Source organism: Aquarana catesbeiana, linkage group LG10 (assembly GCF_042186555.1).
Source record: "Aquarana catesbeiana isolate 2022-GZ linkage group LG10, ASM4218655v1, whole genome shotgun sequence".
Classification (NCBI taxonomy): domain Eukaryota; kingdom Metazoa; phylum Chordata; class Amphibia; order Anura; family Ranidae; genus Aquarana; species Aquarana catesbeiana.
In genome coordinates, this window is record NC_133333.1 from 111560100 (window position 1) to 111704278 (window position 144179).

At 43.7% G+C, this 144179-nt stretch overlaps 2 protein-coding genes across 3 annotated transcripts; one reads left to right on the forward strand and one right to left on the reverse strand.

Moving 5' to 3' along the window:
• Positions 1 to 721: 721 nt before the first annotated feature.
• On the reverse strand, positions 722 to 54178 carry PIH1D2 (PIH1 domain containing 2). The gene is made up of 6 exons (XM_073602442.1): positions 54013 to 54178; positions 32429 to 32643; positions 22783 to 22906; positions 20824 to 21057; positions 10899 to 11191; positions 722 to 1146 (listed from the first exon to the last, which is right to left on the reverse strand). The coding sequence occupies exons 1-6, from the start codon at positions 54146 to 54148 to the stop codon at positions 997 to 999; spliced, it is 1152 nt and encodes a 383-aa protein (XP_073458543.1). The 5' UTR covers positions 54149 to 54178; the 3' UTR covers positions 722 to 996.
• Positions 54158 to 104945, forward strand: NKAPD1 (NKAP domain containing 1). 2 transcript variants are annotated; one of them, XM_073602443.1, is made up of 7 exons: positions 54158 to 54265; positions 56080 to 56156; positions 60811 to 60905; positions 61888 to 61941; positions 64449 to 64601; positions 81852 to 81905; positions 102678 to 104945. In XM_073602443.1, the coding sequence occupies exons 2-7, from the start codon at positions 56088 to 56090 to the stop codon at positions 103183 to 103185; spliced, it is 933 nt and encodes a 310-aa protein (XP_073458544.1). In that variant the 5' UTR covers positions 54158 to 54265; positions 56080 to 56087; the 3' UTR covers positions 103186 to 104945. The 2 variants fall into 2 exon arrangements, with proteins under 2 accessions (XP_073458544.1, XP_073458545.1); XM_073602444.1 differs by lacking the exon at positions 54158 to 54265 and adding an exon at positions 54274 to 54331.
• Positions 104946 to 144179: the final 39234 nt, after the last annotated feature.

Below are 144179 nucleotides of genomic sequence, written 5' to 3' on the forward strand. Positions count from 1 at the left end.
TTTTTAGCAAACTCCATGCGGGCTTTCATGTGTCTTGCACTGAGGAGAGGCTTCCGTCAGGCCACTCTGCCAAAAAGCCCTGACTGGTGGAGGGCTGCCGTGATGGTTGACTTTCTACAACTTTCTCCCATCTCCCGACTGCATCTCTGGAGCTCAGCCACAGTGATCTTTGGGTTCTTCTTTACCTCTCTCACCAAGGCTCTTCTCCCCCGATAGCTCAGTTTGGCCAGACGGCCAGCTCTAGGAAGGGTTCTGGTCGTCCCAAAAGTCTTCCATTTAAGGATTATGGAGGCAACTGTGCTCTTAGGAACCTTCAGTGCAGCAGAAACTGCCTCTTCAGGCAGTTCCTTTGACCTCATGATTCTCATTTGCTCTGACATGCACTATGAGCTGTAAGGTCTTATATAGATAGGTGTCTGGCTTTCCTAATTGAGTCCAATCAGTATAATCAAACACAGCTGGACTCAAATGAAGGTGTAGAACCATCTCAAGGATGATCAGAAGAAATGGACAGCACCTGAGTTAAATATATGAGTGTCACAGCAAAGGGTCTGAATACTTAGGACCATGTGATATTTCAGTTTTTCTTTTTTACTAAATCTGCAAAAATGTCAACAATTCTGTGTTTTTCTGTCAATATGGGGTGCTGTGTGTACATTAATGAGGAAAAAAATGAACTTAAATGATTTTAGCAAATGGTTACAATATAACAAAGAGTGAAAAATTTAAGGGGGTCTGAATACTTTCCGTCCCCACTGTATATAGAAAAAAAAGTTTTGGCTTTACATGCTTTTAAAGAAAAAAAGTGTTGGGGGGAAAAAAAAAGTATGCAAACCAGAAAAATTTGCCTTCTGTGACATAACGTCCTCAGTTATACGTTTGTGACTAAATCTGCAGATATTTGTAGAAAGCTAGAATGGCACAGCTTCTTCCTGTTCCTCCATATTTGCTGCACAGACATGAACTGTGCACTGGGTTGCCTTGGAAGATTACTCATTATACTCCTTGATTGTCTTCTACTAACATTGTAACAGTCAAAGTGTTATTTGCTTTGTTGTATGTGGCAGTGGTTGAATCCTCATTGACCAACACAGGAAGGTTTAAGAGCAGTCGATACTTTCCAGGGACTTCAAGCATTAAATCATCCTAAAACACAAACAGAAGGGATTTATTTTGTATTACTGTAAGGCTTTCTTTCAGAACTTCAGAACAAACTCTGGTACTTTACCAAATTATTCTGAACAGTTTCTCCCTGTAATTGAAGACTACAGACTTACTTCTTTGATGGGCCCGCATTCTGCTGACTTGAGTGTTAAAACATACGGCACAATCTTCAGCATTCAACACTTAAGGGGGTATCAAATGCCTACTTCCCCTGCCACATGCTGTGGTTCGTCCCACCAGGGAAACACATTAGTAATGTAGGGTCAGTGGAAGAGACCATTGAATGGAACGGGGGAATGCAGATATTTAACACTCCCGGAATTGTTAAAAGCTAACTCCACACTTATGCTAACCTCTCTGGATTCAGGATGTTAAACTTGCTGTAACTGTTAGCATGTGATGGTCTATTATGACCCATTGCACAGTAGTTGTTCTTTTTTTGTGTGCCGTTTTGTACAAAACCTTGAGAATTCCAAAAAACATATCTTTTAAAAAAAAGGGAAAAAAGCAAAACTGCACATTTTAGACCATGTTTCGTTTTACACCCACATTAGAGGCTGCGGCGCCCACTTACAGAATCCAGGGGTGCTTCTGCCCACTGGCTCCTGTTGTCAGATTTTTATTTGCCATGGATGTATGTGACTCTGCCCAAACAGCCATGCCATTCATTCACAGAGAGTTGTGAATTAAAAAAAACTACAAGTCCCGTCTGCCACCACAGCAGAGGGACTGTGTTTTTCAATAGATCTCAAGTGTAGTGCCATCACCACACTTGTAGTCTATTGATACTTTCTCCAACTCCAAAGCTGAAGGTCTGTACCTGAGTATAGATCTGAGATAGAATAGTCTGCAGGAGCCAAAGCATTGCACCTCCAATCCATTGATCATGATTGTAATGCTTTGCAGGCTCAATTGCAAAAAAAAATAAATAAATGCACATTTTGACTTTTTGCAATACAGGTACATTATTTTTTTTTTTTTTTACAAAAGGTAGGATTGAACTTTAAATGCCAAATATGTTGCCAGGGGCTGTATCACTTGAAGACAGCAGAGTTTAGACCGTAATTGACAGTCTTACACTACAAGGAGCAATTCTCCTGATTATTTCTGTGAAGAGATACAGTTGATTTAAAGCTTTGGACAAAAGTCAGATGTGCACACCTACCTAACTGCTATACTCTTTCCAGATAGAATATCACTGCAGATTTTAACATTTTTCTCAGACTAGGTATTAGCTGTTGCATAACGTTTGCCACATTTGCAAAGCCAGCACATTAAAGCAGATTTCAACCTCAAGTGGATGACATTTAGTATGCTAAAGTGCTGTATATAATATTCAACTGCCATTTTTTCTACAAAATATTGTTTTCATCTTTTTTTTCTATCTTAGTGTTGTTGGCTTCCTCTAGTCTCTTTCACTCGCATCCTGTTTGCGTTTTGGCACGGCCACTTGTAGACCACCAGGATGACAACGCAGGAGCACAACTGGGAGACTGGATAGTAAAAAGCAGACACTTGTAGGATTCCTCAGAGATATCAGTTCCCTAAAGTGCAGGTCCACTGAAGTCTAACTATTCTTAAAGGATAAGTTCACCTTTAAAAATAGAAATAATACATTTTGCAGGTAATAAAATGTGCATGCACTGTTTTTTTTTCTTAGAAGTCTGTAAAGCATTGCACCAGCGATCACTAAATCACAGGTGCAATGTCAGGCTCTTGCAGACTGTCATTGTAGCCGTCTGCCCCTACCTCTGATACCTTCCTAGTCCAGGAAGATTCAATTAAATGTGAGGATGTTCACCAGCACCCTCGTAGTTCATGGAGAATCACAAGCCGTCAGCCGCAAAAGACTGTTGGTACTTGTAGTCTATTTGTTCACAGAACTCTGTGAATGAATGACGTGGCTGTGTGGGTGAAGATCCCCGGCCCGCTGTCACAGGGAGGAGGGGGATCAGGAAGAGAGGTGCAGGAATGGGAACATGTTACATGTTGCACCCTGAAAATAGGTGGAATGTGTAACATTCTCCCGAAGGTGAACTTATCCTTTAAAAATATTCCCTCCCTCTCTCTCTCTTACCTATCCTGCCTAATTTATATAAAAAAAAAAAAAGATGTGTGTATACACACCTATTTTTTATCCACTCTGGTCACATGATCCAGGTGCTTTAATGTCAACTTTAGATTCACATGGCCCAGTCATTGTCGTCGCTCCCTCTCTCTCGAAGGCAAATGTATCCATTAAAAATATTCCCTCCCTCTCTCTTACCTATCCTGCCTAATTTGTATAAAAAAGATGTATATATAAATCTATTTTTTATCTGGTCTGGTCATGTGATCCAGGTGTCTTGATGTCAACTCTAGGCCCCCATGGCCCAGTCATTGTCGTCGCTCTTTCCTCTTTCCAACAATCGCCGCTCACTGACACAGGAGAGCTGCAGGATCATGTGACTTGACCAGAGTAGATTCAAATAAGGAAACATACACAAATTTCTTATACTAGTTAGGCGGTTTTGGTAGGAGGAGAGGGTAGGAAACGTTTTAAGAATAGTTTGACTTTAAGTGTAGGCAGGGGGCGTGTCCAAGATGGCGATGGGAGCAGACGTGTTTTAGCTCCGCTCCACCATCCAGATTTTTTTTCCGCCATTCCCGCGGTGCCGGGCATCCATCCCTGGACCCCGCTGCCCATGCCTGGCTACAAACGGGGGGGAGCAGTGCACCGACAGCCCCACAAACAACCCGGGACTCCACACCAGGCTGGAAGGAAGGCCGCAGTTGTCCCTTCCATCATGGCATCCTCCAGAACACACAGCACTCCTAGATGCAATTAATGGCTGTAAAATCGGGAGAGACATTGATGCTTTCAGGGGCAGGGTGACAGAGGTGGAACAGCGTGTGTCTGCAGCTGAAGATATACAGAGAGAGCACACGGCTGACATTCATTCCTTAAAAGTCAGAGTTAAACACCTCGAGTCGCGTGCTGAAGATGCTGAGAATCGCAGCAGACGCAATAATTTGCGAATCATAGGGCTGCCTGAAGGAGCACAGGGTAAAGACACTACCCTGTTCACGGAGCAGCTGCTGCGGTCTCTTCTACCTCATGCCACCTTTTCCTCCCATTTTGTGGTGGAGAGGGCCCATAGGATCCCCACAGTCAGAGGTCCGCCAGGGGCCCCCCCGCGCACTTTCATCTTTAAATTGCTCAACTTTTGAGACCGAGATCTTGTCCTGAGAGAGGCCAGAGGAATAGGAGAGCTGAAGTATGAAAATGCTAAACTACTAATATTTCCAGATTACTCCATTGAGACACAGCGTCAAAGGAAATCGTTTGATCAAGTGCGTTCCCGTCTTCGTGCCAAAAATCTGAAGTACAGCATGCTGTTCCCTGCCAGACTCCAGGTTCAAGACGGTGAACGTTTGAGATTTTTCACATCCCCGGAGGAGGCGTCCTCCTGGCTTGACACAATCCGAGTAGGATAAAGCAAGTATACATTCCATAATTTGTGCTCCACTTGAGTTATAACTTTTTATTTTTTCTTTATTATGCATTCACCTGGGCTTTCTGGCTTTTTCTGATGATAGACTCTGCTTCTCCCCTGCTGACACTGTGACTACAGAAGGCAAGACGAATCTTTTGCCCAGTTCTTTCCTGGAAGACTCAGAGTTTCATGACTTAGAGCTCCCCTGTTGTTGGAGACTTGATGTTTTCTCCCCCTACACTTCTTATCCTTTTTGCCCAACCTGCAATCTAGGGGATCACTATTTTAAGCCAGTGGCCCATGTATACCTCAGGAACACTCAAATACCTGCACTAAGTTTTGTACCCCCAGCTTGCTGGGAGACCGGCACCTTACTTATCATCATCCCTAGTTGTTATGGGTCAGTAAGAATGTTGTTATGGGTCAGTAAGAGCTTGTCCCTTGCAAATTCTTCTAATTTTATGTGTAGGACAATCGAATGGCATCTTTGAAGATTGTTTCGTGGAACACCAGGGGCCTTAACTCCCATGTGAAGCAGTCACTGGTGTTCCAGTTCCTAAAAACATATAGTCCTCAAATATGTGTTCTCCAGGAGACTCATCTGGTTGGAAGGAAGACCCTGGGCTTAAAAAGCCTTGGGTGGGTCATTTATATCACTCAACCTACTAAAATTTTGCCAGGGGGGTTAGTATACTAGTGCGCAAGTCCCTGCCATTTAGACTCCTGGGGCTGGTGCTTGACCCGGAAGGAAGGCACATAATAACACATGCAATGGTGGAATGTTTGGAGCTGCTGTTGGTGGGTGTTTATATACAGTCAGGTCCATAAATATTGGGACATCGACACAATTCTAATCTTTTTGGCTCTATACAACACCACAATGGATTTGACATGAAACAAACACGATGTGCTTTAACTGCAGACTTTAAGCTTTAATTTGAGGGTATTTACATCCAAATCAGGTGAACGGTGTAGGAATTACAACAGTGTGTATATGTGCCTCCCACTTTTTAAGGGACAAAAAGTAATGGGACAGATTAACAATCATCCATCACACTTTCACTTTTTAATACTTGGTTGCATTTCCTTTTCAGTCAATTAGAGCCTGAAGTCTGGAACGCATAGACATCACCAGACGCTGGGTTTCATTCCTGGTGATGCTCTGCCAGGCCTCTACTGCAACTGTCTTCAGTTCCTGCTTGTTCTTGGGGCATTTTCCCTTCAGTTTTGTCTTCAGCAAGTGAAATGCATGCTCATTCGAATTCAGGTCAGGTGATTGACTTGGTAATTGCATAACATTCCACTTCTTTCCCTTAAAAAACTCTTTGGTTGCTTTCCCAGTATGCTTCGGGTCATTGTCCATCTGCACTGTGAATCGCCGCCCAATTAGTTCTAAAGCATTTTGCTGAATATGAGCAGATAATATTGCCCGAAACACTTCAGAATTCATCCTGCTCCTTTTGTCAGCAGGCTCGCCATCAATAAATACAAGAGAACCGGTTCCATTGGCAGCCATACATGCCCACGCCATGATGCTACCACCACCTTGCTTCACTGATGAGGTGGTATGCTTTGGATCATGAGCAGTTCCTTTACTTCTCCATACTCTTCTCTTCCCATCACTCTGGTACAAGTTGATCTTGGTCTCATCTGTCCCATAGGATGTTGTTCCAGAACTGTGAGGCTTTTTTACATGTTGTTTGGCAAACTCTAATCTGGCCTTCCTGTTTTTGAGGCTCACCAATGGTTTACATCTTGTGGTGAACCCTCTGTATTCACTTTGGCGAAGTCTTCTCTTGATTGTTGACTTTGACACACATACACCTACCTCCTGGAGAGTGTTCTTGTTCCGGCCAACTGTTGTGAAGGGTGTTTTCTTCACCAGGGAAAGTTTGTTTTCCGTGGTCTTCTGGGTCTTTTGGTGCTGCTGAGCTCACCGGTGCGTTCTTTCTTTTTAAGGATGTTCCAAAACAGTTGATTTGGCCACACCTAATGTTTTTGCTATCTCTCTGATGGATTTGTTTTGTTTTTTTCAGCCTAATGATGGCTTGCTTCACTGATAGTGACAGCTCTTTGGATCTCATATTCAGAGTTGACAGCAACAGATTCCAAATGCAAATAGCACACTTGAAATGAACTCTGGACCTTTTATCTGCTCCTAGTAAATGGGATAATGAGGGAATACACACACCTGGCCATGGAACAGCTGAGCAGACAATTGTCCCATTACTTTTGGTCCCTTAAAAAGTGGGAGGCACATATACAAACTGTTGAAATTCCTACACCATTCACCAGATTTGGATGTAAATACCCTCAAATTAAAGCAGAAAGTCTGCAGTTAAAGCACATCTTGTTCGTTTCATTTCAAATCCATTGTGGTGATGAATAGAGCCAAAAAGATTAGAATTGTGTTGATGTCCCAATAGTTATGGACCTGACTGTACCTCCTCCTGCCTCTACTAAGTTACTTCACAAACTGAGCCCTCTTATTATGGTACGGATAATTTGCTGCTCATGGGAGACTTTAATATGCCGCTGAACCCTGGGTTGAATCGTTTTAATGCACTGGGAGACTCCACATCAGATCTGTCCATTTGGGCGGAAACGTATGGCCTGATAGATTTGTGGAGATGGCGCCACCCCAGTGATAGATCTTTTACCTGTCACTCGGCCACGCCTGGGACTCTCTCACGCATGGACTTGATCTATGCGTGGAGACTTCTATTGTCCTGGGTACAGCAGATTTCCACCCTGCCAAGGGGAATATCGGATCACGCACCGCTTCTTCTCCAGTTGTCTCTGGAGGGCTCCCCTGCAGATAAACTGTGGAGACTGTCACGATTTTGGATCTCTGACCCTGGGGTGGATGCAGGGTTCTGTCAGCAAATGAATACCTATTGGGCACTGAACCCTGGATCGGCTCGGTGGCGGTAGTGTGGGATGCCTTCAAGGCTTCCTTCAGGGGTCAATATCAAACATTGATTGGGGGAATCCGCAGACAGCATAAAGCAGACTTGGTTAAGGCTGAAGATAGGGCCACCTCCCTGGAAAGGCAATACACCCAGACTCGTGATCCAGAACTTTATACTAAACTTCAGGAGTGCACTAGAGAGGTAATGCTACTCCGCACTTCACTGACCAAAAAAAAACTACTGCAGCAATCCCAGAGGATCTTTGAGGAGGGTGAGCGGGGGGTAAACTCCTGGCATGGTTGGTCCGAGAACAGTTGGCCTCCATGAGTGTTCCCTCACTGATTGACAAAGACAGGGTTAGACAGGTTTCCTCTAGTGCAATTAGTGAGGGGTTCACGTCCTACTACTCAGATCTATACTCTACCCGGGTGGACTATTCTATGGAAGACCTTCACATTTACCTCTCAGATGTTGATTTCCCTGCCCTGACTGATACCTATAGAGACCAACTTGATTCCCCTATTACCCTTGAAGAGGTCCAACGGGCCATCTCCTCGCTTCAGGCAGGGAAGACGCCGGGCCCGGACGGGTTTCCGGCTGAGTTCTACAGGGCGTATGCCGAGGAGTTGGCACCCAAATTTCCTGCTATGCTTCTGTCATCGCTGAGGGATGGGGCTCTGCCGGCCTCCATGTCTGAGGCGGTGATAGTGGTTATTCCCAAGCCGGGTAAGGACCCTGAACTTTTCCAATCCTATCGCCCGATCTCCCTGATCGACGTGGACGCTAAATTGCTGGCCAAAATTTTGGCGACCTGGTTGAACGGAGTGATTCCAGCTCTGGTTCATCCGGATCAATCCGGCTTTATGCCAGGCAGAGGAACAGATATTAATATCCGTAGATTGCTCACCCACGTTGATCGGGCTGGAGAGGGTGACACAGGGGTAGTGGCTGCGCTCGATGCCGAAAAGGCATTCGATTCAGTCGAGTGGCTTTTCCTCTGGGAAGTGCTGGAACGTTTTGGATTTGGATCTAGGTTCATCTCCTGGATTCAGCTTCTTTACAGAGACCCGACTGCCCGTGTTAGAGTAAACGGCCTATTGTCAACCCCATTCAGCCTGCACAGAGGTACCAGACAGGAATGGCCTCTGTCTCCGGGGCTTTTTGCCCTGGCGATCGAGCCCTTGGCGATCCTGAAAAGGCAAGATCAAAGAGTGCGAGGCCTTCAGGTTGGGATAATCAAGGAAAAGATCTTACTTTATGCTGATGATACTCTGTTGCATCTGGCTGACGCGGGTGCCTCCCTAAGCTCTGCCCTTGAAATAATAGACCAATTCGGGAAATTCTCTGGGATTCAAGTTAATTGGGAAAATCAGTCCTGTTCTCCCTTCATCAGTCAGGACATAAAGTGGTTATTGACACTTCGCTCCAATGGGTGGGTGACTTTAAGCACCTCGGAGTGATTGTCAGGGGTTCCATCCAGGCATATATGGAAGATAATATCTCTCCCCTACTGACCCAGTTTAGCAAGAAATGTCATCTCTGGAAAACACTTCCCCTGCCCCCGGTGGGAAGGGTAAACCTGTTAAAAATGGTATATCTCGCCAAGTTTGTATACTTTTTCAGGAATACTCCGTGCCCTATCCCTAAAGCTTTCTTTCAAAAACTGGACTCCATTATTTCTACCTTTGTTTGGGCTGGGAAGATCCCAAGGCTGGCAAAGCGGACGCTCCAACTCCCCCTATCCCGGGTGGATTGGCAATGCCTCACTTCCAGCTCTATTACTGGGCAGCAGTCCTGGTGACGGTCCGATGGTGGTTCGCCCAGTCCAGACAAAACCCGACGGAGACCCTTGAGGCGGCTATCCTGGGATCCTATGCGGCTCTGAGTAATCTACCCTACAGAGGGTCCAGAGCCCATCCCCAGGTGACGACTTTAATGTGCACAACCATACAAATATGGCAGAGGGCTAGAGCTATTTATAAAATGGAATCTGTCATCTCACCCATACACCCTTGTGGGGGAATCCCATGCTCCCTCACCTCTATAAGCTTCCGGATCCCCAGTTATGGGCAGCTAAAGGAATAATTACAGTCAAACACATTTTTACAGATGGGTCCTTTTTCTCCCTAGCGACGTTGAAAGCCAGATATGCCGTTCCGATCTCTATGTCATTTCAATACTATTAGCTCAGACATGCCACTCAAGCCCAGTTTCCCGAGCCCCTGACTTTACAGACTGACAGTGTGGAATGACTGCTCATTGCAAAAATTCTGGACAAGCCCCTGTCCTCCCTTTACTTTTATTTGTCAATTGCGCATATGACATCCCTGACTAAAGTATATAATAAGTGGAAGACTGACATTCCAGAGTTGACGGACGAGATCTGGGAGGATGTGGTATCTGACTATGCTACCAAGATGATTTCAGCTCAGGATCGATTCATTCAACTATAATTCTTACATAGAGCATATTACACCCCTGTTAGACTAGCCAATATATACCCGGGAGCAAGCACCCTGTGTCCCAGATGTGGTTCATCCCCTGGATCATTTCTCCATATGGTATGGTCCTGCCTGAAACTGAGCCTCTATTGGGAGGGAGTGATGGAGACCCTGGGATCCTTTGGGGACTGGTCTCTTAGACCAGATCCGGCCCTGGCATTGCTTGGCAGTATGGAAAATGTTGAGGCCTCAAGACATGAAAAACTGTTTTGTTTTTTGCTCTCTACTATGCCAGATGAGAGATTCTTCTTAAGTGGAAGCTACCCAACCCTCCTACTCATCATATGTGGATTGCCACTATTAACTCTGTCCTACCGCTGTATAAGTTAACGTATGAGAGTAGAAACTGCCCCCAAAAATTTGATAAGGTCTGGTCTCAATGGATTGATGCACATGGTCAAGCCCCCTAGGGCCCATGGTTACCCTGAGTAATACTACTGGCTCCTGTGGTTTCTTTGCTTATATCTGGATATGCCTACTTAATAAACGCCTCTTGTCCCCCCCCCCCCCCCCCCCTCTACCTCTCTCATTCTCTCTCCCCATCCCTCCCCCCCTCTTTCTCACTTTCTCCCTGTTATCCTTTCTTTTCCGAATCCAGTATTGATATTATGAAGCAGATTACTTTACTGTTTAACATTGATGGAACTTGTTAATCACTCAGGAAATTAATTATCAAGTGTAATTGACCAATTATTTGATCTATTGTGACCTTATGTACAATGTAATGCCCATATACTGTGTCATTATCAACTTTAATACTTTTAAATAAAAAACTAATTTACTGTTAAAAAAAAAAAAAGTGTATGCAGAATACTTTTTAATTATAGAAGTGTTTCTCATGTTACCTTAGACACACTTAGATCACACTCTGAAACAGAGCGAACTCCATGTAATGCAGCTGTCAGTATTATCTTCTGTGGTTTCCCAGACAGGTTGTTAACAATAGACAGCTCATATTTGGGAGTTGTAAGCAGATCTTCCTCATTCAGCTCCGTACTAGAGATCACCTCTATCAGGCCTGCTTTGCCAGGCTTGGGATCACTCTCCTTCATTATTTGGATGTGTGGGCTTGGTTTTTCTTTTTCTTCTGCTGATACCGAAATGTTTTTTAACTGTTCCAGTAATGACGTATTAGGAGCTAAAAAACAAAATCATACAGAGAATATTCTCCCACATATTTTAATACTGATACTAATCAAATATCATCTATCTGTACGATGTCTCTGTGAGATATCATGATGATTCCGAGGTGAACAAGCACATTTTTTAGGATAGGTGCAGAGTACATCACCTGCCCGTTCAGCATAAAAGACATACAGTATGTGCCTTTTTAAAAATGAATTAGTCACATTGTTCTCGGATTTGCAACACTTGTGAATTGTATGGAAAGTGGTCTACAACAGTTCAGGCACACAACAAAATGTAATACTTTTGCTGCCCCAACAATGTTCCAACTTTTTACACACTAAGATCCCACAAACTTAGCATGTGTATGACAGCCGGCCAAAAGTCCGCTTCTGTCCAAGGGGCATGACCCCAAAAGGTCTGCCGTTCGGCATCTGACCAGAGCTCTCGGCCAGTGGATGAGAGTGCTGACCGGTGTGTTCTGGTGGGGCAGCCCCCCCCCCCCTTGTCAGAACACAATAGCTCAGAGGGGGAGAATACTGTACTAACATCAGATTGTTAATGCAGGATCTCCTCCTGAGCTCTTACTTTTTTTTTTCCGTTCAGCCTGCTGGGTTGAACAAAAAAAAAAACTAATAGTGTGTACTAGACTTTATAAGTATTTGTGTGATCTCTTTTCACATCTCAAATTCAGCACCAAAATTATAAACTATCACGTAACCATGATAAAATACATGTGTGTGGCTATGTTAGTAAGACTGCACATTGCTCATTACACTGTAAGCTCATTTGGGACAATAAAACAGCATTAAAAGTAAAATCACTGCAGCCACAAGAAGGACTGTCTTTTTCACCCACTACAGCAGAAATCACTAGCAAGCCAAACTCCAACTTTCAGCTTTATTATATTTGATGGGACAAAAAAATGTAACTACTAATGTTGCTAGATATTTTGTGCAAAAATCAGGGCATTGAAAGAAGGAGATAGTTTTTTTTTTTTTTAGGGCTCTGTAGGAGGGAGGTAAATCGTTTTTTTATGATGACATCTTGGAACCCATTCAGTTTGAATACCAAAGGATTTTTCTTATTACTATGATTAATTAGCTCTCCTTGTCTCCTTCCTCAGTGTCCTATTGTAAGAGGTGTGGATGTTTTGTTTGTATTTAATTTTGCCACATTTTGCAGTAATTTGTGCCTCTGCACATCTTTATAATTTATGTATATTCATATACCCTGCACCAAGTTGATTTGGCCACTATGGGCCACTCTATATTCTTTATGGAGTATGGTTATTGTTTTGATTATCGTTGTTATTTTAGGTTCATTTGGTTACTGGATCATAATGTGAGTTTTAGATTTGTCAGCTTCTCTGAACTGTGCTCATTCTAGCCACATCAAGCTATTATGTTTATGCCTCTCTTTTTAATGTTTATGCCGCTTTTATCTGAGATGTGTGTGATAACAGCTCCTGCATGATTGAATGTGGGTTGGAGGTTTCCTCTCTCTCCGGGTAATAGTGGCCACGTTAACTTTGAATTTATGAGCAAGCACCTCTTTATGCAAAATGCATCAAGGTTTTCACATTAAAACAGACATAAGAAGTACAAACTGTTTTTGTCTCTTAGGTTTACTAAACTTTCCATTGTGCAGATAAGTATTGTGAACCTGTTTTGTTGGATACTGTTTTTTTTTTTTATTTGGAGGCATGTATAAAGAGCAAAGATAAAAAATAAAAATACAAACCTTAAAGTTATAGATTTATGCACAATACTCATCTAAATTGTTATATATCTGAAACTTAGCCACTTGCCTACAGGGCACTTTCACCCCCTTCCTGCCCAGGTCAATTTTTAGCTTTCAGCGCTGTCACTTTTTGAATGACAATTGCGCAGTCATGCAACACTGTTCCCAAACAAGAGTTTTATCTTTTTTTTAGATAGATAGAGCTTTCTTTTTGGTGGCATTTAATCACCACTGGCTTTTTATTTTTTTGCTAAACAAACAAAAGAAGACCGAAATTTTTGAAAAAAAAACAAAACGTTTTTCTTAGTTTCTGTAAATAAGTCATTTTTCTCAACTGGTGTGCACTGATGAGGCTGTACTGACAGGCATCACTGATGGGGCAGCACTGATAATCAGGGCACTAATGTCAGTGCCCTGATTATCATTGTAGGTCTCCTGTGTGGATTGCAGCTTACCGGCTCGTCTCTTCTTACGCGCTGTCAGGAGAAGATTGCCGATAACAGGTATATCCTGTTTACACTGATCAGCTGTGATTGGACACAGCTGATCAAATGGTAAAGGGCTACTATAATTGGCCCTTTACCCCGATCTGTGATCAGCTGTGTCCGAAGTACAGTTATCACACGCTGTAGCCATCATTTGGGATGAGGTTAAAGATAGTGAGTCAGGCCATATATAGATAGAAGACCTCCCGAGTAGATATCTTCAGGCTTATGGGAGATCCTTTAGCTCAGCACAGCTGCACAGACTCACTATCTGACAGGGTGTCCTGACCAGCTGGCTTCTTCTCAGATCCCCATAGCCTTCTATTAGCAATCTTTAATTTTCTTATACTACACCAATATCAATTAAGCCTCTTGGGAGATCTCAGCAGATTGGCCCCTATGGCTTTCCCCTCTCTCCGATAGCGGAATTGTTCATTGTGGTGGCATCAGCAACTATTCCTGGTTTTATGTGCAGAGGTTGATATCCTTTCATATATCTCCATTGTTAGGCAGTGTTTTTCCTGCAAATGCGTCAGGTGTCTTCATCTATATTACTTTGGGACTGTTCCCCTATAATCGCTGTTCTTTTATCTCATTTCTTTATTATGTATGTATATATATATATATATATATATATATATATATATATATATATATATATATACATACATACAGTGCCTTGCAAAAGTATTAACCCCCTTGGCCTTTTACCTATTTTGTTACATTACAGCCTTTAGTTCAATGTTTTTTTTTAATCTGAATTATATGTGATGGATCAGAACACAATAGTCTAAGTTGGTGAAGTAAAATCAGAAAAATATATACATAAAACTTTTTTTTCAGAAATAAAAAACTGATAATTGGCATGTGCGTATGTATTCACCCCCTTTGTTATGAAGCCCATAAAAAGCTCTGGTGCAACCAATTACCTTCAGAAGTCACATAATTAGTGAAATGATTTCCACCTGTGTGTAATCTAAGTGTCACATGATCTGTCATTACAAATACACACCTTTTTGAAAGGCCCCAGAGGCTGCTACACCTAAGCAAGAGGCACCACTAACCAAACACTGCCATGAAGACCAAGGAACTCTCCAAACAAGTAAGGGACAATGTTGTTGAGAAGTACAAGTCAGCCCCTGAAGGGGATAAAGTATAGGCTGACAAATGCTTATGTACACCTTTCTTTTTTTTTCACCTCCAAAAGTGCTTTATGTAATATTACATGATTTTGTGATATGATGCCTGTTTTCATTTCCCATTATTCCTTGTTTTTTTCTGTATCAAGACCATGCAGACATGTATCTACATAATGCACAGTTATATGCTTCTCTCATTGTACTATTAAGGATTTTTCCTTTATGTTCAATAAAACCTTTTGTACAAGAGAAGTACAAGTCAGGGTTAGGTTATAAAAAAAATATCAAAATCTTTGATGATCCCTAGGAGCACCATCAAATATCATTATCATAACCAAATGGAAAGAACATGGCACAACAGCAAACTTGCCAAGAGACGGCTGCACACCAAAACTCACGGACCTGGCAAGGAGGGCATTAATCAGAGAGGCAGCACAGAAACCTAAGGTAACCCTGGAGGAGCTGCAGAGTTCCACAGCAGAGAATGGAGTATCTGTACATAGGACTACAATAAGTTGTACACTCCATAGAGTTGGACTTTATGGCAGAGTGGCCAGAAGAAAGCCATCACTTTCAGCAAAAAACAAAATGGTACAATTTGAGTTCACGAAAAGGCATGTGGGAGACTCCCAAAATGTATGGAGGAAGGTGCTCTGGTCTGATGAGACTAAAATTGAACTTTTTGGCCAAAGAAAACGCTATGTCTGGCGCAAACCCAACACATCACATCACCCAAAGAACACCATCCCCACAGTGAAACATGGTGGTGGCAGCATCATGCTGTGGGGATATTTTTCAGCAGTCGGGACTAGGAAACTGGTCAGAATTGAGGGAAAGATGGATGGTGCTACATACAGGGATATTCTTGATAAAAACCTGTACCACTCTTTGGGTGATCTGAGGCTAGGACGGAGGTTCACCTTCCAGCAGGACAATGACCCCAAACACATTGCTAAAGCAACACTTGAGTGGTTGAAGGGGAAACACGCAAATGTGTTGGAATGGCCTAGTCAAAGCCCAGACCTCAGTCCAATAGAAAATCTGTAGTCAGACTTAAAGGTTGCTGTTCACAAGCACAAACCATCCAACTTGAAGGAGCTGGAGCAGTTTTGCAAGGAGGAATGGGCAAAAATCCCAGTGGTAAGGTGTGGCAAGCTCATAGAGACTTATTCAAAGTGACTTGGAGCTGTGACAGCCGCAAAAGGTGGCTCTACAAAGTATTGACTTTAGGGGGGATGAATAGTTATGCACATTGACTTTTTCTGTTATTTTGTCCTATTTGTTGTTTGCTTCACAATAGAAAAAAAAAAAACATCTTCAAAGTTGTGGGCATGTTCTGTAAATTAAATGATGCAAATCCTCAAACAATCCATGTTAATTCTAGGTTATGAGACAACAAAACATGAAAAATGCTAAGGGGGTTGAATATATACACATACACACACACACACACACACACACAGTATCACACAAAAATGAGTACACCTCTCACATTTTTGTAAACATTTTATTATATATCTTTTCATGTGACAACACTGAAGAAACTACACCTTTCTACAATGTAAAGTAGTGAGTGTACAACTTGTATAACAGTGTAAATTTGCTGTCCCCTCAAAATAACTCAACACACAGCCATTAATGTCTAAACCGCAACAAAAGTGAGTACTGTACACCCCTAAGTGAAAATGTCCAAATTGGGCCCAATGTGTCAATATTTTGTGTGGCCACCATTATTTTTCAGCACTGCCTTAACCCTCTTGGGCATGGAGTTTACCAGAGCTTCACAGGTTGCCACTGGAGTCCTCTTTCACTCCTCCATGACGACATCACAGAGCTGGTGGATGTTAGAGACCTTGCGCTCCTTCACCTTCCGTTTGGGAGGGGATCATGCTCTGCTTCAGTATGTCACAGGACATGTTGGCATTCATGGTTCCCTCAATGAACTGTAGCTCCCCAGTTCCGGCAGTACTCATGCAGCCCCAGACCATGACAATCCCACCACCATGCTTGACTGTAGGCAAGACACACTTGTCTTTGTACTTCTCACCTGGTTACTGCGACACACACCTGACACCATCTGAACCCAATAAGTTTATCTTGGTCTCATCATCATCCTTGTGCATCATCTTTAGAAGAGGCTTCCTTCTGGTATGACAGCCATTCAGACCAATTTGATGCAGTGTGTGGCGTATGGTCTGAGCACTGACAGGCTGACCCCCCACCCCTTAAATCTCTGCAGCAATGCTGGCAGCACTCATATGTCTATTTCCCGAAGGCAACCTCTGGATATGATGCTGAGCACGTGCACTCAACGTCTTTGGTCGAACATGGTGAGGCCTGTTCTGAGTGGACCCTGTCCTGGTAAACTGCTGTATGGTCTTGGCCACCGTGCTGCAGCTCAGTTTCAGGGTTTTGGCAATCTTCTTATAGCCTAGACCATCTCTATGTAGAGCATCAATTCTTTTTTTTCAGATTTTCAGAGAGTGAGAGCGATAACACCAAATTTAACACACCTGCTCCCCATTCACACCTGAGACCGTGTAAAACGAACAAGTCACATGACACCGGGGAGGGAAAATGGCTAATTGGGCCCAATTGCAACATTTTCACTTAGGGGCATATTCATTTTTGTTGCTAGCGGTTTAGACATTAATGGCTGTGTTTTGATTTATTTTGAGGGGACAGCAAATTTACACTGTTATACAAGCTGTACACTACTTTACATTGTAGCAAAGTGTAATTTCTTTAGTGATGTCACATGAAAAGATATAATTAAAATATTTACAAAAATGTGAGGGGTGTACTCACTTTTGTGAGATACTGTATATACCAAACCCTTACATATACCCAGTGAAGTGACTGGCCTCAGGTTATACACAGAAATTAAAAAAATCCTCCTACATAAGTTGTAACTTTTTATCTGCTGTATTTTCTCCTCTACAGCTGTTCAAAGTGCAGAATTTATAAAGCTTGTCTGAGCATTCATGAAAATGGGGGCAGAGATTTTAAATTACACTGTGCAGAGCTCAGTGAGGAGAGCCCTGAGAGCTAATGGAGGAAAGGGGACCCCCCCCTTTCACACAGCATACATGAACAGAGCTGAGGCTGTCAATCAACTGGAGTTCCCTCCCGTCACCTCTTTTCTCTTGGTGTCAGGAAAACTTGTCAGAAGCGATTTATGCTGATAGCAGAGGACAGAAAATCCAGTCAGTGCTCTTAGCTGAGACAAGTAAACACTGTAGAGGGATATGCTTTGTTCATATTTCATGTCAGTTAAAACCCCTGTCAGGTTTTTTTTTTTTCACCATCTGTGTCCCATTGCAGAGATTTCGTTTCACTTCTTGTCCCATAGCCAAACAGGAAGTGTTTGCACAACAAGTGAATTCCTTGGGGAGCCCCAGATCACCAGAACTAGTGTCCCCATTGGAAAATTTCCCCTCTATTACTTTTTTGGGGACAACCCAAAATGTGGGAATTTTTTTAGGGCTGCGGATATTAATGATTAATTCCTCGATTAATCGTTATTTTTTTTTGATCGATCAAAATTCTTTTGATCGGTACTCACCTCTCCGCAGGATTCTGGGTCTGCAGGGAGTTCCGTCGGAGATCCGGTGGCGTCACGGACATCGACGTCACCGGACTCCTCCCCCCTTCCCCAGTCATTGACGGTGCCCAAGCTGGACAATGGTAAAGTAATGGAATACAGCAGGCACCTGACCGATCCAATCATGGCCTGAAAGGCTTCGACCGAGTGGACGTGTCCACGAATTGCAGAGGTGTGGCTGTGAGCCGGTTTTGTGATTGGCTGGACATGCCCCATGCTGATGATACGTGACCCTTGCTGGGAATAAACAAGCATTGGAAGGCATTATGAAGGCGAGTGTGTTGTCTGTACTGGGCAGGTCAATTGTGGAGGAGGAATCGTGGAGATTTAAAGTATATATACAGCTTGAATCTATATTTTAGTTTTAGATTAGGTCATGCAGAGAGAAAACACCTCTCGGTTTAGGCTTTGCCTTGTGCATCCCAGTGTGGCGCTTTCATTTCACTTCCTGTCCCAGAGACACAACGGGAAGTGAAATGGCATTCCCATTTTAGATGGTTGCCAACAGGACTGGTATACCCATTGGAGGTATTACCCAGATAGCAAGCAATTGAGCTGCAAGTTTGAAAATGTCTTGTTAAAGTGGAGGTCCACCCTAAAAATAAATTTAACATTAAAAGACTCCTTAAAATTTTTTTTAAAAGTTTTTTTTTTTAAAAGTGTTAAGTCATGGATTGTGGAAACTAACTAGTGTCGGGTGATTGTATATAGTGTATATCATATTTACCACTGACTAATGCAGAGTTGCAATGCAAGGAGATCAGCTAAAAGTAGTTGGATCTGTATGTGCGTTATAGTTAAACGAAATTAGTTGATTAATCGATTTAAAAATAATCGATTAATCGAACACGAAAATTTTAATCAGTAACAGCCCTAATTTTTTTACTTTCACTTTCAATGATAATGGCAAACAGGACAAATAAAGAGGGTGAATCTCCCTAATGGGGGCACAGACAGCAAAAAAACTGCCACGGATTCTAATCTATCCCCACTCTATCCAGAAAACTTAAAAAAAAAGTTTTGCCTTTAGTTACACTTTAACCACTTGCTTACTGGGCACTTAAACCCCCCTCCTGCCCAGACCAATTTTCAGCGCTGACGCACTTTGAATGACAATTGCGCGGTCATACAACACTGTACCCAAATGAAATTTTTAGCATTTTTTCCCACAAATAGAGCTTTCTTTTGGTGGTATTTAATCACAGCTGGGATTTTTATATTTTGCTAAACAAACAAAAAAGATGGAAAATTTTGAAAAAAAAAAAATCATGTTTCATAGTTTTTTATAAAATTTAGCAAACAGGTAATTTTTCTCCTTCACTGATATGCGCTGATGAGGCAGCACTGGTGGGCACTGATAGGCTGCACTGATGGGCACGGATAGGCACAGTTAAGGCGGCACTGATGGGGACAGATAAGGTGGTACTGATGGGCACAGATAAGGCGGCACTGATGGCCACTGATGGCCACTGATGGGCGCTGATGGGTGGCACGGATGGGTGGCATGGATAGGTGGCACTGATGGGCACTGATAGGTACCACTGATGGGTGGCACTGATGGGCGGCACTGATGGGTGGCACTGATGGGTGGCACTGATGGGCACTGGTAGGTGACACTGATGGGCACTGGTAGGTGGCACTGATGTACAGCACTGTTGTTGTTGCATTGATTGTGGAAGCTGACGGGGGGCACTGTGGGCGCTGATGGGTGACGCTGGTGGGCACTGGTAGGCGGCACTGCTGCCTATTGCTAGGCGTCACTGGCAGAGGGCACAGATGATCGCCATGATCGGGACTGATGTCCCTCTCACGGAGGGTGGTGATCGGCTTTTTTTTTCCTCCTCACGCTCTCAGCGCGAGGAGAAAAAATAGGCGATTACCGGCTCTGTTTACATCACATGATCTGCTGTCATTGGCTGACAGCTGATCATGTCGTAAGGGGTCGGGACCGACCCCTTACTCCAATCTGCACCGAGCGCGCCGCGCGCCCTGCAGGGGGCGTGCATGCCGCTCGTGCACGGCAATGTAGGTCCGCGCTGTTGCCGTCATTCGGCAATAGCGCGGATCTGAAGGGGTTAAATGGTTAATCTGTGCAAAATTGTAACTAAAATATTCTGCGGACCAATTCAAATGCTGCAAGTTATTTTTCCTGCAGTTCATGACAAAAATAATTAGTGCCTTTTTAAAAATAAAACTTTTGAATAGTTTGCATTGATAAAATCAGGTCAGGCATTGATACGTACAGTATAGGAAGTTTTTAGGAAGAAGATCGTTCCATTTTTTTCTTAGCCTTTTGCTATTGTTTTTCCTGGATATAGATTGACAATAGGAATGAATACACAGTGTTTTCTGTCCATCCACCACAAAGTAAATGTGTAAATATGCACAATTAGGTGATCGAAGCATGCATATTTGTAGAAAATTCTTTCATATTAAGAATCTTAACTGGACATGCCTACATATTTGACTGCCGTCTATTGTCTGTAGGTAGCTTCAGCTTTTCATTTTTATACTACATATTCTCAATTCATGTAGCATTATAAGACACTGAGACACATAGACCACATTGCAAGTGAACATTCTCCTTTTCGGGCTATGTAAATGTTTTTATTTTCATGAAAGAAAAGCAAAAAAAAAAAAAAAAATCACCTGAAGAATTTATGACTGAACTTACCCTTTTGTGATTTTTCTTTTGTCGGATTTGGCTTTTTCTGTTGACCGTCTAACCTGTTCCTCAGTGTCTGTAAATTACCCTTTTGTCTAAATGGTGCAATATGGTAAGAATGGCAAAGGGTGACTTTGTGTTGCTTTTCAATGTATTTCATTGCTAGGCGGATGAGCTGATCCTGTTCCACTCGATCGCTCTCTGCTCCCTTCAATACTACTGGGCTGTATGCAATGTCAATAACTAGCAAACAAAAAAATAGAAAAGTTTGCTGTATCAGTACTGTTAAAAAAGAAGAGCTTGAATTTAAAACCCAATCCTCACTCATAATATTATAAAACTGCTAAGCACAGCAAATGCTTTTGTTAGCAGCCAATTATCAGATTAGCCTTATCTTACCTTATTAGAATTATAGTTAGTAATGGACTTGTTGCTTTGAACACCAAAAAATAGCCTAAAATTATTTTCATACACAGACCTAACAATTCAGGTTATGCTAGTAAGTGGTCAGATGGCAGCCAAATACCAGATCTTGGATGCAACTATGCATAGTTTTAACACCCGACCTACATAGTTCTAACAAAGACCATGCATTCATCTTAGTAAAGGCACTTGCCCCCAGTGAATTGTTAGTCTGCATTATGACATTTTTTGCTCTGATCATGAACTGACTGGCAGTATGTGCTTAAAAACATCCACTGAATTTGGACTCAGAAACCATGTGGTCAGAGGCCTATGCTCTAATGACACATGCAATATGGCCAACTATATGTAGACACCCCTTCAATTTATTAGGTTCTTCCAGGGTACTGTTAATGCTGCAGCATACAAATATATTTTAGACAGATGTGTACTTCCAACCTTGAGGCAGCTGTTTTAGGAAGGTCTTTTCTGTTCCAGCATGACTGTGTTTCTGTGCCCAAAGCCAACTTCATAAAGACAGGGTTTGGTGTGAAGAAACTTGAGTGGCCTGCACCTTGGGTCCTGACCTAAACCCTACTAAACAACTTTGGGATGAACTGAAAAGCCAATAGCGAGCCAGGTCTTCTCATCCAATTTCAGTACTGAACCTCACAAAGGTTCCTTTTGCTTAATGGGAACATATTTCCACAGACAAGTTCTTAAATCTTGTGAAAAGATTTTACAGAAGAGTGGAAGCTGTTATACCAAAAAGATATATGAGGGGGAGTAAACTCCATATTAAATGTCTATTGGTTTGGAATGGGATGTTCAATGAGTTCTATAACATGTGATGGGCAAGATGTCCACAAATGCTTTGCCACACCAAGGACTAAATTTATATGCCTATTTCTCCACCACTCTGTGGGCAACTGCACAAAAAATAAATCACCATGGCTCATGATTATCAGTTGTCTAGACCAGGGGTTTCCAAACTGTGGCCCAAGGGCTTTTCTAACATTTATCTGGCCCTTGGCGCACTATTCTTCCAAATGATATGAGGCACGATTTCTCCCACTGACACCAACAATGGGACACTATTTCTTTCACTGATACCAATGATGGGGCACTACTCCTCCTCCTACTGACCACCAACCCTGAAGCCAAGTTAACCTTAATTGATGCTAGTCCCAAGACACGTTCTACCCCAAATGGCCACAATCCAGCCCCCCTAAAGTCTAAAGGGTAGAAAACTGGCCCTTTGAAAAATTTGGAGACCCCTGGTCTCGACCAAAAAGCCATAGAATGTAATGGTCATCATGAGACCATGTACCAAGCTGGATAATGGATGTCCATTGCACACTACCGTAAGCAGGTGGGCAATATGTACATTTTTAAGCTTTAAGGAAGACTGCTTTAGCTTAAAACTAAAAAGATGTACAGAGAGTAATTTATAACTGCAGTGACTAGTAGTGCATCAATTGATTTTTATCTCTCTTTACAGTTTCATTTGATTCTGTTACCAGTAAATCCCTTATACAGTTACAAGCAGATTTAAGACTGACTCACCTGTCTCTTCAGACGTATCCTGTAATTTACCAGCAATTAAAGGCACAGGATCTAAGTCAGACTGAGGAGCTGGTACCCTTTTCCATCCACAGATATTAATGAATAGCAACCTCTCCTCTGGAAGCTGAAGAAATATATATCTTTACATCTTTTTTTTTTCAGAAATAGCATTTGCAAAATATGCACCAAAAAAAATGTAAGTATTGTTGTCAGAATCATATGGTAAAAGACACTGAATGGGTCGTACTCTGGTCTTCTTACATATTAACACTGTCCCTTCATTCGTTTTTTTTTTTTACTACTTTGTTAAAGTGTATGTCCAGATATTACCAATTATACTATCTCAAACTTCCTTATTCCCCTTTATAACATGTTCCAGCGTTAGCTTTTTATCTCTGTAGCAAAAACAGTAGTGAGTGTACAGCTTGTATAACAGTGTAAATTTGCTGTCCCCTCAAAATAGCTCAACAAACAGTCATTAATGTCTAAACCGTTGGCAACAAAAGTGAGTACGCCCCTAAGTGAAAATGTCCAAATTGTGCCACTATTGTGTTTGGCCACCATTACTTTCCAGCACCGCCTTAACCCTCTTGGGCATGGAGTTCACCAGAGCTTCACAGGTTGCCACTGGAGTCCTCTTCCACTCCTCCATGATGACACAGAGCTGGTGGATGTTAGAGACCTTGCGCTCCTCCACCTTCCATTTGAGGATGGCCCACAGATGCTCAATAGGGTTTAGGTCTGGAGACATGCTTGGCCAGTCCATCACCTTTACGCTCAGCTTCTTTAGCAAGGCAGCAGAGGTGCATTTGGGGTCGTTATCATGTTGGAATACTGCCCTGCGGCCCGGTCTCTGAAAGGAGGGGATCATGCTCTGCTTCAGTATGTCACAGGACATGTTGGCATTCATGGTTCCCTCAATGAACTGTAGCTCCCCAGTGCCGGCAGCACTCATGCAGCCCCAGACCATGACACTCCCACCACCATGCTTGACTGTAGGCAAGACACACTTGTCTTTGTACTCCTCACCTGGTTGCCGCCACGCACACTTGACATCATCTGAACCAAATAAGTTTATCTTGGTCTCATCAGACCACAGGACATGGTTCCAGTAATCTATGTATTTAGTCTGCTTGTCTTCAGCAAACTGTTTGTGGGTTTTGTTTTGCATCATCTTTAGAAGAGGCTTCCTTCTGGGATGACAGCCATGCAGAGCAATTTGATGCAGTGTGCGTAGTATGGTCTGAGCACTGATAGGCTGACCCCCCACCCCTTTAACCTCTGCAGCAATGCTGGAAGCACTCATATGTCTATTTCCCAAAGACAACCTCTATATATGACGCTGAGCACATGCACTCAACTTCTTTGGTCGACCATGGCGAGGTCTGTTCTGAGTGGAACCTGTCCTGTTAAACCACTGTATGGTCTTGGCCACCGTGCTGCAGCTCATTTTCAGGATCTTGTCAATCTTCTTATAGCCGAGGCCATCTTTATGTAGAGCAACAATTCTTTTTTTTAGATCCCCAGAGAGTTCTTTGCCATGTTGAACTTCCAGTGACCAGTATGAGAGAGTGAGAGCGCTAACACCAAATTTAACACACCTGCCCCACATTCAAACCTGAGACTTTGTCACACTAACGAGTCACATGACACCGGGGAGGGAAAATGGCTAATTGGGCCCAATTTGGACATTTTCACTTAGGGGTGTACTCACTTTTGTTGCCAGCGGTTTAGACATTGTTGTCTGTGTGCTGAGTTATTTTGAGGGGACAGCAAATTTACACTATTATACAAGCTGTACACTCACTACTTTACATTGTAGCAAAGTGTAATTTCTCCAGGGTTGTCACATAAAAAGATATAATAAAATATTTACAAAAATGTGAGGGGTGTACTCACTTGTATGAGATACTGTATACCCCCTTCCTGCCCAGACCAATTTTTAGCTTTCAGCACTCTCACACTTTAAATTACTTAGTCATGCAACACTGTACCCAAACATATTTTTTCTCACACAAATAGAGCTTTCTTTTGGTGATATTTAATCGCCACTGGGTTTTTTATTTTTTGTGATATAAGTAAAGAAATAGCGAACATTTTGAAAATAAAAACAAGTTTCTATTATAACATTTTGCAAATTAGTAATTTTTGTTCATAAATTTGGGCCAAAATTTATATTGCTACACATCTTTGGCAAAAATAACCCAAATTAGGCGGCGTACACACGATCGGAATTTCTGTCAGAAAAAAACTTTCATGGTTTTCCCAACGGAATTCATAATAAAATATCTTCCTCATCATCCCCTGAGGAAGATACGAAATTCCCTTGTATCGACACATGTAGGGGAAGGGGACAGGACGAAACACTTAGCAGATCAGCTGTTAGGAACGATCAGCATACCATCCCGTTACTGGCCAGTTTCAACCATTCGTTTTTTGCTTGATATAGAATGGCGCACTGAAGCGCCTGGATATTGTGAGTACCCTGTGTGAGACCTGTTTATTTTTGGTTCAATAAATTGCATAAACATACTACACTATGAGATCCTTTTTTTTATTGATTTACTGAGGCACATTGGCGATTGATCCAGGATCCCGGACGCACTGTTGAACCCTGTAGTGGTTCCAAAGCGTGTATTTACCAAGCTTAACAGCAAGGTCACACACCTTAACCACTTCAGCCCCGGACCATTATGCTGCCTAAGGACCAGAGGACTTTTTCCAATTTGGCACTGCGTCGCTTTAACTGCTAATTGCGCGGTCATGCAATGCTGTACCCAAACGAAATTTGCGTCCTTTTCTTCTCACAAATAGAGCTTTATTTTGATGGTATTTGATCACCTCTGCGGTTTTTATTTTTTGCGCTATAAATGGAAAAAGACCGAAAATTTTGAAAAAAAGTGATATTTTCAACTTTTTGTTATAAAAAAAATCCAATAAACTCAATTTTAGTCATACATTTAGGCCAAAATGTATTCGGCCACATGTCTTTGGTAAAAAAAAATGTCAATAAGCGTATATTTATTGGTTTGCGCAAAAGTTTTAGCGTCTACAAGCTAGGGTACATTTTCTGGAATTTACACAGCTTTTACTTTATGACTGCCTATGTCATTTCTTGAGGTGCTAAAATGGCAGGGCAGTACAAACCCCCCCCAAATGACCCCATTTTGGAAAGTAGACACCCCAAGGAAATTGCGGAGAGGCATGTTGAGCCCATTGAATATTCATTTTTTTGTCCCAAGTGATTGAATAATGACAAAAAAAAAAATTACAAAAAGTTGTCACTAAATGATATATTGCTCACACAGGCCATGGGCATATGTGGAATTGCACCCCAAAATACATTCAGCTGCTTCTCCTGAGTACGGGGATACCACATGTGTGGGACTTTTTGGGAGCCTAGCCGCGTACGGGGCCCCGAAAACCAATCACCGCCTTCAGGATTTCTAAGGGCGTAAATTTTTGATTTCACTCCTCACCACCTATCACAGTTTTGAAGGCCATAAAATGCCCAGATAGCACAAAACCCCCCCAAATGACCCCATTTTGGAAAGTAGACACCCCAAGCTATTTGCTGAGAGGCATGTTGAGTCCATGGGATATTTTGTATTTTGACACAAGTTGCGGGAAAGTGACAAATTTTTTTATTTTTTTTGCACAAAGTTATCACTAAATGATATATTGCTCACACAGGCCATGGGCATATGTGGAATTGCACCCCAAAATACATTCAGCTGCTTCTCCTGAGTACGGGGATACCACATGTGTGGGACTTTTTGGGAGCCTAGCCACGTATGGAGCCCCGAAAACCAATCACCGCCTTCAGGATTTCTAAGGGCGTAAATTTTTTATTTCACTCCTCACTACCTATCACAGTTTTGAAGGCCATAAAATGCCCAGATGGCACAAAACCCCCCCAAATGACCCCATTTTGGAAAGTAGACACCCCAAGCTATTTGCTGAGAGGCATGTTGAGTCCATGGAATATTTTGTATTTTGACACAAGTTGCGAGAAAGTGACAAATTTTTTTTATTTTTTATTTTTTTTGCACAAAGTTGTCACTAAATGATATATTGCTCACACAGGCCATGGGCATATGTGGAATTGCACCCCAAAATACATTTAGCTGCTTCTCCTGAGTATGGGGATACCACATGTGTGGGACTTTTTGGGAGCCTAGCTGCGTACGAGGCACCGAAAACCAATCACCGCCTTCAGGATTTCTAAGGGTGTAAATTTTTGATTTCACTCTTCACTGCCTGTCACAGTTTCGGAGGCCATGGAATGCCCAGGTGGCACAAACCCCCCCCCCAAATGACCCCAGTTTGGAAAGTAGACACCCCAAGCTATTTGCTGAGAGGCATGGTGAGTATTTTGCAACTCTCATTTGTTTTTGAAAATGAAGAAAGACAAGAAAAAACTTTTTTTTTTCTTTTTTCAATTTTCAAAACTTTGTGACAAAAATTGAGGTCTGCAAAATACTCACTATACCTCTCAACAAATAGCTTGGGGTGTCTACTTTCCAAAATGGGGTCATTTGGGGGGGTTTTGTGCCACCTGGGCATTCCATGGCCTCCGAAACTGTGATAGGCAGTGAAGAGTGAAATCAAAAATTTACGCCCTTAGAAAGCCTGAAGGCAGTGCTTGGTTTTCGGGGTCCCGTACGCGGCTAGGCTCCCAAAAAGTCTCACACATGTGGTATCCCCGTACTCAGGAGAAGCAACAGAATGTATTTTGGGGTGTAATTTCACATATTCCCATGGCATGTTTGAGCAATATATCATTTAGTGACAACTTTGTGCAAAAAAAAAAAAAAAAATATTGTCTCTTTCCCGCAACTTGTGTCACAATATAAAATATTCCATGGACTCGACATGCCTCTCAGCAAATAGCTTGGGGTGTCTACTTTCCAAAATGGGGTCATTTGGGGGGGTTTTGAACTGTCCTGGCATTTTAGGCACAACATTTAGAAGCTTATGTCACACATCACCCACTCTTCTAACCACTTGAAGACAAAGCCCTTTCTGACACTTTTTGTTTACATGAAAAAATTATTTTTTTTTGCAAGGAAATTACTTTGAACCCCCAAATATTAACGCAATATTTTTTTAACGCAAATGCCCTACAGATTAAAATGGTGGGTGTTTCATTTTTTTTTTCCACACAGTATTTGCGCAGCGATTTTTCAAACGCATTTTTGGGGGAAAAAACACACTTTTTTAAATTTTAATGCACTAAAACACACTATATTGCCCAAATGTTTGATGAAATAAAAAAGATGATCTTAGGCCGAGTACATGGATACAAAACATGACATGCTTTAAAATTGCGCACAAACGTGCAGTGGCGACAAACTAAATACATTTTTAAAAGCCTTTAAAAGCCTTTACAGGTTACCACTTTAGATTTACAGAGGAGGTCTACTGCTAAAATTACTGCCCTCGATCTGACGTTCGCGGTGACACCTCACATGCATGGTGCAATTGCTGTTTACATTTGATGCCAGACCGACGCTTGCGTTCGCCTTTGCGCGAGAGCAGGGGGGGACAGGGGTGCTTTTTTTTTTTTTTTCTTTATTATTTTTTTGCTTTTTTATCTTATTTTTAAACTGTTCCTTTCATTTTTTTTTTTTAATCATTTTTATTGTTATCTCAGGGAATGTAAATATCCCCCATGATAGCAATAGGTAGTGACAGGTACTCTTTTTTGAAAAAATTGGGGTCTATTAGACCTTAGATTTCTCCTCTGCCCTCAAAGCATCTGACCACACCAAGATCGGTGTGATAAAATGCTTTCCCAATTTCCCAATGGCGCTGTTTACATCCGGCGAAATCTAAGTCATGAAATGCTCGTAGCTTCCGGTTTCTTAGGCCATAGAGATGTTTGTAGCCACTCTGGTCTCTGATCAGCTCTATGGTCAGCTGGCTGAATCACCGGCTGCATTCTCAGGTTCCCTGTTGAGACAGGAGAGCCAGAGAAAAACACGGAAGACGGTGGTGGGGGGGGGGCATTCCCTCCCACTGCTTGTAAAAGCAGACTAGAGGCTAATTAGCCACTAGGATTGCTTTTATATGAAAGCCGACCGCTGGCTGAAAAGAATGATACCAAGATGATACCTAAACCTGCAGGCATCATTCTGGTATAACCACTCAAAGTCGTGAATGTCGTACCTGAAGATAAAAAAATGGTTAACAATAAAACACAGTAAACGGTAAAGTATAAAAAAATTGCATACCTGAAAAGCAAACATGATAAAACATAATAACAATAAAACATTGCAGAATAGAATACAATAAAAAAGAGCAGAACAATAGAGAGAGAATAGAGAGAGAGAGAGAACAATAAAACGACATATATATTTTTTTTTTTACACTTTTTTTTGTAACTAACTTTTATAACTGTAACCGGTTCCAGGTTCGGGTCTCTCAAAATGCGATGGCATCTTGGGAAACCCTGTGAAAGTGTGCCTAGTCTGTGCAGTGCTGTACCCTACGATAATTCTCAACTAGTGAATGGTAGCATTCAAAACATTCACCAATGCAAAGACCAGGATTATCAGGACAGGAGGGACAATAATAGCGGGTGTCACGCCTATATCCGGAAAGGGTTCACATCAGGGGCGATCAAAGGGTTAACTGTGTGCCTAGCCAGTGTTTTTGTGTACTGTGGGAGGTGCTTTTACTAAGGGAAGACATGGATCCTTGTCTCTGCTTTGCACAGGATCCATGCCTTCCCTACTGTCAGAACGGCAATCTGCCTTGTTTACATAGGCAGATTGCCGTTCTGCCACTGTACCGAATGATCGGTGGGTGCCGGGGAACATCAAGTCCGTGGTAACTGCTGATTGGCTCCTGCTGTGTATAATAACAACGGAAAGTGAACAGCCGCTGCATTTGCGCCCACTACCCGGAAGTGCAGGATCACGTATATATACATGTGATCCTGTTCACAGCGGCCACCCTGTAGCAGTATATTTGCTATAGGGCGGTCGGCAAGTGGTTAAAGCAACAGTGTTGCCAGATAGAAAGTTTTACAGCAGCAACCTCCCAAAAAAGAAGATTTTCATAAAAAAGCATGAAATGGTCAGAAAAGTGCTTGTGTTTGCATGTGTATAGATATATAAACATCTATAGTATACATAGTAGGGCTGCAACTAACGATTATTTTCATAATCGCTTAGTTGGCCGATTATTGTTTCGATTAATCGATTAATCGGTTAATAACCTTAAAAAAAAAAAAAAAAAAAGCGTGGGGTATAATTTAGTTAATATGTAAAGTTTTAAAAAAAGACAATTTGTTCTTAAATATCTCTATGCAGCGGTAAATATAAATAACCAACTATATGGTTAGGGAGCAAAATATCTAATCCACTCTGAGAATAACAGACAGAAGAGATATACTGTACATACTATTAGAGGAGAGATATACTGTACATACTATTAAAGGGTGAATCTGATAGTTAGTGGGGTCAAGTCGACGTTCATTTTCAACCACAGTGACGGGAAAATTTGGAAATAGAAAACTTCTTGGTCAAAGGAATTTTCAGACAGACAGTGTATGTGGTTTTCGTTCAGAAATTACATTCATTTTAAAAACAAAATGTTAAAAACAAGTGAAAATTTCAAACAACATTCTTTCATTCGGCGAATATACAAAGATTTTTCGTCTGAATATTCTCATCTGAAAATTGATCCATGTGGCCAGAGTAAGGCTCTCTACACACCTAGGCAGTTTGCTTTTGATCTGTTTCTGCAGTGCTTTTTGCTGTGCGTTTTGATTTTTGCACACGTGATTTTGCGGCGATTTGCATTTTTTTTGGCCAATTTGTTGTTGGGCAGATTAAAAAACACAAATTGCTGCAAAAACGCATTAAATGCTTTTCTGCAGCTTCTCCATTGAAGTATATTGAACCAAAAAAGCACAGTTTTTGCAATAAAAAAAAGTCACTGACCCTTTCCAAATACGCAGCGGCTGAAAAAAGCATAGATGTGAACGTGTCCCATAGGAAACCATGTAAATGAACTGTAGTGCGTTTCTGCAAAAAAGCACCTAAAAACACATAGATGTGAACCAGGTCTAAGACGTTTAGTAACATAATGGGTTTAAAAAAACTAAAAATAGCCCTTTATATTACAAAAAAACAAAAAAGCAAATAATCACTACTCTAAGGGGTCCATTTTTTTACTGTAGAACTGTGAAAGTAACATCTACAGTAGCGATTATTTGCTCTTTTTGTACTATAAAGGGCTTGTTTTAGTTTTTTTTAACTCCATTATGATACTGGCCGATTAATCGATTATGAAAATAGTAATCGATTAATTTCATAATCGATTAGTTGTCGATTAATCGATTAGTTGTTTCAGCCCTAATACATAGTTTTTACATGTAAAATTCTACTTCCATTTGTGTACATGCATACATTACTGACCGTGGACCAATGTTAATTTCATCGACTAAAACATTTTAGTCGACTAAATGAATACTATTTTAGTTGACTAAAATACGACTAAAACAAGACTAAAACTAAAATGGAATTTTAGTCAAAAGACTAAAATGGGACTAAAACTAAAATGCCATTTTAGTCAAAACACTAAAACTAAATTGAAATTTGACTTCAAATTTTCACTGGTCTGTAGTGCATGTTCATACCTCAATACCATAAATAATAACATTAGATTTTTCATTCCAGCAGTATATAATGAGTTTGAAAATTGTAGAGAAATGTTAACTAATGCAATACAATTTAATTACACTCATTAGATTTTAGTTGACTAAAATGTACTGGAGATTAAGTCGACGAAATACGACTAAAACTAAAACAATTGCAGAAGACTAAAATGGGACTAAAACTAAAATGCCATTTTAGTCCTTATGCCACGTACACACGGTCGGAATTTCGGCCCGCAAAAGACTGATGAGATTTTTTCGTCGGAAAATGCGACCGTGTGCATGCTCCATCGGTCTTTTGCTGGCGGAATTCCAGCCAGCAAATGATTGAGAGCAAGCTCTCAATTTTTCGGTCGGGAAAAGTTCCTATCTGAAAATGTGATCGTCTGTGGCAATTCCGACACGCAAAATCCCGACGCATGCTCGGAAGCACTGAACGTCATTTTCTCGGCTCGTTGTAGTGTTGTAAGTCACCGCGTTCTTGATGGTCGTAATTTCAGCAAACTTTTGCGTGACCTTGTGTATGCAAGGCAAACTTGAGCGGAATCCCGTTGGAAAAGCCGTCATATCTTTGTCCGACGAGAAAACCGATCGTGTGTACGCGGCATAAGACTAAGACTAAAACTGAAACAAAATTCGCTGCCAAAATTAACACTGCCGTGGACACATATTTCACTTTACAAAGTTTACTGATCTTTACGCACTGCTTGCACAGGCCTTGGAAAACAATAGAACTGCGTTCCGATGTGTAAAAAAACAAAAGACGCACTACTGATGAAAGAGCTGCGTTTTTAGTGGCCGTGTGCATGAGCCCTAAAGCTTCCTCTTTTATAAAATGCTGCAGTTTAAATCTTTTCTCACCTGGAGACAGGGTTGTACACAGTCAGCGACAACTCGGATTTGCTTAGTGGCGCAGGTCAAAAATCAATCTGATCATACAGGTGCTATCACTTCTAAAATATATATTATTTATCTTACCAATATTTTAGTTTGTATGCACAAGAATGGTTCTGGGGGCTTCATGAAGTCTTTTCCTTCATTCATATGTCGCCGTATGAACGTCTGATAACTGTCTGGGCTGTTTTCAGCCATATCATCCAACAAGCTCCAAAACTGGTTGACCTGAGATAACAGCTCATTTGGTGTGACTTTGCTGTTCATCTTGACTGTAGAATTAGGGACTTTAAGCCTCTCTGCAAAACCAATGTAGAGACAGTTTTGTTTAAAAATGCATCAGCACATAAGAACCACAATAACTAATAACCCATTGGCTCAATGAGTGATAGGAAAACAGGAAGTCTTTGTAATCATACTGAATACTTAAAGTGGTTGTATACCTCAGTCATGAAATCTGAGCAAAGCACAAATATGTGTAGTATTTACTTATCTCTCTCCAAAGCTTTAAGTGTCATTTCTCTCTGATGCTTTGTCCTCTGTTATCAGCATGAGTCATGTCTGAGAAGTTTTTCTCCACACAAGATAAATTTGTGTAGGGAGGGGGAGAGAGCTCAGCAGACAGCTTGTCTATTCAGAACACAGTTCTTCTGCTGTGTGGAGTGGGGGGGGGGGGGGTGTTCCTTTCTTCCAATCAGCTCTCACACACTGTTACTGTAGCCTCTCCGCCCCTCCTCTGTGCTCCTGACAGATGAAGAAAGACTTTAAGCCCTTTTGAAGGGTTGTAGACAATGTAGTTAAACCTATGTAGGAGGATTTGTTTAATCTCTGTGCATAAATTGAGGCTTTTCACTCCACTGGGTATATGTGAGGGTTTATTACCATTTTAAAGTGTCACTAAGTCCACATCATAAAAAACTATCAATAAATAGTACATGCTGTTTATACTCACTGAGCCACTATGACATTTATTTTCTGTATTCTGCAAAAAACCTGGTTGATCCTGCTGTTCTCTATCTCCACCTTCTGTTCATGTCCCCAATTCAGCTAGGGATTTTGCAGTTATAGTGGCAACTCTGCACATGCTCAGTTTTCAATGAGTTTTTTTCTCCCTATAACATCAGAGCATTTCCTCACTATCACATCAGAGCAGCCCATGTGATTATGGAGTCACACATGTGGGCGAATACACAGTGGTAAATGACAGCCCACTCACTCCCTCCCTCCTCCTCCATGGCTACTAACCAGCTAAACACAATGGGGGTGGGATATTACATGTAGATTATTGGAGGCTTCAACTCCCTCTTATTCTAAGACACAGGCTGGAGGGCGTGACACAGACTGACTGCCAGAAATCCACCCACACCATGTTACTTCCACAAATGAATAAAGATTTGAATTTAAATACAGTAAAACCTTGGATTGAGAGCGTTTTGCAAGACAAGCAAAATGTTTTATTAAATCTTGACTTGATACACAAGCAATGTCATGATATACAAGTAGAAGAAAAAAAACACAAGTAGCGTCATGTCACAACTGAGTATAAAAGAGAAGAGAGGAGCCTCTAAGTGTAGCAATATGATTACATGAATGATGATTAAAACAGGCACATCTAAGTATGCATTCATCCGGGGTAAAGCTGTCCACATAGACCGTCCTCCACACCACTATCAATGTCATCCCTTCCACGCTATGCTCCACGAACGGTTCAAGCCACGCTTTCAGATCGCTCTACTGCAGGGAAGGTCAATGTGGACAGCTTTCCCCCGGATGCCTGCATACTTAGATGTGCCTCTTTTAATCATCAACCATGTGAGTTGCTAAATGTTGTACCTTTATTAAATGTAACCATATTGCTACACTTTGAGGCGCCTCTTTTCTTTTTTATACTCTGTAGTTCCTGCTGGATTTTGCTTCTAATCCCCTTGAGGAGGCTTCCATTTGTGGATGAACATTTTATGGTTACACAACCTATCACATTGCTATAATCTTTTTATATAGACTATAAATTGAAGGACTTATGAATAAATGGTTGTGGAAGGAATCATCTGAAATTCCATTATTTCTTATGGGGAAATTCGCTTTGATATAAGAGTGCTTTGGATTACAAGCATGTGTCCAGAACGAATTATGCTCGCAATCCAAGGTTTTACTGTATATTATTTTATGCCAATTTAATTGATATTATTTATTTATTTTTACTCTGTATTCCAAAGGCTATTTTTTCATTTTGAACACATGACCAGCAGCAGAGGACTCAAAGCTCCTCCTGTTTATGTTTCCCTGCAGACAGGCTGGGAAAGATCTGGGTCATGTGACAGCTGTATATTGATTAGCAAAAAGGTACTTAAATGTTTTTTATAATTACAGTGCCATCATCCACACACAGAAATAAAAGGGATTATGTAAATTAAACAGTGTGTGTTTAGTATCACTTTAAATGGGTGTTAAATGTGCATAAAAGGAATTTGTCACTAGAATAAATAGGGCAATCTGGAATAGGAATGCCAGAAGATGACCGTAAATATAACTGCCATAGAAATCCTCTTCCTCTGTAGCCGAGGCACTCCCTGCCTTGAAGAGTGCAATATGCAAATCTCAACCTTGCAGACTCTATCATGCAAAGCTGTGTATCCCTCATCCAACACTGAAACATGGAGTTTATAAAGAAGAAACAGCACAACTTCTAAAAAGTACCTCTGAAAAATTGCAGTAATCTACAAATGAGATTTAAAAAGGAGTTGAATCTCATTATGTTGCATGAATGCAAAAAGATAAACAAAAACAGTAAAATTAAAAGCAATTCATATGATGAAATAAAAAATAAAAACATTTGTGCCTGCCACTGCACCATGAAATAGGGATAATGGTTATCCCCTGGGACCAAGTATGAGTTCATATATAGCTGTACAACTCCATATAACCACCATAAATACAATAGGCATATACAGCATCCAAAACAAGTCATTTGTTTATCTTGTTAAAAGTGAAAGGCTTTAAGTAGAACTATAGGCAAAACTTTTTTTTTTTTTTTTTTGGATAGAGCAAGGGAGGATTATAACCCCTCTCAGATTTTTTTTTTCACCATCTGTGTCCCATTGTGGAGATTTCCCTTCATTTCCTGTCCCAAAGCTTAACAGGAAGTGAGAGTTAATCCCTGCAAATTAAGGGAATTTCTTGGGGACCCCCAGTTCACCAGAACTAGTGTCCCCATTGCAAGATTTCCCCTCTATTACTTTTCTGGGGACAACCCAACATTTGGGATTTTCTTTTACTTTGACTTTCAATGATAATGGTAAACAGGACAAATGGAGAGGGTGGAGCTGCCTAATGGGGGCACAGACCGTAATAAAAACTGACTAGCGTTCTAATTCCTCTTCTATCGAAAACTAAAAAAAATGTTTTGCCTTTAGTTATACTTTAACTGAAAACATACAATCATCCAAGACATTTACAAGTTTTCAAATACCAAATGAACCTTAAAACTGTATGCACAGAAGTCAAGAAAAAGGTAATACTAATGCAAACTAGGTGTGAACCACAAATAAGAGACAAGGAGACTGACCCAGTTCAAAATAGTCATAAAAAAGGCAGTGTGCACTTTATAATGTGGGGGTTGTAAGTTGTGATCAGCCTGGGCGTCCTCAGACTCATCTGTAGGGGGAATTCCAACTTGGCCCTCTTTGTTTATCCAATGAGCTGTGGGCAGATCAGTCCCACCCTGCAGCTTACGTAAACAAAGAGACCCAACGTGCTGCAAAGTGCTTCCTAAATCTGTGCTTTACTATTCCTATATACACACCTCAATGAATGTAAAATGCAAAAAAAAAAGTTGTGCATTTATTACATTTTTGCATTGGAGCCTGCAGAGCATTAAAAGTATGATTAGTGCATTGCAAGAGCAATGCACAGGCTCCTGCAGATTCTTTCTTCAACCTTTGTTCCTTACAGAGGTATGGACCTACTATTATGTGGCTAGAGGAATTAAAGCGGAGTTATACCAACATTTTTCACTCCTCACTAGGGATGGGCTGTCTGTTCGACTCGAACATTGGCTGTTCGCCCGTTTGCCGAATAGCGAACAATTTGGGGTGTTCGCTGCAAATTTGAAAGCCGCGGAACACCCTTTAAAAGTCTATGGGAGAAATCAAAAGTGCTAATTTTAAAGGTTAATATGCAAGTTATTGTCATAATGGATCAATGCAAAAAAAGTTTTAAAAACTGCTGTTTTTTTCGGGAGCAGTGATTTTAATAATGCTTAAAGTGAAACAATAAAAGTGAAATATTCCTTTAAATTTCGTACCTAGGGGTGTCTATAGTATGCCTGTAAAGTAGCGCATGTTTCCCGTGTTTAGAAAATTCCCTGCACAAAATGTCATTTCTAAAGGAAAAAAGGTCATTTAAAACTACTCGCGGCTATTAATGAATTGTCAGGTCCCGCAATACAGATGAAAGTCATTGAAAAAAATGGCATGGGATTCCTCCCAGTCCATTACCAGGCCCTTTGGGTCTGGTATGAATTTTAAGGGGAACCCCGAACCAAAATTTAAAAAAAAATTTGCGTGGGGTTCCCCCCAAAAATCCATACCAGACCCTTATCTGAGCACGCAACCTGGCAGGCCGCAGGAAAAGAGGGGGGGACGAGAGAGCGCCCCCACCTGAACCATACCAGGCCACATGCCCTCAACATTGGGAGGGTGCTTTGGGGTGGCCCCCCAAAGCACCTTGTCCCCATGTTGATGGGGAGAAGGGCCTCATCCCCACAACCCTTGCCCGGTGGTTGTGAGGGTCTGCGGGCGGCGGGCTTATTGGAATCTGGAAGCCCCCTTTAACAAGGGGACCCCCAGATGCCGAACTCCCCCTGTGTGAAATGGTAATGGGGTACATTGTACTCTTACCATTTCACCCAAAAAAGTGACAAAAAAGGTAAAAAACTCACACACACACAGCTTGGCACAAGTCCTTTAATTAAAAAAAAAAAATTCCAGTGATGTAATCCTTCTACGATCCACGAACGATACAGCCTTCTTCATAGGAGGTGCCCGGCAGAATGACGCGCGACTCAGGTGACAGTTCTTAAATAACCGACGGGTGACCCCGCCCCCTCTGACGCAAGGGAAAATCCCGGGGTTACCCAGTGACATGTACGGGTGACCCTGCCTCCTCTGACGCATCACGAGAAACCCTGTTGCGTCAGAGGGGGCGGGGTCACCCGTACATGTCACTGGGTAACCCCGGCATTACCACTTGCATCAGAGGGGGCAGGGTCACCCGTACATGTCGCTGGGTAACCCCGGCATTTCCCCTTGCGTCAAAGGAGGGCGGGGTCACCCGTCCACATCACGGGTGGCCCCGCCCTCAGTTATATAAGAACTGTCATCCGAGTCGCACGCCATTCTGCCGGGCGCCTTCTATGGAGGAGGCTGTATCGTTCGTGGATCGTAGAAGGATTACATCGTTGGAATTTTTTTTAATTAAAGGACTTGTGCCAAGCTGTGCGTGTGTTTTTTTTACCTTTCTTGTCACTTTTTTGGGTGAAATGGTAGGAGTACAATGTACCCCATTACCATTTCACACGGGGGGGCCGGGATCTGGGAGTCCCCTTTGTTAAAGGGGGCTTCCAGATTCCGACAAGCCCCCTGCCCGCAGACCCCCACAACCACCGGGCAAGGGTTGTGGGGATGAGGCCTTTCTCCCCATCAACATGCTACCCCAAAGCACCCTCCCAATGCTGAGGGCATGTGGCCTGGTACGGTTCAGGAGGGAGCGCCCCCCCTCTTTTCCTGCGGCCTGCCAGGTTGCGTGCTCGGATAAGGGTCTGGTATGGATCTTTGGGGGGAACCCCACGTCACTGCACTTGTGCTCCATTATGATCCACAAGTCCCTCTGCTGAGGTGCCTCTGAATGGACGATTAAGCTGTGTGGGTGGAGCCATGCATAGCTGTGCCGAAACCAAAAGAAAATATTAGGATGTAGGTAATGGATGCGGAAGAGGCGGTTTGTAGGTGGGGGTTGAGGAATGTGACCAAATATGGATGTAACACGAAACATGGTTACAAAAGTGAAAATATAAATAAATTGCCTCACATCTAATATAAGTGTTGGCACCACATCCCTAAAATATGCAATATACAAAACATAGAAGGAACTGGGATTTTAAAGGTGCAGAAGGGTGACACAAAATTTATATAAAAAAATTCACATTTTATTAGGAAAAGTTGATAAAAGCATATTTGTAAAAAGAGTTTACATTCAATGTACTGAAACAATCTTTAAATAGTGCAACCGAAGGATTTATTTCTCAACATGTTTCACCACACGCCATGGCTTCTTCCTGATTTAAGTAGCTTAACTATTTGAGTTTGCATTCAATTCACTATTTCAATTTTTTGAAAGACCTGCATACAGGTAAACAGATCCCATATTTGGCTTGAATATTGCATTGGCAGTTTGGATGTGTGGTATTATTTTTGCTTTGTATTTATACTGATGGTTTGATTATCTCTTTAATGTGTATTTTGTAATTTACTCTATTATTTTCTTAGTGCCTGATAGATACTACTCTCCTAAAGAAGCCATGGCGTGTGGGGAAACATGTTGAGAAATTAATCCTTCGGTTGCACTATTTAAAGATGGTTACAAAAGTCTTTAACTGCTTCCAGACCGCCATTGTACATATACTGAGGCAGGGATGCCCTGTACGTGATTTTTGTGGCCGAGGTGTAGGGGGAGCGCGCTGCTGGAGCGCCACTCCCGCTGTTATTGGACACAGCGGGAGCCAATCAGCGGGTCTGGTGGCCGACGCGACACGCAGAACGTTCATAGGAGACACGGAGCAGTGGTGTGTCTGTGTAAACAAGGCACACCGCTGATCTGTCAGTGAGGAAAAGCAAGATCTTCTGTTTTGAAACACGATCTCTGTTTTCCTCCAGTTTAACACTCCTCCCCCACAGTTAGAAAACACCTCGCTAGGACACACTTAACCCCTTGTTCGCCCCCTAGTGTTAACTTCTTCCCTGCCAGTGTCATTTATACAGGGATCAGTGTATTTTTTAGCAATGATCACTGTATTGGTGTCACTGGACCCCAAAAAGGGTCACTCCGGGTCAGATTTGTCCACCACAATGTTGCAGTCCCGCTAAAAATCGCAGATTGACGCCTTTATTAGTAAATAAATAAATAAATAAATAAAAATGCCCTAAATCTAACCCATAGCTTGTATAATAATAATTTTTGCGCAAACCAATCAATAAACGCTTATTGGAATTTTTTTTACCAGAAATATGTAGCAGAATACACATTGGCCTAAACGGATGAAGAAATTTGATTTTATTTTTTTTATTGGGAATGTTTTATAGCAGAAAGTAAGGAATACTGTTTTTTATTAAAAATTGCTGCTCTTTTTTTGTTTATAGCGCAAAAAATAAAAACCACAGAGATGATCAAATACCACCAAAAGAAAGCTCTATTTGTGGGGAAAAAAGGACATCAATTTTATTTGGGTAAAACATTGCACGACCATGCAATTGTCAGTTAAAGCAACACAGTGCCATATCACAAAAAATGGCCTGGTCAGGAAGTGGGTAAAACTTTCCGGGGCTGAAGTAGTTAAAGCAACTGTGTTGCTATATTAACCACTTCCATACTGGGCCATTGACAAATAACACTGGCAGGAACATCTCCTCCCCCCGGGTGAATATCATATGACTTCCTCCAGTTCTCACCACTCCTGCGGGCCCCCGGGGGCATGCAGTGCAGCGATCGAAGATGAGGCATGTCCCTCGGACACAACCCATCCCCCATCAGGGTAAAGAGCTAATGAAATTGGCTCTTTACCATGTGACCGGCTGTGTCCAATCACAGCTGGTCACAAATGCCAACAAACGGCTGTAGTGTTGTTTCTCCTTCTCAGTGTGTGAGGAGGAGATCTGGACGAAAAAAAGTGCAATACAGTGCCTGATCTACCCCCAAATAAAGAGGACCTGTCACCAGCCCCAGATTACCTGTCACCAGCCCATCAGAGTACCTGTCTCCAGCCCATTAGAGTATCCGAGTACCTGTCAAAAGCCCATCAGAGTAACTGTCACCAGCCCATCAGAGTACCTATCTCCAGCTCATCAGAGTACCCTGAGTACCTGTGACCAGTTCATCAGCGTACCCGAGTACCTGTCAAAAGCCCATCAGAGTACCTGTCACCAGCCCATCAGAGTACCCAAGTACCTGTCACCAGCACATCAGAGTACCTATATCCAGCTCATCAGAGTACCCTGAGTACCTGTCACCAGACCATCAGAGTACCCGAGTACCCGTCACCAGCCCATCAGAGTGCCCGAGTACCTATCACCAGGTCATCAGAGTACTTGTCACCAGCCCATCAGAGTACCCGAGTACCTATCTCCAGCTCATCAGAGTACCCGAGTACCTATCTCCAGCTCATCAGAGTACCCGAGTACCTGTCACCAGCCCATGCCTCATAGAATATATGTTGGGGTGTTTGCTTTTCAAAATGGGGACATTTTGTGGGTGTTTCTATTGTCCTGGTGCTCTAGGCCCTTCAAAAGTGTGATAGGTTGTCAGGAATCGAAATGTGTAATTTATGCTCCTAGAACGCCTGATGGTGCTCCCTGCATGTTGGGCCTCTGTATGTGGCCTTGCTGTGTAAAAGTCTCCCACATGTGGTATCCACATACTCAGAACGAGTAGCAGAATGTATTTTGGGGGGTCATTTTTGCTATGTACATGCTATGTGTTAGAACATTTTTATATATTGATAACTTTGTGTAAAAAAATTTATAACTTTGTGTATAAAAAAAAGTTTTCATTTTCTTTCCACGTTTTCCAAAAACTTTTGGAAAGAAATGACATGTTCAAAAGACTCATTATGCCTCAAAGAATATACCTTGGGGTGTTTGCTTTCCAAAATGGGGTCATTCTGTGGGTAATTCCACTGTCCTGGTGCTCAGGGACCTTCAAAACTGTGATAGGTAGGAATGAAATTTAGATGTGTAATTTATGCTCCTAGAATGCCTGATGGTTCTCGCTGCATGTTGGGCCTCTGTATGTGGCCAGGCTGTGTGGCCAGGCTGTGTAAAAGTCTCACACGTGGTATTGCCATAGGAGTAGCAGAATGTATTTTGGGGTGTAATTTGTGGTATGTATATGCTGTGCGAGAGAAATAACTTGTTATTATGACAATTTTGTGTATATAAAAAAAAAAAAAAAAGAAATTCTTAATTTTCCCAAGAATTGTGGGAAAACATTACAACTTCAAAAAACTCACCATGCCTCTTTCTAAATACACTGGACTGTCTACTTTCCAAAAAGGGGTCATTTGGGGGGTATTTGTACAAGAAATGAGATAGGCCATCAGTACATCAGGTGTGATCGATTTTTAATGATTTGCACCATAGCTTGTAGACTCTATAACTCTCACACAGACCAAATAATATACACTAATTTGGGTTATTTTTACCAAAGAGATATAGCAGTATAAATTTTGGTCCAAATTTAAGAACAAAAATTACTTATTTGCAAAATGTTAGAACAGAAACTTTAAAAAAAGTGTTTATATTCTTAAAATTTTCGCTATTTGTTTACTTATATCACAAAAAATAAAAAAACCCAGTGGTGATTAAATACCACCAAAAGAAAGCTCTATTTGTATGAAAAAATTATAAAAATTGTATTTGGGCACAGTGTAGCATGACTGAGTAATTGGCATTGAAAGCGTGAGAGCGCTGAAAGCTGAAAATTGGTCTGGGCAGGAAGGGGATGTAAGTGCCCAGTATTGAAGTGGTTAAAGAGACTCTGTAAAAAGACAAATAAAAAGCAGAAAAGTCATGTATTTTACTTGCAGTGTTTTTCCTATCTATAATTTATTTTTCATTCTCTTCCAATGTGCCATTGAACCTGCTACAAAATGGGACTTCTGCAAGAGAGTCAACTCCCTAGTTCAGCCCCCTTTCTTCTTACACGTCATAGACCTCTCTTCTCTTAATCGCGTCTAATTACTGTTTGTGCTGGCCCAGTTACCTCACCGCTACCCTCACCTCCTTACATATTTTATGTAGCAGCCAAAGGAGAAGCGAAGGGGGATTACTATAAGAATGTCACTTGAGTAACAGTATTACGTCTGCTTGAGCTGCTGTAATCACATTCAAGATGGTGACCCCCAGAAGCAGTATCAGAACTGTTGGATGTATACACAATGGAGGTTTTTACATGTAAATAATATGTCTAAAATACGTTAGCTGCACATACAGTATAGTCTTATAGGAAGATTGTAGTTAAAGTGGTTGTAAACCCTTATGCCCCGTACACACGGTCGGACTTTGTTCGGACATGAGGACAACTAAATCCTAGGATTTTTTCCGACGGATGTTGGCTCAAACTTGTCTTGCATACACACGGTCACACAAAGTTGTTGGAAAATCCAATCGTTCTAAACGCGATGACGTAAAACACGTACGTCGGGACTATAAACGGGGCAGTGGCCAATAGCTTTCATCTCTTTATTTATTCTGAGCATGCGTGGCACTTTGTCCGTTGGATTTGTGTACACACGATCGGAATTTCCGAAAACGGATTTTGACAACGGATTTAAGATAAGGCTTACCTGTAGGTACTGCACGGTTTAGGAGAAATTTACCATATACGCTTGTGCCAACGTCATGGGCGCATGTGCTACTAAAGAAAGGGCATGATCGTGCCGTCTCTATAGGGCCCATGCCGTAACCGTCGGCTCCCACGCGCATGCGACTCCGGCCAGTCACAGAGCCGGAGTCCATGGCCCCGGAAGGAAGGGGGGTAAAGATGGATGCACCCACCAGCTGGGACATCGCGGGTTTCGTTTGCAGGTAAGTGCAACATAATGGGCTAGTATGCGATGCAGGGGAATAAAGAGGAAGTAAAACCCATCAGGGTTTACTTCCTCTTTAAGAATAGCCTGATCATAGTGTCTCTTTTAGCATGCCAAAGCAGGTTATACCTGTAGAAGAATGTTTATGAGAAATGATCCCCCATAGTCTAATGTTTTGGACCAAGGTGGTGCTGTGGACGTAGCCTATCCTGAGTGCAGCAAGGTATTTTGATACAGTTCCACATAATGATCTAATAAAAATGTCGTACAAGGACTTAACCCTTGGGTAGTTCAGTGGATATGCAGTTGGCTGAAGGATAGACACCAGAGTGTGGTTGTAATTAGGGTTCAGTCGGAAAAGAGACCAGTCACTAGTGTGTGTTTGGTGTTTTTTGTTGGTTGAACTGGATGGACTTGTGTCTTTTTTCAACCAGATTAAAGTGGAACTTTACCAATAACAACTTGATAAAAAAATTATGATTTTTATCAAGGAACATACATTCCACAGTAATAATTATGCTACCAAAATGAGTGTGTGCTGTAAATTGCCTCCAGCATTGCTCCTGCTTCTTCCTGCTGGAGGCTGCCATTTTGCTGAAGCCCAGAGCCCAGAGTAAATCATTTTAAAAGTACAGTAAAGAAGAAAAAGAGCGCACCAGCCTAGTGCATTATCCTTGACAGATTTATTAATTAAAAACAAGATAAAAACTACTCACAAAGGTCGAAGAAAAAAATCGCATAGTATATGGCACAGAGGCAAATAATCCAGTGGTAGCATTTGCCTCTGTGCAATATACTATGCGATTTTTTCTTCGACCATTGTGAGTAGTTTTTATCTTGTTTTTAATTAATAAATCTGTCAAGGATAATGCACTAGGCTGGTGCGCTCTTTTTCTTCTTTTCATTTAACACCAGGACAATCCCATCCTTGAGAGCAGCAAGGCCGAAATCCATAGTCCTTCTTGAACCCTTGGGACTTTCTAGCCAATACACCTGTGCGCAAGAGTATTTTTGCTTCTTTTTATAAAAGTACAGTAAAACCTTGGTTTGAGAGTAACTTGGTTTGAGAGCGTTTTGCAAGATAAGCTAAATTTTTTTTATAAATTTTGACTTGATCTACAAGTAGCATCATGTCACAACTGAGTATAAAAGAGAAGACAGGCACCTCTAAGTGTAGCGTCATGGTTACATTTAATGAAGGTACAACATTTACCAACTCACATGGTTGATGATTAAGAGAGGCACATCTGGGGGGCGTGTCCAAGATGGCGACCGGAGCGGACGTGCAGTGAGATAGCTCCGCTTTCCTCCCGGCCTAAAATCCTGTTTCCCTGCAGACTGTTGCCTCCGAACGCTCCCAAAAAGCTGCAATTCACAGCGGAGGAAGGTAGGACACAGGGGGTGAGGCTAATTTGCACCCCACGGACCCCACAGCGAACACCTGGGCCCCGCTGCAGCCGCGCCTGTTGGTAGGCCTGAAATCCTACTCCCGGTCTAAAGCCCTGTTTCCCTGCAGACCGCTGACTCAGAAAGTTCCTAAAAAGCAGCAATCCACAGCGGAGGAAGGTAGGACATAGAGGGAGAGACTAATCTACACCCCACGAACCCCACAGCGGTCACCTGGGTCCCGCTGCAGCTTCACCTCTCTGTAGGCCTAAAACCCTGCTACACTAAATCCCTATACGTGGCCCCCCAAGCTGAAAGCAGGAGAGAAGGGAGGTATGACCAGAGGGAAGGCAGCTATATCAGCCCGCAACTCCCAAAAAAGTGCCCCGAATACCCCCGCGCGGACCCCACGCCCCGCCAAAGGCTCCAAGATGGCGACGCAGTCTGAGGACATGGAGCAGGCAGGAAAGGGAACGGGAGCAATCTAACTTTGAGGCCCTTATGCAGGCTATTACCAACTGCCAGTCAACCCTCACAGGGAAAATTGAGCAAATGCAGCTAGATATTAGCCTCATACGGCGAGACATGGACACATTCAGAACCCGCCTTACTGAGGCTGAACGCCGTGTGGGAGACGCGGAAGATGTGTTGCAAGACCATACAGTCTCGCTCTGCACGCTGCAGACAAAAATTAAATCCCTTGAAACCCGTGCAGAAGATGCCGAAAATAGAAATAGGAGGAACAACCTCCGTATAGTGGGTCTCCCGGAGGGGGCTGAGGGTACTGATCCCACGTCATTCACGGAAAACCTCCTGCGTGAATTGCTACCCCAAGCGGCATTTTCGGGTGTCTTTGTGGTGGAGAGGGCACATAGAATGCCTGCTGCCCGGGGGCCCCCGGGAGCTCCTCCACGCACATTCATCCTGAAATTATTGAACTTTAGAGATCGGGACCTTGTTCTCCGTGAATCAAGGAAGGTTGAGCAGCTGAGATATGAGGGGGCTAAGTTAATGATCTTCCCGGATTTTTCAGCTGATACTCAAAAGCAACGACGTTCATTTGATCAAGTCAAACTGAACCTACGCAACAAGAAAATAAAGTATAGTATGCTGTTCCCGGCGAGGCTCAGGGTCCAGGATGGAGAGAGGGTGCGTTTCTTTACTTCCCCTGAAGAAGCGTCGCAATGGCTGGAAACCATTCAGAGACACTGATGAGTTGCTTCAGGCACAAGATTAAAAAAGTGCGGATACAGAAGATATGAGATAGAACATCTCTAATGCTCGTTTTCAACAAGCAACCCCTCTGATTGTACCAATCTAGAGGTTTAAAGAAGAAAACAGGTTCAAGTTATGTGCCCCCAGAGGACTGTGTTTATTTCTCCGGGTGAAGTTAATTCTTTTATTCTGCAGGGAACGGTTTTCCTTCATCAGCAAGGGGAGGCTTACTGTGTGTACTGTAACGCTCGGACCCCTTCTTGTTCATTTCCCCAATTGGCAATTGCCATGAAGGTTTCTGGGAATGAGGCACGCCGAAGTTTGGGGGGTGGTGCGGGGTGGGGGAGGGGGGGATGGATGGGGAGCACAAGTTTTTGCTCCGAGTTGGGACTTTTGATATTTTTTTCTTTTGCTTTCCTTTTTTGCTGCTACATATGCTCAACATGCTGTGTTACTGTATATAGTATAGTAGGACAGGGCTGTTTGAATCTCTGTCCACCAGGTGGCGTGAGAGGTCAAATATCTAATTTTCAGGGTAACAAATGTATGCTATTTTTGCTCTTATTTTTCCTCCTTAGATTTAAGTGACCCCGACGGGGGTTGGCTACCAACCTGGCTTCCTATTTTTAACACTGAATCAATGCCACCACTGACAGTGCTGTCGTGGAATGTTAGAGGGCTGAATACCAAAATCAAGAGATCTCTGGTTTTTAATTTCTTGAAAAAATACAACCCGCATATATGTGTGTTACAGGAGACTCACCTGGTGGGGGGCAGGACGCTGGCACTACGGAAACCATGGGTCGGTAAATATTATCACTCGACTTACTCCTCGTACTCCCGGGGTGTCGGTGTCCTGGTCCACAAGTCGGTGGGGTTTACACTACTAGATCTCCATCTGGACCCAGATGGAAGATATGTGGCTATACATGCAATGTGTGATAGAATAGAATTACTCATAATAGGTATATACATCCCCCCCCAGCCACGGTGGAGATCCTTAAGAAAATTACCCCAATAATAGCTCAGTACCCTTCAGCTGGGGTACTTATGGCTGGAGATTTTAACATGACCCCAAGCCCAGACCTGGATAGGATGGGTGCGGGACCATCAGGGGTGACCCCCTTGACACAGTGGGCTGACAATTACGGATTTACAGATATCTGGAGGATGAGGCATCCGGGTGAGAGGCAGTACACATGCCACTCTGCGGCGCATGCATCATTCTCTAGAATTGATCTGATGTACTCCTCTGACTCTCTCCTCCCCAGAATACTTGAGGTGGATATCCTGCCGCGGGGTATTTCAGACCACGCTCCCCTCCTATTAAAATTACAGACAGACTCCCCTATGGGCAACGCCCTTTGGCGACTCTCGGGGCTCTGGATTACGGATGAGAGGGTGGTCCCCCTGGTGGAGGGCGAGTTGGGGGTTTATTGGACGATCAATGAGGGCACGGTCCCTCCCCCTACGCTTTGGGATGCCTTTAAGGCCTATACTAGGGGCCAATATAAAACGGCAATTGGGAGGGTCAGGAAGGATACCCGGTTGGCATTAGAGGAAGCTGAGAGAAAGGTACTCCTTTTAGAAAATGAATATGTGCACACTAGAGACGTATTAATATATGATGCTATGCAGTCTTTGCATAGAGAAATATCTCTTTTGCGAATTGAGACCACTAAGAAACAGTTGCTGGCTCAGTCGCAAAGGATCTTCGAGCAGGGAGAGAAGACAGGTAGAATGCTAGCTTGGTTGGCCAAGGAACGTTCCTCTTACCTACACATAGCCCAAGTCAAGGATGACAAGGGCGTGATCCACTCGGACCCCAGGGATATAAATGGGCAATTTACACAATACTATCAACAGCTGTACACCTCTAGGGCCACCTCTACTGAGGAAGATATGTGTGAATTCTTAGATCAGATTGATTTCCCTCAACTAACTACAGAGGCCAGAAACACATTAGAGGAACCAATTACTCTTAAAGAGGTCCAAATAGCAGTGGCATCTCTGCAGTCAGCAAAAACTCCAGGCCCTGACGGCCTGCCTGCTGAATTCTATAAGGCAAACAAGGAACTCCTCATCCCTATATTCCACAGACTGCTCCTCACAATGCTAAAAGAAGGCTCCCTCCCTCCCTCAATGTCAGAGGCTGTGATTGTAGTTATACCTAAACCCAACAAAGACCCCACATCGTGCTCATCGTATCGTCCCATCTCACTTTTAAATGTGGATGCCAAAATAACTACCAAAATCCTAGCAAATAGACTCAACTCGGTTATTCTATCTATTATAAATGGCGACCAGACAGGCTTTATGCCAGGTAAAGGCACGGACATAAACCTACATAGATTGTACACTAATATTTCATACGCAGAGAGGTCCCAGTCCTCGGGAGTGGTGGCCTCTCTAGATGCCGAGAAGGCCTTCGACTCGGTAGAATGGAGGTTCTTGTGGAAGGTGTTACAGCGATTCAATTTTGGCCCCCGGTTCATCTCATGGATAAAACTGCTTTATACGAACCCCACAGCAAGAGTCCGAACGAATGGACTACTCTCTCCCCCGTTCTCTTTGGAGAGAGGGACCAGACAGGGATGCCCATTGTCCCCGGGTCTGTTTGCTCTAGCCATTGAACCTTTGGCTATTTTGCTTAGAATGTCCCCGGAGGTAGGGGGAATAAAAGTTGGTCCGCTGAATGAGAAGCTTTCATTATATGCTGATGATGCGTTGCTGTACCTTCCAGATGCATCGGCATCGCTGTCAGCAGCCCTTGAAATCATTAACCATTATGGATCCTTCTCAGGTATTCGGATTAACTGGACTAAATCCATCATATTCTCATTGTCTCCGACATTGCCGGATGTTGACCCTGCAAACCCTTTGGTTTTGGTCTCTAGGTTTAAATACTTGGGGATTGAGATTCAGAGAGAGCCACACAGGTACTTAATAGACAATGTATACCCAATCTTACACCAACTTACTGCTCGCTGTCAGGCCTGGAGGTCCCTCCCCTTGTCACCAGTAGGTAGGGTTAATCTTTTAAAAATGACGTTCCTCCCCAAATTTTTATACGTATTCCGCAACACCCCAGTCCCTATCCCCAAATCCTTCTTTGATAAGCTGGACCAGGTTGTTAGCTCATTTGTATGGGGGGGATCTGCCCCTAGAGTAGCACGAACCACCCTTCAACTCCCGTTAGCGCTGGGAGGCCTGGCGCTCCCTTGTTTTAGAAAATACTATTGGGCTGCAGTAGTAGTTACTGTCCGTTGGTGGTTCTCCCAACCGAAATCTAACCCCTCACTTAACCTTGAGGCAGCAATAATGGGGTCATACTCAGCTCTAAACAATCTGGTCTTTAGAGGGGTCAAAACACATAAGGATATGCCAACCCCGATGCGAACGACAGTCGCAGTATGGGAACAGATGTCAAAAAAGATTGCAGGACCTAATACTATCTCTCCATACACACCGCTGTGGGGCAACCCTAAATTAAAACATCTCCAGACAGTCCCAGATCCAGCTCTATGGGCGGGATATGGAATTAAAACAATGCAGCAAGTATGGTCTGGGGATGGAGTTATCCCGTATGACACTCTTAAAAATAACTTCCAGCTCCCCTCCAAAATGTTCTTTCGCTATCTACAACTGCGACATGCAGTGCGGGCCCAATATCCAGGCGGCGTTGCTTTGCGGTCGCATGGGGTGGAGAAGCTTCTCATTTCTAAACACTTAGATCGAACTTTATCCTCCTTATACAATCAAATTCTCACTGAGGAGCAGACTGGAGAAATGGGACTGTACGAAAAATGGAAGAGGGACGTTCCAGACCTGACGCCAGATGATTGGGAGGAAGGTCTGCAGCAATATATTCCCCTTATGATCTCGGCAAGGGATAGATTCATCCAGCTCAAATTTATTCATAGAGTATATTATACGCCACAGAGAATGGCTAGAATATACCCGACACAAACGGACCGATGCCCGAAATGTACGAGGGAGATGGGTACGTTTATCCATGTAGTCTGGGAATCCCCGCTTATACAAAAATTCTGGACAGAGATGGTTGAAGTGATTAACACAGTAGGTAATCTAAATATACAAAGAAGTCCGATTATTCTACTCCTCGGGGTTTGTGACAATGTTATACCTAGTGTGCACAAAAGACTGTTTGTATTCTATGCCTCATTCTATGCCAGGAAAGCTATTCTCCTCAGGTGGAAACAACCCGACCCCCCCACGGTAACCCAATGGAAGGATATGATAAATTCCATTTTACCGCTTTATAAAATCACGTACATCAACCGTAAATGCCCCAAAAAGTTCTCCAAGATCTGGGGAGCCTGGACCAAACAGTAGCAAGGCTCAGTAGTGATCCGCCAAACATAGGCTGGTCGCCTTTTTGGTGCCCCCCCCCCTCCCTCCTTTGGCCTTTTCCCCCCCCGCCCCCCCCTCCCCCCTAACCCCTTCCTTTCCCGTTCCCCTTCCCTTTCTCTCCTCTCCCCGCCCTCCCTCCTCCCCCCCCCTTATCGGAAGACCTATTAGTATTTAATGAGGGAATAATATGACAAGTAGCTAACATAAAGATTGCCTGCAGATGTTTAAACTATTGTAGAGGTAAATATGGATAAATCTGTATAATTAACGATACACAAATCCTTCCCTCCAGTTAGGAGGACGCACAAAGCAATAATAGCAACGTAAGCTGTATAGTATGATTTCAGATTGTATGAGTAGGAAATATGCAATTATTTATATATGTATATTTGGAAATATGTAGCAACATTATGTTCTGTATAAATATGTTTGTATGATGAATCATCTCCGGCTGGAGACAAATAAAAACTTTTCTGTTAAAAAAAAAAAAAAAAAAGAGAGGCACATCTAAGTATGCAGGCATCCAGGGTAAAGCTGTCCACATAGACCGTCCTCCATACAGCCATAAATGTCATCCTTTCCACAAGCTCTTCAAGCCTCGCTTTCAGAGCGCTCTACTGCAGGGTAGTCTTCCCGGTCACGATTGCAGATTGACAGCGGTGAGAGGATGTCTGCATACTTAGATGTGTCTGTTTTAATCATCAACCATGTGAATTGCTAAATGTTGTACCTTCATTAAATGTAACCATATTGCTACACTTAAATGTGCCTCTGTTCTCTTTTATACTCTGTAAATCCTGCTGGATTTTGATTCTAATCCTCTTTGTGGATGGAAATTTTGTGGTTACACAACCTGGTCACATTGCTATGATCCTTTTATATGGACTATAAACTGAAGGACTTATGAATAAATAGTTGTGGAACAAATCATCTGAGTCTCCATTATTTCTTATGGGGAAATTCAATATGATATACAAGTGCTTTGAATTAAAAGCATGTTTCCGGAACAAATTATGCTCGCAATTTAAGGTTTTACTGTAAATCAATTTAACAGTTTTAAAAAACTGTTCCTGGAATGCGGGTTTTGCTAACTGTCACATTTTCTTGTGTCCTCGACCAAACTGTCAACCATTAAATGCCTGGAGTCATAACTGATCACATGTGCAGCACCATGGCAGTTGCAGATCAAACAGAAGCAGCTTCCTTGGCTGTAAATGATAGAAGGGTTTAATTCCACTTTAAGGGTGTCAGCAGATCAGCCTCTACAAATTTGGCAATGCCTAAGAATGGAAAGCAAATGAGTATGTGCAGAGCAGAGAGAGACAGTGTATTCATGGATATTAAACAGTATAGACAATTATTTTTAATGTTTTATAATGATATACCTGCAAAAGGGGCCAACCTGAAGTCATCTAGCAGGACTTAATTTTCTGCCTAAAGTTCCACTTTAACTATGTAACTAATGGTGTATACCAAGACTATGTACTAGGCCCTGTTTTATTTAATCTCTATGTAAGTGATATAAGTCAAGGTTTGTTGGGCAAGGTATGTCTTTTTACTGATGACACAAAGGTGTGTAATATGGTTGTTTTCCCTGGAGGTGTTTGTAAAATGGAACATGATTTGGCATTGCTGAAAGGTTGGTCAAAGCAGCGGAGACTGTTTCTAAATGTAACATTTACAAAAGAAGAACCCCTTGTACAAGTACAACATTGCAGGGATGTTGTTAGCCAGCACTACAGAGGAAAAAGTTTTCTGGGTACTTATTTCAGATGATTGCAAAAGAGCAGTGTGACCAGGCAGCGGGAAAAGCGAACAGAATTCTAGAATGCATCACTAGAGGGTTCACCGGCAGGAGGAAGAAGGAGGAGTGTGCCAGTGTGCCCATCAATGCAGCCTCATGCTATTAACAATCACCACCTGCCTCCCCATGACTTAAGACTCCCCTCCTGCCTCCCCAGTCAGTGTCCACCATGCTTGCTCCCTGTCATGACTTTACAACAACAACACACTGAGTCTGAGCCACTGACTGTCTGACCCGCCTGGCCGGCAGCAGTTTTTCTTGGTCGTGCCGAGTGAGACTCAGAGAGGCTGTGCGTGTTCCACTCCAGCGTGTGGTGGCCACGGAAAGAAAAGGGAAGTAACACAAACACGTGATGCAATGATGCTTATAGCACCACCATACGCCCTGCGGGCCGCCAACAAACATGGACGAATTCCACAGTGGGAGTGCGCACGACGCATCGCTCTGTGCCCAGATGATGCTAAGAGTTGGCCAGTAAAGCTTCTGGATCTTGACCATGTGATGTGGGAAACGTCCCATAGACACATAGTGTGCAGCGCCAGCACACTCTTAAAAGAACCAATTTTTATTTATTTATTTTCTTGGGGGGGAGGCGGCTCTGCGACCCCTATTGACGGGCAGCCACTGGTTCTTTTTCCCCTATATAGATCTTTATATCACTAGAGGTATCACCAGCAAGAGGAAGGAGGTCCTGATTCCTCTAAATAGATCTTTATATCACTTGAGGGGTCACCAGTAGAAGAAAGGAGGTCCTGATTTCTCTATATAGATCTTTATATCACTAGAGGGGTGACCAGCAGGAAGAAGGAGGTTCTGATTCCCCTATATAGATCTTTATATCAATAGAGGGGTTACCAGCAGGAGGAACGAGATTCTGATCAGTGGCGGCTGGTGCTCAAAATTTTGAACTGAAACAAACTGAAAAATTCTGAAAAAAAGCATCAATTGCAGCTTCACTGTGCCTGTCAAATGCAGCCCCACTGTGCCCATGACTTGCAGCCTCATTGTGCCCATCAATGCAGCTTCACTGTGCCCATGTACCAGTGCGCCCATCAATGCAGCCTCACTGTGCCAGCATGCCCATCAACGCAGCCTCACTGTGCTAGTGTACCCATCAATGCAGCCTCAGTGTGCCCATCAATGCAGCCTCAGTGTGCCAGTGTACCCATCAATGCAGCCTCAGTGTGCCCATCAATGCAGTCTCAGTGTAGCCATCAATGCAGCCTCAGTGTGCCCATCAATGCAGCCTCACTGTGCCCATCAATGCAGCCTCACTGTGCCAGTGTACCCATAAATGCAGCCTCAGTGTACCCATCAATGCAGCCTCAGTGTGCCCATCAATGCAGCCTCAGTGTGCCCATCAATGCAGCCTCACTCTGCCCATCAATGCAGCCTCACTGTGCCCATCAATGCAGCCTCAGTGTGCCCATCAATGCAGCCTCAGTGTGCCCATCAATGCAGCCTCAGTGTGCCCATCAATGCAGCCTCTCTGTGCCCATCAATGCAGCCTTAGTGTGCTTAAAGCACCGCCCTAAGTCCTGCGGGCCGCCAACAAATGGAGACGAATTCCACAGTGGGAGTGCTCAAGGCGCATCACTCTGCGCCCCGATGATGCTTTAAGGGTTGGCCAGTAAAGCTTCTGGATCTTGACCATGTGATGTGGGAACGTCATGCCTCCCATAGACACATAGTGTCCGATGCCCGCACACACTTTAAGGAACCAAATTTTTTTTTTTGGGGGGGCGGCGCCCCCTATTGACGGCCACCACTGGTTCTTATTCCCTTCTCACCAGCAAGAGGAAAGAGGTCCTGATTTCTCTCTTAATGAGACCTGATTTACAATACTGTGTTCTGGAGACCTCACTTACAAAAGATGATAATAAGATAGAAGGAATCCAGAGACCGGTAACAAAAATGGAGAAAGGTCGGGAAGTACAGACTTTCAGAGGAGATCCATGGTTGGTGACACCTCTATAACAGCCAGGCTGGATGGAATGAATTCTAGATTTGGTGACAACTGGAAATACTGACCTCTCCTCCGGGGACTGTTCCTCCTCACACTGTCTATAGAAATAATAAGAAGCAGACCGGAGGGATACACGTGTTCTGTACACACTATACAGTCTATTCGCCTTCTCCAATACAACGCGGTTGCCGTGGCAACCATCACACGGTGCAGCACTGAAATACTTCCCCCTCATCTTCACACAGACGTTCCGCCCAAGTCAGGGAGGCTCTGTACATGTATTTCCGGCAAGAAGGGGAAGCGGCGACACTGTGGAAGGTAAGTTTGGCCTGGTTGGAGGGGAAGAGAGGAGCCTGTCATAGGCTGGGACATCCGCGGACAGAGGTGGATGGATGGAGGTTCACAGAGCACCGAGCTATGAGGGAGGTTGGAGGTGTACAATGGGTTATGAAGGGACCATTCAGTGTATGTGAGAGGTGTCAGAGCAGGACAGGGGAGCAGTACTGATAATACACAGGCCTCAGCTGGGCCACATTTATATTGTATGCAACCCAGGGCTGGGACTACCAGCTATTACCATGGGGTCGCAGTCCAGTAGCACCAGACCTTGCCACGGGGGGTGGTCGCAGTCCAGTAGCACCAGACCTTGCCACGGGGGCTGGTCGCAGCCCAGTAGCACCAGACCTTGCCACGGGGGCTGGTCGCAGCCCAGTAGCACCAGACCTTGCCACGGGGGCTGGTCGCAGCCCAGTAGCACCAGACCTTGCCACGGGGGCTGGTCGCAGCCCAGTAGCACCAGACCTTGCCACGGGGGCTGGTCGCAGCCCAGTAGCACCAGACCTTGCCACGGGGGCTGGTCGCAGCCCAGTAGCACCAGACCTTGCCACGGGGGCTGGTCGCAGCCCAGTAGCACCAGACCTTGCCACGGGGGCTGGTCGCAGCCCAGTAGCACCAGACCTTGCCACGGGGGCTGGTCGCAGCCCAGTAGCACCAGACCTTGCCACGGGGGCTGGTCGCAGCCCAGTAGCACCAGACCTTGCCACGGGGGCTGGTCGCAGCCCAGTAGCACCAGACCTTGCCACGGGGGCTGGTCGCAGCCCAGTAGCACCAGACCTTGCCACGGGGGCTGGTCGCAGCCCAGTAGCACCAGACCTTGCCACGGGGGCTGGTCGCAGCCCAGTAGCACCAGACCTTGCCACGGGGGCTGGTCGCAGTCCAGTAGCACCAGGCATTGTCACGGGGGGGTGGTCGCAGTCCAGTAGCACCAGGCATTGTCACGGGGGGGTGGTCGCAGTCCAGTAGCACCAGGCATTGTCACGGGGGGGTGGTCGCAGTCCAGTAGTACCAGGCATTGTCACAGATCAGTGTTGGTATTACTAAGAATTACCTCATAAGTGTCCCCCATACAACATGATACTTCCCCCCTATCCAACAGGACACTAATCAATTGCCATCTAACATGTGAGACTGACCTCTCAGCATACCCTTTCCAACATGACACTAATAAATGATTATTCAACACAGCACTGACCCATGAGTGTGCCCAGCCCAGTGTGACTCATTTACCATGATGGAGACCCACAAGTGCTAAAAACATGATGCTAACCCCTGCGACTTGTATCAAGTTTTACTGTGTCCAGTTTTCACTGTTTAGACCTTGCCACGGGTCATTGTCCAGTAGTACTAAGCATTTTCAAGGGTCAGCATCCAGCAATAGTAGGCATTATCATGGGTTTGCATTCAGTAGTAGGAGGCATTGTCAGTGTCCAGTTGTACAAGGCATTATCATAGGGCAGCACGTAGTAGGACTAAGCCTTGCCATGGGTCACTGTTCTGTTTTTACCACACTTCTGTCTGCATGGTGTTGAATGGGCATGGTTATGGGTCAGTGTCCTCTTGGACAGAGCTTGCAAGTTGCCCTTGTGTAACTTATGAGTCAGTGTTATATAATATAAGGAACACCGACAGTTGGGTGTCATGGTATTTTATATGTATGTATGTATGTATGTATGTGTGTGTGTGTGTGTGTATGGCTCCCAGTTTAGTTAGGCATTGACTGGAGCTTGTGGGTTAGCTTTAAGTACATGGACCTAAGTTGTCAGTCTGAGAGTTTGCTTGTTTTCTTTTTCAAGGTTTTGAGATGTCCCGCGTTCCTCTTGGAAAAGTCTTACTTAGAAATGTCATACGACATACAGACGCCCATAACAAGGTAAAAATTATTTCATTGTATAGTACTGGCTACCCGAATACCCTCTAAACAACCCTGTCTACCTGTACTGCACAGATTCTTTTTTTTTTTTTTTTTTATTTGGGTGAATTTTTTTTTTTTGTCAAAATAAACAGGGTGCACATGCCAGCCTATCATTTTTCTGATGTCATGCAAATTAGGAAACTGATCAAAATGTGGTTGGTGTGGTTTGCTGCATTTCTCTAATAGTTGTTGCTTTTTGCACACTGCCTTAAATTAGGATCGCAGGTTTTATTTCACTTTTAAGTAGTTTGGGCCAAGTTGGCCCAGTCAAACTATTTCCATTACAGAAGGATGCATCTGCTGTGTGTCCTGTAATGGACTGCGGTAGCGATAGATAGATATTACACACACATCACTATGTTCCAGCAGCAGTACAAGTGACTTCCTGTCTGCTGTTGGAATTGAAGTAAGTTGGGCTGAATGCTTCTCTGCCTTTTAGGGAAAGCAGTGAATACAAGGCTTCCTCTAATTGGCCGAGGTGGAAATCATGATGTCGCCTGCCCATCTCTTCCCCTTTAGCCAATTAGAGGAAGTCTTGTATTCATATACAAAAATACAAGGCTTCTCAACTCTCTTTAATTCCGGCAGGAAATGGGAAGTTGCCCATACTGCTCCCAGAACACAGGAACTTCCATATAGAATCTCATAGCTGCTAAATTTCCACTGCAGCACTCTTTTTGCAACTTTGTGGATTGGTTGACTCTTCAGCTGCGCTTTGGGCAACCGTCTCTGGACCCCACTAGGAATATGATGTGGGTTCAGCCTATAATGTTGCTTTGGGCACTAGATCCTGCTTTTGGAGCAAAATGTTTAGTCAGCCACAGAGTGCTATAGAGGTCCATGGCTTGTCCCTTTGTCCCTTCATGCAGTCTTTCCAAGGAAGTAAATGGTGGCAATTTGTGAGGCAAGTCAGGGCTTTTGCCCACCTGGGTGCCCAGTGTGCTGTTGCACTTCAATCCTTTTGAGGTTTGCTAAAGAGCACTGGCTTTGATTTTGTAATCACTTTAAGGTGTTACAACCAACTCCTCTGGACATCTCCAGATGTATCATCAATAACCCCCCTTCTCTCCAGACCTTGTTGTTGGGTATAGCAATAAAACTGCACAATCCTGCAAAAAAAAAAAAAAAAAAAAAAAAAAAAAAAGCCTTTATCTCTTTCAAATTACTGCTTATTAAAATATTGCAAAAGTTACATTCACCAGCCAGTGCACTGTGTATACTCAGTGCGCACCAGTATTTTCGCCTATCAAGGTATAGCCCCCTTAAAGCCTGAGGATGCTTAAGAAAACAACAGTTCAGTCACTTCTAGTTTTGTGCGATGATGGCCTTGGCTTCTGCTGAAGCGTTTCATCACTATCCAATGTAACTTCCTCAAGGGTACCTTTACATACGCTCTGGGCCTATAGTGAATGGACACAGAAGTTGCACCCTTCCTGCTCTGCAGTTAAAGTGGTTCTAAAGGCTCAAGGTTTTTACCTTTTATGCATGAAGATAAAAAAACCTCTGTGCAGCAGCCCCCCAATACTTACCTGAGCCCCATCCTGATCCAGCGTTGTGCAGTGGGCTCCCACTGTAGTCAATTAAAGCCAATGAGGAGAGAGAGAGGGGGTGGGGCTAAGCCATATCTCTGTGTGTTTGTGTGTATATGGACACACAGAGTCGTTGCAGTGGGAGCACTCAAGTATGCTTGTTCCTGAGCAAGTTGCTTGCTCTGGGGGCACTTAGCAAGAGGGAGGGGCCAGGAGCATCGGCAGGGGGAACCCGAGAAGAGGAGGCGGGCTACTCTGTGCAAAACCACTTCACAGTGCAGGAAAGTATGGCATGTTTGTTATGGTTTTTTTTTAAAAAGCATTTCATATCACTTTAAGGTTGCAACTGTTCATTTTGTGATATACCTCACAACACTTGACAGATCATAGGTGCAAGGGGACTGGGTCTGTGAGCTCTGCCAGCTCTTGTCCAGCTAACTGTTCAGAAAAGGTCTGTAACACCCCCCCCTAGATGTCCAGACTTCATACTGAGTCCCTTCCACCTCCGGAACCTCCTCCTACCCTTTCATGTGCTCCCACCTCATATTTATCCAAGGAGGAATTTGCTACAGCTATGACTAAGTTTTTGATGAAGTTTTGGAGGCTGTAGACTACAGGGGGCCAAAGTGAGCTCCCTCATCCTAATTTCTCCTTCCCAGAGTCTCCCCTTAGTTGAAGGCTTTTGTGCAGGGCATCACTTATATTGCCCTTCCTGTGTTGTGTGCTCACCAGTGACTTGGGATCTTAACCTGGTTCAGTCGGCTTTTCAGAGGCCATCCTTTGAATGTAGGGATATTCCCCTGTTAATTCTTACTTGCAAAGTTGCCTTTCTCATTACCATCACTTCTGTGAGGTGTGTTTCTAGGTTGGCAGCCTTGACTTGTAATGACCCTTTACCTGTGCCTATGACCTCTTCCTCTTGCTATGATTCCTTTTTTCCCACTTTAACCAAGACATTGTCTTACTATCTTTATGTCCAGCATTTAAACATCCTAAGAATGTTTCTCCGTAGTTTGGATGTGGGTCCTGCTGTTCAAGTTTACCCTTTAGCTACAACCCCTTTTGTGTCAGGCTGACTCTGTTTATCGTTCCCAAAGGCCCCTGTAAGAGTTGGCAAGCTTCTGGTTCCACTATTGCCAGGTAGATTCAATAACTCGTCATTCAGGCTTATGACCTTAGGGTGAAGGGCCCCCCCCCCCCTTTTTTTTTTTTTTTTTTTTTTTTCTGTCAATGCTCATTTTACTTCATCTGCTAGTGCTTCTTAGGATTTCTGGCATCAGGCTTCGTTTCCTTAGATCTGCAAAGTTGCCTGTGCCTTGGTTCACACGCTTACGTTTTTACTAGGTGGACATCCAGGCTTCAGTGGATGCAGACTTTGGTTGTAATGTTCTTCAACTGGTCCTGTAGAGGTGGGTTTTCCCATACAGAGAAACAAAAGCAACAGCAAGTAAAAAATATCAACAAGTTTATCAAAATGGTGGCTTTATAGGCTGAGATGGGATCACCTCTGGGTGATCAGTGTACATTGCAAGTATTTTGACAAACTTTACTGCAGATTCCTAGCTGTTTCTGCTCTTTGTTAGGTTATGTCTTGCGCAGGACTGATTCTAAATGAGAGTGACTTTTTCATTTTTGATCAGCTGATGCACTTGCAGTGCTTTAATCTGGATAGTGGCAGAGTCTGCGGTCCTTCTTGAAGTAACAAATGCTTTAGGAGTATCCTGCCAAAATTGTCATTTTTTTTTTTTGTTGCAGAGGATGCCTAAAATCTGACTTGTATCTTAGAGCAGACGTCTGGGAAGATCAATGAGCCAGTCACACAAGCAGAAAGTGATGTTTCTGGGGGCATTCCATACACTGTTGACATATATTTCATTGAATTTTACAGAAAATCACAGCGCTACAGTTTGAAAAGGAAATATAATCTTTTAAAATATGACCTGTGCCCCAATTGTATATGCTATATTATTTTTATTTACAATACTTTTTTCACATTAAAGTGGAGTTGCCCTTTAAGTACAGTATAATGTGTTGAAGAACATAAAAAAAGCATTTTGTTATTCTTTCTGTTGATATTGAGATGCAAAAGTAAAAGACATAGTGCTGCTAAGTAAAGACTACAGCAAAGGGCCATGCAGCTAGATGAAGTGAAATTTGACTAACATTGAATTAAATTGATTTGTGTTGCAATAATATATGTTAAATCAATGTACGTCCCATTGTTGCATTGTAATGAGTATTAAAGGGTCCAGATTTTCTTCCTATTAGTGTTTTGACCTTTACATGTACTGTGAGCCTACACACTACAATAGAATAGTTCACTTGCTTTCTTCTGCTTGCTGTCATTGTTTTACTTTAAAGCTGAACTACAGGATTTGTAAAAAAAACAAAGAAACTTGCTAGCTTCTGTATTGTACTTGATAATGTCAGTGTGTGACTGCTTGCTAAAGCAGAAGGCAGGAGAGACCTTGGGGGGCTGTTTGCACAGCTTTGAAGAAGCCTCCTGGAGCAAGGGATAAGGTAAGCATTACGCCTTATTCCTCTACCCTAATGCCCTGTACACATGGTCGGATTTACCGACGGAAAATGTGTGATAGGACCTTGTTGTCGGAAATTCCGACCGTGTGTAGGCTCCATCACACATTTTCCATCGGATTTTCCGACACACAAAGTTTGAGAGCAGGCTATAAAATTTTCCGACAACGAAATCCGTTGTTGGAATTTCTGATCGTGTGTACACAAATCCGACGCACAAAGTGCCACGCATGCTCAGAATAAATAAAGAGATGAAAGCTATTGGCTACTGCCCCGTTTATAGTCCCGACGTACGTGTTTTACGTCACCGCGTTCAAAATGATTGGATTTTCCGACAACTTTGTGTGACCGTGTGTATGCAAGACAAGTTTGAGCCAACATCGGAAAAAATCCTAGGATTTTGTTGTCGGAATGTCCGATCAATGTCTGACCGTGTGTACGGGGCATAAGACTAAATGAGCAGTGGGAAACCCACTACCATGGTAAACTTTTTTTTGTTTTGTTCTGGAGTGGGGCACTTATATAGGTTTCCCTTTCACTATGAACAGATCCAGGAAGAAACAGAAATGTGGAAAATCCGAGAAATGGAAAAGCACACAGAGACTCACAGAACAAAGAAAAGAGCATCACCAGATCTAAACAGGTCAGTAGTAGTCCAGGAGATTGCAACTTCACTATGAAAGTAGTTACCAAAGTAAGACTTGTCCATTTACACCCAGCTGCCCTCCAGTCTGATCTGACCAACCAGAGGGAAACTGATTCCCTTCCCCGTGTGTGTGTTTTTGTTTTTTTGTATGCTGGATCAGACCTGGAGGCTTTCCATAGAGCAGAATGGAGGTTCCCATCTGGTCCAGCTGAAAAAACAGACAGCCGGACCCGATCAGACCCTCCATTATCCATTGGAGCATCCTCTAGTTGATGCCGGTCCCTGTATCTAGCTAGTCAGTATGGTCCCCATTCTGGCTTCGGGGTGAAATAGGACTGCGTGAGGAGAAAAAAAGCTGATCACCGGCTTCTGTGAAAGGGACGTCCGTCCTGAAGAGGAAGAGGCACATCAACATCATCTGTGCCCACCAGTGCCACCTATCAAGGCCCACCAGTGATGCCAATCAGTGCCACCTAGCAGTGCTGCCTATTAGTGTCCCCTACCAGAGCCCTTTGCTGCCACTTATCAGTGCCACCTATCAATGCCCATCAGGGCCACCTCTGTATCCACCAGTGCCGCCTTATCAGTGCATCCTCATCAGTGTACATCAATAAAGGAAAAAAATTACCTGTTTGCAAAATTTTATAACAAAATAGAAAACTGTTTTGGTGGGGTTTTTTTTCAAATTTTTTGTTTTTTTTTTCTCTTACAAAAAAATAAAAAAACCCAGCAGTGATTAAATACCACCAAGAAAGCTCTATTTATGGGGAAAAAATGATAAAAATGTCATTTGGGTACAGTGTTGCATGACCACGCAATTGTCATCCAAAGTGTGACAGCGCTGAAAGCTGAGAAGGGGGAAGGGGTTTTAAGTGCCCAGTAAGCAAGTGGTTAAACTACTTGACTATATACAAGATTTACAAGTCTAGTTTGTTTATACTGCTCTGTACTAATAATTCCTTTTACTGATCTGTTACAGATGGGATCATAATGGCTACAAAGAACTCTATCCAGAGGAGTTCAGTGATAACAGGTAGTAATGTTTATGCTGATCATAGAATAGTTGAGGCCAGTTCTGGCCCTACTGCCTATACATTGTTTTTCATTTAGGGGGTGGATCTGGCTTTGTTATACACTCTATGTAGGGGGACATTACAGTCAGATCTTTAGTTACTGTGTATGTAAGCCCTAACTATGGACTTCCTTTATTTGCTCCCCTTTGGTCTGTACCAATATACGGTTGAAAGTGTTTTGTCATATCTGCAAATGCCTGTTGATCATGTCAGAATTCCATTGAGCTTGAAAGTTTCTGTGATCACTGCAGTGTTATTAACCCTGCCCATTTTCCTGTAGTTATTTGAACTACAGAACCCCTCTTACTACGTTAAGGAGATCAGAACCAGGAGAGGTGTTTTGTAGTCCTAACACACGTCCTGTCCTAGAGTGTGACACTGCTTCTCTATAGAGTACAGGACTGGATGTGTGTCACTGGCAGGGTCACCAGATAAAAATAAATAAAAAAGGTTTAGATGCACCTTAAAGTCGATCTAAACCCTAACTGGTACATATTTAGTTAGCTAAAGTACTGTGAATACTTTATTGATTCTAAATGCACCTCATCTTTACTCCTCATCTCCAGTCTCTTTGCAGCCACTGTGTCTACAAGTGCTTACCCCAGCTGTGGCTGTATTTCATTGCTCAGGTTAGGCTTCCCGATGATGACAGCAGCAGAACATGCCAGCCCAATGAGTGCCAGCATGGCTGCTTATTGTCTCCACCTGAAGTGCATGTGACAGGATGACAACACACAGGAGCCATTGAGGTAAAGGAACAGAGGGTTGTCGCCCTATATTGGGGAAAAACCTGAACAAAGACCTTTTTTATAGCAGGATCACTATATGTAATTTTACTGAAAGCTATCCATGAATAAGGGTTCCAGCGTTCATATATAAAAAAATATATATTTTTAGTTCTGACCAGCACAAAAAAAAGTCCCTATATTTAAAAACAAAAAAACAAAAAACGTATGTATGTATTAGGTGCCAGGTTTAAAGAGCTCAGTAGTTTAAAGTGTTTGTTACCACAACACTTCATATTTCTGATATGTGCCTGCTGTACCGTACTTGTATGAGAGAGTATTGTGTTCTTTGTATTGCTTCCTTTGTGTAAAATCCCCTGGTGTTCCTGCCAGTACTTCTGCTTTCCTGTTAACTGACCACACTAGGCAGGAGAGCACACCATTGTCAGTTCTCTAGCTATGCTGGAAACTCAGTGTGCTCTCCTCCAATGATCATAGTTGTCCTGACACTCCCCTGCTGCACAGCCATTCACTGAGAATCTCCGTGTACTGTTGTTTCTCCTCCCCCAGCTATTATGCAGCTGAGAACAGAGGGTTTGTGATCACTTATAAAAAGGGGAAAAAAATGTATTTATAATGGTGGTTTTATTTTATTTTATCTAAACAAAAATATTTTGCCTTTCATTTCTATTTTGAACTGAGTGGGTTGTTTTTACAAGATGATCGTTCACAATCACTTTTTACACAAATGAACGTGACTCCTCATTTTCCCTGCCTACTCTGTTTGGAAGGCCATGGCATCCCAAGTTTTTTTCATCAGAGAAAATGTCTAAAATGTGAACATCTTTTATTTTTTCGTCTACTTTTAAATTTCCATAATGCTAGAGATGCCCCGAAATTTCGGCGGTAGAAACAAATTGCCTGAAAATGATGTTTTTGGCATTTTGCTGATATAGAAAAAGGTGTGGATAACTTCGCTGAAAATGCACACGATTTTACTGTGTGTGTGTGTGTGTGTGTGTGTGTGTGTGTGTGTGTGTTTGGTTTTTTTTTTTTTTTTTTTTTTTTTTTTTTTTTTTTTTATAGGTCATGTGACCAAAAACGTAATCAGAGTGTGTTTATTGATGCTTTCTTGCTGCATTTTAACAGGAAGGTGTGTTTTTAGTGCAGTTTTTATAACTGACCAAATATATAGCAAGCAAGATTTTTAACGCCACAACGGAAGCGCAGCGGACCAGTGTGAAGACATACATAGAATTTAAAGGGATACATTTTCTTGAGCTTTTCTTGCACTAAAGGTGCCGATAATGGCTGACAATAAATTCTAATTCATTTAAAGTCATGAAATTATTTAAAAGGTCGAATGTAATACAATTATATTTATAAATTATGTGTGTAATAAAAATATAAAAAAATTAATGTGTGTGTATGTATGTATATATAAATATATTTTATGTGTGTGTGTAATTTTTTTTTTTTATTATAAATTCTTTTTAAACTGTCATTTTCGGTTTCGGTTGCCAAGTGCATCCTGAATTTACTGTTTCGTTTCGGTGCACCTCTACGTACCTGCTGTATGTTTTCTCTTTGTTATGTTTATTTGTAAAACGAAGGTTATTTTTAATAGTAAAAAAAAAAATGGAATACAGGACATTGGTGCATATACACTTAAAAATAATATGAAATAGATTTCAGCCAAAAATGTTCTAGTTGGTAATCTTTCATGTGCTGTTTTTTGTTAGAAGTCGTATGAGATCAGATGGGTTTGATGCCGATGGGAATCGGGAGCCTGTGAAAGGTGGAGTTGCAGCAGCAGTTACTCTAAGACCAGATGCTCTGAGTGTACGAGCCTTGAACAAGAAGTATTCTGAATGTGAGGCTAGCATTCCTGACAGGTAGGAAGTTTTGCTGTGGAAGAATTTGTGTATGTAGTCCCTTGTCTCATCATGTTTTAATGCAGTACTAAACATAAAATACAGAAAATAGTGATAAGATACTAACTTTAATTTTCCTTTCGTGGTCTTTCCCTATGTCAGCATACCGATTAGGTTACTTCTGCCTCCTGACCTCTCAGGACTTCTCTTTACTAGCCCATAAAAATTTGAAAACACTGTACTTCCCATCTGTGGATGCCCAGAGAGGGGGGGTGATAAATATGCTGACATGATAATCCAGAGAAGTAAAGTTACAGAAACATTTGTGATATTTTATTTTTGCCTCCATTCTATGTTTCTGTCTATATGGAGAATTTCCTCTTATTTATTTTGTTGCCATATACCTGGCCTCCTCATGTCAGCATACGCATGGGATATGACTAGCAAAACAAATGGGGAGGGAAGGGTATTGGATAAAGGTGTTTGCCTATCTCCAATTTGCTGCTTTGCAAATCTCATGAATATCTTGGGGGAGGAACATTTTTTTTTTATGAGACCGCTATACCTGTTGTCGAGTGTGCTGTTAAACTGGATGGGGAAAGTAAGCATCTGGAAGCATATTCTGTCTGTACAGTTTTCACTATTTAGTTAGCGGTAATTCTATGTTTCACAACTCTCTGCTTTTCTAGGCCTAATGGCAGAATAAACAGTCGGAAGACATCCATCCTCTGTAAATGAAGTTGCAGTAAATTTACTAAATGCAGCCTTGTCCTCTTTTGGTCCTTAAGGGGTAGAGCTTGCTGGGACCAGGGCTGGTTTTTAAGCTAGAACTCCCAACAAGGCCATTGAGAAGAACCCTGGAACTGGTTTTAGAATGATTTTATTGTCAAAGAACAAACAGTACGGCTCTTTAACCATTTCCCGCCTGGCCTATAGCAGTGAGTAAGATCAGTGTATTGTCTGTACTGTATTACTGTGCACAACACCCCCCCCCCCCCCAATAAAGAGAACCTGTCAGGAGTTCTGTCAGTCCATCTGGATCTGTCACAGTCCATCTGTCAGGACCGCCGTTGGTACCTCTACACAAGCCCGCCATCGGTACCACCACACAGGCTCGCCACTAGTGCCGCCATCGGTATATCCACACAGGTCCACCACTAATACCGCCATCGGTATATCCACACAGGTCCACTACTAATACCGCCATCGGTATATCCACACAGGTCTGCCACTAATACCGCCATCGGTATATCCACACAGGTCCGCCATTGATACTGCCATCGGTATATCCACACAGGTCCGCCACTGATACCGCCATCGGTATATCCACACAGGTCCGCCACTGATACCGCCATCGGTATATCCACACAGGTCTGCCACTAATAACGCCACACAGGTCCAGTACCAGAAGCAGTACCGTCACACAGGCCCGCCAATAAGTACCGCCATCATGTCTCCAAAGGGTTTACACACCTGAGGAGGCATATGCTATCCTTACCATGTCAAATGATGAGTGCACCAGGGAGCTCCCATCATCCGATTTTGGTTCGGAATACAAATCAGTAGAGGGTAGTGGATCGGAGTCAGAGGAGGAAACCGTCCCTCCTAAAAGAATAAGGAGATTAGGACCAAGACCTGCCTACCACCAGCAGCGCCAGACCCCAGGAAGAGGAGCCCAGTACCAGTACTGGAAGTACATGCCCAACCCGAAGAATCCAGTCCTACCTTCCCAATGCCCTGGCAAACCACTTATGGGTTGCCTGCCACCTCAGGATCCACTATAATCCCCCTTTCACCGCACAGCCAGGTGTGCAGCCCAACACTACAAATTTTTCAGAATTTTATTATTTTTATTTAATTTTTCCCACAAGATTTGTTGTTGAACCAAACCAATCTGTATGCAGAGCAATTTATTGCTGCCAACTTCCAATTCATCCTATGCCCGCATGTTCCAGTGGTGTGACGTCCCACACTGGATGAATCTAAATTGTTTTTGAGCCTTACGTTCAATATGAGAACGAACTCCATGCCTACTGGTCCACCAACCCCATCCATCACATGCCAAAATAATCTGCTGTCGTGTCCAGGATACACTACGACACGATCCTGTGTTTCCTACATTTTAATAATTCGCAGTGCCCTCCCCGAGATCACCCCAACCACGACAAAAATTATACAAAATACGCCCCCTAATAAATAAATACATACATTTTACCAAAGATTTGCTGAAGTGTTTAACCCGGACCAAAACATTTGTGTGGACGAATCCCTTATACATTTTACTGGCCGACTGCACATCAAGCAGTATATCCCAAGTAAGAGAGCCAGGTATGGGTTGAAATTTAATACATTGTGTGATCGAGCCACTGGGTACGTATATATCTTTGGGATTTATGAAGGCAAAGACTCCCAGCTCCAGTCCAGTGAGTGCCCCACATATATTGGAACCAGTGGGAAAATTGTCTGGGAGCTGGCATACCCCCTGTTCAAAAAAGGATACCATTTGTATGTGGACAATTATTCATGAGCAACATTTACCCTATAACATTCCCCCCCACAGAATCCGGAAGAAGACGCCAAAAGAGATGTGTATGCAGCAGACGAGGATTTATAAGAGATACCAACTATTATTGTCCCCAATGTCCCTAACAACCTGGCCTGTGCATGAAAGATTGCTTCAGAAGTTACCATACATCCATTAGATATTAATTCCCCTTATTTTTAACAGACTGCCATTTCCTCATTTCAAATACCTGTGTGGATCATTTGCCTGCTACCATGTTTCTACCTTCCATGTTAACTGACCCTGGCCTGTTTACCGACGATGTCTTTGCCTGCTGTTTTTAAACCACATTTCTGACTTCCACATGCACCGACCTCGGCCTGCTAATCGACCATGTTTTTGCCTGCCACTTGGACTGATCTTTTGCTCTTCTACTGTAGTACACAGGGGTCTCACATATGTGAGGGGCTTCAGAAACCAGTTTTTGCTTTTCTGTGTTTGGCTGTGCTGACCATATCGCTGCCTGCTACCTCTACTGACTATGACAGTATTTCTGCCTGCTATCTATACCGTTTCGTCCCGGGTGCCACACATGGGGGGGGGGGGGGGGGGGTGTCAGGCTGGCTATCAGAGCCGGGGCAAGGCAGTTGCGGGTGCAGGAGGTGCTCTGTAGCTGTGCTGGCTCTCTGTGTTCGTGCGAGTCGGCAGCTTCTGTTGTTCAGTGTCATTGAGCTAACATCGAGCCCTATGCTGCCACCTGTGGCTACTTCATGTATGTGCGCCCCTCGTCTGTGCTGCCAGGAATGTATTTCCACAGGGACATGTGGAATCAAGACCTGGGACAAGGAAGACCACCTTACAAGTGGGGGCTGTGAGTACAAAGGAAGAGGCTGTTTGTGTACAGGGGGGCAGAGCTGTGTGTGTGTTTACAGATGTGTGAGGGGGGGCAGCTGAGTATCTACAGGTGTGAGGGAGGGGGCAGCTGAGTGTCTACAGGTGTGAGGGAGGGGGGGCTGAGTGTCTACAGGTGTGTGGGGGGGGGCAGCTGAGTGCCTCCAGGTGTGTGGGGGGAGGCAGCTGAGCGCAGCTGAGTGCCTCCAGGTGTGGGGGGGGGCAGCTGAGTGCTTCCAGGTGTGAGGGGGGGGCGAGCAGCTGAGTGCCTCCAGGTGTGGGGGGGGGCAGCTAGGTGCCTCCAGGTGTGGGGGGGGCAGCTGAGTGCCTCCAGGTGTGTGGGGGGAGGCAGCTGAGCGCAGCTGAGTGCCTCCAGGTGTGGAGGGGGGGCAGCTGAGTGCCTCCAGGTGTGAGGGGGGGGGCAGCTGAGTGCTTCCAGGTGTGAGGGGGGCGAGCAGCTGAGTGCCTCCAGGTGTGGGGGGGGGCAGCTAGGTGCCTCCAGGTGTGGGGGGGAGCAGCTAGGTGCCTCCAGGTGTGAGGGGGGGGCAGCTAGGTGCCTCCAGGTGTGAGGGGGGGGCAGCTGAGTGCCTCCAGGTGTGAGGGGGGGGGCAGCTGAGTGCCTCCAGGTGTGAGGGGGGGGGCAGCTGAGTGCCCCCAGGTGTGAGGGGGGGGCAGCTGAGTGCCCCCAGGTGTGTGGGGGGGGGCAGCTAGGTGCCTCCAGGTGTGGGGGGGAGCAGCTAGGTGCCTCCAGGTGTGAGGGGGGGGGCAGCTGAGTGCCTCCAGGTGTGAGGGGGGGGCAGCTGAGTGCCTCCAGGTGTGAGGGGGGGGGGGGGCAGCTGAGTGCCTCCAGGTGTGAGGGGGGGGGGGCAGCTGAGTGCCTCCAGGTGTGGGGGGGGGCAGCTGAGTGCCTCCAGGTGTGTGGGGGGGGCAGCTGAGTGCCTCCAGGTGTGTGTGGGGGGGGGGGGAGGCAGCTGAGTGCCTCCAGGTGTGGGGGGGGGCAGCTGAGTGCCTCCAGGTGTGGGGGGGGGGGCAGCTGAGTGCCTCCAGGTGTGAGGGGGAGCAGCTGAGTGCTTCCAGGTGTGAGGGGGGGGGCGAGCAGCTGAGTGCCTCCAGGTGTGGGGGGGGGGCAGCTAGGTGCCTCCAGGTGTGAGGGGGGGCAGCTGAGTGCCTCCAGGTGTGAGGGGGGGGCAGCTGAGTGCCTCCAGGTGTGAGGGGGGGGCAGCTGAGTGCCTCCAGGTGTGAGAGGAGGGGCAGCTGAGTGCCTCCAGGTGCGGGGGGGGGGGGGGGGGCTGTGTGCATACAGGCATGATCAGTGGGGGGGGGGGGTGCCAGATATAGGATCTGCCCTGGGTGCCAAATGCACTCACCATGCCTCTTATTGATACCTTGAAATGTCTACTTTCCAAAAAGGGGTCATTTGGGGGGTATTTGTACTTTCCTGGCTTGTTAGGGTCTCAAGAAATTAGATAGGCCATCGGTACATCAGGTTTGATCTTTCACACAGACTAAATCATATCCACTAATTTTGGGTTATTTTTAACCAAAGATATGTAGTGGTATAAATTTTGGCCCAAATTTATGAACAAAAATGACTTCTTTGCTAAATTTTGCAAAATTTTTTTATTTATTTCAAAATTTTTGCTCCTTCTTCCTTTTTTTTGTTTTGTTTTGTTTTTTACTTATCGCAAAAAATAAAAAAAAAACCATTTGGTGATTAAATACCACCAAAAAAAGATAAAACATTTGTTTGGATACAGTGTAGCATGACTGAGTAATTGTCATTCAAAGTGTGAGAGCACTGAAAGCTGAAAATTGATCTAGGCAGGAAGGTGCATAAATGTCTAGTATTGAAGTGGTTAAAAGAAAACCCACCCATTTTCGAAATGCTCTTTTTTTTTTTTTTTTTTTTTTTTATTTCTCCTTTCTAAATACAAATATTTAACTTTTAAAGGGTGTTGTGTTGTGTTTTTTTTGTTTTTTTGTTTTTTTTTCATACAATAATTTAACTTTAACCACTTTAGCCCCGCACCATTTGGCTGACCAGAGCACCTTTTGCGATTTGGCACTACGTCGCTTTGACTGACAATTGCGTGGTCGTGCGACCTGGCTCCCAAACAAAATTGACGTTTTTTGGGGTTTTTTTGTTTTTTTTTCCCCCCACAAATAGAGCTTTCTTTTGGTGGTATTTTGATCACCTCTGCGGTTTTTATTTATTTTTTTGCGCCATAAACAAAAAAGAGCGTCAATCTTGAAAAAAAAAAAAGCCAATATTTTTTTTTTACTTTTTGCTACAATAAATATTCCCAAAAAAAATAAATATATATATATATATATATATATATATATATATATATATATATATATATATATATATATATATATATATATATATATAAAATTTTCCCTCAGTTTAGGCTGACTCGTATTCTTCTACATATTTTTGGTAAAAAAAAACGCAATAGGTGTTTGGTTTGAGCAAAAGTTTTGTAGCGTCTACAAAATAGGGGATAGATTTATGGCATTTTTATTAATAATAGTAATGGCGGCGATCTGCGAAAATTATTTTTTTTTTTTTTCCCGGACACTTTTGGCACTATTTTGGGACCATTCACATTTATACAGCGATCAGTGCGATTAAAAATGCACTGATTACTGTGTAAATGTGACTGGCAGTGGTTAACCACTAGGGGGCTAGAAAGGGGTTAAGTGTGTCTTAGGGAGTGATTCTAACTCTTAGGGGGCGTGGCTACGAGTGACACATCACTGATTGCTGCTCCCGATGAGAGGGAACAGACGATCAGTGACCTGTCACTAGGAAGAACGGGGAGATGTTGTGTTTACACTGACATCTGCCCGTTCTTCAGCTCCGTGACATAATCGTGGGACACCAGCAGACGTCGAGTCCACGGGTCCCACGGGCACGATCACGGAGCTCGCGGCAGCGGCACGCACGCGACCACACGGCGGCAAATTTAAAGGGACGTACCTGTACGCCCATTTGCCTGTCCGTGCCATTCTGTTGACGTATATCATCATGCGGCGGCCGGCATGTGGTTAAATACAGTTATTTAACTTTTTTAAAAGTGTGTTTTTTTTTTTTTTTTTTTTTTTGGCAATGATTAACCCCTGCGCTATCAATTTAAATCTAGTACCTTACACAGATATCAAAATACAAAAACATTAGAGAATTATAAAATATGTGTATAGGTTGCTTTATGCACTCACACAATTCATATAAATTTAAAAATGGAACCAGTGCCACGCTATCAATCTCTAAATAGGTCACATGTTAATATCAAAAGCCTTAAGAAAGCATATATTCCAGCAAACAATATTAAAGTGCAAAAATTAAATAAAATCAATAAATACTGAACTAATATTAAAATATTCACTGCATAATCAGTCGTGCCAGTTCATATAATAAAACCTATTAGTGTCAGTTCATCAAATGGAAGTGATGTGAAATACTTAATGAAGACATTTTCCAACGCTTCTATGACCACTTCTTCCCATGTACCTCAGTGCTCTCACCTTGCTGATCTGATACAGCGCATGCGTGATCATATCCAACTTGTTTCCAGCTGATATCCAGTAAGAGGGTCTTGTATGGCCTTCATATCACTAGGGTACTCGTATCCTCCTAGAGCATGAGGATGCTGGTCCCTTTTAAAAGCATCTCACCCACACGATTTTAGTTACTCCCGTGCCATGTTGGAATAAAGAGGATGCACCCAATAGGGTAAAACCGTATGATAACACTTGTTTTATTTGTGATTAAAATGATGCTTGCATATAAAGAACAGCTCTTGGCGTTCAATGGGGTAAAACTCTTCCTGGTATGACGTCCCTTCCGGTCCGCGATTCCTCAGGCTCCGCTCTACGTGTTACATCACGCTCCTCGTGACTTCATCAGGCTTTGTGTTTAAAGTTAAATGCCACAAAAAATAGAAGTCTCTGAGGAAGGGAGGGATGTGGAGGCACTTTCATAAGACTGTTCAATACCAAATTAAGGTTCCAGTTAGGTACATATGACTTGATAGGATTCCCTGGTTTTCATCATGTGGCCCTCCAGCTCCCTGTGTGTGGTTGCAGTGTTCTAGGGTGGTTTGCCACCTGTGCTGAAACTTATTTAGAATTAAGGTAAGTACAGTACTATCAAGCTAAGTGATCTCTGCATGACAGTACAAGTATAGTCTCCTCATTGAGGAGAGTGGTGCATGTGATCTAGAAATATTTAATTTCACTGATGCTGCACTGACTACCAGTGCAGAAGAGGCATTTATATATAAAAAAAACTTTCACGGCCCACCAATCCAGGTAGGGGAAGGGTTTAAAAACAAAATGAGGGGGGTTAAAAATACTATTATGATACAAATACTTGTGTGCTACCCTAAAAACTTATTAAGTTAGTTGGTTAACTGTGTAGCGCTACTCCTACAAAATCGATTGATAATCCTCTCACTATGTAGATATACGTGATAAAGAGATATCTAAAATGATCTGTGATGCCACAAACCCAGTGCTACTGTAATACAAAAATAGAAAAAGAACTATTCATATATAATTCAATAATCCAGATCACTGTATAAAAAACAATTTGTGATAAATTATATAAAATTCATACACTAAAAAAAAAAATATATATATAATATTGCTGCAAACCTCTATATAAACCATACACACTGATTAGTAATTCCATAATCCGAGTGCTACAACACTGACAGATGAATGCTAAATCCAACAAGTGATGAAAACATATAATTATGATGGAGGTTGAGACCACAATCTCAGTGCTACAAGTCCAGTGAAAGCAAATTCAAACACCAAACACTCTGATGTGAGTACAGAGAAAACGGTGCTCAGTCTTACTTTGGAGAAATACTACAAATGATCAGGAAGTATCCCCAAATGGGCAAAACAGGGCTTTCACCACCATGCACACTATATTCCCACCTTTTAGTATTGGATATAATCTGAATTTATATAGCTCTATCAATTAAGTCTAATAACGCTTATGTTATCACATCAAGGTCACTTGTGAGGCTGATCACTCTAGGACAATAATCCAGAAGGACAGATGTTATGTGTATGGGTCCCTTTAAAGTGTTACTAAACCCACAACAGTAAAATCCGTCTGTATATGCAGTAAAGCATGCTTGTTATAATCACTGTAGAACCTAAGGGGTTAATCCTGTGCATTGTGTAAAAAGGCTTTTTGATCCTGTCTTCTCTGATCCTCCCCTTCTTTTACGATCTTCAATTCAACTCCTGATAGTACAGAGCCTTGGAGGCACTCTGCATATGCTTAATTTGGTGTGTATTGCTAGGAAGTTGGGGAGAGGGGGGTGGGGATTGCATGTGATCAGCTCAGGGCCTATTGGCACTGTCCAGACAGAGGGTCAGGGGTCATGCAGCCTCATAGGCCAGTCAAATAACTCCTCCTGCAAGCTTTAACCAGTGCTCAGCCAGACACTCATAGAAGTCCTAAGATGACACGAAAAGGTTTTTTACAGTGCCTTGAAATTTTCCACATTTTGTCATGTTACAACCAAATTTGTAAATGTATTTTATTGGGATTTTATGTGATAGAGCAACACAAAATTGTGATGTAGCAGGAAAATGCTGATGGTTTTCAAATTTTTTTTTTTTTTTTTTAATATAAATATCTGATAAGTGTGGCGTGCATTTGTATTCAGCCCCCTATACTCTGATACCCCTCACTAAAATCTAGTAGAACCAATTGCCTTCAGAAGTCACGTAAATAGTCCGCCTGTGTGTAATTTAATCTCTGTATGTATATACGCCTGTTCTGTGAAGCCCTCAAAGATGTGTTAGAGAACCTTAGTGAACAAACCGCATCATTAAGCCAAGGAACACCCCAGGTCATGGATAAAGTTGCGGGGAAGTTTAAAGCAGGGTTAGGTTAAAAAAACAATATCCCAAGCTTTGAACATCTAACAGAGCACTGTTCAATCCATCATCCAAAAATGGAAAGAATATGGCAAAGCTGCAAACCTACCAAGACGTGGCTGTCCACCTAAACTGACAGGCCGGGCTAGGAGAGCAATAATCAGAGAAGCAGCCAAGAGGCTCATGTTTAACTCTGGAGAAGCTGCAGAGTTCCACAGCTCAGGTGGGAGAATCTGTCCACAGGACAACTATTAGTCGTGTACTCCACAAATCTGGCCTTTTATGGAAGAGTGGCAAGAAGAAAGCTATTGCTGAAAGAAAGCCATAAGAAGTCCTGTTTACAGTTTGCGAGAAGCCATGTGGGCGACACATCAAACCTGTGGAAGATGAGACCAAAATGTAACTTTTTGGCTTAAAAGCAAAACGCTACGTGTGGTGAAAAACTAACACTGCACATCACTGTGAACACACCACCCCCACCGTGAAACATGGTGGTGGCAGCATCATGTTGTGGGGATGCTTTTCTTCAGCAGGGACAGGGAAGCTGGGTAGAGTTGATTGGACGATGGATGGAGCCAAATACAGGGCAAACTTTAGAAGAAAACCTATTAGAGTCTGCAAAAGACTTGAGACTGGGGCGGAGGTTCACCTTCCAGCAGGACAATGACCGTAAACATACAGCCAGAGCTACAATGTAATGGTTTAGATCAAAGCATATTTATGTGTTTAGACTGGCCCTGTTAGGTACCTGGTAGTAGAGCCTGACTTTGTAGGAGAAGACCTCTCATACAACGCTGGTTCAGGAGTCACTGGAGTGGGAACAGTGATCTCCTGAGCACAGTGGGGTAGGAGTGCCTGTAGAGCGGAGTCTCTGGAGCTGAAGAGAGGAGAGATCCCACAGGGATGGCTGGACTGCAGATCTGGTAGACACAGGAGACAGCACGCAGGAACACTTGTAGGTGCAGAGATCACTGGAGCTGAAGCTAAAGGTGCAACAGCAAGGACAACAGCAGGCACAAGCAGGGTCAGACGGTCCGGGTCAGCACGGATATGAAGCAGGCGAAGACAGCAGGCAGAGGCAGAGTCGGTAGGCAGGCAAGGACTGGCAACGGTATCAGGCAGGTAGCAGAAGAGTAGTCGGGCAAGCCGGGTCGGATAGGAGCAGAACGGGTAGTCAAACAAGCCGGGTCAGATAGGTAACAGCAATCAGGTTCAGGTTTACACGAATCACAAGCTGAGACGAAGCAGCAATGTGCCAGAGGCACAGGGGGATTTTTATGTGTACTTTGGCGCCAAACCGGCGCTATCGCGAACGCGCGCACGCCCGTGCACGTGCACACGCGCGCACGCCCGAGCGCCGCGTACCCGCGCGCGCCCTAGCGCCGCGCTGACGCCCGGGAACACCACAATCTTGCCGAGAAGTGTGTAATGGAGCGCGCCGGCGCATAGGCGCGCGCCGACGCCCAGGTCCGGTGCCGGTGATACCCTGACATTGCCCCCCCCCAAGGGGCAACCTCCGGGTGCCCAAAAGCCTTTTTTCAGGGTGGTTAGCAAAATAGGCTCGAACTAGGCGCCTAGCATGCACATTACTATCAGGTTCCCATGAATTATTTTCTGAGCCGTAGCCCTTCCATTTGATCAGGAACTGGATCTGCCCTTGTCTTCTCCTGCAATCGAGGATAGCCTCGACTTCAAATTCCTCGTTACCATCAATCACAATGGGTTCAGGAGGTCTAGTTCCTCTACCAGGAAAGGGATCAGGTACAGCAGGTTTGAGCAAAGACACATGAAACACGGGATGAATTTTAAGAGAGTCAGGCAGAGTCAGTTCATACGAAACTTCATTAATTTTCTTTCTAACCGGAAAAGGTCCCATAAACCTAGGTGCCAACTTCTTAGAGGGACAAGCTAGTTTGATATTATTTGTAGAAAGCCATACCTGATCGCCCGGTTGAAGCTTCAATTCCCCTCTTCTCCTTTGGTCAAAGATCCTCTTGCTGTCCGCCTGAGCCTTGGATATTGCTTCCTGCAACATCTGGTTGTTATGATTGATGAAGTCTACCGTACTCTGTACTGCTGGAACTGAGGACTCTGGAAGGAAATCGGGTAAAAAGGTTAGATGGAAACCATAATTAGCGAAAAAGGGAGATTGACCGGTGGCTGAGTGCTTGGCGTTATTGTAGGCAAATTCTGCCAATGGCAGTAAGGATACCCAATCATCTTGTGAAAAGGAAGTAAAACATCTGATATACTGTTCAAGAGTCTGATTGGTCCTCTCTGTCTGACCGTTGGTCTGAGGGTGATAGGCCGATGACAAAGCCAACTTGATCTTTAAGGACTCACACAGGGCTCTCCAGAAGCGTGAGGTAAATTGTACCCCTCTGTCAGAAGTTATGTTTACGGGGATTCCGTGGAGTCTGATAATCTCCTTGATGAAGATGTGAGCTGTTTCAATAGCTGACGGAGTTCCTTTTAATGGAAGAAAATGGGCCATTTTGGTAAAACGGTCAACTACCACAAAAATAGCAGAACACCCCTCAGAACATGGAAGCTCTACAATAAAGTCCATGGATATCATTTTCCAAGGCCTATCGGGTACTGGTAAGGGTTTTAACAGGCCCCAAGCTCGACTCCTGGAAGTTTTATTCTGGGTACAGATAGGACAGGAGCTAACATACTTCTCGCAAAAGTCCTTTAAATTGGGCCACCAGAAGGTACGTTGTACCAGTTCCAAGGTTTTTCGAACCCCAAAGTGACCTGCCAGTGGGTGATCGTGAAGAAGTGCTAAGACCTTGACCCGAACCTCCTCTGGAACAAAGATTTGACTCCCTTTCCAAAACAATCCGTCCTTGTTACTTAAGGTAATCCCTGTGGGTCTGGCTGATTCAGAGGATGCTTCCTTGATCTGGGAGAGGAGATCAGTTTGTATGAGCAGAAAATTGTTTGCAGGTAAAATGGTATCCGGAGCAGACGAGTTTTTTGGGTTGTCATGCATACGTGATAATGCGTCTGGTTTGACATTTTTTGAACCTGGCCGATAAGTAATGTGGAAGGAAAAGCGTGAGAAAAACAGCGCCCAGCGGGCTTGTCGGGGTCTTAGCCTTTTAGCAGATCGTAAATATTCTAGGTTTTTGTGATCAGTATAAATTAGTACCGGATGCATAGCTCCCTCCAGCAGGTACCTCCACTCTTCTAATGCAGTTTTGATGGCAAGGAGTTCCCGGTCTCCAACATCATAGTTCCTCTCCGCGGAGGAAAGTTTTCGGGAGAAAAACCCTACAGGATGCATATCGTTTTTACTGCCCCTTCGTTGAGAGAGTATCGCACCGACCGCTATTTCAGAAGCGTCCACTTCCAAAATAAATGGCAAGGATGGTTCAGGGTGACTGAGGATTGGTGCTGAAGTGAAAAGTCTCTTGAGATTCTCAAAAGCCTCTTGGGCTAGGTGATTCCAGGAAAAACGGGTATTCTGTTTGGTTAGTTGTGTGATTGGTGCGATTATTGCAGAAAAACCCCTGATGAATTTTCTGTAGAAATTTGCGAACCCGATGAATCGTTGAACCCCCTTCTTGTCTAGGGGTACCGGCCAATCCAGAACAGCAGAAACCTTCTGTGGATCCATCCTGATGCCAGTTGAGGAGATTATCAAGCCCAAGAACTGAATGCTTTCTTGCTCAAACTCGCATTTCTCCGCTTTTGCATAAAGTCTGTGTAAGCGGAGACGACTCAACACTTGGCAAACATGTTTTCGATGGAGATCCAGGGATTCTGAAAAGATCAAAATATCATCTAGATATGCAATCACAAACAGGTCTAGGAAGTCTCTAAGCACATCATTAATCAGGTGTTGGAAAGTCGCAGGGGCATTGCAGAGTCCAAAAGGCATGACTAAATATTCATAATGCCCGAATCGGGTCCGAAAAGCTGTTTTCCACTCATGCCCAGCCCGAATGCGGATCAGATTATAGGCCCCTCTTAGATCAAGCTTGGTGAAAATGACGGCAGTCCTTAATTTCTGAAACAGTTCGGGTATCAAAGGTAGGGGATACCGATTCTTAACCGTGATCTTATTCAGTTCTCGGTAGTCAATACACGGGCGGAGAGATTTGTCTTTCTTAGCAACAAAGAATATTCCCGCACCTGCTGGGGAGGTGGAATGGCGAATGAATCCCTTGGCCAAGTTTTCATCAATGTAAGACTTCAGCACTTCTTGTTCTTTCTCGGATAGAGGGAAGATGCGTCCGAAGGGAATTTCGGATCCTGGCAGCAATTCGATGGGGCAATCGTAGGGGCGATGAGGTGGAAGAGAATCTGCCCCCTTCTTGCTAAAGACGTCAATGTAGTCATGATAATGTTTGGGAATGGCCTGACAATTTTTCTGGTCGGAGTCTAGGCAAAGCAAGGTAGCTTGGGAATCCAGGTCTTCTGCCAAACAGTGTTCCTGGCAGTAAGATGACAGGAATTTCACTTCTCCAGAGGCCCAATGGATGTGTGGGTTGTGAGCCCGTAGCCAGGGGATGCCCAGGATAATGGGGAACATAGGGGAGGAAATGGCATCCAGGATCAGCAATTCCTTATGCAGAGAGTCAATTGTAGTGGATAATGGCTGAGTCTCTTGTGTCACTTGACCAGATCTGATACGGGAGCCATCGGCAAGAAAGACAGAAAGTCCATGGGTCTTAGTCTGCAAAGGGATGTTATGCTGTTTAGCAAAGTTTAAGTCTATAAAGCAGCTGCATGCCCCGGAGTCAATAATTGCGTTGACTTGGAGTGTCCTTTCTTGAAGCTGTAATGAGAGAAGAATGGCAAGGTGGGTGGAATTGGTAGATAAAGCAGAAAAACTGTTAAGTATAGGAGATGGACACTTACTCATTCTAACTGGGCAATTATGGACGAAATGCCCATTCCCACCACAGTAAAGGCACAGATTTAATTGCCGACGTCGGGCACGTTCTTCAGGGGACAGAGCGGGTCGCATCACACCCAGTTGCATTGGTTCAGAGGTATCTGGTGTGGTATTGACTGAATTAGGACTGGAAGCCGGGGAGTAGCGTGTTGCAGGCATCGGAGCTCGGGCTGTCATCCAGGTCGGACGGTTGGGTTGAACTGATCGTTCAGATCGTCGTTCTCGGAGGCGACGATCGATTTGAATGGTTAGGGTGATCAAGGCCTCTAAGGTATCTGGAATGCCTACACGAGCAAGTTCGTCTTTCAAGCTTTCAGACAGTCCAATGCGGAACTGGTGACGCAAGGCCGCGTCATTCCACTGTGTGTCCGCGCTCCAACGTCTGAATTCAGTAACATAGTCCTCCGCAGGTCTGCGGCCTTGTTGGAGCGCGAACAGGGCAGATTCAGCCGAGGCCGTCAGTTGAGGGTCCTCATATAATTGTGCCATGGCTTGGAAGAAGGCGGATAAGGATTGAGTTGGAGCAGAGTCCCCTTCAAGTAGACGATGGGCCCAGGTCTGAGGTTCCCCTTGCAAAAGGGAAATTACAAATCCAACCTTAGTGGCTTCTAGTGAAAAAGTTCTGGGCTGTAGGGCAAAAAAGAGCTGGCAGGCACTGCGGAAGGCCCGAAACTTAGCCCGGTCTCCAGAGAATCTTTCCGGAATGGGAACCCGTGGTTCAGGCGGGAGCATCACAACTGCGGGTCCTGAAGCAGTCTGTGTTGGAGCAGCAGCTGAAGAAGAGGCAGGGGGGTTAGACCCTGCCAGATTCTGAACTTGTCCCTCCAGTCTGTTGTAATTATCCTGGAGGGCTTGTACTGCTTGGGTGAGGGCCGCCAGGTGTGTGCATATCTCCTTCAGTGGAGAGGTATCTCCTGCAGGCTCAGACATGGCTGCTTCGTACTGTTAGGTACCTGGTAGTAGAGCCTGACTTTGTAGGAGAAGACCTCTCATACAACGCTGGTTCAGGAGTCACTGGAGTGGGAACAGTGATCTCCTGAGCACAGTGGGGTAGGAGTGCCTGTAGAGCGGAGTCTCTGGAGCTGAAGAGAGGAGAGATCCCACAGGGATGGCTGGACTGCAGATCTGGTAGACACAGGAGACAGCACGCAGGAACACTTGTAGGTGCAGAGATCACTGGAGCTGAAGCTAAAGGTGCAACAGCAAGGACAACAGCAGGCACAAGCAGGGTCAGACGGTCCGGGTCAGCACGGATATGAAGCAGGCGAAGACAGCAGGCAGAGGCAGAGTCGGTAGGCAGGCAAGGACTGGCAACGGTATCAGGCAGGTAGCAGAAGAGTAGTCGGGCAAGCCGGGTCGGATAGGAGCAGAACGGGTAGTCAAACAAGCCGGGTCAGATAGGTAACAGCAATCAGGTTCAGGTTTACACGAATCACAAGCTGAGACGAAGCAGCAATGTGCCAGAGGCACAGGGGGATTTTTATGTGTACTTTGGCGCCAAACCGGCGCTATCGCGAACGCGCGCACGCCCGTACGCGCGCACGTGCACACGCGCGCACGCCCGAGCGCCGCGTACCCGCGCGCGCCCTAGCGCCGCGCTGACGCCCGGGAACACCACAATCTTGCCGAGAAGTGTGTAATGGAGCGCGCCGGCGCATAGGCGCGCGCCGACGCCCAGGTCCGGTGCCGGTGATACCCTGACAGGCCCAGTCAAAGTCCAGACCTAAATCCAGTTGAGAATCTTTGGCAAGACTTGAAAATTGCTGTTCACAGATGATCTCCATCCAATCTTGACAGAGCTTGAGCTATTTTGCAAAGAAAAATGAGCAAAAATGTAATTCTTTTAGATGTGCAAAGCTGGTAGAGACATCCCCAAAAAGACTTGCAGCAGTAATGGCAGTGAAAGGTGGTTCTACAAAGTATTCACTCGGGGGGGGGGGGGGGGCTGAATACAAATGCACGCCACACTTTTCAGATATTTATTTGTAAAAAAAATTTTGTAAACCATTTCTCATTTCTTTCCACTTCACAATTATGTGACACTTTGTGTTGGTCTATCACATAAAATCTAAATAAAATACATTTCTGCTTTTTAGTTGTAACATAACAAAATGTGGAAAATGTCAATGGGGTATAAATACTTTTTCAAGGCACTGTAGCAGTTTTTTTATATTTACTAAAATAAATCTGTGACACTGGCAATCTAAAATGCCCTTTTTAATTTTATTTTTTATACCCAGTCATGTTACTGATTGTTGCCAATTAAACTAATTGATTCCAAAATGTTGTTCCAGCTTCTCCATCTCCTCAGCTCTGCCAAATTACTGTATTTATCGGTGTATAACACGCACCCCAAATTTAGGAGTGAAGTTTAAAAAAAAAAAACAAACAAAAAAAACTTACATTTTAAATGCTCATCAATGCAGCCTTATCTGTGTCCATCTGCAGCCCTGCCCATCTTTGCAGAATGATCAGTGTCCATCTGCAGCCTTGCCCAAAATTGATCGGTTTTAAATTGTTACTGGAACGAGCGCCGCCGAGATCGAGCCGGATGTCCTGTGTACTCGGCTCCTCTCGGCTTGTCTCGCAGTCCCGCCCCGTGGCCCGGCTCCTATGATGGACACAACACCGGTCCAATGGCGGGACGTAAATGCTAGGAGGCAGGACTGGGCATAAATGCAAGCTGAGCCTAGCCTAGCCGAGTACACTGCACACTCGGCTCTGTCTATTTCGGCGGCGCTCGTTCCCTCCTCTTCCCCTCCGAGGCAGCAGTTCGGCGTATAACACGCACCTACGATTTTCCCCTGATTTTAAGGGGAAAAAAGTACGTGTTATACGCTGATAAATACGGTATATTTTGATTGAGTAATTGTCAGTTAAAGTATCACAGCACTGAAAAATGGCCTGGATAGAAAAGATGTGTAGCAAGTGGGTCCTGAACTGATCAAAAGTGTCTCCCCTTCTTCTTCTTATCCTTGAGCCTGTACATATGTTTTATCCCACTTTGGTTTTTCTTTCTTTCTGGCAAACTGCACACTTTTAATCTCCTTGTTCTTTTCAGATGGGGGCATAGTGGGTATAAAGAACTATACCCTGAAGAATTTGACACAGAAAGGTATGTATAAAAATGTATGACTGGAATACATTTTGTATATTTTCCTTTTGATGGTGGTATATAGTTTTTTTTTATAATACACTGATCAGCCATAACATTTATGATCACGCTCCTAATATTGAGTAGATCCCACTTTTGCTGCCAAACAGCCCTGACTCATTGAGGCATGGACTCCAGAGTAGCTTCCACATGAATGGCAGGATTAAAAGTTTCCCAGCAGAACGTTGCCCAAAACACACACTGCTTGCTGGCTTGCCTTCTTCCCATAGTTCATCCTGGTGCCATCTCTTCCCCAGGTGAGTGATACACACACGCACTAGGCTATCCACATGATGTAAAAAGAAAATCTGACTCTTCAGACCAGGCCACTTTCTTTCATTGCCCTGTGGTTCAGCTTTAATGTTCACGAACCCATTGTAGATGCTTTTGGCTGTGGATATGGGTCAGTATGGTCACCCTGACTGGTCTGCAGCTATGCAGCACCTGATACCTTTCTATCAGAAACCAGCATCAACTTTTCTAGCAATTCAAGCTATAGTAGTTCTAATGGGTCAGACTACACAGGCCAGCCTTTACATTCCATGTGTATCAATGAGCCTGCCCATTGACCTGTCCCCAGTTTTCCTTCCTTAGACCACTTTGGTAGGTTTTGACTACTACAGAGCAGGAACTTCCCATAGGAGCTGAAGATTTGTAGATGCTCTGACCCAGTTGGCTAGCCATTACAATTTGGCCCTTGTCAAAGTTACTCAAATCCTTACACTTGGCCATTTTTTCTGCTTTCAACGCATCAACTTCAGGGATAATATTTTCACTTGCTGCCTTATACAGTGGGTAAAGAAAAGAATAACTCCCCTTTTAAAATAATCATATTTTGTTGTTTTAATCAGCGATTTCCATGTGTTCAAAGTAGATACCTCCGTTTGTTTCCATTTAATGAGTAGAGCTTTCCTAGCGTAAAATAGTAGAAGCCCTATTAGTGTTCTGGTTGCTCAGCGGTGGGCCAAGGAGCCCACCAGACCAAGCAAATAGATCAATACAATCAGGGGAACATGAATCATAGTCAAGGTTTCAATGAAGGTCGTGACCTCCGCCCAGAAGGGCTGGATTCTAGGACAGGACCACAACATATGGTTGAAGTCTGCATTTGCGATACCTCACTTCCAACAGTTGGAGGAGGAATTCGGGTTCATTTTGGACAATCTCCGGGGTGACAAATAGACTCTATGGATCAGTTTAAATTGTATCAACCGATCACTGACAGAGATGAGCTGTAAGAAAGGATATTCCCAGGCGTCCTCCCAGTCTTCTGAATCCAGATCCGGGATCTCGCCCTGCCACCTTGAGAGCAAGTCCTCCAGACCAAAGTGGACTGAAGGCAATAAAGCTTTGTGAATGGTGGAGTTGGGTTTGACCAGAGGAGTAACCAGTATGTGGATTCGAGGTTGGACCGGAGGAGGAGTACCGGGGTGGAACCAAATTGGGTAACGAAGGCGTGGCGAATTTGAAGAAATCTAAAGAATTGTTTGTTGGTGAGCCCGAATTTCTCCTTGGAGTCAAAGGTCAGAAGGGAGCCATTGATACAAATATTCTCCAGGTTTTTGATACCTCTAGTAGCCCAGAACCCTGGGTCTGGGATAGTCATAAACTCTGGTAAATGCGGGTTGAGTCACAGGGGGGTGTCTGGAGATCTAGTGTGGGGGTTACTTTGTAGTTTACAGATTAACAACTGCCACACCCTGATCACCGCTTTCATGGAGGGTGTGAGAGGATAGGGGGCTCTGACTCCCCTGTATAAAGCATTACTCAGCGCTTCGTAGGAACCGAGGTGGGCGGCCTCAAGGACTACAGCAGCACTGGTTATATCTGAGGTTAGCCAGTTATGAGCATGTGACAGTAGTGCAGCATAGAAATAATTCTGAAGATCCGGACAGGCTAGGCCACCCTCTGTCCAGGGCCTTTTGAGTATAGATTTGTTGATTCTGGGTGGGGTGAGATTTCCACAGAAAGGGGGTTATAATGGAGTCAATTTTTTTGGAAGAAGGCTTTGGGGATCCAAATTGGGGAGTGCCTTAGAGCATATAGAAAAACTGGGAGGAATTTCATTTTAAGTAAGTTTATCCTGCCAATGAGGGATAATGGCAGGCTATTCCAAGCCTGAAGCTTCAGTTTGAGTTGGGTTAGTAAGGGATAGAGGTTTAACTTAGCAAAGTCAGAGACTCTAGGGGTAATGGTAATTCCCAAGTAACGGATAGAGGAGGTCCAGGCTAGTGAGACAGAGGGGTCTGCATGAAGTTTTGCCTGAGAGTCAATAGGTAGTGCTTGGGATTTTTCCCAATTGACTCTGAGCCCAGACAGTTTGGAGAAATCAGAATTAATACTCAGAGCTGCACGGAGGGAGGGTCCCGGGTCATTAAGAAACAGCATGAGGTCATCCGCGTATAGAGCGAGTTTTTCAGTGATGGTGCCTACTTTAATACCCCTCACAGAATTTGAGTTTCTGAGGGCCGTGGCAAGGGGTTCCATGACCAGGGCAAACAAAAATGGAGAGGGGAGGACCCCTGCCTAGTTCCCCTCTCCACTGGGAAGGGGTCAGACAGCAGGCCCCCTAGTTTGATCTGTGCTGTTGGTGATTTATACATTGCATCTATCCACTTGCAAAAAGAGGGACCGAAACCAAAGGTCTGCAGAACTAATTTCATATATTGCCATGTTACCATATCGAAGGCTTTTTCGATTATCTAGTGCTACCATTACCCGGGTTTGTGAATGAGAGTTTGGGAGCTGCAAATGAGTGAGGACTCTTCTCAGGTTGATGTCAGTAGATTTTCCTGGCATGAACCCGGTTTGATCAGTGTCGATCAGGTCTGTTAGAACTCTGTCCAATCTAGTGGCAAGAACCTTGGCCAGAATTTTTAGATCACAGTTCAATAAAGAAATAGGTCTGTAAGAGGCACAGTGTTTCGGGTCTTTGCCCGGTTTGGGGATGAGAATAATGTGGGCTTCGTACATAGTGGGTGGTAAGGAGTTGTTGTCCTCTAAGCAGTGGGAGAAGAGTAGCTGAAGCTTGGGAGCTATAATCTTGGTGTATCTTTTGTACCAGTCACCCGGGAGACCATCTGGGCCAGGGGTTTTGGAGGGAGGTAGTGAGGCGATGGCCAACTCCTATCACATGGGTTGTTATTGGGGCATCTAGGGCCCCGATCTCTATAGATGAGAGGCTGGGGAGATGTAATTGTTGCAGTTCAGATTCAAGAACCTCAGGAGCAGGGCAGTGGGGTTGGTGATATAGATTCCTATAAAAAACATAAAATTTGAAGAATTGCATCAGGATCAGTGATACTAATCCCGGTCTCTGATAATAATTTGGGGACTATAGTTTGAAATTGTGGATCCGCCACCAGATTGGCCAACAGGCGTCCGTTTTTATCCCCTGATGCAAATATTTTACCAGACAACAAACGGACATCAGTTTGGGTAAGAGATGTATAGTGTATAACTATATTTCTCCTGGCTTGGGCCAGTTGGAGATAATTGGATGGTGTGGGTTGCTCAGCAAAGGAGGCAGAAGCGTCACCCTCCAGACCCTCTATCCTTGAGGTTTCAGAAGCACAATCGGTTCTGGCGGCTTTGATGGCAGAAATATAAGCGCCTCGGATCGTGGCCTTGAAGGCATCCCACACCACCCCAGGAGGAGCTGTGTCTGTATTGTGAGACCAGTAATCTTCGAGTTGTGGGGATACGAGCTCAGACACACTGTCATTTATAATCCATCTGGGAGCTAGCCTCCCAGGTGCCCGGATCTTTCCGTCTACCCAGCCGGAAGCATATTTCAAACGGAGAGTGATCGGAGAGTCCCGCTAGGAGATACAAGGCCTCAGAAACTTTAGAGAGCGCTGGAGCTCTGCCAAACGCAAAATCAATTGTGGAGCCGGATTTGTTGGTTGTGGGCAGGTGTGAAAAGACTCTGGAGTCAGAATGTTTCCATATCTCAGTTAGAGCAAAGGTGTCCGCCCATTGAGTGAGATTGGGGGAGGCAGTTCGCTGGGGGTTAGAGGAGTCTAGGGCAGGATCAAGAATTGAATTAAAGTCTCCAGCAAAATGATGTGTGGAGGGAAGAGGAGCTAGTTTCTCGCTGATGGAGAAAAGTATAGTGGGGTCTACAGGAGGGGGTAGATAGATATTTACAAAAGCCCAGAGGACTGAATGAAGTTCAAGTAACAGAATTATGTATCTGCCATTGGGGTCCGAGTTCACTCTCTCAACTTTACATGGTAGGGCTTTATTAATTAGGCTTGCGACTCCTCTTGCATAGGTCGAGTATGTGGCATGAAAGGCCTGCTCCACCCAAGATCTAGGCAGAGCCAATATCCTGCTTCCCATGAGATGAGTCTCCTGTAGAAAGAGGATGTTTGGCTTGTGGGACACTAAGAATTTGAACATTAGGGAACGTTTACATTTGTTATTCAGGCTTCGTATGTTCCAGGAAACCAATTTAACATCAGACATAGCCATCATGTAATAATTTTGGACAGTTAGTGAAGACTATCATCATATGTTTCAATATTGATCTTAGAAAAAAAGCTCCTCCAGCAAGCAGTGGCATGTGATAAGCATGACAGTGTAATCAGACAATTGAGTAGTTATAACCTTAGTACAAAATTCCCTACTACTTAGCCAATACCCCAACATAACCAGGCTTGTAGTTTAATTCCCTAAACTTTGGTATCAACAAAAATCGCCTATGAGAGGCTCAGAGTTCCAGGGAAGAACCCTGATGGTGTCTAGCTTCTAACAGCAAGCGGGGGGGGGGGGGGGGGTGTGATTCCCATTACATCCGATGGAGGACTGAGTAGTCCATAGATGCCCTATGCGGGCTCAGTTTCATTGAGATGGTGTGTTGAAATGTCTTGCTGTAGCTCCGATTGGCTAGGAACAAGCAAATGCAGAGGAGAGCATTGTCACAAGTAGGGGGGGTGAGCCAGTCCCGTTAGGTGTTGACAAGGATGAAGAGGGGTATCGGGCAACTGGGAGGAGAGGTCCCCCTGTGCGTCCCCTCCGTGGGTAAGCCGCCTCGCTTTACCCGCCATACCGTACAGGATTGATCAATCAGCGGTGGAAAATGAACAGAGAAACCTTGGAACTGTAGCAATAGCCGGATGGTATATTGGGGAGTAGGCAAAGATTCATGCAGAGACAGTAGCCAGTTATCTGCCTCTTCAGGGGATTCAAAAAACTTTACGGAACCACCGTGTTGAACTTGCAGGCGACTTGGGTATAGCATGGAGTACTTGATTTCCCGTTCCCGTATCCGTATTCTGACATTAGTGAAGGTTTTGCTATGTCTTTGTAGGTCTGCGGAGAAGTCAGGATAAAGATGTACCACAGTGTGCTCAAAGGAAAGGGTGGGACGTTTGCGGGCTTCACTGAGAATGCGATCACGGTCTCTGAAGTTCAGAAACCTAACAAGGAAGGGCCTTGGTGGGGCCCCAGGGGTGCTCCGGCCAGTTGGGACTCTGTGGGCCCTTTCCACCACGTAGGTCGGAGCGACCTCAGTCAGGTTAAGAAGTGACTTAGAGAAGGCCTCCGCAAACTCAGCTGGGCAGTCCCCCTCCGCCCCCTCCGGGAGACCCAGGACCCTGACATTATTCCTCTGGAGGCGATTTTCCGCATCATCAGAATTGGCCACAAGGGTTTGGACGGTGCGCTGCAGGGAATGGAGGGCATCATCATGGCGGCCATCATCATGGCGGGCAGTGAGATCCTCCGTGGTAGAGATCCGCGACTCTCAGAAAGTCTGCCCCTGATTTTATCCAGATCTGCCCTGATGAGGTTACATTCCTCTGCCAGGTGGTCAATGCGAACCAGTAGGGAGGTTCTACTCTATGGCCGCGAGGATAACAACGGTGTCGCTCGTCTGTGGTGGCGCCTGCGGAGGGGGAAGGGCCTTCGGGTTCTCCATCTGGTCCATATCTGATAACAATCTGAGTTGATCCAGGATGGCACTGGGACACTGAGCGGGCTGTGTGGGAGCCTTTTTGGTCGCAGATTTACTCTTTGAGGGCATGAGTGGGTGATCTGGAGAAGTCGGATCAATTTGCAGGGGGGAGGGTATGTCCCTTTTAAGAGCCTATGAAAGGTATAGGAGGTGATTTCCTGCAGGCCTGGCAGGCACCTGAGACTGATGCAAAACTGTGCTCTTTGTGGGACCAAATGAGATCGGCTGCTGGTCCCCAGCTGCCCACACCCAGTCTGCCCCCTCCAAGGATGCTGAGATGGGATGGAGTATGGAATGACAGCTTTACTATACATTGCTGCACCTGGGTGAGGAGGATGAGGCTGGCCCCGTAGGCCTCAAGATGGCGGCGTCCGTGGGGATGTGGAGGCGGTGTCTTGTCGAATAGTGTCAGCCCTGTACTGCGCAGTCGCAGTACAGAGGACAAACGAGAGCCGAAAGTCTCCGAAGTTCAACAGCTGATCGTCAGCTGTACACGGCGCCTGCGCTTTTATTCTTACCCTGTTTCCAGGTTCATTCCCTACTATCCAAGTGGACATAGAGTAAGAATAAATAGATGCCGAGCGCAGTGAGGCCGTGCCCAAAGGGTAGCGAGCGAAGCGAGCCCGCGAGGGGCCCTCTTACACAGCCATCACTAATAAGTGCCCAAGCGCCGTGTACAGCTGATGGTCAGCTGATCAACTTCGGACACTTTCGGCATCTCCTTCTCCTCTGTACTGTGCAGGCGTTGCGCCTGTGCAGTACGGGGCGGACACTATCTGATAGGAAGACAGTTCTCGTCAGAACAGCGGCCGTCAGGGATCCTCAGATGGGTACTCAACCGATCCGTCCCCTCCAGAGACAGTCACAGGTGGGTGAGGACCGGCGGCCGTTCGTCCCACGGATCGCAGCACTCTAGGCCGGAGGATGCTGGAGGCTCTGTAGGCCTCAATATGGCGGCAGGCCGCGGCTGTGTGGAGCGGGCCGGATGGAGGCCTAATCTGCCAGCCAGGCTCCTCAATACAGGCTGGAGCTAAGGTAGGGGATGCCCAGGGACAGATGGATGGAGGCTCCGTGGGCTTAGGATGACGGCAGGCCGTGGCTGAGCGGATCAGGCCGAGTGGAGATCCCACCGTCCGGTGAATTCCTCAATACAGGCTGGGGCTGAGAGAGGGGATGCCCAGGGACAGGTAGGGTGGATTTGGCGGCTCACCAAGGATGGCGATGGATTGTGGCAGGATTTGTGGAGCTCTACACGAGCACATCCTCCTCGGTTCACATCCGGACACGCCCCCCCGCACATCTAGACTTTGCAATATTTGCCCACTCTTCTTTGCAGAACTGCTCAAGTTCAGTTAAATTTGATGGTGACCGTTTGTGGACTGCAGTTTTCAAGTCATTCCACAAATTTACGATGGGGTTTAAAACTTGGCTCTGACTAGGCCATGCAAGGATATTCACCTTTTTCTCTTTTAACCACAGTGTGGTTATTTTTGCTGTGTGCTTTGGGTCATTGTCGTCATGTTATGCGGTAAACCTTCTTCCCATTGACAAATTTCTCTCAGAGGGCAGAAGATTTTCCTCCTATCCTGACAAGTGCTCCAGTCCCTGCTGCAGAGAAACACCCCCTTAATAGGCTATTACCACCTCCTTGCTTTACTGTAGAAATGGTGTTATTTGGATAGTGACCTGTATTGGATGTTCGACAGACATATTGTTTGGTGTCGAGGCCAAATGATTAAATTTTAGTCTCATCTGACCAGAACACCTTTTTCATGTGGCCTCAGAATCTTCCAGGTGCTTTTTGGCAAAGCTCAGTCGTGACTGCGTGTGGCCTTTCTTGAGGGGTGGCTTTTTTTCTTGCAACCCTCCCATACAAGCCACATTTGTGGAGAATTTGTGATATTGTTGTCACGTGCACACAATGACCACTCTTTGTCATAAATTTCTGCAAATGCTTCAGAGTTACTGTAAGCCTCTTGACAGTGCCTTGCCACTCAATTGATTGTTTGCTTCAGTTGTACTATCCGGGACTGAAATGCTCCAGGAAAATTATTTTCATGCTGAGCTAATCAAAATGATCACAGCTGATCGCAAGACTTCTGGTGGATGAGCCTTGGCCTCTTCCCAACAGACCAGACCTACTGGCCCACATCCACCTGTTTTGATCTTGTTTCTCAGTCACTGGCTTTAATGGCATGGTTGTTGCAACCAAATTGTAAAGGATAGGGGTATTTCTGACTTCTCACTTTGCTCAGAGCAAGAAAAGCCAACTCCTGCAAGAGTTGCCCTCATACATAAAGGGCCTTCTTTGCATGGTGCGAGGATGGAAGGCTTAGCCCCAGGCAATACTCTTGCTCATATTCTGGCTTTTCTTAAGTTTGGTCATGATCACCATCTAGCCTTATGCACTCTTAAAGAGGAAGTAAACCCTGATGGGTTTTATTTCCTCTTTTGTTCCCTGCAAAGTAAAAGCATAATGAGCTAGTATGCATCGAATACTAGCCCATTATGTGCCACTTACCTGCAAACGAAGCCTGCGATGTGGCCGCCTCCATCTTCACCCCTCCTTCCTTCGGGGGTTGTGGACCCTCGCTCTGTAACTGGCTGGAGTCGCGTGATGTAACTCCCGCATATGTGCGTGGGAGCCGACGGCACAGGCCCTGTACAGACGGCACGATCGTGCCCTTTCTTCAGTGTGCATGCGCTGATGATGTCGGAGCAAGTGTACGGTCAGGCTCAAAAGTTTGCATACCCTGACAGTAATTTTGGCATCAATATTGAAAATATGACTAATCATGCCAAAAAAATGACTTTTATTTAAGGATAGTAATCACATGAAGCCATTTATTATCATATCATTTTTTGGATCCTTTTTAAATCGTAACGATAACAGAAAATCACCCAAATGGCCCTGATCAAAAGTTTACATAACCTGGAATGTTTGGCCTTGGTACAGAAACAGAAGGTGGCACACGCAGGTTAAAATGGCAATTAAAGGTTAATTTCCTACATTTGTGGCTTTTTAAATCACGATTAGTGTCAGTTTATAAATAGTCAATGAGTTTTAGCTCTCACATGGATGCACTAAGCAGGCTAGACACTGAGCCATGAGGAGGTAGAAAAGAACAGTCAAAAGATCTGCGTAACATGGTAATGAAACTTTACAAAGATGGAAAAGGATATATAAAAGATATCCAAACCTTGAATATGCTAGTCAGTACTGTTCAATCACTTAAGAAGTGGAAAATGTGGGGATCTCTTGATACCAAGCCAAAGTCGGGTAGATCAATAAAGATTTCAGCCACAACTGCCACATCAACTGTTTGGGATACAAAGGAAAACCCACAGGTAACCTCAGGAGAAATACAGGCTGCACTGGAAAAAGATGCTGTGGTTGTTTTTAAGGAGCACAATACGATGATACTTGAACAAAAATAGCTGCATGGTCAAGTTGCCAGAAAGAGGCCTTTACTGTACAAGTTACACAAAAAAGCCTGGTTACAATATGCCCAACAACACCTTTTGACATGCCTCATTGGCTTTTTTGTGGCATTGGCGCAGTAAAGGCTTCCTTGTGGCAGCTCAACCATGCAGCTTTTTTTGTTCAAGTATCGTTGAATTGTGTATAAAAAGAATTCAATCCGGATGGCCGCACTCCTTCAAAGATTTCTTTATTGGTTAAAATCCATACAGCAAGATGAAATTGCTTGCTAACATGTTTCACACCCTAACGGCGGAGCTCAGGTGGTAATAAGAGAGATGGGGAGCGGATGTAAATACAGATGAAGCTTTACTCACTCGCCCGCCACTCCCCTCCTGCCATGCAGCTGGGTTCCCAACAAGCCACGGACCAGTACCAGTACGGGGTCCAGGTGTTGGGGACCTCTGTGCTATCTTGCCTAACAGTACTTGTGCATAGAAGTTGTGATCTCTTTATTGCTCCCGCTCTCTTTTTCATAGCTCTCTATTTCTTCAGAAGACATCTTTTTCTTCAGAAGTCTTCATGGACACAATGGCATCTCCCCTTCACCAATCACCAATTGTGATAGAATTCTGATTTATGTTTCTATTGCCTGACGGCTCACTTTGCTATGAAAATAAACTGTCAGTCAGGAAAATAGGTGATCATATAATTTTTTTCCAAGCCGATTTTGCTGCAGTTGGCTGCTTTGTTGTGGACATTTTCCCTTGAAAGTAATATTTTTTTTTTTATTTATTTATTTTTTTATAGCTGCTATCAACAGCTATCTTCATATAAAGGGCTTACAAAAATCTTTAGGAACAGGTAGCATTTAGATGGGATAACTAAAAGAATAGCAAAGCTCACATTAACCTCTTCCCAGCCGCCACACACCGATGTACGTCGGCAGAATGCCACGGCTGCGCAAAGTCCCTTCGTAATCTTGTGTTAGCGGGCCGCGTTCGCGCGACGAGGAGAGGCAGAATGGGGAAATGCCTATTTAAGCAAGGCATTTTCCTGTTATGACGGGAACTAACTGCTCCCTGTCATCAGGAGCAGTGATCTCTGTCATGTCCTAGGTAGACCATTCCCACTACAGTATGAACACGCTGAGGGAACACAGTTAACCCCTTGATCGGCCCCTAGTGTTTAACCCCTTCCCTGCTAGTGACATTTACACAGTAATCAGTGGCTATTTTTAGCTCTGATAGCTGTATAAATGTCAATGGTCCCAAAATAGTGTCAAAAGTGTCCGATCTGTCTGCTGCAATGTCGCAGTCCCGATTAAAAATCACAGATCACCGCCATAACTAAAAAAAAAAAATTATAATAAAAATGCCATAAATGTACCCCCTATTTTGTAGACGCTATAACTTTTGCGCAAACCAATCAATATACACTTATTTTTGTTCACCAAAAATATGTAGAAGAGTACATATCGGCCTAAACTGAGAGAGAAATTTTGTTTGTCAGTCTTTTTTTGTTTATAGCGCAAAAAAATAAAAACCACAGAGGTGATAAAATACCACCAAAAGAAAGCTCTATTTGTGGGGGAAAAAAAAGGACGTCAATTGTGTTTGGGTACAGCGTCGCACGTCCGCAATTGTCAGTTAAAGTGACGCAGTGCCGAATCGCAAAAAATGCTCTGGCCATTAAGGGGGTAAAATCTTCCGAAGCTGAAGTGGTTAATCAACTTAATATAGCCGTACGTATATCTATGGCCTCTTATTGAGGTGGTTATACCAGGATCATGGTTGAGGCTGCAACCATGATCCCAGTAACTTCTTTTTAACTGTTTGCTGACCAACCGCCGCAGTTGTACTGTAGAAACATGGCTCGGCTGCGCGAATCGCCGTTATGTAATGTCGGTAACATAAACGGCCACTAGGGGGTGCTTGCATGCCCCCCGCTCGCTCCACGAACCGATGCAAGTGCAATCGCTCGGGGCACACAGAGAATCAGGAGCTGTGTGTGTAAACACAGTTTCCGGTTCTCTGCACAGTCCACATCCCCCTTCAGTTAGAACACGTACTAGGACACACATTAACCCCTTCACTGCCAGTGACATTTTTATAGTAATTAATGCAAGTTTAATCGCACTGATCGCTGTATTAATGCCAATGGTCCCAAAAATGTGTCAAAATTGTCCTCCATAATGTCGCAGTCGCAATAAAAATCACTGATCGCCGCCATTACTAGTAAAAAAAAAAATTAATAAAAATGCCATAAAACTATCCCCTATTGCTTATTGTGATTTGTTTAACAAAAAAAAAAAACTATATAGAAGAATATGTATCAGCCTAAACTGAGGGAAAAAAAAGTTTTTTTATATATGTTTTGGGGATATTATAGCAAAAAGTAAAAAAAAAATGCATTTTTTTCAAAATAGTGTCAAAAGTGTCCGATCTGTCAGCTGCATTGTTGCAGTCCCGATTAAAAATCGCAGGTCACCGCCATTACTAAAAAAAAAAAAAAAAAAAATTATAATAAAAATGCCATAAATCTACCCCCTATTTTGTAGACGTTATAACTTTTGCGCAAACCAATCAATATACACTTATTGCGTTTTTTGTTTCCCAAAAATATGTAGAAGAGTACATATTGGCCTAAACTGAGAGAGAAATTTTGTTTGTCAGTCTTTTTTTGTTTATAGCGCAAAAAATAAAAACCACAGAGGTGATCAAATACCACCAAAAGAAAGCTCTATTTGTGGGAGGAAAAAAAAGGACGTCAATTTTGTTTGAGAGCCACGTCGCATGACCGCGCAATTGTCAGTTAAAGACGCAGTGCCGAATCGCAAAAAGTGGTCTGGTCTTTGGTCAGCCAAATGGTCCGGGGCTTAAGCGGTTAAAGTCCTTGATTCTGATGCTTTTTGATGCTTTACAGCCACTAGATCATTTTTACAGGTCGCGGAAGTGTATATTTTCCTCTCCCGCTGATTTTACTGTGCTCTCCCTTCTGATCGAGGACCCGGCAACTATAGGACCGGTTCCTTCGCATTCACAGAGAAGAGTGATGTTTGTGATGTCAGAAACTGGAAGCCATGAGGATTTCATCCTGTCTGGTTTCGGCTGGTTTGTTAACAAATCATTAACGGCTTGTACAGCATCTGATCAAACCGATCTCAGTTTGATCAGATGCTTTGGAGGAGAGTTATGGGGTCTAAAAGACCCCAGATCTCTCCATAAAGAAGACCTGTCATACCCCATGCTATAGCAAGGGATGTTGTTTCCTCCCTTTCATAATAGCAATAAAGTTGATAAAAAAAAAATGTAAAGATAGAGTGTAAAAAATAAATTTAAATAAAATAAGTAATAAAATGGTGTGAAAGTGTAAACTCCTGCGCTGTCGGGGGGGGCTATGCTAAAAGGACACTGCTGCAACACCTAAGTACTGATCCAAGGCAGGACAAATGGGACAAAAGTGGGGGAAGATGGTAGTTGCGCTGTGATGAAGGGGGGGGGGGTGGGGAGGGAAGCTACAAAGATGACTAAAGTGGCAAAGTGAACTAAAAAAGCAGAAACGGGCCAATGCATGAATAGATCCTACATGCTAAAAGAACATGGTGGGGATGCAGTGCAGTGCAACGTAGCTGATCAACATGACTATAATGTTGCGGGCAGACAAAGCCTAATATATAAAGGTAATCATGAAACAGTGACTGCTTGAATATAGCAAAACAAAAATGCATATACCAACACAAATAGGGTGAATAATGACACAATGCAAAAAAAAAAAAAAAAATTATATATATATATATTGCAAGAAAAATATATGTGGGCTAGTGCCCCATTAGCAAAAACGTGCCAGATCCTGGTGAACTACAAGTGACAAATCCCTAGGACAAACATGAATATTTGTTCTATCATCCAGTCCAAAAAGCAAAAACACGTGATGAGAAACACAAAACAAGTCCAATCGTGAAGGGAGGGGGGATCTTCAGTGATGACACCTCCGTGTTTGCAAGCCACTTACCTTACAGCTGTAAGGTGTACAGCCTGTGTTGCAAATGACCCGCAGGTGTAGATGTTCCGTGTATACAGGCAGTGACAATGATGAACATGCCAAGCGAAATAAAAAAAATAAAAAGTATACAGCATGTAAAATAACTCTGCAACGACCACAGTGGAGGGGGGGCAAGACACACACAGGGGGAGGTTGCACTCACTTTCATGAAGTGAGTGTGGGCATCAATCCACGAGCGCCGAGCTCGTATGCCTCCAGGAGTGTCACCAATCTGGAATCTGTCCCCGTGCCTGGAATATGTCCCCGTGTCTCTCTCCTCAGTGTTCGTCAGGTAGAGTAGTGATGTACAGTGTGAGGGGGAAAGAGACGCACATAGCGTGATCCCATATAAAAGGTATATTTATTTAATACAACAAGTCCAATCAACTTACATTTAAAACAATGCTGCAGTGTGTAGTAACTACGAGCGCCGAGCTCATCTCCTGTTGTTTGTCTATGGCAGCGTCCCGTGCTCCAATCCTAATGCATATCGTCACGTCACGTGACTTCTTCAGAGGATGATCCTCTGAAGAAGTCACGTGACGTGACGATATGCATTAGGATTGGAGCACGGGACGCTGCCATAGACAAACAACAGGAGATGAGCTCGGCGCTCGTAGTTACTACACACTGCAGCATTGTTTTAAATGTAAGTTGATTGGACTTGTTGTATTAAATAAATATACCTTTTATATGGGATCACGCTATGTGCGTCTCTTTCCCCCTCACACTGTACATCACTACTCTACCTGACGAACACTGAGGAGAGAGACACGGGGGCAGATTCCAGATTGGTGACACTCCTGGAGGCATACGAGCTCGGCGCTCGTGGATTGATGCCCACACTCACTTCATGAAAGTGAGTGCAACCTCCCCCTGTGTGTGTCTTGCCCCCCCTCCACTGTGATCATTGCAGAGTTATTTTACATGCTGTATACTTTTTATTTTTTATATTTCGCTTGGCATGTTCATCATTGTCACTGCCTGTATACACGGAACATCTACACCTGCGGGTCATTTGCAACACAGGCTGTACACCTTACAGCTGTAAGGTAAGCGGCTTGCAAACACGGAGGTGTCCTCACTGAAGATCCCCCCTCCCTTCACGATTGGACTTGTCTTGTGTTTCTCATCACGTGTTTTTGCTTTTTGGACTGGATGATAGAACTAATATTCATGTTTGTCCTAGGGATTTGTCACTTGTAGTTCACCAGGATCTGGCACGTTTTTGCTAATGGGGCACTAGCCCACATATATTTTTCTTGCAATATATATATATATATATATATATATATATATATATATATATATATATATATATATATATATATATATATATATATATATATATATATATATATATATATATAATTTTTTTTTTTTTTTTTTTGCATTGTGTCATTATTCACCCTATTTGTGTTGGTATATGCATTTTTGTTTTGCTATATTCAAGCAGTCACTGTTTCACGATTACCTTTATATATTAGGCTTTGTCTGCCCGCAACATGTCATGTTGATCAGCTACGTTGCACTGCACTGCATCCCCACCATGTTCTTTTAGCATGTAGGATCCATTCATGCATTGGCCCGTTTCTGCTTTTTTAGTTCACTTTGCCACTTTAGTCATCTTTGTAGCTTCCCTCCCCCCCCCTTCATCACAGCGCAACTACCATCTTCCCCCAATAAAATGGTAAAATGTAATTTCCTGTAGTTTGTTGCCATTCCATGGACGTGCAGTTTTAAAGCGTGACATGTTTTCTATTTACTCAACGTAATATGATATTTTATATTTTTCCAAAAGTTGGGTATTACAGTGAGGGGAAAAATTATTTTATCCCCTACTAATTTTGTACGTTTGACCAGAGACAAAGAAATGATCAGTGTATAATTTTATTGTTAGGTTTATTTTAACCATGAGAGACAGAATAAAAAAAAAAACAGAAAAACGCATTTCAAAAAAGTTATAAGTTGATTTGTATTTTAATGAGTGAAATAAGTATCTGACCCCTTCGCAAAACATGACTTAGTGGCAAAACCCTTGTTGGCAATCAGAGGTCAGACATTTCTTGTAGTTGTCACCAGGTTTGCACACATCTCCCTCTCCTCTTTGCAGATCCTGTCCAAGTCATTAAGGTTTCAATGATGACGTTTGGTAACTTGAACCTTCAGCTCCCTCCACATATTTTCTATGGGATTAAGGTCTGGAGACTGGCTAGGCCAATGTGCTTCTTCTTGAGCCACTCTTTTGTTGCCTTGGCCATGTGTTTTGGGTCATTGTCATGCTGGAATACCCATCCACGACCCATTTTCAAGGGCTGAGGGAAGGAGGTTCTCACCCAAGATTTGACGGTACATGGCCCGACCCTCGTCCCTTTGATGCAGTGAAGTTGTCCTGTCCTCTTTGCAGAAAACACACCCAAAGCATAAGGCTTCCACCTCCTTGTTTGACGGTGGGGATGGTGTTCTTGGGGTCATAGGCAGCATTCCTCCTCCAAACACGGCAAGTTGAGTTGATGCCAAAGAACTCGATTTTGGTCTCGTCTGACCGCAACACTTTCACCCATTTCTCTTCTGAATCATTCAGATGTTCATTAGCAAACTTCCGACAGGCCTGTACATCCTTTCTTGAGCAGGGGGACCTTGCGGGCGCTGCAGGATTTTAGTCCCTTATGGCATAGTGTGTTACCAATTGTTTTCTTGGTGACTATGGTGCCAGCTGGCTTGAGATCATTGACAAGATTCTCCCTTGTAGTTCTGGGCTGATTTCTCATGATCATTAAAACTCCATGAGGTGAGACCTTGCATGGAGCCCCAGAGCAAGGCAGATTGAAGTTTTTTATTTTGTTTTTTTTTTTTTTTTTTTTTTCCATTTGCGAATAATTGCACCAACTGTTGTCACCCTCTCACCAAGCTGCTTGACGATTGTCTCGTAGCCCATTCCAGCCTTGTGTAGGTCTACTCAGCTCTTTTGTCTTTAGCCATGATGGAGAGATTGGAATCTGATTGCTTCTGTGGACAGGTGTCTTTTATACAGGTAACAAGCTGAGATTAGGAGCACTCCCTTCAGGCTGGGTTCACACTGGTCCGACAAATGCTCCGACATTGGGAGCTCATGTCGCATGACGTGGGAAATTCAATGTTTCCCTATGGGAGCCGTCCTAACTGGTCCGACACAAGTCGTTCCGACTTTAGAAATGCTCCCTGTACTACTTTGGTCCGACTTTGATTCTACTTCAGCCCATTGACTATCATTAAAGTCGGATCGCCGTCTCGCATGATCCGACTTCGGCATGCAACATGTGCTCAGATGATCTTGAGGGGGAACTCCACGCCAAATTTTAAATAAAACCGGCATGGGTTACCCCTCCAAGAGCATACCAGGCCCTTGGGTCTGGTATGGACCTCAAGGGGAACCCCCCTACGCCGAAAAAATGGTGTGGCCCCCCCCCCCCCCAAATCCATACCAGACCCTTATCTGAGCACGCAGCCCGGCCGGTCAGGAATGGGGGTGGGGACGAGCGAGCGCCCCCCCCCCCCCCCCGAACCATACCAGGCCGCATGCCCTCAACATGGGGGGTGGGTGTTTTGGGGCAGGGGGGCGCCCTGCGGCCCCCCCCCACCCCAAAGCACCTTGTCCCCATGTTGATGAGGACAAGGGCCTCTTCCCGACAACCCTGGCTGTTGGTTGTCGGGGTCTGCTGGCGGGGGGGGGGGGAATCGGAATCTGGGAGCCCCCTTTAATAAGGGGGCCCCCAGATCCTGGACTTTGGGGGTCTTCTTCCGACTTCGGGGGTCTCTCCGGCATCTCCTCCCGGTGTCCTGATCTTCTGCCGGCTCCTCCGCTATCTTCTTCAGCTCTTTCGCCAGCGGTGGCCCGGACTTCTGCCTTCTGGTCTTCTTCTCTCTTCTCTTCTTCCGATGTTGACACGACGCTCTCTCCAGCAGGAATGCTCTCTGAACGCTCCGCAATGGACTTATATAGGCGGTGACCCGGTCCCCTTATGAGGTCACAGTCCCGGGGCATGCTGGGACTGTGCCGTCATAAGAGGGCGTGGTCATCGGGTGATGTTGAGCACGCCCCCTTATGACGCCCCCCCGAAGTCGGAATAAGACCCCGAAACTAACTAATAAATTACTTTAAAAACCTGTGTACTGTGTTTTTTTTTCATTTACACTTTTTTTTTTTTTTAGGTGAATGGGTAGGGGTACGTTGTACCCCATACGTATTCACAAAGGGTGGGGGGCCGGGATCTGGGGGCCCCCTTATTAAAGGGGCTCCCGGATTCCGATAAGCCCCCCCGCCCGCAGACCCCGACAACCAACGGCCAGGGTTGTTGGGAAGAGGCCCTTGTCCTCATCAACATGGGGACAAGGTGTTTTGTGGTGGGGGGGGCCGCAGGGCGCCCCCCTGCCCCAAAGCACCCACCCCCCATGTTGAGGGCATGCGGCCTGGTATGGTTCGGGGGGGGGCGCTCGCTCGTCCCCACCCCCATTCCTGACCGGCTGGGCTGCGTGCTCGGATAAGGGTCTGGTATGGATTTGGGGGGGACCCCCACGCCATTATTTCGGCGTAGGGGGTTCCCCTTAAGGTCCATACCAGACCCAAGGGCCTGGTATGCTCCTTGGAGGGGGAACCCATGCCGGTTTTTTATTTCAAATTTGGCGCAGAGTTCCCCCTAAAGATTCATACCAAACACCGTGCCGGGCATTGGCGGGGATCCAAGTCGGATCCCCGTTCATTGAAAGTCGGACACATGCCGGCTTCACGGGCAAAGTCGGATCCAAAGTAGGACGGCTGTCGTGTCGCATCAGTGTGAACCCAGCCTCAAGAGAGTGCTTCTAATCTCAGCTCTTTACCTGTATAGAAGACACATGGGAGCCAAAAATCTTGCTGATTGATAGGGAATCAAATAATTATTTCACTCATTAAATTGCAAATCAATATTTTTTTTAAATGCATTTTTCTGGATATTTTTGTTGTTGTTCTGTCTCACTGTTACAATAAACCTACCTAGTCTAAAATTATAGACTGATCATTTCTTTGTCAGTGGGCAAATGTACAAAATCAGCAGGTGATCAAACACTTTTTTTTTTTTCCCCTCACTGTATATAGTGTTTGTCTTCACTAAAATTCAATAAAGTGCATTTTTTTTTTTTTCCCCAAAAAATATGTGACATACAGTTGCAACACCCCCTAGAGCTGCACGATTCTGGCCAAAATGAGAATCACAATTTGTTTGCTTAGAAATTCCAGTCACTATTGTCAGTCTTGCCTAGTTTTCCATTGCTAGACTATAGAACACCTCCAACTCTTCATAACATAAGGAGGAGGTATAAGGCCAGCCAGGTTAAGAGGAAGGAGAGGCTTCTACCTCAGGTGCTGTCGTGGTGGATACAGCAATGGTGGGGGACTTTCTCACCTCTGAATCACTCTCCTGCACTCTTTGAGACTGTCAATTGACAGGTCAGCAATGCTGTTTACACTGGTAGTTTGGCACTCTTAATTTAAACATGGGAACGCTGCAGTTTACAGCTGGTCCTGTCTTCATTAGGAGCTCTGACACTTCTGATGCATACAGAGCACTGGTTACACTGAGAAAGCTACTCTTCCAGTGTAAACAGCATGATGGATCTGTCAATGTGACCGTTCAGCCTTGCTCTGCATGAACCTCTTACCAACCACATAATACGTATGTGTGTTGGCAAAGAGAGCAGGAAGTAATACACACGTGCTACACATATGCTTCCATGGAGGCTGAAGTTTATGTCACTGACCGCTCCCAGGCATTAGTTCTGATCGGGAGCTGGCGGCACATGCTTCTGATCATGCGACAGCCAATCACAGTAGTCAAGTGATCGAGAAGTCCTTCTCACACGCACCATGCTCGTAACTTTCTCCCTCGCCTGTGCGCTCCTCCCTGACTTTACCATCAAGATTAATAATAAAACTAACATTCCCTACCATTATGCCAGAGTGCTAGGTGTAATCCTGGACCTTGACCTGTCCTTTCGGCCCCAAATCCAATAACTGTCCAAATCTTGTAGACTTCATCTATGTAACATATCTAAAATGCACCCCTTTTTAACCAATGAATCCACTAAGCTACTCATTCACTATCTTGTTATCTCTACACAGACTATCCCCTTCATTCTAAGATTGAATCTCCTGCCAGATCCATCTACCTTAGCACTGCCTGCCACCCCTGATCAATAAAATTCAAAATATGAACAACATACAAAGCCATTCACTCTGATTCAACTCTGCCACAAGCTACTTCACCAATCTTGTCTCAATATATCACCCAAATCATCCTCTCTGCTCCTCCCAAGACTTCCTGCTCGTTAGCTCTCATCTCCTGCTCCCATGCTCATCTCCAGGACTTCTCCAGAGCTTCTCCCATCCTCTGGAGCTCTACTTCAATCTGTCCAGCTATCTTCTACGCTGTCCACCTTTTAGGCAATCTTTGAAAACACATCTCTTCAACAAAGCCGATCCCACCTCCACCTAACAACTGAACTTTTAAGTCTTCTATGAGCTCTTCCCTCACAGTTATTACTATAGGTGCACTGAATTAAAATTTTGATACCAAAAATTCAGGGTGCATTTTGCCGCAACCGAAAATGATTTTTTTTTTTTTTTTTAATATGTTCTTATATATAATTGTATTATATTTGACTTTTTAATTAATAATATGACTTTATTGTCGTTCATTGTTGGCACCTTTTGCGCAAGAAAAATGCATCCCTCCTCACTGGTCCCTTGCACTTCCGTTGTGGTGTTAAAAATCCTGCTTGCTGCATTTTTGGTCAGTTAAAAAAATCTGCACCAAAAACGCATCTCCCTGTTGAAATGCATTGAACACACAGCAAGAATGCATTAATAACACAATCGTGTTACGTTTTTTGATGTGGTTTTTGAGTCGCATGGCCTATAAAAGACACACCGTAAGCACAGTAAAATCGTGTGCATTTTCGGCAACATTATCGGCACCCTTTTATTTATAGGCAAAGTGCCGAAAACATAATTTTCGGCCACCTCCTAGTTATTACCTTTTTGTACCACTTGACCCACCCTATTGGATTGTAAGATTGCATGAGCAGGGCCCTTCTTAACCCTCTTGTATTGTAACTGTACTGTTTGCTTTTATTTTGTAAAAGCACTGACATAATAGTAATCAAATGAGTATTTCTTATGAAAATCTGTTGCTTAGGTCTAAATAGTGTAGATGCTAAAACTAACCCTAAGTGTAAACTTCAAGCCCCAACTGAGAGGTGTCCTGACATTTACTGTTCACTATTCCTCTTTCAGCGATCAAGGGGAAGAAGGAAGTAAAAGGAAAGCTAATGGACAAGAGAAATCAAGGCACAAAAACCAAAAAGAACAAGAATCTCGCAAACGTAAACGCTCAAAGAAGGGTCACAAGAAGAAGCAGAAGAAGCGTTCACACAAAAAACTTAAGAAAAGAAAGAAAGAACAGGTGGAAATTACAGAGTCTTCAAGTGAAAGCTCAGATGAATCAGAGGAAAAGCGAAAGAAGTCCAAGAGGAAGAAGGCGACCCGGAAAAAGAGGGCAAAGAAAAGGCCATCATCTTCCGGACAGGACAGTGATTCATCAAGTGATGAGATGAGCAGTACAGAGGTTCCTGAAATGGAGGTACGCAAAGAAAGATGGACTGAAAAATCTAGCAAGAAACATCATAGTAGTCATAGCAGATCAAAGTCCAAAAAAGACACCGACACAGAAGCCAGGAAAAGTAGAAGAACCAACTGGAAAGTGGCCAAAGATGAAAGCTCAGAGAGCTCCGATGAGGACTAAATGTCTGCATATCCTTGTATTTCTGATTTTATCAGCCTGAAATCACAGGCATATGTTCGTATATTATATATTTTTTTTTTTCAAAACAGTTCAAATGTGCAATAATATGTTTCAAAAAATATAGTCCTATGGCAACAGTGATTGTCATGTTCTTGTCCCTTAAATTTGCCGAATACTAAAAGGTTAAACAACTAGAACATTTAAAATAATTGAAGGGGAGAAAAGTATATGGAAATGTAAGAGGAGAACTGGGGACTGTTTGGTAAATTGCTGTGCTACTGCAGACCCAGTATAGTTCCAGTTGGGTTAGTTCACAACTATTGAAAGCCTCTATGCCTCACAAATCTGTATATCTTTTTGGTTCAGTACAGGACACAGAGCTTGTATTCACAGACCATGAGTTATGCAGACGACCTTTAGGTGATTGGACACTGGCTGAAAACTTTGCTAGGACCACCCCTAATGCAAGCTCATATAACCTCACCCACTCTGCGAGACTCCAGTTTTTTTGCTAGTGTCTATAGATGATGGACCTCCTGTCCTTTTTGAAAACTTTTTTTTTTTTTTTTTCTTCCTAAAGCAGTATTAAATCCAAAGCCAAGAATGTAATATATTGCAGCGTACCAGTCACTAGATGTGATGGCTGCATTGGTTTTCTTTCCCTCTGTTTTCACCTGGTGATTTGGCCAGTAACACCCCTCCTGTATTAAAGAACCTTCACTCTTTATGAAGGAGCACAGGGGCACCTTTCAACAACAGCTTTGTTAATCTGGGGAGAGAGGAGTGTGTTAGATGCACTAACAGATTTAAATACACTAATCAAATTAAAGCTAAACTCCAGCTAATGCTTTAAATCAGTTACAGCAAACAGTTTTTTCTTGCTTTTGGGATAGATAAAATAAATAAAAGCTGATCATTGTAAGCACCCCTGTCAGTGGTAAGTGGTTTATCTCAACACTGTAACTGCTACATCTGAAGAACAGCTAGGTCTATTTTTCAACAAAACAAACTGACAAGATCACCAGGTGAAAATAAAGGAAAGAAAGCCTAAAGAGGGAACGAAAAACAAATGCAGCTATGTAATAATTGGTAAGCTGCACTATAATAAATATTGGCTTTTTGGTTTAATGCTGGTTTAATGCTGTCCTAACCACTCTCCCTTTTTCTTTTTTTTTATCTAATGACACTTCTACCAAGATTTGACCACTTACTTTTTTGTATCAGTACCCCTAGGTGTTATATCTTGGGGACCTTAGCCGGACCCCACTGTGTGGGGCCAGCCTGTAATGTTTTGCTTCCAGGACTGCATCCTGCATTAGGTGATCACATTGTCCTGAAGTACAATGTGTGTAGTTAGCCACAGGGTGCTGTATAGGCTTAGGACTGTGGTCCTTCTCTTTTGTTTCGAGACTCTGAAGACCACTTTGGAGGTATGTCCACCGTGACAGGCAAAGTCTGGATCCCTGTACATTGCATTTTGAGACTGGCTCCTGGCTAATATAGGCAACTCACAGTGCTTAGCACACAATGCATACATGCATTGTATGACGATGCATACATCATCAGAGGAATAGAGAGTTGTTCATGTACACACTAATTTTTTTTTCTTCTTCTTTTTTTCGTTCAACTCAGCAGGCTTACAGACTTCCTGTCGAACCAACCATTTTCAAATGATTTTCTTGTGTATACCCTGCATTACTTCCTGTTGTAATTGCCTCTAACATTTCCAGTGCAATAATTAAACTCAACTTCATTTTTAATTTGGCATTGCATTTCTTGGACTTAAAGGATGAGTCTGCTTTTATAACATGTGGCACCTGTATTTAGGGTGTAAAATGTTACAAGACAGCATCTGCTCACACTCCCTGATCCTCTCCCTGTGGTAGGGGTCAACCGATTATCGGTGCGGCCAATTATTGGGGGTTGATATTCACATTTTTTTAAATAATCGGTATTGGTCACAAACTTACCAATATTGGTCTCCGCCTTCCGCGGCGACCATCTTTTTTGGGGCCCACTTTGTCATCGGCCCAGGTAGAAGAAGCCAGGACTCAATGTTTGCAGTGCACCGCAGGCTCAGTGTGGGGAAGCCCTGGGCCTGCAAACGTTCTGACAGTCTGAGTCCTGGCTTCTTCTGCCTGGATAGGGCAAAGGACGCCACCTTCCTCACTTCGGGCAGTGCTTGCCGCAAAACTGGCCCAGAGAGAATGTGCCAGCAGCCACCCACCCATACTCCCACAGCAGGGTGCACTGTGCCAGCCCCCCAAAGCAGGGTGCCATCCAGCCACTCACCCACACCAGGGTGCACCATGCCAGCCAATTTTAACCTTGTTTGTAAACTCTCTTTTCAAATTTCAATGCAGAGAGAAAAAGTAAAAGTGTGGCCTGGGACTTATCTTGTCTCAACCATCCCCAGGAAAAGCAGTAGTGTGCAACACATGGACAAACAATGTGAGCATGGGATCAGCAACTGCAAAAACCAAATATACATCAAATCTTTGGGCCTATCTAAGAGTTCATCATGTTGAATTATATAATGCAGCACACAGAAAACAAACTGAATCACAAAGTAAAATATCGCTATCCCAGACAACAATAAAAGATATGTTTCAGAAAAAAAGCTAAGTGGCTAAATTTAGATGGAAGATACCAACTGCTGGACAGAGCAATCACAGAGATTGATGATTACTGATAACCAGCCAGTTACAATGGTCTGACTCTAGATTTAAGCGGTTGATGTCCATAGCTGAGCCAAGGTACACACTGAAGAGTGAAAAGTATCACTGAACCGAAATGCTGGGAAAAATTCACCAAAAGGTAGTTGAGAAAGCAAAGACTATGCTGCAACCAGAAAATGCTGGCAACTCACTCTCATTCATGACTGACTGCTGGTCAGGACCAACAGAGTCACTAATGAGTCTTACATGCCACTTCATTGACAGTGGATGGACAAAAAGGCAATTGGTGTTTGAGTATAAAAGTGATACAAGGATCCCACACTGGGGAGTACATTAGAGAAATGTTTCTAGGCATGCTTTAAGACTGGGGAATAACAAAGAGTGATGCTTGTGCTTCAAGACAGCACAGCAAACATGTTGAAAGGAAAGAGGCTTGCTGAAGTGTCAGACCTCAGTTGCATGGCACCCCCTGCACCTTGTGTTAAATGCTGGTCTGTCAAGCCAAAGAGCTTTGATATAATTGGCACTCTGAAGAGGTACGCAGGCAATTTCCATCATTCAATCCTTGCCAAGCAGTGACTGAGGTGCATTCAGGAAGACCTTGGCCTACGCAAAAACAAACAACACGATGGAACTCAACACTTTACATGCTGCAAAGAATGCTGGAACAGAAGCAGGCTCTTAGCATCTATTCAGGTGAACATTGAGGATATTCTTGTCCTACTGCTGATCAGTGGGAAATTGTAACCAATGTCATTGAGACTCTCAGAGGAAGTGACACTAGAGGTGAGTCATTATGACTCATCTGTGTCATCTGTCATCAAATGTGCGAGGGTGCTGAAGATGCTTCTTTGGAAGAAGGAAGGACCCAACACACGTGGCATTAAAACATTCAGGCAATGTCATTGCGGACAGCCTCGCCAAACTCTTTGAGAAGCATGAAGAGAATGAAAATGTTGTGCTGGCATGTCTTTTTGGCTCTTTGATACATCATCAGAAGAGAAAGCATGATTCTTGTATTGGCCAAGACAAAACAATGGCTGACAGAAGATATTCAACAGGAGGTGCAGGAGGTTCCTGCAGAAAGGTCAAGTCAGGAAGAGCATGTTTCTAATATGGAAGAGCAGGAGGCTGCAAAAACAGACAAACGTCCAAAAAGCCAAAGGGCAGAAAAGAATCTTCATCGTAGTCGAATTGATGTTTTTTATTGGGGCCTCATGCAGAGGATTCTTCTGAATCTGCAATAATCAGCCTGGATGCTTAACTTCATTTTCAGTGGTGGAAAGAAAATGAGGCACTCTATAAAAGACTTTCCTCTAATGCTAGAAGATACCTCTCTGCTCCTCCTTTCTCTGTACCAAGTGAGCATGTTTTTAGTGGCTGCAATATATGAAAAAAAGCAAGTGACAATGCTGAAATGTTATGCTTTCTGCACTATTATAGTCTTCTATTTAACTGGGAGTATTGAAGAAAGTGTAGTGTCCACTGTCTAGCTTTTTGCACTGCGGTAGTGCATTAAACTGCAGTGCACTGCACTAATTTAAATTTATAGGTATGCCATTTTTCTGTGTTTTTGGGAAGCCATTTAATAAGTTGTTATTTTTGAAGCACTTTATTTTTCCCAGTTGTTTACTTTTAGGCCTCATTCACACCATGGTGCAGAGACATCAGTTTTTCTGCACAAATTCTGCAAGGGCATATAAAATAATGGTTCTCTCTACTCTTCTTCTTTATGGGGGTTAGTTACGAAAGGCAAATCCACTTTGCACTACAAGTGCAAAGTGCACTTGAAATTGCACTGAAAGTGCACTTGGAAGTGCAGTTGCTGTAGATCCGAGGGGGACATGCAAGGAAAATTTAAAATAAAAACAGCATTTTAGCTTGCGCATGATTGGATGATAAAACCAGCAGAGCTTCCCCTCATTTCAGATCTACCACTCAGATTTACAGTGACTGCACTTTCAAGAGTAAAAAGAGTAAAAACTGACTGTATCGCGCATGAAAACTGATGTGAAACTGATGTCTCTGCAAGTGAAATCTGTGCGGTTTTCCTATCAGTTTTCATGCAGGTACTGTGTGAAGAATGAACCCTTAATGTCCTAAATTTTAACAAACCTTCAAGAATGAACCCTTAGGGTTCTTTCACACGGGACGGATCCGAGATGATCCGCCCCGTGAACATCCGCTTGCTCAGCAGGGATCGCTCCGCCGATCCCCGCTGAGCAGGCAGATGACAGGTCCATCGCTGCACACTGTGCAGCGACGGACCTGTCAGAGCGCAGCTCTCCCCTATAGGGGATATGGGGGATATGACTCTACGGTCCGTCGTCACCCGATCCGATAACGGATGGAAAAGTAGGTTTTTCCTCCGCTACACTTTTTCAGATCGGAGCGGGTCGGATGTCAGCGCACATGTCACTGCTGACATCCGACGCTCCATAGAGATCTATGGAGGGTCCGTTCAGGTCTGCCTAAAAAAACTGACAGGCGGACCTGAACGGATCGTTCGTCTGAAAGAGGCCTTAATGTTTAAAATGTTAACAAACCTTAACATGTTCTGTTTACAATTTTCTACACAAATCTGGTATATTGATTTTTCAAAACTTTACCTGTACAGAATATCGGCACCTGATATCGGCTATCGGCCTGAAATGTGGCCGAAAAAACGGTATTGGCCCTGAAAAAACGATATCAGTTGATCCCCTAGCAGGGGGTCTTCGATTGGATCGCAGTTTGACCAATTCAGCAAGGCCTGGATGAATTTTGATCTGTGTATGGCTTTCCCTGTTCAACAGAACTTGATTGACTTCTGTCGAATAAACATGCAGGAAAACTTTTTTCGATCAGTTGCTGCAACCGCTGATCAGCGTATTCTGACAGCACTAGTAGAATACAATTAGCTGGTGGACCTTTTTTTTTTTTTTCCCTTCATTCTGCTGCCTAAGATGATGTAGTTGTGACATCGCTCCCGGCTGATGCACTTTGGTCTGCCTTATCAACCAAAAATACACACAGGACATTTGCTGTGCTTATTGCTACTATCTGCTACAAAGACAGCCATAGGAACACAATCAGCCCCTAGGTTTTCATGGCTCCTTCATTACAAACAGGCAAATCCCCATTCCTTCCGCATCCCATTCTATAAGTACCACAAAAGGCCTTAGAATAGAATGACCTAAATGTGGCCTAATATAAATCTGAGCCTTTAGAATCCCAACATTCAGTGCTCTTAGCCGTTGTCTCTTCCAAGGCAACTGATAAGCTTCCATCACTGTACATATCTGAAATGAGTGCATTGTGTAATCCTGTGATGGCAAACATATGCCCTCTAAACAGCTGCAGAACACCTCCTGAAATGGAAGCCACCTGCCATAAGCCCCACTGTGTAGCAGTGAGAAGATACTACCATATCAGTAACCTAACCCTTCTGTGGATAAAGCTCTGTTAAGATGCCAAACCTCCACTAAATGACGCAACACCAACAGACGAAGCAAGTTAACCAGCCTGATTTGACCCTATCAATTACCCCAATGTTATCTGTCCCAAATAACACAGATTTATGCTGAAGCTTCTCCCTCAAATCTGTAGCTACACTGCTAAGGGGAAAAGCTCCAAAAATATCAAGCTGGCTGTTCTATTTCCTACCTGCCATTCATGAAGCCAAGCCCCCACATACCATTCTCCTTGCAAGCTCCAAAACCTACTGTACCAGATGTATCTGCAAACAACTATAGCTCAGTTGAGGACACTACCCATTCCTGCTACACCGTCCTGCCTTTAGTGGTGAAAAGGAAAGTCTCAGATCCACCCTAAATCCAAACAAAGTGGTTAAGCTGAACAAATCCACTCATGGCCCTTGCCAAACACCTACCAAATGCTGCAGGCAAAAATACGTTTTTATAAAATCCTTTGCAATCCCTTATTACGCATTTTTATTTAAAGAGACAAGGCCTGTGCCAGCTCCCTTTCGTCCAGGACATTTAGTCTTCAGCAACCTACATTTTCCAACAGTGGAGTCAATTTCATTGCCCAAAAAGATCATAACTGGGTCCAGCCCTACCATTTTGTCCAGTTCTAAGGAACTACCCCAAACTTCCTAAAGACTGACCGGAGAATAGCTAGCATTACATGACACTGTTGTGTCAGCTTCACCAACACAAAAAAGTCATCTAGATAGTGTAAGATTCCTGTTCCCTGGAAACCTGACAGATGACCCATTCCAGAAATTAGCTAAATGCCCCAAAATAGGCACATGAAATGGAACAGGCCAGTCAAATATACGTTAAGTAGACAGTAAACTCTTAACTTTATCAAAATTGGGATTCCAATATGCAGGGCTCTTTTTCTCAGAATAGGTGCTTGAACCCACCCTCCCCAGTCAAATCCCCAACCCCACCCCCACCCCCAATCTCGCCATTTATTGGGAAGTAAAGGGATGCCAAATAATGGATGTGGTTAAGGCTCACCTTCTCCCCCATCCTCAGCTCACTCTTTCCCGCTGCTGTCCACAGCTCGCCCCCCCCCCCCCCCTCCAGCCACAGCTCACCTTTCCTCTCATCCACAGCTCACCCTCTCACCCTCCCCAATCCAAGGCTTACAGTCTCCCCCCTGCCTGCCGTTCACTCCCCCCCCCCATCCAAGGCTCACCCCCCCCCCACAGCTCACCTTTCCCAGCCCACAGCTCACTCTCCCCCCATGCACAGTTCACTTGCCCCCCCCCCCCCCACATTCCACAGTTCATCTTATCATGCCCCCCCCATACACCACTTACACACCTTTTTTACCCTCTGTCAACATGTCACCTCCCCATCCCAACTCCTCCACCATTCCTTAAGGCAGGGCAGGCTTTTTTTTTCAGCCTTGTGCAGTCTCATCTGGGCAGCTCCACCTGTCAGATCTGTGTAGCACAGAACCGAGGAGGAGTTTCAGATCGCTTTACTCGGCTCGGTGCTACACTGATCTGACAGGCAGTGGGCAGGGATAGGAGCTGCCTCCAGAATCCCTGTTAAAAAATGCAGAGAGATGCAGCGTTTGGACTCTGGGCACCCATCAACAGATGTGGTGAGGTGCCCTTGTTGCCAGTGCTAGCACAGAGAAGCTGGTGGAGGAAGTGTGTAGAACTTTCTCTACCGGATTCTGTGTTAAGTATAAAAAAACAAAGAAATTTGTGCGTCGCTATCTACCTATTATACTGTTATAACTGCAGTGATAAACAAAGGGGCAATAGTGCTATATGATACTAAAATGTACAAAAATCACATACATCAAGTTCATAACACAGCTGAAATAATAAAGATGATATAGTGATATATAAATTAAAACCCTTCAGGATCTCACAAATCAAACTAATATAATAAAATTAATAAAACCAGGTTCATTAAAGTAAATCCTAAATAAATAAAAGTGACAAAAGGTGAAAGATAAAGTGCTATAGTGCATACAAACTGTGATGTCCTGACCATATATATCACATGGATCAGTACAACATAAATATCATAAAAGTCCTTATCAAACATAACTATGTAAATCCATTGATTGAAGTGATCAAAATGTGTTGCAGTGTCCACACTCTGGTGCTCCCCACCCTTAGGTAATAGCCGCTCACCTCTGAGCATGTGACCTCACATTTAAGCTCGGTCAAAACATGCATATGAATCACCTCTGGATTCTAAGATAACTGTGGGATCATGAGCTGCTCAATAACTCTGTCTCCTCATATAAAAACAGTAGGAAAGAATGCTCGATAGTGTGATATCGAAAAAATGGTTAATGTATCAACACAGAGTAGTACTGTGGACACTACATAGATATAAGGTGCCACGTCCCATTTAGATTGGAAAAGATTGGATAAGGGCTCCTTCACACAGACGTGTCTGTGTACGGAGCCCGCTCTGCTCAGCGGGGAATTGCTCCATCGATCCCCGCTGAGCAGGAAGATGACCTGTCAGAGCGCCTGTCAGAGGATCTGTCAGAGCGCCGCTCTCCCTTATGGGGGATCGGATGAGGACGGACTGTAGAGTCCGTCGTCACCTGATCCGATCCACAGATGGATGGAAAAGTAGGTTTTCCCTCCGTCACACTTTTTTGGATCGGAGCGGGACGGATGTCAGCGGACATGTCACCGCTGACATCCGACGCTCCATAGAGGTCTATGAAGCTTCCGTTCAGGTCCACCTAAAAAACTGATAGGCGGACTTGAACGGACAGTCCATGTGAAAGAGAGAGCTTGGACTTTTTAGGCACAACAACACAAAGGTTACAAAAATATAAATTGATTTAGAAAAAAATGACAAAACATTTAAAACCACACTGATAAAGTCCAAGAGTACGGCTATATTGCAGTGGAGTAATATCTTGCCCTACATGTTACGCGCCTTGCGCTTCTTCAGGAGCATTTGAATAACTATTTGAATATGAAAAAGAAATGCATCATAAGAAACATATAAAGAATACAAACATTTGACAAATTATAACAGTTGATAAGGTCTTCCATTTCACCCACCCCCCCATGAGGTGGGTAGCCCACAAGGCAACCACACGGACAATAAAGGCAAACCAGACTATGAGGGCGTGCATGATATTAGGAATAAAAATAATGTATAGTATATAAATATATTTAGTGTAAAAAGTGAATAAATGGGTATAAACTCAGTACTTACAATATAATGTAAAACACAGGCTCATAGCTAAAAGCAATACAGATAGCTAGCACGGCGGCTCCTAAGGGGTCAAATAATCCCATCAAAGAGTAGAGATCTATGACAAATAATGAAGAGTAAGTCACAGGGTAGCATAATTATACCTAAATATACCACAGTATAAACATAACAAACTCACCCGTTTGTTAACACAACCAATGTTTACAATGGGAGGAGGTAAACGGCCAAAGGTAGATGCAATGAAATGGCACTAGCACAATTCGCCCCTAATAATAGACATTGCCACGAATTCATAGATGGCCATTGATCGGAAACTCCCCCCAGAAGGAAAACGTTGCTGAGTATAATGCCAGGTAGTCGAAGAGTGAAAAGAGGGATTGTTTAAGCCATGTAATAGAAGTGTTAGAGAGAGAGCTAGACTTAATGCAGCAAGATATAATACCTTCGCCAGGGAGATCCCTCAAATTGTGCAACCTCCAGTGCAGTAACACAACAAGCGTGTGTAACTAAGTGAAACGCCGAGCCAGCGTACCTAAGTATGCACGTCCTGTTTGTAATCAACCAATCGGCAATTAAGCCGAGGTGACGTCATCCAGACTGGCTGTAAAACGTCACTGCGCATGCGCCCGGTCCACATTTCGCGCCTGCGCATTAGAAGTATGTAACACAGCACGGGACGCGAGTGGCTGGCGAGCAGTGACATATTGGGGACCAGGAGTAAGGGCGATGCCTCCCAGCGGGTCCTCCACGTGCACACTGCAAACAATTATGCACGATACGGCGCTGGATGGCCGCATAGTGCTGTGATAAAGCCAATGACTTCCCATGGAGAATAACCAGGAGCAGCCACCAGAGGGAGGGGGAAGGGAGAAACTGGAAGACAAATATCAATCAATAAAGATCACAAATAAAAATAGTAATAATAAGTAAATATAACATAACACAGAAGAACAAAGTGTCCAACACGTGAGTGACAGTCTAATGTTTATTCACTCATGTAGTATGATCTAACAATACTGTAAGCCAAAGACTATATATAAAGATGCAGCACTAATAATATGAAATAATGGAAAAAACAATGATCGGAAAGTAATAGTGAAAAAACTCTCAACTGGAAAACTAAGGCAAATACCACAAGGAAAACTAGAAAGTGATAAGTGATATACCAAATGAATCAGATATAATAATGAAACCAACATCAATTATAATTGAAACATTTTTTGAATGAGGTAATGGTGAAAAAACCCTCACCAAACTAAAGCAGATACCACAAAAATTTGTTGAAAATAAGAGTGATATAACAAGTAATCATAAAAAATAAAACCACACATTAAATATAAAAATCTAAAACGTATATAAAAATTGAATGAAGTGAAATTGTTTTGCAAATCAATGATGAAAAACAAAAGTCAATATATGATGTCAATGCTGGAAACACCATCTGGGCACTAAGGCTGTCCTACATGCAAGATACCCCTGTAGGGGTGATTGGAGCTGCTGACGTTACACGCAGGCCCTACGAGTCTCTTGTTGCCTTCCTTTGCTAAGATTGGCTGTATTCACCTCGGTCTCCACCGTCACTGCAGTATGGATCAGACACACTCTTGGGGTCGCTGCTACAGCCTATAGCTACACCTATTGCTTTTATCTACTTGTGCAGAGCTTCATCTTTTACCAACATGTAAGTGGCTACTGTTTATTTTATTTTATGGAATAAAGCACTTTACGTAGAGGCTCTCCTCTTTCTTTTCTTTTTCTTTGTTGTTCTTGATCATATGATCACTATGTCAGCTATGATGAAACCTGACAAATTTTAGGTTGCAGTGGCAACTGCAGTGTCAAACAAAATCCTTAAGTGACCTTTAACAAAATTATAAAAGTGTAGAATTAAAAGGGCTATTGTCTAGTTGCTTGCATACTGATGCAGCTAAATTGGCATGGATGTCTTCTCTCATTAAATGCACTGTGGCTAAGTGGTTAGCTCTTCCGCCTATCAGCACTAGGGTTATCTGTTTGAATCCCAACCACTCCACTACCTGCCTGGAGTTTGCCTGTTTTCCCTGTGCCTGCGTGGGTTTCTTCTGGGTACTCCGGTTTCCTCCCACACTCCAAAGACATGTCGGTAGGCTAATTGGCCCTAGTATTTGTATGTATGAATGTGAGTTTAGGGACCTTAGATTATAAGCTCCAAGAGGGCAGGGACTGATGTGAATGTACAATATATATGTAATGTGCTGCGTAAATTGAGGGTGCTATCTGTAATAAATAAATGTCTGTTCACTTAGAATATCCAATCATGTACAGCCAAAATAAGTAAACAGGAATTTGCTTTTGAGATGATTGGATAATAAAGTAAATATTCAATGAATTGAGTGAAGATTCCCAACTTGTTTAGCCTCAAAGTCCTTATAAACATGAAGGTTGTTAGCCCATATAATGCATAAAAATGTAGAGTGCTAAAGAAAGATGCCATTATGTCATAAAAGTGTATTAGGTGTCATGAGTGCAAGGCTTTTGAGATGTGCGGTGCAACAATGTGACTTTTGCTGCTGTATTTTAACAGCCATCTTTGCTATGGTAAAGTTTCCACATTAGTTGAGCTTTTACAGTATGTCATAGTTCAGACACCCATTTTAAATTACTAATGCCATTTACACTGAATATAATACAACATTCCAAAGGAATGGGCAAACTGATAGACTATATACAGTATATATAATTAAAATATATTTCTTAATCGTACATCACTAGACACAGACTGTCATTCTTAGACCACTGGATTATGCTTCATCAGTTGATGGCAAACTCTTAGGACAGCTCAACATAAACCCTTCCACTCCCAGCATGCCATAGTTTTTTGCTAGCGTCTTTAGACGATGGAAGTATTTCTCTCTACAGAGAGGAACATACTCTATTTTTTCAATTTTTTGTGAATTTTTTTTCCTTGAGCCAGCCATCTGCTTCAAACTTGTCACTGTACTTTTCCTATTCCTATTTTTGAAGCTTTCTAGATCAGTGATTGTAACAGGACCCTGCTTGGAAGCAAATGAGGGGCCAGACTATAACGCTGTTATTGCTGCTCTCAGTTTCGATAAGGCAGTTCTCTGCCTTTCTAATTTGGTGCCTCTCTTGGATCATAATATCCAGGGGTTCCTTTGCATGATAAAAGGCTTATACAGACCAAGTGGATGTCCGATGGAGCATTGGAAATTCTTATTTCAATCACTATTTTTGTACGTTTTTTGTATATTTCAGTACAGGCTTCAGATGCATTTTATTAGATATATGTATATTTATATTATATTTTGTACTTTTCAGAAATGGCAAAAATTGTCCCTGAGGAAGATTATATATTTAAAGTGGAGGGCCACCCTAAAAAAAAAAATTGCACCAAAAATGTTAAAAATTTTTTTAAAAAAAACGTGAAAAAAAAAATGTACTTACCTGAAACCCTTGTTGCTAGGCAGTATTCCTAATCTGCCTCTTCCTATTCCGCGGCGTGTAATGCTCCTCGGTGAGCGGCCCCGTTGACTTCTGGGAACTGTGTGTGTTCCCATAAAACCACGGGGGCCATTCACAGAGCGCCGCGCCACTTGCGCGTGCGCAGTAGGAAACTGGCAGTGAAGCCGCAAGGCTCCACTGCCTGTTTCCCTTACTTAGGATGGCGGTGCCGGGACCCGAGAGCCGAGGGACGAGTCGGCCTCGGGCGGCCGACATCGCGGGCACCCAGGACAGGTAAGTCTACTTATTTAAAGTCAGTAGCTACAGTGTTTGTAGGATTTTTTGCCATCACTGTAATACACTGTAATTGTGCTATCTTTATGTCTGTTTTTTGTACAAAATAGTTTTTAATCTTTTTGTATAATAAAATCTGTATTTTCTAATTAATATCATTTTTTCAATTTAATTTGATTTTGCCCTTAAAATCCCATTTGTCTGAGGTTCTTCTTGTACTGTTCAGGGATGTGGCAAATTCTCGCAACAACCTATGAGAGTCTATCTTTTTCCATAACGCTGTTTCTTAACCTTTTTTCGGTCAAGGTACCATTTAATATTCTGTACAATCTCAAGGCACCCCATTCTGAAATGCAAAAAAATAAACTAATAGTTTTACATAACGCATCAACTACACACACGTAGGAAGCAAACGGGGGGCCAGATTATAACGCTGTGTTTCTTAACCTTTTTTCGGTTAAGGTACCATTTATATTCTGTACAATCTCAAGGCACCCCATTCTGAAATGCAAAAAAATAAACTAATAGTTTTACATAACGCATCAACTACACACACGTAGGTCACCCAACATTAGAAGCGATTTATTCTTTCAAAGCAAACACACCTTTGCACACGGATACTAACTAGTATTCCAATGTTTCCCTTCTCCCTCAGTTTCTCTCACTCACTCAGCTAATGTGACCCTAGTGCTGACAGAAAGGGGCAGAGGAGGGGCAAACAAGGATGCTGTGCATGCTCCTGACATAACCCTGATGATGTCATTGGTTGTTAGGACTCTGGCGGCTAGTAATTTCACAATAAAAACCTGTGGCTTTGTGTAACTAAAAGGCAGGCTTCATCTACCCGCTGGCTTGTATAAAATTTTGGAACATTTTTAGGCATTTTTCCAAGGCACCCCTAAATAAACCCGAAGGCATCCTGGTTGAAAAAGTCTGCTATAACATTAACTCTTTTGTAGGGCACCCACCTTGGTCTTTGTGCATCATGTTGAGTTAGCTGAAGGGTGCTATAACAGGCCCAGGGTTGTGGTCCACCAGCAGGTGGAGCCCTGTCTCTGAATATTCCCCTTAGGAGAAGTATGCCCACCAGTAGGGTGAAGTCTGGCATGGCACTGTAACATCCCATGCCTAGGACACCTTCTGACTTGCATTGATAAGTCAAGGCTTAGTGCCCTTTTTTCCTTCTGAGGCCAAGAGTGCTGTTGCTGTCCTCTTCCTACTGGGGTTTTGTTGGTGCATAAGATATGATAGTTTAGATGATCTATTGCAAACATGGAGGGGAGACTGCCGATGTTCTGTCGCATACTAAATAACAGCACCCATTTTCTGTCGCAGAGCTCCTCCGCCACCAGCAGTTGCACTGTACTTGTTTCTCAATGAGTTTCCTGCACAGCTACGTGCCTTTTTTTTGTAGTTACATGTGCTGACCGTGATCCATTGGCGCTTTCCTTGCCTCCAGCTGCCTTTAGTGCCTACCACAGAATGCTTAACCCTTCCTGCTGTGCAGTATTTTTGATTGCCAGTATCCCTTAAAATATTTAATTCATATACAGAATGGATAATAGGCGCAGAGAGTCAGGATCCAAGGGTTCTTCCAGTCCCTATCTGGCCCCTGACACTGAGGGGGGTTTCATCACTTACCCCAAGGTACCCTCCTTCAGCTACTCCTGACTGTTACTCACTTGCTGAAGCTCTATCTGCTTCCCATACCCTTTCCACTCCCTCTGGGGCATCCCCCTTTGCTTCTACGGAGGAATTCTCCTTAGAGATGTCTGAGGTTATGGGAAAGCTCCTTGTGCTTTTAGAAGTAAAAGACCATAGGGACTGTTAAAGTGCATCCTCCTCCCTTCTCCTGGGGTCCTCCTTTAATATTCCTCTTTCCATCCTCTCAGGTGAGGATGATGAGGGTACTGTCTTGTCTGGTTCAGAGGACACCTCTCAGGAAGAGAATCGGGTCACTGATATCTCCCATGAACTCAAGGACGCAATTCATTCCTGTCTCAAACTAGAGCAACCTGTATTAACTTTGCCCAGGGTCACCAGTCTGGGATCTTTGAAGAAACCTTGATCGCCTACATTTTTCCTCATACACTCCCTTTCATAGTTTGTACTGTACGGTGACTGGCCCCATCCTGAAAAGGTACTTGTTCCCTCCAAACATTTTGCTCAGCAATATCCTATTGTTGAGGGTTTTTTGAAGAAGTGGGCTGTCCCTGTAGTCATAGGTGTGCGCAGCCTATTGCATTAGGGTGTGCACCCCAAAGCTCAAACACACATGCGCGTGTATGTATGCATGTATGTATGTGTATATGTATATTACACACACACGCACACTCTTATGGCAGAGCCGATGCAGTGAAAGAGAGGTATGGTAGCACTTTATTAATGGCAGAACTGGTCAGAGGGAGATATTTCCCATCTCCTCGCCGGCACACAGAGTGATAATGCTAATGCACTTGGGGTGATTAGGGTGTGCCCAGGCACAGCTGGCACACACCCTGCGCACGCCTATGCCTGTAGTGTATCCAGGCATAACCTGTCTGAACCAAACCTTGACGGTTCTAGTGGAAGATGTTCCCAATTTTAGTTTGTAAGTCATCTTTAAAGCTTCCTTCGCCCAGATAGGCCCAGCTATGCAACTAACTGTTGCCACCACAGCTGTCTGTCAGACAAGATGATCAAAGTCTATGGCCAGGAACCCCCAATTCATATTGATGGACTCTACTATTCTTCAAAACTACAGTTCTTTCCTGCACTATTTTGATTACCTACTGGTGGATACTCCTCACTGAGTATTAAAGATGGGCCTTTCAGTCCAAATGAGGCAAACTCCCAAGCTCAAAGTGATGGTCAGTAGAGTTCCTGTGCAAGAAACATCTCTATGACCAAAAAAAAGAAAATTCTCAGGCAGAGGCCATTTGTTGGGGAATGCCTTTTTGCAAAATCTTCAAATTCCTACTTAGCCAAGAGTATCGGACCAAAAGTACTCTTTTGCCTCAGAAAGGGAAGGTAAAATTAACAGGGAAACCTTCTTGTCCTGAAGAAAAGTTTCTTTTGTCCCACCTGGACCTCCAGAGCCCAGCCCAAGTCATAAGCTCGATTCAAGCATTTAAATCCTGGCCTCCCAAACCCACCAAGACTGGGAACAAGTAAAACTGATAGCATTTAAAAAGTCCAACACATCTTATGTCCTTAAAATGCCATAGCAGTGCTCATGTCAGTTCGTCCACATGTGACGAGCTTTAATATGATTCCACATATAAAAAAAAAGTGAAATGACTTCTTTAAGTGGGTGAAGCTCTTGTTACAGTGATCCTAGTTGTTATCACTCGTGCACCATATACACAGAACACCATCACGTGAGTAACACTCCCCTTAGGGTATACACTCACCAGATGTTAATATTTCATATGCCTTAAGTTAATCCTTTGCTGTCACTTTAAAGGCAAGTCATCCATTGATTCTGTTAAGGGGGAGGTATGAAAGAGATGAATATATTAAATCTTGGTTTAAAATGTGGCCTAAAAAGGCCCATTAGTAAAAAATTGACCTGTATATAGATATAAATAAGTACATGAGGAAGCTTATTATTAAAAAATATTTTCTGGGCAGCAATCCGAATAGACAGTGGCTTGAGAAACAGATTACTGTTCAACCCGTTGAATGCGGCTAAGCAGCATCTGGAAGTCTTTAGGGACTGGTCTTACGTGACATTGACCGTCTGACTCCTAAAAAGAATGTAAATGCTAGACATATACAGGAAGGAATAGAAATGTTGGAAGAAAGAAAGGAGATAATAATAAGGTCTGCGGACAGAAGGAGGAGGAGTAGTTATTTTGACAGAAGAGTTTTATCACGGCCAAATTTCAGAAATGTTCTCCGACTCTGAGACCTATATAAAATTAGACAGGGATCCAACACCCAAATATAGAGATGAGCTGGAGATATTAGTTGATATGGGTTATCGAACAGGTGTTCTATCTAACAAGGAAAGGAAATACTTAGTACCTAGTAGTAGTCGTATATCGACGATTTACACCCTTCCAAAAGTACACAAAGATTCTTCACATCCTCCAGCCAGGTCTATTGTTAATAGTATTGGTGCAGTGACATCCAGAATGGGGCAATATCTAGACCAGTTCCTCCAAAAAAGTGCCGTACAGACTAGGGTTTACCTTAAGGACACTAAAAACTTTTTGAATCTCATACAGGATGTGGATTTAGCAGGAAAAGACAAGGTATTGCTTGTAACTGCTGACGTATCATCTTCCACATAATCAAAAGGTTTTTTTGAGAAACGTTCTGGACTTCTGTTTAGCCCACAATTATTTCTGGTACGGTAATCATTTTTTCTCCAAGCAGAGAGGTGTCGCTATGTCCGCGAAATTCATGCCCAGTATTGCAAACCTTTTCATGGGAGGATGGGAGGACAAAGTCATTTTCAGTGTAACAAGAGAAGTATTAATCTTTTACAAGCGATACATTGATGACTTGTTTTTCATATGGGCAGGATCAACAGAACCTCTCCAACAGTTTATTCAGAAATTAAATGTGAATAACAACAATATTAAGTTAACAACTCAGTCGAGTAGAGAGGAAATTAATCCTTAAGATGTTAATATATACCGTCAGAACGATAAATTAGAGGCAAACGTTTTCTTCAAACCAACAGATCGCAACAGTTACCTCCCTATACAGAGTGGACAACATCCACTCTGGTTAAAAAACATTCCCAAAGGTCAGATCATGAGAGTGAAAAGAAACTGCTCTCAGACTGACAACTTTATCTTCCAGTCAAAAGTATTGAGAGACAGGTTTGAGGCTAAGGGATATAATTCGCAGTTTTTGGGCGACATAGTGGAGGAGGTACTAACAATACCCAGAGAGCATTGTCTAAGGGAAACAGCACCGATTAGACAGAATAATAGTCAAGAGTGGGGCTTTATCTCAGGGTTTCATTCACAGTTTAGAGAAGTGGAATGCATCTTTAAAGAGCATTGGCATGTACTACTCTTAGAAAAAAAGCTCAACAATGTACTCCCTTCTGTTACTAAATGTATTTATAGGAAAGTGCCTAGCTTTGGTGATAGGGTAATAAAAAAAATATTAGATCCACCCACTAGACCCCCCTCCTTGTGGGATAGGGGCTTTTTTTTTGCATGTAGAAGATGTAGAGCTTGCAGGGAAGTCTCCAGACTGATAAGGGGTCTGGAAAATTTAGTATCCAGCTCCTATAATAAAAACGCTGACATTAGGCAATTTATCACCTGCAATACCATGCAAGTGGTATATGCCCTAGAATGTCCATGCGGGCTTAGTTACATAGAACGCACAAAGAGATCTTTGATGGTGAGAATAGCTGAACATATTCAGTATATAAAAATTGGGTTCAAAGACCACAATGTCTCTCTACATTTCAAAATGAAACATAACCAGGACCTGTCAGGCTTGAAATTTTGGGGTGTTGAGTGCCTAAAACCAGTTTGGAGAGGTTCCAACATTATCAGGAAACTCATTGGATATTTCTTACAGATACCCTCTCACCCAATGGGTTAAACATTGAGTTGGACATCAACTATTTTATCAGTGATTCTTAAGTGAGTCCTGACACAAAAATCATTATTATTTATATATGACGGTCTGATTCCATTTTGATGTAAATTGATCTCAAATAATTGGGTTAACTGGAATTTTTTTTTTTAATATCCACCATTAGTGTATATATCAAAATAGGTTTATTTTATGAATTTTTAATTTTTTATTAGAAAGTTTTCTCCACTTGTTATTGATTGAGTATTTGGAAATTACTGATTTGTCAATGCACATATTTATTTGTCTATACAGATTTATTGAACAATATACAGTATGATATTCGCATTGGCCACTGAAGGTGGCTATTTTATACTGTATTGTTTTAATAACAAAAACATTTTAGTATTCCGTCTCTCAGCTGTCAATGCCTGTATCTTTTCCCCTCTCTGTGCTGAACTATAGTAGGTTGGGTGCATAGGAGCAGAAACGATCAGCACATAAAGGGTAAACAGTCTGAGTCATGGATCCTATCTTAGATCACGCCCTCAGTTGAAGTCAGAAGTGATGAAAAGCGTCAGTTGCGTGATCTCCACGACGTCCGGAAGTGACATTTGTGCGTCACAGTCAGCTGGGAACTACTAGGAAGAAACAGAGCGACTGTTCATACAACACAGGCAGCTACCTATACAGCAGGACCAGTGACTACGCTACGTTCTTTTATATATATTGGTCTATTGTTTTTACAAGCTAGTATGTATATTCTGTATGGGGGCATTTGGCTACAATAAAATTTTGAAAAGCAGGATTACGCTATGTGGCATTTTTACTTTCCTATATGATCCTGCTGCATTGGAGCCATCTATACTTCCACCCTAACAGAATCAGTGGATGACTTGCCTTTAAAGTGACAGCAAAGGATTACCTTAAGGCGTATGAAATATTAACATCTGGTGAGTGTATACCCTAAGGGGAGTGTTACCCACATGGTGGCGTTCTGGGTATGTGGTGTACGAGTGATAACAACTAGGATCGCCGTAACGAGAGCTTCTCCCACTTAAAGAAGTCATTTCACTTTTTTCTTATATGTGGAATCATAAAAAAGCTTGTCACATGTGGATGGACTGACATGAGCGCTGCTATGGCATTTTAAGGACATAAGATGTGTTGGACTTTTTAAATGCTATCAGTTTTACTTGGATACTTTTTATCTAGTAGCTTCTGACGCAATTAATATAAGATATTTTGATGTATTTATCCTATTCAACATAGGGGCTAAGATTTAGTGCTATGTAGTTAATATCATTCCTTTGAAGAATTTTTCTTTTGGGGCTGAGTGGTGTCAATAGGCCGCTACTGTCCACCCTTTTTTTATTTAAGACTGGGAACAAGCTTTCTTCCCAATGAAGGAGCACCCTAACTTGTAAAAGTGGGCGTGTCTCCATCGACCTTTCAGAAATCTGATTCCAGGGTATTTCCTATGTCTGGGTCCAGAAATTATCATCAGGGCCTAGGAGTTAGAATTTCGCTCTTAGCCTCTTCCTCACTTTATGCTGTCAAATTTGCTTACCTCCTCTCAAAGAAGAACAGACTTGCTTGCTGCTCTACAGCAGCTCCTCTCCAAAAGGGTCATCACCCTATTTTCAGAAGGGGAAAGGTTTCATGGTTTTAATTCCAACCTGTTCAATGTTCCCAAGGTAAAAGGCGGCAATCGTCATATTCTGGATCTAAATATGCTCAAAAAGTTGCTTCGGGTGCAAAAAATTTGCATGGGGTCTTTGATTGCCTCTCTTCATCAGGGAGATTTTCTGTCCCTAAGTGGACATCCAGGATGCTTACATACATATTACAGTATATCTTTCCAGAACCACAATGTTACCTGAATTTTGCTGTAGGATTGCAATGTTACCAATTTGTTGCCCTTCCTTTCGGGCTGTCCACTGCACCCTGAGTCTTCACCAAAGTGTTGACCCATGTTCTACCTCTGCTTTGTGCTCAGGGTTAGGGATGAGCTTTCTGTTCGAGTTGAACATGAGTTTGACTCGAACATCGGCTACTCGATAATTCGGCGAAGATTGAACATTATTGGGCGTTCGTGCCAAATTCGAGCAGCGCGTCATGCCCCATAATGCACTGCGTCATCGCAGTGCATTGCTGGGTGATGATTGGCCAAGCATGCACTATGACCCGCATGCTTTGTCCAATCACAGCGCCGTCAGCAAAGAGAGCCATAATTGTCCAAAGGCACTATGGCTCAGGGGGTTAAGTCCACGCCGCACACTATATAAGGCCGTCTGCATGTCGGCCCTGTGTAGTGTGTTGCTGGCTTTAGATTGAGCAGGCAGTCCGTTCCTGGTGTACAGTTTCTAATCTACTTCAGGCAGATGATTCAGTTAGCTGCAGTGTCTTTAATATATATATCTATATATATCTATATATAGATATATATATCTATATATAGATATATATATATATATACAGTCATATATATCCAGTTTAGCTAGATCTCACTGCAGTCCGTTCCTGGTGTACTGTTCCTAATCTACTTCAGGCAGTTTATTCAGTATATTTAGTATATATATATATATACATATATATATATACATCCCTCTTTGTATATATATATATATATATATATATATATATATATACACACTGTATCCTGTGTAGCTAGATCTCACTGCAGACCGTTCCTGGTGTACTGTTTCTAATATACTTCAGGCAGGCAGTTGATTCAGTTAGCTGCCGTGTATTTAGTATATATATATATATATATATATATATATATATATATACATCCCGGCTTTGTATATTTATACACTGTATCCTGTGTAGCTAGATCTGACTGCAGGCCATTCCTGGTGTAAGTATTCAAATACACTTTCAGGCAGGCAGGTCAGGCAGGTTATTCAGTGATCTGCAGTGCATTAAATATATATACAGTCTCCAACATATATATATCCACTGCATTCCAGTCTAGCCAAGCCTATATCTGACTGCAGGCCATTGCTGGTATACGTTTTCAAATACACTTTCAGGCAAGCAGGCAAGTGATTCAGTGATCTGCAGTGCTTTAAATATATATACAGTCTCCAACATATATATATCCACTGCATTCTAGTCTAGCCAAGCCTATATCTGACTGCAGGCCGTTCCTGGTGTATGTTTTCAAATACACGTTCAGGCAGGCAGGCAGGTGATTCAGTGATCTATAGTGCATAAAATATATATACAGTCTCCTACATATATATATCCACTGCATTCTAGTCTAGCCAAGCCTATATCTGACTGCAGGTAGTTCCTGGTGTACATTTTCAAATACACTTTCAGGCAGGTGATTCAGTGATCTGCAGTGCATAAAATATATATACCGTCTCCTACATATATATATATCCACTGCATTCTAGTCTAGCCAAGCCTATATCTGACTGCAGGCCATTCCTGGTGTTCGTTTTCAAATACACTTTCAGGCAGGCAGGCAGGTGATTCAGTGATCTGCAGTGCATTAAATATATATACAGTCTCCAACATATATATCCACTGTATTCCAGTCTAGCCAAGCCTATATTTGACTGCAGGCCATTGCTGGTGTACGTTTTCAAATACACTTTCAGGCAGGCAGGCAAGTGATTCAGTTATCTGCAGTGCATTAAATATATATACAGTCTCCAACATATATATATCCACTGCATTCTAGTCTAGCCATACCTATACCTGACTATAGGCCATTCCTGGTGTATGTATTCAAAGACACTTTCAGGCAGGCAGGCCAGGCAGGTGATTCAGTGATCTGTAGTGCATAAAGATATATATACTGTCTCCTACATATTTATCCACTGCATTCTAGTCTAGCCAAGCCTATACCTGACTACAGGCCATTCCTGGTGTACGTATTCAAAGACACTTTCAGTCAGGTGATTCAGTGATCTGCAGTGAATAAAGATATATATACAGTCGCCTACATATATATCCACTGCATTCTAGTCTAGCCAAGCCTATACCTGACTGCAGGCCATTCCTGGTGTAATTTTTCTAGTAAACTTCAGGCGGTGTTTTGCTAATCCAATTTTACAGCATGTCTGGAAGGCCACCAAGGAAAGGAAAACACTCACATGCCAATAAAAGAGGGCAAGCAGGCTCTGTGTCTACAGCCAACAGTGCTGGTCGTGGACACGGTGCATCCTCAGCATGTGGCCGTGGGGCACGCTTGTCCTTTTTTTCAACAGCTGGCCGTGTTGAGCTACAACATGCAGAAGAGTTGGTAGAGTGGATCACAAAGCCGTCCTCATCCTCCTCATCCACTGTCACCCAGGCTCAGAGAAGTTTGGTTGCCAATGCAGCTGCCAAAGCGGCCTATTCCATCGGCTCAATGGCATCAGTCACTCCTTCCCTAGCCCCACCATCATGTCCTGAGGAGTCCCCCGAACTGTTCGACCACAGTGTCGGGTACATGCTGCAGGAGGATGCACAGCGTTTTGAAGGCTCCGATGATGGTACCCGGGTTGAGGATGAAAGCAGTAACGTGAGCCCAGAGAGAGGGGGTGCCCAAAAAGGACAAGAAACTGGCAGTCATGTTTCCCCAGCTGCAGCATACTGCCAGGTTTGCTCCAGTGGCGAGGAGGGAGGGGATGGTGAAGTCACTGAAACTACATGGGTGCCTGATAGAAGAGAGGAGGAGGAGGAGGCATATCTCCAACGAGGCAGGATGCCCTCCAGGGGCCAGCTTAAGGACAGCCAACCGACTGCATCACACCGCAGAGCTCTGCATGTGCAGGGCGCTGCTGACTCTGCGCGTTTTTTCAAAAGTTCTTTGGTGTGGGCTTTGTTTGAGACGTGTGCAGCAGATCGCACCGTTGCTGTTTGCAACATATGTCTGAAGCGTATCAAGCGTGGCCAAAACTGCAGCCGCTTGGGCACCATATGCTTGACCAGACTTATGTCGAGCTCCCATGCAGTCTGTTGACAACAGTACTTAAAAGACCCACACCAAAGAACAAGGCGGACCTCTACTTGCTCCTCATCAGCTGGGATCTCCAACCCCACTATACCTTCAGTCCTCTCAGAGACCTGCACTGAGAGGAATGAAGGTGTAGAATTAGGTGTCCCAAGCACTTGTGGGCAATCTGCTAGCGGTACACCTAAATCCGATTGTAGCAGGCAAATTTCCCTACCCCAGTTGCTAAACTGTCGAAAGAAATTCGGTCCCAGCCATCCACATGCTCAGCAGCTGAATGCTAGTTTGGCTAAATTGCTAGCACTCCAACTGATGCCTTTTCAGCTGGTGGCAGGTTCCCAAACGCCATTTTTTTTCTCGGAAGGCCATTCCGGCTCACTACCGGAATGTGGAAGGCAATGTCTTGGACTCGTTGGACAGGGCGGTCAGCGTTAAGGTGCATATTACCACTGACTCATGGTCCAGCAGGCATGGACAGGGACATTACCTTTCTTTCACGGCGCACTGGGTAACCCTGCTGGCAGCTGGGAGGGATGCAGGACAGGGTGCAGTAATGTTGGAGCTTGTTCCATCACCACGCCTCCAAAATGCTGGTAGTGGTGATTCTGCCACACCTCTCTCCTCCACCCCCTCCTCTTCTTCTTCCTCTATGGCCTCTTCCTGTGCAGATTTGTCCTCGGAACCAGCGGTGCTCCGTAGGTGTTCTAGGGGCTACGCAGCTCTGCAGGGGCAGGTTCAGAGGTGGTTGACAACACGCCAGCTTCAGCCAGGAATGGTGGTTTGCGACAATGGCACTAACCTCCTCTCCGCCCTCTGACAGGGACACTTGACCCATGTTCCCTGTTTGGCTCACGTTCTTAATTTGGTGGTGCAGCAGTTCTTGTGCAGGTACCCGGGCTTACAGGATCTTCTGAGGCAGGCCAGGAAAGTCAGTGGGCATTTCCGCCGGTCATATAATGCCAGTGCTCGACTGGCTGACCTTCAAAAGGAATGCAACCTGCCCAAGAACCGCCTCATCTGCATGCCCACCAGGTGGAACTCAACGTTGGCAATGCTGCAGTGGCTGCACACACAGCAGGGGGCCATCAATGAGTACCTGTGCAAGTATGGCACCAGGACAGGGTCAGGTTAGGTTGGCTTTTTTTTGCCATGCCAGTGGCTAATGATCAAGGATGCATGCACTGTCCTGTCACCATTTGAGGAGGCCACGAGGATGGTGAGCAGTGACAGTGCATGCATCAGTGATACTGTCCCTCTTGTCTTCCTGTTGGAGCACACGCTGCTTGGAATAATGGACAGGGCACTTGAGGCAGAACAAAGGGAGGAAGAGGAGGACTTCCTTACCTCTCAAGGCCCCCTTTATCCAGACAGTATTCCTGCAGGCCCGCCTATCACACAGGAAGAGGAGGAGGAGGAGGAATATGTCAGCATGGAGGTGGAGCCTGGCACTCAGCATCAGCAGCAGTCTTCAAGGGATCATTTTCAGTCCCCAGAAACCTATTTCACTTGTACGTGGCTGGGAGGAGGTGGCTGCGGATCATGTCATCCTTAGTGACCCAGAGGACTCCGGACTGAAAGGACCCTCAGATTCATGGTATCAAGGAGAGGGATAAGTACTGGCTGGCAATCCTTCTTCATCCACGTTACAAGGGTAAGGTTGCAGAACTTATCCAGCCTTCGCAGAGGGAGCAGAGGATGAAACATCTTCGGGAGGTCTTGCACAAAGGTTTGTACATTGCGTTTCCAGAGCCTGGGAGGTTACAATTTCCTGGTCCTCCTGGACAACGTGTTTCTGAGGCTTCGGTCAGTCAGAGAAGGAGCGATGGAGATGGTGGCCGTCTGACTGATGCGTTCAGACAATTTTTTAGTCCGCAGCCCCAAGGTCTGATCGGTTCCAGTAACCATCGCCAGCATCTGATTTACATGGTGCAGGAATACCTTGGGGCAAGATCAGACTTGGAGACCTTTCCAACCGAAAATCCACTGGGTTACTGGGTCTTGAGGATGGATCACTGGCCAGAGCTTGCACAGTATGCAATTGAGCTATTGGCCTGTCCTGCATCCAGCGTTCTATCTGAACGCACATTCAGTGCTGCTGGAGGCTTTGTAACCGATCACAGAGTGCGCCTGTCCACAGACTCGGTTGATCGGCTCACTTTCATAAAAATGAATCAGTCTTGGATCACCAGCTACCAAGCACCTGATGCTGATGTAACCGATTAATTTTTTATGAATGTGAGATCCCTTGAAGACTGCCTATGCTGATGCTAAGTGACTATCCTGTTATGCTGAGTGACTATCCTATTCCTCCTCAATGTTCATGTTGATAGCTTCTAAGAACATTTCTGTTCAACAGGGGCATGTAATTACAATTCTTGATATAATATTTCACAGCAGGGCCTGTTCCAACACCCACCAAGAGTAACTGTGAGGGCTTACAGGCTTACAGTGTTCTGTAACACTAACACCTAAGGCCCAAATTTCTGCAGAGTATATAGGGGAGGCCGCATAGTATATACAGGCGGTCCCCTACTTTCAAACATCCGACTTACAAATGACTCCTACTTACAAACGGAGGGAGACAACAGGAAGTGAGAGGAAATCTACCCCTAGGAAGGGAAATTCTCTCCTGTAAGAGTTAATATGGGAAAAAGGTGTCTCCACTGATGCTTTATCACCAATCCTTGTTTCCCTAAAAACCCCAAATTTTCAAAATCCAATTGTCATTGGGACAGAAAGTGAGGTGAAATCTTCTGAACAGGGGCACAGAAAGCAAAACAAATGTTACAGGGGTGATGATAAACCTTCCCTATGTTATCCAGAAAGCTTAAAAATAGATTTTTTGGCTGGAGGTACACTTAAAAAATGTACCTGTTTCAAATTACAAACAGATTCAACTTAAGAACAAACCTACAGTCTCTGTCTTGTGTGGACCGCCTGTATACTGATGTTCAGAGTATATAGGGCCTGGGGGCCCCACGCCTTTTCTTTTTTTAATTTGGGTGCGGGGTTCCCCTTAATATCCATACAAGACCCAAAGGACCTGGTAATGGGCTGGGGGGGTTACCCATGCCGTTTTTCTCAATAATTTTCATCCAAATTGCCGGGACCCGACATTACATTACAACCGCAAGCAGTTTTAAATTACTTTTATTCCTTTAAAAATGTCATTTTGTGCAGGGACTGTTCTAAACACGGAGAACACGCACCACTTTACAGGCATACTATAGACACTCCCCAGGTACGATATTTAAAGGAATATTTCACTTTTATCTTTTCATTTTAAGCATCATTAAAATCACTACTCCCGAAAAAACGGCAGTTTTTAAAACCTCCTTTTGCATAGATACATGTCCCCTGGGGCAGGACCCGGGTCCCCAAACTCTTTTTAGGACAATAACTTGTATATTAACCTTTAAAATTTGCACTTTTGATTTTTCACGTTCGAGTCCCATAGACTTTAACGGTGTTTGAATGTTCGTGCGAACTTTGGGTTCGTTCGCATGTTCTGGATGCGAACCGAACCGGGGGGGTGTTCGGCTCATCCCTACTAGAGTATTTCCATCATTGGGTATCTAGAAGACCTTCTCCTAAGGGTACAATCAGCACAGACTTTGTCAGCCAATGTTCTCTGGACAGTGCAGATCCTGCAGGGATTTGAATTGATCCTAAATCTCCAGAAATGAGCATTGGATTATTTTCATTGCTTGGAGTATTTAGGCCTTGTCTTGCATATGGCCCTGTCCAATGTTTTTTCTTTCCCCGCTCTCTGGTTTGAACCCTTTGGTCCAGAATCCACCCTATTATTCGCTTTTACATGACCGTCTCTTGCCTGATGGTGTCCTCCTTTGAGGCAGTTCCCTATGCCCAGTTTCACTCCAGACTATTGCAACTCAACATTCTGGCAAACAAACAGACTTGGTCTCTAGATCACCCCATACATCTGCCCAGCAAGACCAAGCTTATCCTAGGGTGGTGGATCCCCCAGTCCAGTGGTAGACAAGTGCTGATGATGGACACCAGGCTATCAGACTGGGACAGAGTTTTGGAACTCCTGTCAGTGCAGAGGACTTGGTCGCCAGTGAAAATGTGGCTCCCAATCAATATTCTGAAGCTCAGGGCAATTTTATTGTCCCCTCTGCACTGGACCTCTTGATTACAGGGTTTCTTGGCCAATTTTCAGTTGTACAGTGCCTTGGTGGTGGCCTAAATCAACTATCAAGGAGGCAAAAGAATTTGTCCAGTTCAAAGAGAAGCGGACCTGTTTCTGGCCTAGGCAGAGTCTTCACTTTCCAGCCTTGTCTGCTGTGCACATTCGAGGCTTGGAAAATTGGCAGGCAGACTGACTTCCTCAGTGGTCAGCATCTAGAACCTAGAGAATAGTCCCACCCCCCGGAGGTATTTTAAACTCTGTGTCGCAGGTAAGGAACATACTTGTCGCCAGGACCAGATATCCTCCAGTCTACGCGGTGGATGCTATGGGGACTCTGTGGGTTCAGCTTGACCTCATCTACGCATACCCAAGATCAAGATGGAAATTGTTCTGGTCATGTTCATTGCACTGAACTGGTCCAGGAGGTTGTTTTTTTTTGAGAAATAGTCTAGCTTCTGGTGAATTCTCTGTGGCTTCCCCGCTGGCAGTTGAATGTAAAAAAAAAAACATTGCCGGCAATAAAAAAAAAATCAACAAAAAAACGCTATGGGGTCCCCCCCCAATCTATACCAAGCCCTTTTGGGTCTGGTATGGATTTTGAGAGGAACCCCACGCCAAAATGTAAAAAAAAATGGCGTGGGCCCCCACCCAAAATCTATACAAGACACTTATCCAACCATGCAGCCCGGCAGGTCAGGAAAGGGAAGGGACGAGCGAGCGCTCCCCCTCCTGAACCATAACCATAACAAGCCACATGCCCTCAACATCATGTTGATGGGGACAAGGGTCGCTTCCCCGCAGCCTTGGGCTGTGGTTGTGGGGGTCTGCGGATCGGCTTATCGGAATCGGGAAGCCCCCTTTAACAAGGCGGGCCCCTAAATCCCACCCCCCCATGTACATAGTACCCCTACCCATTCACCAAAAAAATGTAAAAGTGAATAAAGACAGTACAAGAGTTTTTGATAAGTCCTTTATTAAAGAATAAAAAAATAACGTACCCCGATCCATCATCAATCACGATGCCTACTGCCCAACCCGTAAAAAAAAATGCTCAGCTCGTGACGAACGTTCCTGCGGTCTGCCTGTGACATTTCTTAAATAGCTAAGGGACGGGGTCACCTGGTGGCAATGCCCCCCCCGTGACGTCATTGACCGGTGCATACTGGGCCGCCGACTTCACAGGGGTGGTCCCACCAGGCCACCATCCCTTTATATCTACAGTGTACTCATCTTCCGATGGCTACTTCCAGCAGGATAATTCACCATGTCACAAATCTCAAATTATCTCAAACTGGTTTCTTGAACATGACAATGAGTTCACTGTACTCCAAAGGCCTCCACAGTCACCAGATCTCAATCCAATAGAGCACCATTGGGATGTGGTGGAACGGGAGATTCACACTATGGATATGCAACCGACAAAGCTGCAGCAACCGTATGATGCTATTATGTCAATACCTTGTTGAATCTATGCCATGAATTAAGGCAGTTCTGAAGGCAAAAGGGGGTCCAACCCAGTACTAGCAAGGTGTACCTAATAAAGTCGGCCAATGAATGTAAATCAAGATGTTAGAAAAATATATACAGAAACTGCGCTAGGGAAACCAAAGAAGTGGTGGCAAGATAATTACCAACCATCCACTAGATTGGGAGCCGCAATAAATATGTATAACATCAATACAGTGATGTAGTGGATAGCACTTTCACCTAGCAGCAAGAAGGGTCGCTGCTTTTTGCTTGCTGGAACTTAGACCAAATGGAACTGGACTAAGTGATCTGAGTGATTGTGAGGTGGCCTTCCAGTACCTGGGATATTGCCTGCTGTCCTGTGGAGCCAGTTTAGGGTTTAATACACGCTCTTCCTGATCCTCTGTGATGGGGGATCACGGTGTTTTGGTAAGGGCGCATTCCTGTTGATATTGGTGGTGGATCTCACACAGTGTTTGAAGACAACAATTTGTTCACTATTTATGGACTTTATTTCACCACTCACTGGTATATGTTATATTACATTGTTTATTTATGGGGTTTTTTATAACAAATTTATTTGTGCACCAGTGTGTTTTATTTATTAATTTGTTATTTGCCATTTAATTTACTAATTGCCAATGATTTTTGGTGTTCAACATTAATTCACTCCATATGTTTTTTTTTTTCCTCGATTATTTCTCATGTGGTATTTATTTAGTCATTTATATGCATTTTTTGCACTGTTGATCAATTTCACATAGGATTGTATATTGATTTTGGATCACATTCATTATCAATCGCACATTTTTTGGTTAGTAAATCAAGATGTGTTGGTCAGTGCTGAGTGAGTGAGGTGTGTCATCTTTAGGTGTGCAGAGAAATCACAAGACGATTCAGTGGCTCCTCCGAAGTAGCGCTACACATATAAACACACATTTGACAGTGCCAGTGTGAATGAGGCCTTACAGTGTAACAAGTTGTATGTTGTGAGACTTATAGCTGATTATAATTGACACGGGTTTCACTTCTCCTTTAATGTCCCATTGGGTAAAACACAAACAACCCAAAGTTCCTCTTTAAGTCATATTTTTAATTTTTATTTATCATACAATTATGGTTAAAAGGAGAACTAAAACTTTTTTTTTTATTCTATAAACAGTTCCATAGTCCATGTTTAATTAAATAACTGACAGTTATGCGAGGCAGACATGTAGAGAGATGCAATCATGTAAGTTAGTGAAAGAATCCCTGTGCTGTTAATATATAAATAAACAAAAAAGTTTATCCCTCAAAATAAGAAATGTAAAAAATTTGAAATAAAGGTGTAGAGCTGCTACCACTCAACAGTGCAATCACTACACTTAACAAACAAATATAAAAGAAAAAAAACAGCGAAGGGTTCTATATACGGGATAAACAGGCTAAATTCACATATTTTAGAAAATTGGATATAAATGTGTCAAAGATTGCGTAAATGTTCAATCATATAATAAAAAATACACTCAACAACCCCCCTTTAAATAAGAATTATGCGATTTTACAGATTTTACATGTGCGACATTCTTTCTTTTGTGAGTGTTTTTTGTTTAATTAATTTTAATAAATTGATCTGGCAACCTACACAATTGGTTCTCCCTTTATGCTTTGCATGAATTAAATCCATTGGGGACTGGAGATTACGAGAGAGAGGATCCGGGTGTGTGACTGGCTAATACTATCTTTTAACACAAGCATTTCTGACCTCCATTATTACAGTGGGGTCCACTGGATCCTACATCCTAACAATGTTGTGTAAATGGAATAGAAGTTGATATAATATTTCTCCAGATGATATAATGGACTTTCATGGTACCATAAGCAATTGGGATACATGGAGTAAGTATAAAAGCTGAATGTTTTTTTAATTACCAACAATATGTTAAAAACATAAATGATTATTTAAAAGAAAAACATATATCTCTGTGCATTCACAAATGAGGTGAAACTGGAAAAGCTGGTGTTGCAACAGTTGTCATAAGGTAAATTGGTAACACCAGCTTTTCCAGTTTCACCTCATTTGTGAATGCGCAGAGTTATATGTTTTTCTTTTAAATAATCATTTATGTTTTTAACATATTGTTGTAACTTAAATAAAAGTCAACTTTTATACTTACCCTATGTATCCCAATTGTTTACGGTGTCATGAAAGTCCATTATAGCCTCAACTTCTATTCCTCTACACCAGTGTTTCTCAACCTTTTTCCAGTCGGGGCACCCTTAAAAAGTATTTTCAGTCTTGAGGCACCCCAGTCCAAGGCTTAGTTCACGTTACTGTGTGTTGCGGAACATGCGCAAAATCGCACTCGTTCCTGACACACAGACAAATGCTCTGCTCTTTAGGAGTGCCATTAATTCTTAATGGTACCTCACACATTGGAAAATGTGCTTTTAGTGCAGTGCAATATAAAAAAAAAAAAAAGGTCGGGGACTTCCTTCCCTGAATTTTTGTGGTTAGGGAAGCCCATTGAAATGAATGGGGTGCCCTACACGCAGCACGCAGCCACACAGATGTGAACCAAGGGCTTGTTCACATGTCAGGTTGGAGGGGTGGTAAAAGCACATGGTTAAGCTGTTTTTACCACCCCCAACGTCTTCCCCTTTAGCTGCAGAGACAGCAGCTGGGGGTGTACACATGCTGTGGCTGCGGCTGGAGGTATACCCAGGGTGAATGGGGCTGCACTGCAACTACCCTGCAACTGTGTTCATTGCACGGTTGCGGTGTAGTGATGCTGCATTAAAACATGTGGCGAGGAGGCAACATAATGCCTCTTTACCGTCTGTCAAATGCCTCTGAAAAGCGATCTGTGCATGGGTTGCTTTTCAGAGGAGAAGCAGTCCTTGCTGCTATCACAAACAAGACCTACAAAAGCAGTTCTGATGGTACAGGAATGGAGGGGGGGGTGTCCGGTATAAAAGTAAGATATATACAGACACATACATGTGCACACAGGCATACAGACACATACAGGCACTTGTACACACACACACATGCAGACACGTGCACACACACACATACAGACACATGCGCACACACACACATACAGACACATGCACACACATGTACAAACACACAGACACATGCGCACACACACACACACACATGTACAAACACACATACAGACAGACACATGCACACACACATACAGACACATGCACATGTACACACACACACACACATACAGACACATGTACACACACACATACAGACACATGTACACACACACATACAGACACATGTACACACATACAGACACATGTACACACACACATATAGACACATGTACACACACACATACAGACACATGTACACACACACATATAGACACATGTACACACACACATACAGACACATGTACACACACACATATAGACACATGTACACATACAGATACATGTACACACACACATACAGACACATGTACACACACACATACAGACACATGTACACACACACATACAGACACATGTACACACACACACATACAGATACATGTACACACACACATACAGATACATGTACACACACACATATAGACACATGTACACACATACAGACACATGTACACACACACACATACAGACACATGTACACACATACAGACACATGTACACACACACATATAGACACATGTACACACACACATACAGACACATGTACACACACACACATATAGACACATGTACACACATACAGACACATGTACACACACACATACAGACACATGTACACACATACAGACACATGTACACACACACATATAGACACATGTACACACATACAGACACATGTACACACACACACATACAGACACATGTACACACATACAGACACATGTACACACACACATATAGACACATGTACACACACACATACAGACACATGTACACACACATGTACACACACACATATAGACACATGTACACACATACAGACACATGAACACACACACATACAGACACATGTACACACACACACACACACACACACACACATATAGACACATGTACACACATACAGACACATGTACACACACACATACAGACACATGTACACACATACAGACACATGTACACACACATATAGACACATGTACACACATACAGACACATGTACACACACACATATAGACACATGTACACACACACATACAGACACATGTACACACACATGTACACACACACATATAGACACATGTACACACATACAGACACATGTACACACACACATACAGACACATGTACACACACACATATAGACACATGTACACACACATATAGACACATGTACACACATACAGACACATGTACACACACACATACAGACACATGTACACACATACAGACACATGTACACACACACACATACAGACACATGTACACACATACAGACACATGTACACACACACATACAGACACATGTACACACATACAGACACATGTACACACACACATATAGACACATGTACACACACACATGCAGACACATGTACACACACACACACATACAGACACACACATACAGACACATGTACACACATACAGACACATGTACACACACACATACAGACACATGTACACACATACAGACACATGTACACACACACATATAGACACATGTACACACACACATATAGACACACATACAGACACATGTACACACATGTACACACACACATATAGACACATGTACACACATACAGACACATGTACACACACACATACAGACACATGTACACACATACAGACACATGTACACACACACACATACAGACACATGTACACACATACAGACACATGTACACACACACATACAGACACATGTACACACATACAGACACATGTACACACACACATATAGACACATGTACACACACACATGCAGACACATGTACACACACACACACATACAGACACATGTACACACATACAGACACATGTACACACACACATATAGACACATGTACACACACACATACAGACACATGTACACACACACATATAGACACATGTACACACACACATATAGACACATGTACACACACACATACAGACACATGTACACACACACATATAGACACATGTACACACACACACATACAGACACATGTACACACACACATATAGACACATGTACACATACACATACAGACACATGTACACACACATGTACACACACACACATATAGACACATGTACACACACACATAAAGACACATGTACACACAAACATACAGACACATGTACACACATACAGACACATGTACACACACACACATATATACACACACACATACAGACACATGTACACACACACATACAGACACATGTACACACACACACACAGACAGACACTCACATGCACGCACACACATGCACAGACACATGTATAAAGCCCTTTTAAAATGAATCTAGCTTCTAGTACAGTACCTTTCCAGTTTCCTCATTCAGCCAGGTACTGCACTGTAGGGGGAAGCAGAGAGCACAGCACACTCCCCTGCACTTTACTTTCACTTAGCTGAGGTTGACGAGCTTCTCATAGTGCCGATGTACAGTTCGGCAGGGGATCGGGAGATCGGCTCATCTGACAGCCCTTCTCTCCCCTGATCCCGCGGCACACCTGAGAACCTCTGACGGCACACCAGTGTGCCGTGGCACACTGGTTGAGAAAGGCTGCTCTACACAAATATGTTATACTTACCTTCTCTGTGCAATGGTTTTGCACAGAGTGGTCCTGAACCTCTTCTGGGGTCCCCCACTGGTACTCCTGGCTCCTCCTTCACTGTGTCTACCCCCATAGCTAGTGCTTACTATGGGAGCAGGCGTGTGGGCTCAATCCCAAGCCGGGCTATTGACATAAAGTGTGGCTTGGACCTGCCCCCAGTTCCCCCTCACAGGATTTGATTGACAGGAGCAGGAGTCAATTGCTCCCCCTGCTGACTCTGTGCCTGTGAAGAGAGAGAGAGAGCAGTAATGCTGCTCTCAGGCACAGTGCTGGATCAAATCAGGAGCCAGGTAAGTATCTGGTGGGGGGCTGGGGGGAGCTAATAACAATAATGTCGAGATCTGCCCAAATGCCTGACCGACTTTTCTGCTGAGAGCCTGAGCCAGGCTTCTGCCTCCTCCACAGTCCAGCTGTCCTGTGAGCACTTGAGGGGCAGAGCACAGAGCGGTGACTGACACTTGAGAACTGGGGGATCAGCTGTATTTGATCGCACAGTTTTCAGGGTAAAGTCAGCGGGGAACAGCTACAGCAATGATCATGTATGTTTGTTTTTTCAGGATCCTGCACTTCTGTTTTAATCACTTGACCACCAGAAGGTTTAACCCCCTTCATAACCAGACCATTTTTTGCTGTTCAGCACTATGCTAATTTAATTGCCAATTGCTTGGTCAAGCAACAATGTATACAAATGAAATGTATATAATTCTTTCACACAAATAGAGCTTTATTTTGGCGGTATTTAACCACCACTGGGTTTTTTATTTTTTGCTATATAAACTAAAAAATACAGAAAATTTTGAAAAACAAATGTCATCTTTTCTGTTATATAATTATGCAAACAAATAATCTTTCTTCGTAAATGTAGGCCAAAATATATTCTGCTACACATAGGTATACACAGCTTGTTGCATTAGGGTGTGCACCCAAAAGCTCAAACACATGCCTTTCTTTGCAGCTTCAGATGCATGGGACAGTGAATGAATGGGAAGTGCTCTGTGCTGAGCGGCAAAACTATATGGTGTTAAACTGGCAGTAACATACACAGAACTATATGGCGTTAAGCTGGCAGTAACTTACATAAAACGCACCCCCATCAAATCATTCCCTGCATCTATTACCTTTTGTACCATCACCCCCTCCCTTTAGAATGCAAGCTCTACGAGCATGGCCCTCCTGTCCCTTCTGTATTGAACTGTACTGTAATTGTGCTGTCCCCCCCTCCACATTGTAAAGCTCTGCGTAAACTGTTGGCGCTATATAAATCGTGTACAATAATAATACTAGAGTAGGGACAGCTCAGATAGTTTCACTGTAGTGTAGTGAGACCATGTCATTCATACATACATTAGTGTAGAGTAGGGACAGCTCATATAGTTTCAATGAAGTGTAGTGAGACTGTGTCAGTACTCTTGACATTAGTGTATAGCTAGAGTAGGGACAGTTCACATAGCGTCAGTGTAGTGATGGTTGAACACCGTCTATTTGATTGCGTTATTGCCAGTTTAATGCCATTTACTTCTGTGTGTAATACTGCCAGTTTAACGCCATATATTTCTGTGCGCATTACTGCCAGTTTAATGCCATATAGTTTTGTGCGTTACTGCCAGTTTAACGCCATATAGTTCTGTGTGTGTTACTGCCAGTTTAACGCCATATAGTTTTGCGTGTGTTACTGCCAGTTTAACGCCATTTACTTCTTTGTGCGTTACTGCCAGTTTAATGCCATATAGTTCTGTGCGCATTACTGCCAGTTTAATGCCAAATTGTTTTGTGCGTTACTGCCAGTTTAATGCCATTTACTTCTGTGTGCATTACTGCCAGTTTAACTCCATATAGTTTTGCGTGCGTTACTCCAAGTTTAACGCCATATAGTTCTGTGAGCGTTACTGCCAGTTTAACGCCATATCGTTTTGTGTGCATTACTGCCAGCTTAACGCCATATAGTTCTGTGTATGTTACTGCCAGTTTAACGCCAGATACTTAGGTGCATCACTGTACGTTTGGCAGTATATTATAGTGTATCCGTGGAGTGTGTCTGTGTAGTGTGAGTACTCAAATTAAAGTGCACCAAACACCTCTTTACATTGATTAAAGTGCATCTATGTGCAGATTTAAACTTCTTCATTACATTTGCTTATAAGCACTGCCCGCTCCCTCCCAATAATGTCTGGGAGGACAACAAGGAGAGGCAGACGTTCCCTTGGCACTGTAAGGGGGCCAGCAACAAATGTGTCCACAGGCAAAGGTGGACGTGGTGGTCAGTCCTCACGCAGGGCCTCATTTTCTCTGTTTAGTGAGTTTGCCTGTGCTATCCAGCCACAGCATGCGGAGGAGGTGGTGGACTGGCTTACTAACCCTTCCTCATCCTCCTCATCCTCTGTCATGCAAGCAGAGACAAGTGTGCAGTCCCCTGCAGTTGCCAGAGTGGATAAAAATGCCTCCTTGTCCACATCTATTCCTGCCATAGCCCCAACATCAGCCATTGAGGAGTCAGCTGAGTTTTTTTACCACAGCTTCAGCCACTTGCTCCTTGATGATGCCCAGCCATTACTGGATTCAGATGTTGGTTCTGAGGTTGAGGATGACAGAAATATGAGCCTAGAGAGAGGGAGGAACACTGGTAGACAAATTGGCATTCATGTTCCCCAAGCCGCAGCGTATTGCCAAGTTGTCTCCAGTGGTAATGACAAAGATGGAGGAGATGGAGATGATGATGATGATGAGGTCACTGATGCGACTTGGATGTCAGATAGAGCAGAGGAGGAAACTGAAGGTGAGGCGGCACAACCCCAAGGAGGCCGACATCATGAAAGAGTAGAGAGCAGCCACCCTATTCCATCACATTCTGCAGCTGTTATTTCCACCAAGCTGCTCTCAGCAATTACCAGGCACACCATGGACATGTTCCTCATTCTCTTAGTAACAATAATAAAAGCATCATATGCTCAATATATAGTCATCAATTATTTGAAAGGAACAAGATGCATGACATTTGTGACATACAGGCTACATGTAACAAATCTGTGAAAATATTTAAAAAAAAAAATTTCCGGTTTATATCATTGTTTAAAATATTTTTGGGTTTTATTCAGCAGATTTTTTTGCCTAATGATACATCTAAGCATTATAAGCTGATCCAATTATTTTCAGATACTTTCTCAATATATACTCACATAGTCAATCACTTATACGAGCCGTACATGAACCAGCCTGTCTTATTTTGAAATTATGTCTCCATGTGTTTGCTGGGTCATTTAGCTTTCTTTTTCCCTTTCGTTGTGTTATGTAACATAACCTGGTTTAGTGTCATGAGCCGACGCCATATGGTGTATTTAGTTAGTAATGATTCCATTTTATTGTGTCACATTCGATGTAATTCAGTAATTTCTTCCTATTTTCCTCTTGTCTTCTTACTTTTTTACTTTAATTTTTTACCCTCCCCTCCTTTCCCCTTCCTTCCCTCTCCTCCCCCCCACAAATCAGTGTTAAGTGAAGATTGCTACGAGACAACAAATGCAACATACAATGTTCCTTTAATTACTATAAAGGGGCGGTTACCTTCCATGGCAAAAAGCCGTAATAAGGAACAGTCGAAGGCCTGCCCGTACATTCAGACAAAGCTACGTTATTCACATTGCGAAACGCGTTGACGTCACCAGCGTCACGTGACGCCACTTCTTTGTTGGTCCCCGAAGCAAGCCCATGGAGAGTTGGCGAGTTGGGGAGATTTGAGACTGCAGAGCCGAATAGCTGTTGGACAGCGTGAAGGCTGGAAGACAGTGGAGGAAATCCATGCGCTATTCAGCGCTAGCTTAAAAAGGGACAGCTGTAAGCTCTTCGGACAAAGTATTTAAAGCCGTGTCTTTGGAAAAACCACCCATTGGAAGGAGTACCACCCCAGGAAGGGTATCGTATGGCTGGTCTTTTTTTTTTTAAAAAACAGCTTATTAAATGTGTGATATAGAGACACAATAAGAGTCTAGTACTCTGACTTGTTACTGTGTCACCCTGGTTTAATTGGACTATAATCCAGGTCATGGCACTATGGATGGATTAAATACCAGAATATGATTAAACATAAGTCTGTTCCAGGTTCCTATAAAACCACAAGGTGTCCTAGGTTGTTTGTACGGCCCTAAAACCATCATTCCCCCTTGAAATTATAGGGGTGCAGTCTGAATAATTATCATACAGGACTTGTTTCTGCCATCCATTAGGGAAGTTCTTAGAACACCTTTCCTCCTATCAAGTCCATTCAAGTTCATTCTACAGCAACTATTCCTTTGATGCAATCTCAGCTACATTATCAGCTATTGAGTATCGGCAACCAAAAAAACTATCATTTTTTTCTTCCTTGTGTATTGGGGGTTTTTTTCAACATAAATTACCTCCTAGGTTATTTTTGGTCTAGTTTGCTATCTCATCTTCCCCTCTCTCTTTAGCACTTTATGGGCTTGAGTCATCCAGTGACCTCCATACGGATACCCCTGCCTTATTTTACATATGTATGCAATTTAACTACAAATGACCATTTTTCGTGGCATGGATATCCATGTATAGATCCTTGGCGTCCGGATGATTATTTACATGTTTTATGTGTAGTGTGTTTTGTTTTTTGTCTACATGTTGCCACATCTGGAGATTATATGACGCAGCAATCTCTGGACGTTATCCAGTTGCTTGTGTCCTTACTATTACCTCCCATTGAGGAGTATTATGTACTTATCTATTTAATAATAAATGTATAACTTTTTTATACAGCTTCACATTGTACGTGGTGTCACTCATTTGGTCTTCTGGTTCTTGTCAGTCTTGACAAGGACAAGCCAGTTTTTTTGTTATATATGCAGTATTCTTGACCAGAGTGATGCTACCCACACGGGGTATATACGATGTTTTGAAAATATATCAGTGTATATATACACACAATTTTAGGCCCTTTCCCCTTTCTGTTTTTTTGGTATAAGCTGTTATCTCCAGGCTCACTCCCCAAAGCTCAGCTGTCTGGGCCTTTTTCAGCACATCTGCAGCAGATCGCACTGTTGCTATCTGCAAACTGTGTCTCGGGCACATCAAATGTGGCAAAAACACCAACCATTTGGGTACCACATGCTTAACAAGGCATTTAACGTCCAACCACTCAGCCCGTTGGGAAGAGCACCTAAAAGCCACACAAAAGGGGCACAAATCTGTCCCACCTCCTTCTTCTCCTTACCCACTTCAGTCTGCCCCTGTGAGTCATTACCTTTCAGCAGCCTCCACTGACAGGAATGATGGTATAGCACAGGGTGTCCCAGGTCCTAGCAGCACATCTGCCAGCATCACACCACCAGCTGTAGACAGTAGCCGGAAAATTTCTCTGCCCCATCTGCTGCAGCGGAAAAAAAAATACAGTCCCTGCCACCCACATGCCCAGCGTCTGAAGTTAAACGTGTCAAAGCTGTTGGCTCTCCAACTTCTGCCTTTCAGCCTGGTGGATTCTGCCCCTACCGTGAATTTGCACAATGTGCTCTACCTCAATGGCAGATTCCCAGTCGCTACTACTTTTCACGTAAGGCTGTTCCATCTCTCTACCATCACGTGGAAGGGAATGTTGTGGCATCGCTGGACAAGGCAGTCAGCCGTAAAATCCACCTTACTGCTGACACGTGGTCCAGCAAGCATGGACAGTGATGATATATTTTGTTCACAGCACACTGGGTAACGCTGCTTGCAACTCGAAAGGATGCAGGACAGGGCTCGGTGCTGCAGCTTGTTGTGCCCCACGTATCCATACAGCTGGTGGTGATGATGCCAGACCTGTGAGCTCTACCCACTCCTCCTCCTTCGCTACCTCCATGCCCTCCTCTGCAGAATTGTCCTATGAACATCAGCTACCCCCTAAGCATTTAAAGGGCTATTCCCAGAGTCAGGCTAAAAGGTGCCATGCAGTGCTTCAGCTGGTGTGTTTAGGGGACAGGAACCACACCGGAGCAGAGATTCTTGCAGCTCTCAGGGACAGGCCCAGAGGTGGTTCACCCCATGCCAGCTGGAGCCAGGAACGGTGGTGTCTGAT

Bases quoted from the DNA above. Each gene is read 5' to 3' on its own strand.
- PIH1D2 (XM_073602442.1), bottom strand. From the start codon at position 54,148: ATGGTTGCCACGGCAACCGCGTTGTATTGGAGAAGGCGAATAGACTGT. The intron at 21,058-22,782 runs GTGAGTCAGTCT...TTTGTTTGCTAG, and splicing joins GGATACGTCTGAAGAGACAG to TTATTGACATTGCATACAGC. The intron at 1,147-10,898 runs GTAACATGAGAA...TTTGTGTTTTAG, and splicing joins GTGATCTAAGTGTGTCTAAG to GATGATTTAATGCTTGAAGT.
- NKAPD1 (XM_073602443.1), top strand. From the start codon at position 56,088: ATGTCCCGCGTTCCTCTTGGAAAAGTCTTACTTAGAAATGTCATACGA. The intron at 56,157-60,810 runs GTAAAAATTATT...CACTATGAACAG, and splicing joins ATACAGACGCCCATAACAAG to ATCCAGGAAGAAACAGAAAT. The intron at 64,602-81,851 runs GTAGGAAGTTTT...TGTTCTTTTCAG, and splicing joins GAGGCTAGCATTCCTGACAG to ATGGGGGCATAGTGGGTATA.